Source organism: Aquarana catesbeiana, linkage group LG10, assembly GCF_042186555.1.
Source record: "Aquarana catesbeiana isolate 2022-GZ linkage group LG10, ASM4218655v1, whole genome shotgun sequence".
NCBI classification, from domain to species: domain Eukaryota; kingdom Metazoa; phylum Chordata; class Amphibia; order Anura; family Ranidae; genus Aquarana; species Aquarana catesbeiana.
This window is the reverse complement of record NC_133333.1, coordinates 205,651,732-205,795,910: the sequence shown is the minus strand read 5'-3', so window position 1 is coordinate 205,795,910 and position 144,179 is coordinate 205,651,732. Positions and strand designations below refer to the sequence as shown.

The 144,179-nt window shown below is 42.7% G+C and overlaps 2 protein-coding genes across 2 annotated transcripts; both read left to right on the top strand.

Moving 5' to 3' along the window:
• Positions 1-31,094: 31,094 nt before the first annotated feature.
• LOC141111145 (nicotinamide N-methyltransferase-like) lies at positions 31,095-39,550 on the top strand. Its single transcript, XM_073603186.1, has 3 exons — positions 31,095-31,317; positions 32,846-33,053; positions 35,267-39,550. Exons 1-3 carry the CDS (start codon positions 31,167-31,169, stop codon positions 35,688-35,690), a joined length of 783 nt encoding a protein of 260 aa, XP_073459287.1. The 5' UTR covers positions 31,095-31,166; the 3' UTR covers positions 35,691-39,550.
• Positions 39,551-60,940: 21,390 nt separating this feature from the next.
• LOC141111144 (nicotinamide N-methyltransferase-like) lies at positions 60,941-138,148 on the top strand. The gene is made up of 3 exons (XM_073603185.1): positions 60,941-61,196; positions 129,516-129,723; positions 132,908-138,148. The coding sequence occupies exons 1-3, from the start codon at positions 61,052-61,054 to the stop codon at positions 133,329-133,331; spliced, it is 777 nt and encodes a 258-aa protein (XP_073459286.1). The 5' UTR covers positions 60,941-61,051; the 3' UTR covers positions 133,332-138,148.
• The last annotated feature ends 6,031 nt before the right edge of the window (positions 138,149-144,179 follow it).

Sequence of the window (144,179 nt, the reverse complement as noted above, 5' to 3'; positions counted from 1 at the left end):
ATGCTACAGAGCTGAGCACTTACCTACAGAGAAAATACATTTACTAATGTTTGATTCAATACAATAATGTTTTGCATTTCAGACATTAATATTATAGTAACAACCATGCTCGTGCCGATGTGGCATTGGCTAATAGGCATTTGCCTCTTTTCAGCATATGCTGCTGAGTACAATGCAAGCTTTCAGTAGGTGATACCATCTGTGTGATTTTCAGCCATTTGAGCAAAATAATATTGAGAACATATGTTTACTAGTGTTTGATGGTGGGACTACTTTATATTCTAGGTATAAAATAGTACTCAGCACAGTGACTTAGGCACCTTTCACACTTGTGCGACCTGAAAGTTGCGAGATTTTAATGCGACTTTAAGCAATGCCTATGTAATCTTGAGGTCTATGGACACAGGAGTCACAGGGAAAGACACGCAACTTTCCCATGATTTTGCATCAGCAATTTTGCCGCAATTCCAGGGAATGCCTGTGTAAACTTGAGGTCTATGGACCTCAACTCGCATCAAAGTCAGACCAAAGTAGTACAGGGACTACGTTGAAGTCAGTGTTACTTGAAGTTGCACAGATATGAATGGTACACATTAAAAATCATGGGATATGACTTGTCATACGACTCTGATATCCAAAGTCGCACAAGTGTGACTCAGCCCGACTTTGTCAGCGATTTCAGAGACATCAGTGCACTTTCCTGCACAGATGTCTAGTGAAATCACATAGGTCCCAACTGTTCTCCTTTAAGAATGCCTACCTACTTTTGCTAATAGGTGTCCCTTATACCCATCTCAAAAAGCTGGGAGGTAAGAAATCGCCCCCTGAAGTCACCCAAAGTAGTGCAGGAACTACTTTTGGGAATCGTTGTGGCGTCGCACCAATTCGGACAGTTCCATTGCCATCAATAGGCACCGATTTGGCCTACAATTTGACATGTCAATTCAGACCTATGTGAACATGGGTGAAGTTGCATAGATATTAGAGCTGCACGGTTCTGGCCAAAATGAGAATCACAATTTTTTTGCTTAGAATAAAAAGATCACGATTCTCGCGACGTAAAATCTTTCACATTATCCCACAAAAAATTGGGCTAACGTTTCTTCTTTTTTTTTTAAATTCATTAAAGTACTTTTTTCCAAAAAATAATTGCATTTGAAAGGCGCAAATACAGTGTGACATAAAATATTGTAACAACCACCATTTTATTCTCCAGGGTCTCTACTAAAAAAATATATGTATAATGTTGGGGGGTTTTAAGTAATTTTCTAGCAAAAAAAAAATGATTTTAACCTGAAACCAACAAATGTCAGAAAAATGTTTAGTGTTTAAGTAGTTAAACTTTCCTCACTTACACAGAATTCTATTTAATTGACAAATTGTTACAAGGTTTCTAGTTAAGTTCACTGATAAAGAATGTTCTAATTCTTGGCAGACTTCCTGGTTTTTCGACTGTGGCTTCAGAAGAGCAGAGAGAGTTCTTTGCATAGCAAGAATCGTGAAACTCTTTTTTCAAGATCGTAAAGGGGAAAAAAATCACGATGACGATTAATCGTGCAGCTCTAATAAATATGCATGGAAATCAAGGGGGACAACTTTTCATGTGACTCTGAGGTCCAAAGCTCCATGAAAAGTCACCCAAGTGTGAAAGTAACCTAATGCGATTAATTGATAACACCTTTGAATAAGGCCCCATTTGCACTTGTGCAACCTTAAAATTGCACAGCTTTCTCATGACTTGAAGCAATGTCTGTGTAAACTTGTGGTGTATGGACCTCAAATTGCATCAAAGTCAAACCAAGGTAGTGCAGGGACGAATTTGCTACACCTTCAGGATGCACAAGTGACAATAGGGCCAAATTCAAAGGTGTTATCCTTGAATCTCATTCACACTGCTGCGACCTGAAAGTCACACTATTTTGCTGCCACTTTGCCGCTGCAACTTGGCCCCAACTTCTGGGAATGCCTGTGTAATATTGTACCCGATATACCTTAAGTCACACCAAAGTAGTACAGGGACTACTTTGAAGTTGGTGCGACTTAAAGTAGCACAGATATGAATGGTTGTCATTGAGAATCATGGGGTACAACTTGTCATGCAACTCAAAGGTCCAAATTTGCTGGAAAATTCGCCCAGCTGTGAAACAAGTCATATATATTTTAATAAAAGGAGCTCTCATTTATACTTGCATAGTCCTTACTGATTTACATCAGCAGAACAAATGCAGGAAGTGATGTGTGCACATGGGACGGAAGCAAATGTGTGGTGATGCCAAACAAATCAATGAACCCCACCCACACCAAATCTAACTATGACATCCACCCCGCATTGATTAAGTACAAGTACATATCCTACACTTACCCGGTCAATAAGCAGCGCCTCCTCTCTGCTAAAGAGACCTCGCCATGTCCACCTAGATGGAGATCCTGACCAGCACAGGAACTTCCGGGTGCATACAATGAAAAATTTCCAGGTCAGAAGGTGAAACCACGCTTTTGATTGCAGCTGCGAATATTTGATCTCAACCATGATTAGTATTTTTTTATTTTCAGATATGCAAATCTGTATTTCTACATATATTTGAAGGTAAACTTAAGGGAGTTTGATAAGAAATGGTGTCCCTGGGTTAGCAGCAGGTGAATTACAAAGGCAAAAGGCCCAGTTTGAGCCCTGGTTCACACTGACAGAGGGAGGAAATCGTTCAGCTGAACTCCCACAATTTCATTCCTGCATGTCAGTCCCGACTGTGGAGGCAACATCAGAGACATCAGTGCAGGTTTCTGCACCAATATCAATACAAATCGCACCAATTAGAACAGTGCAATTGCCACAGATTTGACATGTCAAATCACACCAATGTGAACCAGAGCTGACACATTCAAACACTGCCTATCCACCAGCTGAATTCATTACCTGCAATTCTCCACAGCTGTTAATGATAAAGGTGGAATCTTTATATATAACTTGCAGTTGTGCAGAAGCCTAGGTTTACATTGGAGCGATTGGTCATGCAATTTGAGAGATCAAATCGCATGACTATTGGCAATGGCACTGTTCCAATTGATGCAACATTTTTTTTGTGGCACCGCATCAATTTGCTAAAGTAGTTCCTGCACTACTTTTGCCGATTTCAGGTGCGACTTCAATAGACATTTGTGTATGAAGTCACCTGAAATCACGCTGACCTTGCTACTTTGAAATCGTGCTACTTCAAGTGAAGTAGCGCAATTTCAAAGTAGCATGTGAACCAGAGCAAAGATTAGTTTTTGGTGCACAAATACATATTGAAATAAAAGAGATATTGCACTTTCCCAAAACCACCACCCACAAAAACTAAAGAAAGAAAAGTAGGAGAAAAAGAAAAAAAAAAAAAAAAAAAAAACCCACACCACAACAAAAGCTCAATGTACTTTTATTTTACCAGCAGAAAAAAAATAAATTTCCATTTACTAGCTTCAAAAAAATTTGGACAGGATATATTGTACTACATTTAGCAACGGAATTTTAAGGGCCCTGCTCATAGGAGCTTACAATCTAAAATTAGACAAAACCTTAGAGTGGACACAGCTTTAATTTCAGTGTATAACGGGCAACACATCACATTATCTGAAAGATTATAGAAACATACTTAACAGTCATTCTTACAAAGCATTCCAACATAATATTGCAAAAGACTTATTCAAAACACCCACCACCAGCCCACAATCCACACATACATACATTGGTGACCATGTTCTGCTGGAAGCTGCATTTCGGTGTACACGATTAAACGAGATCAAAAATATTAGGTCAGCAGATGCTTCCAAACAATGTTTGCATGATCAGATAGGAACAATACACACACAACATTGACAGCATGGCCACATAAACCCACTTTTGATTGAAAACATGCACAAGAATTTCATCAAATCTCCCAATATCATTCCTTCTCCCTCACAACAAAAAACCTGACCTTCTCAGGCCAAACGAATCCCCCTACTGCAGGCCTTTATATAAGAGAGGTTGTATTGTTAGCACACTGACACACCCAATAGAAGTACACGCCCACCAGTATCTTTCAATCTGTCTCTTCATGTATGTCTAAAGTGATTTCACCTGATGGGCAGGAACACATAATAGTGTTCGCAACTCTGTTAGCCCTTGGCTATGTGCATCAAATCTCCAACTACAGGCCAAAGATCAAAGTCCATTTGCATCCACATAAACAAAGCAACAGTTTTCTAAGCATATGTACCTGTGCAGTGTAAACCGTAAAATTTGAAATGTCCAAGTCCCTGGGCATGATTAGTGCTAATAAACATTAACATCAGTCCCTGGCTGCAATGAGCTTCCAATATAAAGTCCAAAATTAACTTTCTTACATTAGAACCTATTTCGACAGGAGACAAATAAGTTGCCAGCATGTCTTTAGATTGTGGTGAGAAACCCACACAGGGAGAACATATAAACTTCAACACAAGCATTAGCATGTTGGGGAATTGAACCAACATCCCAGGTGCTACTAGACAGAACTGCTACCCACTAAGCCACCAGGCATCCCCACACATGTTCTCTGCATCTCTGTGGTGTGAACCAGCCCTAAGTCCATAGCCATGCTCAGTGTCACAAGCAATATACAGTATATTGGTCTAAGTATTGGGATGCCTGCCTTTAAACACACATGAACTGTAATGGCATCCCAGTATTAGTATTGGGTTCAAAACTCATTTGGCCCACCCTTTGCAGCTATAACAGCTTCAACTCTTCTTGTCCACAAGGTTTAGGAGTGTGTCTATGGGAATGTTTGACCATTCTTCCAAGTGCATTTGTGAGGTCAGGCACTGATGTTGGACGAGAAGGCCTGACCTACAGTCTCCTCTCTAATTTATCCCCAAGGTGTTCTGTTGTGTTGAGGTCAGGACTCTGTGCAGGCCAGTCAAGTTCCTCCACCCCAAAATCACTCATCCATGTCTTTATGGACCTTGCTTTGTGCACTAGTCCAAATGATTTGGTGGAGGGGGATTATGGTGCGGGGTTGTTTTTCAGGGGTTGGGCTTGGCCTCTTAGTTTCAGAGAAGGGAACTCTTAAGGCGTCAGCATACCAAGACATTTTGGACAATTTCATGCTCCCAATTTTGTGGGAACAGTTTGGGGAAAGCCCCTTCCTGTTCCAACATGACTGCACACCAGTACACAAAGCAAGGTCCATAAAGACATGGATGAGCAAGTTTGGGGTGGAGAAACTTGACTGGCCTGCACAGAGTACTGGCCTCAACCCGATAGAACACCCTTTGGCTGAATTAGGCTCCATTCACACTAGCGCGTTTTTTGATGCATTTTGCATTTTGCAGAAATGCATGGGAATTTTTTAACATGGGTTCCTATGGAACATGTTCACATCAATGCTTTTTTGTATCTCTGCGTTTTTGGAAAGGGTCGGGGACTTTTTTTCATGCAAAAAGCAGCGTTTTGCATGTAATGGATTTCAATGGACAAGCATCAAAAACGCAAGTGCCCCGTTTTTGCAGCGTTTTTGCAGCGTTTTTGGTGCGTTTTTGGTGCGTTTTTGCCGTTTTTTTTTTTTTTTTTTTTTTAATTTTTTTTTAAGACTGTAAAAAAAAATGAAAAAAAAAAAAAACGCAAAACGCAAATCGCGGCAAAAACGCGGCAAAAACGCGGCAAAAACGCTACAAAAACGCTGCTCAAAAACGTGCCAAGCATGAAAAAAAAACCTCCAAAAACGCTCAAAAGCAACATGCATAGGTGTGAATCGAGCCTTAGTGCCGGTTCACACTACCGCGACTTGGGATCCGACTTGTCAGACCTCAAGTCGCCCCAAGTCGCTTGACATCTGAAAGTCCATGTAAGTGAATGAGAGCCGTCTATATGTACGCTACTGAAGTCGCTCCGACTTCAGAAAAGGTCCCTGTACTACTTCAAGGCGACTTGTAGGCGACTTGTACCCATTGATTTCAATGGAAGTCGCCTACAAGTCGGATCGTGGTCTATAGTGAAGCGACTTCACAGGAAGAGAAGATGTTTTTTTCACGCAAACCCCTCCCTCCCCCAGAGCGGATTGTAGTTTGATTGGCCACTGGAAAGTCGCCTGTCTTGGAGGCGACTTGAAGTCGCCTTGTAAGTCGCCTCAAGTCACGCTGAAGTCGCGCTGAAGTTGCGCTGAGGTCGCGCTGAAGTCGCCTTGCTAAGTCGCGCTGTAAGTCGTGTTGCCCCTGTGTGAACCAGCGCTTAGAGTAGAGACTGCAAGCCAGGCCTTCTCATCTACCATCAGTGCCTGGCCTCACAAATGCACTTCTGGAAGAATGATCAAACATTCCCACAGGCAGACTAAACCTTGTGGACAGCCTTCCCAGAAGCTGTTCTAGCTGCAAAGGGTGGGCCAAATCAAATTTTAACCCTACGGACTAAGACTGGGCTGCCAATTAAAGTTCATGTGTGTGTAAAGGCAGGCGTCCCAATACTTTTGGCTATATAGTGTATCTGGAAAAGACTTACAATGGTGGTGGAACCCTCCTACACATAACTACTACATTTAGACATAATTATAGGACCTGGGAGATGAGACAACTTCTCTACATGAAGTAACATGGTTGGGATTTGAACCCAGACCCTCAGAGATACTAAGCAGAAATTCTATCCTCTAAGCCACAGAGTTGCCACGTGTGAGACCCTCCTACACATAACTACACATAAATACACATAAAAACACATTAATACTGCATTTCTGTGGACATACAAGTGATGGAATTACATTACTCAAGAGTTATTCTTCTTGATTTATTCTGTGATATTTGCTGTTTTTTTGTGGGTGAGAGTAGAATATTACCCTCAAATTTTTGGGAATTACATTTTGATTTCTGATGTTGGTACACATATCACATTTTTGGGGCTCAAATTATGAATATTTGGAAATAATACAAAGCACAAAAAATTGTGATTCATTTTAAATTTTCATCAGCAATGGTATTGTTTGTGGATTGTAAAGACACCTGTGTGAGTTTGGGGTAAAGATTGTTGTGAGATGAAGAATAACAAGTGAAAGTGACAGAGAACAATATATTTTACCAAAACATCAAAACATTCCACATTGTAGCATTCTTAAAATCAAAATATTTTAAGTAGAAGCAACAATGTTGCAAAGGAAAATTTATTTCACAGAAAGATACATTTCATCTCAACATTAAAAGGTTTTTTTGTGAAAGTTAGAATTGTTCCATTAGAATCAATGACAAACTTCATTTGGACTAAATTAGAGCAGATTTTAACTCCCAAAAAATGCTCTCTAATTAGCTCTCATTTTGGTATTTACTATACCTCCAGGTAAAAAAGACACTTGAGTTAAAATGAGAGTTATTTTCAGGTCTGAGCATGCTCAGTTGTGTTGGCACCTAGTTGTCCAAAACGGGGAATTTTTCACTTTTCAGACTTTTAAAGATATTTCAGTGTAGAAATCACTTTTTCACACAGTTTAAAAGCAGATAATCTTTAAATAATATACCGCATATTTCAGTACCATTTAGGCAATTATATCATGCTCTAAACATTATTTCCATGTGCAATTCTCTAGGTTTTAGCAGAGTAAGGGTTTGGGCTCTATTTAGTTTCAGGGAGCTATAGTAAATTCGATTTTGGGAGTATTTTCTCACCAGCGCTATAGTGAATACCGTTTTAGCGCGAATTAGCTAATTCGCGCTAAATTGCCGCGAATTAGCGCTAATTCGCGGCAATTTGCGCGAATTAGCGCTATAGCGCTATAGTAAATGACCCCCATAGTGATCTCATAATCTTTAGGTACAAATACCTTATAATGTCCCATACAATAAAAACTAGATATGCTACTAAATATATTGGTGTGACACACTGTGTCCTGAGGAAAGGATATTACCCAATGATCTACAGGAATCTTGAAAAGAGACCTCAGCTCTCCGAAACCTGGGGATACAAGTCTGTTTTCCAACATATCCCTCTGGTGACTTATCCAAAGGAATCTTACAGCACATATGGTCCAATTTGTAAGACCCTTAGTCAAATCCCCTGTTAGCACAGTCAAACCGTGAAGCTGAGTCACCATCGATCTATCTAAACTCAACTGTGCCACCTGAGGTGCTAAAGTGTGGGGCTCCAGTCACCCAATATGTGGAGGGCATCCACACTATCCTTTCCAGCAGCTGCAAGTTTATTTCTAATGCCCCGTACACACGGTCGGATTTTCCGATGGAAAATGTCCAATCGGAGCGTGTTGTCGGAAATTCCGACCGTGTGTGGGCTCCATCGGACATTTTCCATCGGATTTTCCGACACACAAAGTTGGAGAGCAGAAGATAAAATTTTCCGACAACAAAATCCGTTGTCGGAAATTCCGATCGTGTGTACACAAATCCGACGGACAAAGTGCCACGCATGCTCATAATAAATAAAGAGATGAAAGCTATTGGCCACTGCCCCGTTTATAGTCCCAACGTACGTGTTTTACGTCACCGCGTTAAGAACGATCGGATTTTCCGACAACTTTGTGTGACCGTGTGTATGCAAGACAAGTTTGAGCCAACATCTGTTGGAAAAAATCCTAGGATTTTGTTGTCGTAATGTCCGAACAAAGTCCGACCGTGTGTACGCCCTATAACAGTCTCTAAATCAATACCATTCAGGATTCCTAAGGTGGTTCCGGTCCCCCCTAGGAGTGTGTCATACCAGGCTGTTTTCTTTCTCTTATGTGAACTAGGATTACAGATAAATACATTGGGTGTAGTAATGATAAAAGTTGGATTTCTTGATTAGACAAAGATGTATTAGTACAGATACTAGCTATAGGTACATGGGTGTTATTATTAACTTCAGGAGTTAAATACCTAGCACATGCATATACAACACCAAGGTGTGAGCTATTAGTAATTTCTGAATCATTGGTTATAAGTATACTGCAACCTATGGGCCATCTTGCTTACTTGCATACTCACCCTTTTTCTTCCCTCCTCCATATAGAAGAGGGAAGAAAAAGGGTGAGTATGATTTCACTTTTTCCAGTAATACGATGTTAAATTTCTGGTAACATTTATCACATACGTAGAAGCATTAGTAAGTAACATAACTACTCTCCACTTTACAACTACTTCCAACTCTATCCGGTCATGGGGTACCAGAGTACCAGAAATGACTCATGAGTCATTAGGCAAGCAAGTAAAATTCCCCTGCGTGTGGGTTAAATCACTCTTCACCCACTCCACAAAAATCTCCTTTGTTACCCCAGAATATATATATACTCCTGTCCATGAATATAACCTCAGTATGGGAGGGGTGGACCTCAACAACCAGTTGTTGGCACCGTACCTAATTGCCCGTAAGGCCAGACGCTGGTACAAGAAAGTGTCTGTATACTTATTTCAATTGGCTTTGCTGAACGCTCATGTGCTATACAGAGCTTTAGGATGGACTGGATCCTTCCTTAAATTCCAGGAAAAGATCGTCAGAGCCCTTCTGTTTCTAGACGGTACTCCACCTCACTTCCCAATCCAAATGCAGTAAGCCGGCTGCATGAGAGGCATTTTCCGTATGTCCTCCCGAGTACCCCTACCCAACGAGCCCCCCAAAGAAAATGACGTGTCTGTAGAAAGCGCGGATATAGGTGTGACACCCATTATTTTTGTCCCTCCTGTCCTGAAAATCCTGGTCTTTGCATTGGTGAATGTTTTGAACGCTACCATACACTAGTTTATTTATTTTTATTTATTTTAGTTACTTATATAGCGCTGTCAATTTACGCAGCACTTTACATATACATAGTACATTCACATCAGTCCCTACCCTCAAGGAGCTTACAATCTAAGGTTCCTAATTCACATTCATACATACTAGGGACAATTTAGACAGGATCCAATTAACCTACCAGCATGTCTTTGGAGTGTGGGAGGAAACCGGAGTACCCGGAGGAAACCCACGCAGGCACAGGGAGAACATGCAAACTCCAGGCAGGTAGTGTCGTGGTTGGGATTTGAACCAGCGACCCTTCTTACTGCTAGGCGAAAGTGCTACCAACTACACCACTGTGCCGCCCAACTAGTTGAGTTCTTGACGGTCGGACTTTGGTGTGATCATGTGTACGCAAGACAGTATCAGCGGAATTCCATCGGAACTCCGTTGGAAAAACCTTCAGAGTTTATTCCAACGAGAAAACCGGTTGTGTGTACGCGGCATAACTGTTATACTGTAATGTTACTTTGTTTTATAGTTAACCATCATTTGCTTAGCAGGTACGCCATTCAGTTGCAGCGTGGATTTATTTATTTTGACAGCAACATCGTTTGCTCCCACAATACATAAAGCCGTGACTCCAGCGCTGTCAGAGGTGATTTCACCACCACAGTTTAAAAAAAGAGCATATATGCTGAAGCATGGGGGCAGCAGGGTTGGAGGAGCGATTTGCTCCTAACGTTTGGGGCAGATGCCCCCATGCTTCGGCATATATTCATTTTAGGCACAGGTTGCGTTAAAAAATGTTTTATTTTTTTACTACCGGTATTTTTTTTGTATTTGCTTTGCAGGTATGGTATGTCTTACTGTTATACTGTAATGTTACTTTGTTTTATTGTTAACCATCATTTGCTTAGCAGGTACGCCATTCAGCTGCAGCGCGGATTTATTTATCTTGACAGCAACAGTGTTTGCTCCCACGATACATAAAGCCATGACTCCAGTGCTGTCGGAGGTGATTTCACCACCACAGTTAAAAAAAAGAGCATATATGCCAAAGTATGGGGGCAGCAGGGGTGGAGGAGCGATTTGCTCCTAACTTTTGGGGCGCATGCCCCCATGCTTCGGCATATATACATTTTAGGCACAGGTTGCATAAAAAAAGTTTTATTTTTTACCACCTGTATTTTTTTGTAGGTACGCCATTCAGCTGCAGCGCGGATTTATTTATCTTGACAGCAACAGCGTTTGCTCCCACAATACATAAAGCTGTGACTCCAGCACTGTATGAGGTGATTTCACCACCAAAGTTAAAGACAAAATGGTGCATGTATGCTCATCATTAGAAGTGGGTGGATGAAGGGAGGTATTCTAATGGTGGGCATACCCACCGATCAATCTCTTTTTTTTCGTTCAGCCCACAGGCTGCATGAAAAAAAAGATTACAATATATGCCCAACAAGGACCAGCAACGTACTGGTATGTTGCTGGACTTTGAGCGGTTATACCAGAATGATGCCTAAGGGGTTAGGTATCATCTTGGTATCATTCTTTTAAGCCAGCGGTCGGCTTTCATGTAAAAGCAATCCTAGCAGCTAATTAGCCTCTAGACTGCTTTTACAAGCAGCGGGAGGGAATGTTCCCCCCCTCCCACCATCTTCCATGGTTTTCTCTGGCTCTCCTGTTCCAACAGGGAACCTGAGTGTCATGAAAGGGTTCACCCGTTGGTGATGCTGTCAGTCTCTTGGATCGCAGTACCAGTGTCCACCAGCGGGTGTCTTCCAACATCCAGGACCTGTAATAAGAGGACTCACCTGCTGGTGGCACTTTTGCATCCTTGGGCCGTAGTACCGGTGTCCACCAGTGGGTGTATTCTGGCAGTGTGGAGCAGGCAGAACCTTCTGCGCTCAGGTGTAACGTGAGATCAAATCACTGCAGTCTGATAAATATCCGGCAAGCCCTCACATCCTTGCCCTGGTGTCTCTCTCCCTGTGTCCTGATCTTGCTGCCTGTAATCTTGACCTTGATCCTGCATCTGTCCTGACCTGATCCGATCCCTATCCCAGCCCATCCTGGACTTGTCCCTCCTGTTTCCTGATTTCCCTGGATCCTTGCCCTGCAGCTTATCCATCCATCCTCTCCCTGTCCTGTTGGTTTCCTGTCCTTACCCATCTGCTGACCTCCCTGTGTATGACCTCGGCCTAGCTTTGTTTATGATTCCGGTATCTCCATTTATCTGTATATACTATTTGTTGTTTGTGGGTCTGTGGTTGGTTTTTGCACTGTTCATATTTCACTTACTAGCCACCTATTTAATAAACACCAACATTTTTTCACTTACATACGTTTCTGGTTTCCTCTGTGTAGTCCACACAGTCTTGTCTACTAAATTCCTTGACAGTACACCAAGGCCATCCCTGACCAGACATGGCTGCATTGAGGAACCATCCTGATTTGTTAGTTCTGCCAATATGGATTTCAATGAAATAATTTATTATTCTCTACTGGCAGAAGAGGATGGTGAATATTGTCGCCAGGTTTTAAAAGGGTGGACTAGTGACCAGCTGATGGAAACTATCCGATCAGCTCATTCCCTAGTAGATCAGGGCGACATGTCATTTGAGCATGTTCAGCCCTTAATCCAGTTATGTGCAAAGGCAGCCCTGTCATGTTTTTTTGAAGGAAGCGATGATTTTTCTCCCCCCTTCAATTATGGCCAAGTTGAATCCCTTGTATGGTTATTAGAGGATGATCCAGCCTTTTTCATGGAACGTTTTACTCAGCTCCCTACCAAATACTATTACCCAGTCTCCAAGTGTAGCACCTATCCTGCCTTCAACCCATCTGCCTCTTCTTCACCTGTGACAACCCCACAGAACCCTCCTCCAGCCACTGTTCCTTGGTCTTCCTTTTGCCCAGCTACATTCTTTTCTTACAACCCTGCACCTACGTACAAAGCTGCAGTGGCTAAACTAAAAAAGAAACAAAAGTTATTCCCGACCCACACCATCCTGCCAGTAACCCAACCTGCCTCCACACCAACCAACCTGTTCCAGCCTGCATTCATGCCAGTTGAAGTTGATGACCCACCTAAACCTGCCAACCCAGTGCCTGCTATCCAGCCTGATGTGCCTGCCTTCCAGTCTGATGTGCCTGCCTTCCAGTCTGATGTGTCCGCTTTCCAGTCTGATGTGCCCGCTTTCCAGTCTGATGTCTGGATGCCTGCCTTCCAGCCCAAAGTCTCGGTGCCTGCCTTCCAGCTTGATGTGCCTGCCTTCCAGCCTGATGTGCCTGCCTTCCAGTCTGATGTGCCCGCTTTCCAATCTGATGTGCCCGCTTTCCAGTCTGATGTGCCCACCTTCCAGCCGGATGTTTCGATGCTTGCCTTCCAGCTGGATGTCTCGGTGCTTGCCTTCCAGCCGGATGTTTCAGTGCCTGCCTCCCAGCTTGATGTCTCTGCTTCCCAGTCTGATGTGCCCACTTTCCAGTCTGATGTGCCCGCTTTCCAGTCTGATGTGCCCACTTTCCAGTCTGATGTCCTGATGCCTGCCTTCCAGCCCGAAGTCTCGGTGCCCGATTCCCACTCTGATTTCCCGCTTCCCACTCTGATGTGCCTGCTTTCCAGCCTGATGTGCCCGCTTTCCAGTCTGATGTCTTGATGCCTGCCTTCCAGCCCGAAGTCTCAGTGCCTGCCTTCCAGCCTGATGTGCCTGCCTTCCAGCCTGATGTGCCTACCTTCCAGTCTGATGTGTCCGCTTTCCAGTCTGATGTGCCTGCTTTTCAGTCTGATGTCTTGATGCCTGCCTTCCAGCCTGAAATCTCAGTGCCTGCCTTCCAGCCTGATGTCTCTGTGCTTGCCTTCCAGCCGGATGTCTCGGTGCCTGCCTTCCAGCCGGATGTCTCGATGCCTGCCTTCCAGCTTGATGTATCTGCTTTCCAGTCTGATGTGCCCGCTTTCCAGTCTGATGTGCCTGCTTTCCAGTCTGATGTCCTGATGCCTGCCTTCCAGCCCGAAGTCTCGGTGCCCACTTTCCAGTCTGATGTGCCCGCTTTCCAGTCTGATGTGCCTGCTTTCCTGGCTGATGTCCTGAAGCCTGCCTTCCAGCTTGATGTTTCGGCTTCCCAGTCTGATGTGCCCGCTTCTCAGTCTGATGTGCCCGCTTTCCAGTCTGATGTCCTGGTACCTGCCTTCCAACCTGATGTCTCGTTGCCTGCCTTTCAGCATGGTGTCTTGTTGCCTGCCTTCCAGCCTGATGTCTTGATAGTGGTGTCTCAGCCTGAAGTTTAGTTGCCGTGTCTCAGCCTGAAGTTTCGTTGCCCATTACCCAGTCTGCTGAACCGGTGCCTGTTACCCAGTCTGCTGAACCGGTGCCCATTACCTAGTCTGCTAAACCGTTGCCCGTTACCCAGTCTGCTGAACCAGTGCCCTTTACCCAGTCTACTAAATTGGAGTCCGTCACTCTGTCTGTTAAGCCAGTACCCGTTATTCGGCTTGCCGGACCAGTGCCCATTACCCAGCCCACTGGGCCGGGGCCCGTTACCCAGCCTGCTGAGCCAGTGCCTGTGATCCAGCCTGCCCTCATGTTGCTCGCTGTTCGGCCTAATGTTCCAGAGCCTGCTGCCCAGCTCGACGACCCAGAGCCTGCTGCTTAACTCACCGACCTGGAGCCTGCTGCCCAGCTCGCTGACCCGGAGCCTGCTGCCCAGCTTGATGACCCAGAGCCCGCTGTCTGATCTGATGTGCCCGCTGTTTGCTCTGATGTGTCTGCTCTGATGTGCCCGCTGTCTGCTCTGATGTGCCCACTGTCCGGTTTGACGTATCCGCTGCCCAGTCTAAAGTACCTGATGCCCAGCCTGACGTGCCCTCATCCGTTGTTCGGTGTGAGGCCATTAACTTTGGACAATTTCATCTAGTTGGAGCATCCGGAGGCCGCTCCTTTGAGGGGGGGTACTGTCATGAATAGGTTCAGCAGTTAGTGGCGCTGTCGGTCTCTTGGATTGCAGCACCGGTGTCCATCAGCGGGTGTCTTCCAACATCCAGGACCTGTAATAAGAGGACTCACCTGCTGGTGGCACTGTTGCATCCTTGGGCCGTAGTACCGGTGTCCACCAGCGGGTGTATTCCGGCAGTGTGGAGCAGGCAGCACCTTCTGCGCTCAGGTGTAACGTGAGGTCAAATCACTGCAGTCTGATAAATACCCGGCAAGCCCCCACATCCTTGCCTTGGTGTCTCTCTCCCTGTGCCCTGATTTTGCTGCCTTTTATCTTGACCTTGAGCTTGCATCTGTCTTGACCTGACCTGATCCGATCCGATCCCTATCCCAGCCCATCCTGGACTTGTCCTCCTGTTTCCTGATTTCCCTGGATCCTTGCCCTGCAGCTTATCCTTCCATCCTCTCCCTGTCCTGTTGGTTTCCCGTCCTTACCCATCTGCTGACCTCCCTGTGTATGACCTCGGCCTAGCTTTGTTTATGATTCCGGTATCTCCATTTATCTGTATATACTATTTGTTGTTTATGGGTCTGTGGTTGGTTTTTGCACTGTTCATATTTCACTTACTAGCCACCTATTTAATAAACACCAACATTTTTTCACTTACATACGTTTCTCGTTTCCTCTGGGCAGTCCACACAGTCTGGTCTACTAAAAACATCTCTATGGCCTAAGAAACCGGAAGCTACGAGCATTTCATGACTTAGATGTTGCTGAATTAAAGAGTACCTGTCACTACCTATTGCTATCATAGGGGATATTTACATTAAGATAACAATAAAAATGATAAAACAATTGCACCATGCATGTGAGGTATCACCGCAAAGGTCAGATCGAGGGCAGTAATTCTAGCAGTAGACCTCCTCCGTAAATCTAAAGTGGTAACCTGTAAAGGCTTTTAAAAATGTATGTAGTTTGTCGCCGCTGCATGTCTGTGCGCAATTTTAAAACATGTCATGTTTGGTATCCATGTGCTTGGCCAAAGATCATCTTTTTTTTAATTTTATCAAACATTTGGGCAATATAGTGTGTTTTAGTGCATTCAAATTAAAAAAGTGTTTTTTCCAAAAAAAAAATGCATTTGAATAATCGCTGCGCAAATACTGTGTGAAAAAAAACCCAGGCATTTTAATCTGTAGGGCCTTTGCTTTAAAAAAAATATATAATGTTTGGGGGTTCAAAGTAATTTTCTTGTAAAAAAAAAAAATATTTTTTCATGTAAACAAAAAGTGTCAGAAAGGGCTTTGTCTTCAAGTGGTTAGAGGAGTGGGTGATGTGTGACATAAGCTTCTAAATGTTGTGCATAAAATGCCAGGACAGTTCAAACCCCCCCAAATGACCCCATTTTGGAAAGTAGACACCCCAAGATATTTGCTGAGAGGCATGTCGAGTCCATGGAATATTTTATATTTTGATACAAGTTGCGGGAAAAAGACAATTTTTTTTTTTTTTTGCACAAAGTTGTCACTAAATGATGTATTGCTCAAACATGCCATGGGCATATGTGAAATTACACCCCAAAATACATTCTGTTGCTTCTCCTGAGTACGGGTATACCACATGTGTGAGACTTTTTGGGAGCCTAGCCCCGTATGGGACCCCAGAAACCAAGCACCGCCTTCAGGCTTTCTAAGGGTGTAAATTTTTTATTTCACTCCTCACTGCCTATCACAGTTTCGGAGGCCATGGAATGCCCAGATGGCACAAAGCCCCCCCAAATGACCCCATTTTGGAAAGTAGACACCCCAATCTATTTGCTGAGAGGCATGTTTAGTCCATGGAATATTTTATATTTTGCCACAAGTTGTAAAAAGTCCTCCGGTCGTTGAGCTTCCAAATGATCCGGGGCTGAAGTGGTTAAAACCTTTAAAACCTTCACTGCTTATCTCCCCTCCGTCCCATTCCATAATGCTCCGAGGTGTATCTACCCCCCTCTTTTTGGGAATGACCCCTTCTGGAGTAATTTCCAAACCTTGTGTATCCTGCAGTGCTTTGGGCACAGGATTAAAAAAACATCACTCTCTTATTATCCCCTGCCGCAGAAAAGATAGCATCAAAAATATGATACCTTCAATCCTCTCCTGTGACAAAAAACACTGTCTATGAAAAATTGGAGCCGTGCCTTTCCAATGAGAAAGATCTTAAAACAAATCCCCTTCCGAAAAGATAAGGGGGTGGAAGCAGGGGTGGTGGAGGGGGTTCCGACTGTACCTCATTTCTATGCTGTTCTTCTTGGTGTGCTTCAGCTGGGTCGGAGGATTTTCCTCTGCTGACTTGGGCACAACCATCTTATCTTTCTTCCTGGTCCTGGATCTGGACCGGCAGTAGTAAAGACAATTTCTGTGTTTTATCATAACGTGTGTGTTTCTCATTGGTCATTGCACTTACTCTCTTGCCAGGTGTACCAGAGGGAGCTGAGGTGGGTTGAGAGGCAGAGTAACGGACTGAACAAACAAAGCAGCAACTTTGGGGGTATCACTACAATGGTAATTTTCTTGAAGTTTTATTTTTTTTTATTGGGGGGTGCAAGTAGCTGGTCTTGCCTAAGATGTAAAATAGCCTAGCACCGGCCCTGCCTGGATTCGTTCCTAAATGTACATAATATAACTTGGTACTAACATTTATAGGTAAAGTTAATCCAGGGAAAATCGGATTGCCTCTCGGGCGATCAGGAAGGAATTTTTTTCCCTGCTGTAGCAAATTGGATCATGCTTTGCTGGGGTTTTTCACCGTGAAGGATTGTGTATATGTATTTTTTTTGGATGAACTGGATAGACGTGTGTCTTTTTTCTACTTGACTAACTATAACAAAGCCTCAAGAGAGAAGGGGGGGCAGTGCAGCTCCAAGATGGTGGAGCGGCACTGCCTCAGAGTCACCAAGCAGAGACACAGCTTCTGAGGGCAGCAGGTTTGCTCATTCTTCTATCAAAACTCCTTCCCAACTATGTGCTGCTGCACTGGCCTCTTATCCCCCCTGCAGATTCTCTTCACCATCTCCGGAGCACACACAGACTGCATGCTGCATACCTCGGCATCCCACGCACCCTCAGACACTGTGAGTAATGATGTACCAGAACAGTCTTTACACAAAATCAGGGCTGGTGCAAGGATTTTTGACCCCCTAGGACAGTGATGGCGAACCTTGGCACCCCAGTTGTTTCATTTCCCATAAAAGTTACATTTCCCATCAAGCTCATGCATTCTCCAGTGTAGTTGAGCATCATGGGAAATGTAGTTCCAAAACATCTGGGGTGCTAAGGTTCACTGCCCTAGGCGAAACCTCATTCTGCCACCCCCTTGGCTCCACCCCTGGCTCCACCCACTTTGCCCTGCCCCTGTATACGGGGGAGGTGGCAGGGGTCAGGAGTGTGTAATGCACAGAATGCAGGGGTTTAGGAGTGTGTATTACACACTTACGTTTAACTCAAACATCGGGCTCATCCCTAGTATTGAATGTCAATAACATCTTGCTCTTAATTGTCCCTCCGTAGGTGATACATCGTTCTAGGATTGACCCTTTCAGATTGCGTAAGCTTTATACAACCCTGGTTGTCTTAAAAAATGGGAATTGGTTTTGACATGTCTACCCCAATGTCTACAATAATGTTGACGAATCCATATCGCTTCTTGACATGCTTATGCTGCTGCAATGTACTCTGTTTCAGTTGAAGATAGGGCGACAGTTGCTTGCTTTCTACTAAACCAACTTTCGGTTCCTTCCCCATACTGGAAGATTAATCCACTTATAGATTTGCAGTCTGTGCAGTCCCTGGCCCAATCAGCATCCACATATCTGACCAGTTTTGGATTTGATGTTGCTGGTAACCGTAACTTCATCTAAATCGTTCCTTTGAGGTATTGCATCACCCTTTTTACTGCGTTCCAGTCACGCTGACAGGGAGCTGAGACTTTCCTGCATAGTATGCCCACTTCTGCGCCTATGTCTGGTCTTGTCATGGTGGCAACATATAGCAGCTTACCAATTGCTTTGCAATGTATGTCATTGGCAGGTAGCATGTTTTCTACTTTATTGCTCTTCCTCTTGCATATTCTTCTTCTCTCTCTATTTGGATTCCCAGACTGTAGCTAATGTTCCCTAGCTCTTTGATTTCAAAATTTTCTTTCAGCTTGTGAACTATCTGATTGTAATCCCCTTCTTGTTCAAAACAAGTTATAATGTCATTGAAATAGATAAGTATGTATATCCATCTGTTGATGGGGACAGGGGCCTCATCCCCACAACCCTTGCCCGGTGGTTGTGGGGGTCTGCGGGTGGGGGGCTTATGGGGCCCTAGATCCTGCCCCCCATGTGAATGGGTATGGGGTGCATTGTACCCCTACCCATTCACCCCAAAAAAGTGTCAAAAAGTAAAAATGACAGGAGACAGTTTTTGACAATTCCTTTATTTAGTGTTGCGCGATGTCCATCCATCTTCAATCACGGCACCTGGACCTGAAAAATATTTTTAAAAAGCTCCGCCTCGATGGGAGGCGTCCCGCCGACTGCTGTCTCTTGGCTGTGACAGATGTTATATAGGCAAGGGTGACCCTGCCGTAACCGGGTGACCCTGCCCCTTCTGACCTCATCCCCTTCTTGTTCAAAACAAGTTATAATGTCATCGACATAGATAAGGATGTATATCCATTAGGGATGAGCCTGATGTTCGAGTTGAACGTAAGTTCGACTTGAACATCAGGTGTGTTCACCGAATAACGAACAATTTGGGGTGTTCGCTGCAAATTCAAAAACCATGGAAAATCCTTTAAAAGTCTATGGTATTGCCATAAAAAGTGTTTGGGGACCTGGGTCCTGCCCCAGGGGACTTGTATCAATGCAAAAAAAAGTTTTAAAAATGGCCATTTTTTCGGGAGCAGTGATTTTAATAATGCTTAAAGTGAAACAATAAAAGTGAAATATTCCTTTAAATTTCATACCTGGGGGGGTGTCTATAGTATGCCTGTAAAGTGTTGCATTTTTCCCGTGTTTATAACAGTCCCTGCACAAAATGACATTACTAAAGGAAAAAAAGTCATTTAAAGTACTCGCGGCTATAATGAATTGTTGGTCCTGGCAATACAGAATAAAAGAAGTCATTGAAAAAAACGGCATGGGATCCCCCAGTCCATTACCAGGCCCTTCAGGTCTGGTATGGATATTAAGGGAAACCCCGCACCAAAGTTAAAAAAATGGTATGGGGGTCCCCCTCAAAATCCATACCAGACCTGAAGGGTCTGGTATGGACTTTAAGGGGAACCCCGCGCTAAAATTTTTAAAAAATGGCGTGGGGGTCCCCCCCAAAAATCCATACCAGACCCTTATCCGAGCATGCAACCTGTCAGGCTGCAGGAAAAGAGGGGGGGACGAGAGAGCACCCCCCCTCCTGAACCGTACCAGGCCACATGCCCTCAACATGGGGAGGGTGCTTTGGGGTAGCCCCCCAAAGCACCTTCTCCCCATGTTGATGGGGACAAGGGCCTCATCCCCACAACCCTTGCCGGGTGGTTGTGGAGGTCTTCGGGCAAGAGGCTTATCGGAATATAGAAGCCCCCTTTAACAAGGGGACCCCCAGATCCCAGCCTCCCCCCGTGTGAAATGGTAACAGGGTACAAATATACCTCTACCATTTCACAAAAAAAGTGTCAAAATGGTACAAATGACAAGACACGGCTTGGGACAAGTCCTTTATTAAAAAATTAAAAAATAAAAAGTCCCATGAAGTCCATTCATCTTCTTTTCTCAGTTATGTAAACAGGTGGCCCCGTCTCCTCTGACGCCACAGGGAAGCCATTGGGAAGTCCCTGTGCGTCAGAGAGGGCGGGGTCACCCGGGACATCACTGTGTGGCCCCGCCCTCAGTTATAAAAGAACTGTCCCTGAGGCGGGTTGGTCGCTGCTTTTTTTCTTTTTCAGTCCATGAAGTGAGAGAAGAAGATGAATGGACTTTGTGGGACATTTTTATTTTTTTATTCTTGTTAATAAACGATTTGTCCCAAGATGTGTCTTGTCATTTGTACCATTTTGACACTTTTTTGTGAAATGGTAAGGGTACATTTGTACCCCGTTACCATTTCACACAGGGGGAGGCCGGGATCTGGGGGTCCCCTTGTTAAAGGGGGCTTCCAGATTGCAATAAGCCCCCAATCCACAGACACCCACAACCACCGGGCAAGGGTTGTGGGGATGAGACCCTTGTCCCCATCAACATGGGGAAAAACTGCTTTGGGGGGCTACCCCAAAGCACCCTCCCTATGTTGAGGGCATGTGATCTGGTACGGTTCAGGAGGGGGGGCGCTCTCTCATCCCCCCTCTTTTCCTGCGGCCTGCCAGGTTGCGTGCTCAAATAAGGGTCTGGTATGGATTTTTGGGGGGGACCCCCACGCCATTTTTTTTTAAATCTGGGTGTATAGGTCAGCCTGACAGATCAGGGTATATAGATCAGCATTACAAATCAGGGTATATAGCTCAGCCTCACAGATCAGGGTATATAGCTCAGCATTACAGATCAGGGCATATAGCTCAGCCTCACAGATCCGGGTATATCGCTCAGCCTCACAGATCAGGGTATATAGCTCAGCCTCACAGATCAGGGTATATAGCCTAGCATTACAGATCAAGGTATATAGCTCAGCATTACAGATCAGGGTATATAGCTCAGCATTACAGATCCCAACCTACCAATCCAGCCAAGATTCAGAGAGAAGGCACTGCTCAAGCCATTTGTTCTACACGAAGTGACGCTGCGGCACCGCAAAAAGCACCGCCCATGTCCTACGGCGGTACCAATCACAAACCCCACAATAAGGAGAATAATTTTACAGTGGGAGTGTTGGGGCGCATTGCTTTGCACCACAAGGAAAGAACTTATCCTGGACTTGGAGATAAACCAGTAAGTAGGGATGAGCTTTGAGTTCGAGTCGAACTCATGTTCGACTCGAACATTGGCTGTTCGCAAGTTCACCGAACAGCGAACAATTTGGGGTGTTCGCGGCAAATTCGAATGCCGCGGAACACCCTTTAAAAGTCTATGGGAGAAATCAAAAGTGCTAATTTTAAAGGCTAATATGCAAGTTATTGTCATAAAAAGTGTTTGGGGACCTGGGTCCTGCCCCAGGGGACATGGATCAATGCAAAAAAAAGTTTTAAAAACGGCCGTTTTTTCAGGAGCAGTGATTTTAATAATGCTTAAAGTCAAACAATAAAAGTGTAATATCCCTTTAAATTTCGTACCTGGGGGGTGTCTATAGTATGCCTGTAAAGGGGCGCATGTTTCCTGTGTTTAGAACAGTCTGACAGCAAAATGACATTTTGAAGGAAAAAACTCATTTAAAACTACCCGCGGCTATTGCATTGCCGACAATACACATAGAAGTTCATTGATAAAAACGGCATGGGAATTCCCCAAAGGGGAACCCCGAACCAAAATTAAAAAAAAAAAAATGACGTGGGAGTCCTCCTAAATTCCATACCAGGCCCTTCAGGTCTGGTATGGATATTAAGGGGAACCCCGGCCAAAATTAAAAAAAAAAAATGACGTGGGGTTCCCCCTAAATTCCATACCAGACCCTTCAGGTCTGGTATGGATTTTAAGGGGAACCCCGCGCCAAAAAAAAAAAAAAAAAACGGCGTGGGGTCCCCCCAAAAATCCATACCAGACCCTTATCCGAGCACGCAACCTGGCAGGCCGCAGGAAAAGAGGGGGGGACGAGAGTGCGGCCCCCCCTCCCTCCTGAACCGTACCAGGCCACATGCCCTCAACATTGGGAGGGTGCTTTGGGGTAGCCCCCCAAAACACCTTGTCCCCATGTTGATGAGGACAAGGGCCTCATCCCCACAACCCTGGCCGGTGGTTGTGGGGGTCTGCGGGCGGGGGGCTTATCGGAATCTGGAAGCCCCCTTTAACAAGGTGACCCCTAGATCCCGGCCCCCCCCCTGTGTGAAATGGTAAGGGGGTACATAAGTACCCCTACCATTTCACGAAGAAAGTGTCAAAAATGTTAAAAATGACAAGAGACAGTTTTTGACAATTCCTTTATTTAAATGCTTCTTCTTTCTTCTATCTTCCTTCATCTTCTGGTTCTTCTGGTTCTTCTGGCTCTTCTGGTTCTTCCTCCGGCGTTCTCGTCCAGCATCTCCTCCGCGGCGTCTTCTGTCTTCTTCTCCTCGGGCCGCTCCGCACCCATGGCATGGGGGGGAGGCTCCCGCTCTTCTCTTCTTCTCTTCTTCTTTTCTTCTTTTCTTCTCCGGGCCGCTCCGCAATCCATGCTGGCATGGAGGGAGGCTCCCGCTGTGTGACGGCGCTCCTCGTCTGACAGTTCTTAAATAACGGGGGGGGGGCGGGGCCACCCGGTGACCCCGCCCCCCTCTGACGCACGGTGACTTGACGGGACTTCCCTGTGGCATTCCCCGTGACGTCACAGGGAAGTCCCGTCAAGTCACCGTGCGTCAGAGGGGGGCGGGGTCACCGGGTGGCCCCGCCCCCCCCCGTTATTTAAGAACTGTCAGACGAGGAGCGCCGTCACACAGCGGGAGCCTCCCTCCATGCCAGCATGGATTGCGGAGCGGCCCGGAGAAGAAAAGAAGAAAAGAAGAAGAGAAGAAGAGAAGAGCGGGAGCCTCCCCCCCATGCCATGGGTGCGGAGCGGCCCGAGGAGAAGAAGACAGAAGACGCCGCGGAGGAGATGCTGGACGAGAACGCCGGAGGAAGAACCAGAAGAGCCAGAAGAACCAGAAGAACCAGAAGATGAAGGAAGATAGAAGAAAGAAGAAGCATTTAAATAAAGGAATTGTCAAAAACTGTCTCTTGTCATTTTTAACATTTTTGACACTTTCTTCGTGAAATGGTAGGGGTACTTATGTACCCCCTTACCATTTCACACAGGGGGGGGCCGGGATCTAGGGGTCACCTTGTTAAAGGGGGCTTCCAGATTCCGATAAGCCCCCCGCCCGCAGACCCCCACAACCACCGGCCAGGGTTGTGGGGATGAGGCCCTTGTCCTCATCAACATGGGGACAAGGTGTTTTGGGGGGCTACCCCAAAGCACCCTCCCAATGTTGAGGGCATGTGGCCTGGTACGGTTCAGGAGGGAGGGGGGGCCGCACTCTCGTCCCCCCCTCTTTTCCTGCGGCCTGCCAGGTTGCGTGCTCGGATAAGGGTCTGGTATGGATTTTTGGGGGGACCCCACGCCGTTTTTTTTTTTTTTTTTTGGCGCGGGGTTCCCCTTAAAATCCATACCAGACCTGAAGGGTCTGGTATGGAATTTAGGGGGAACCCCACGTCATTTTTTTTTTTTAATTTTGGCCGGGGTTCCCCTTAATATCCATACCAGACCTGAAGGGCCTGGTATGGAATTTAGGAGGACTCCCACGTCATTTTTTTTTTTTTAATTTTGGTTCGGGGTTCCCCTTTGGGGAATTCCCATGCCGTTTTTATCAATGAACTTCTATGTGTATTGTCGGCAATGCAATAGCCGCGGGTAGTTTTAAATGAGTTTTTTCCTTCAAAATGTCATTTTGCTGTCAGACTGTTCTAAACACAGGAAACATGCGCCCCTTTACAGGCATACTATAGACACCCCCCAGGTACGAAATTTAAAGGGATATTACACTTTTATTGTTTGACTTTAAGCATTATTAAAATCACTGCTCCTGAAAAAACGGCTGTTTTTAAAACTTTTTTTTGCATTGATCCATGTCCCCTGGGGCAGGACCCAGGTCCCCAAACACTTTTTATGACAATAACTTTCATATAAGCCTTTAAAATTAGCACTTTTGATTATTCATGTTCGTGTCCCATAGACTTTAACGGTGTTCGCATGTTCGAACGAACTTTTTTCCTGTTCGCATGTTCTGGTGCGAACCGAACAGGGGGGTGTTCGGCTCATCCCTACCAGTAAGTACTTCCTATCATTGTACAATTATGCATTCATCCACAGGACAGTGTACCATATGTACCTTCCATCTGTACTGTAGTAAGATGAAAGAATCCCAGGAACAACAGATTGTGATGCTACAGGGCTGATAGATGCTTATATTATACAACACCAGAGTGTTGCAGTGACTTTTTCCCAGGACCTGCACTGGACAGCTGCAGCAACATAAAGATCAATAAAGTGTCTGATGAATGCAACGTGCTGCTATATACAATATACTTCAGACAGTCTGAACCTAAATCTGGCCAAGATAAGGAACTGCTCGGGCTGTGTGTTCCATCCATGGAGCCGCGGCGTCACTTCCGGTTTCCCATTGGCACAGAGAAGCGGAGCTTTTTAAAATGTTTCTATTTTTCGGGTCAGTCGGCGCTGTGATTGAAGATGGATGGACATCACGGAACACTTTTTTTTTTTAATAAAGGACTTGTCAAAAACTGTCTCTTATCGTTTTTGCATTAAGGTGAAAAAACTTCTGTCACTGACCGCCCCCCGTTTTACTCACCTGAGTCCTGTGATTCACACGCCAGAGACGCGCTCTTCCCCTCTGCCCGTTGTCTCGGCTCTTGATTGGGTAGATTGATAGCAGTGCAGCCATTGGCTCCCGCTGTTGTCAATCAAATCCAATGATGCAGGCGCCGGGGGGCGGGGCCGAGTCCAGCATTCTGCGTCTATGGAAGCAAATGCTGGACTCGGGAGCTCACCCGCAAGGTAACCCCATGGGAGAGTGCTTCTCCTAGGGGGTTATATGATGCAGGGAGGAGCTACCAGTGCCCCCGGGGGACCCCAGAAATCGAGGATCGGGGCCACTTTGTGCAAAATGAACTGCACAGTGGAGGTAAGTATGACATGTTTGTTATTTTTAAAAAAATGAAGCCTTACAATCACTTTAAATACACTGCCACTAACTAACCTGCCTGCCTAATCTAGCTTAATCTATCTCCGTCCACCCACTATACACGGCCGCTATGTAAGCAGCCTTATATAGTGTGGGGCGTGGACTTAGTCCCCTTGAGCCATGATTGGCCAAAGGCACCCTGTCTCAAAAATCGAGCTCATCCCTAATGTCCTGTATAGCTTCTGGACTTCTGTTCCCCAGCTGCCTGTGCCATAAGTGAATACATTTGCTGTGTAGGTCATTAGAGACCATATTGGCTTGCTGATCTGTGGTGATGAGCCTGTATAGGTGATCAACCAGTTTTCCTTTTGTGAGGAATCGCTTATTATTGTGGATTGTGCATTCATCACCCTGGAACTTAACTGTGGGACCGTTGTTTGCAAGACTTTTCACTGATAGAAGGCTGCCTTCTAGTTCTGGAACATCTAGCACTCTCTTTACAAGGATACTCTGCTTACCTCCTTGTGGTGTAGTGCAGTTCAGGAAGCCCTGGCCTTTACCTTCTGCAGTGATGCTTTTCCCGTTTGCTAGGAAACCTTTGTCTTTTACACTATTTGTGAAGAAGCTTTCAATGCTTGTCATGTGGTTTGTCACACCTGAGTCTATGCACCAGCCGTGTGACTTATAGCTCTGTGTCACTTTAAAGGTGCCACTCCATGATGTGTCTGCAGTTTTCTTTGTGGCTGCTTTGACTCTTTCTTTTGTGGATAGCTTTAGATCTCGCTGCTCAGCTTTCCAGATAGAACAGTCTTTTTTTAAGTGACCGCTCCTCTTACAGCGAAAACAGGCTCTGATTTCTGTGTTGTGCTTTGTGCCTTTGTACATCTTAAGAGCCTTGTCATCCTGGTGCATATTTTCTTTCCTTCTGTCAAATTCTTTCAATTAATTTGCCCTTGACATAATCTAGCGTTAGCTCCTGCTCAGGTCTGGTTTGTAAAGCGCAAATAAGAGCAGTATATGTCTCTGGAAGGCTGCAGAGGAGGGCAACAATATGGATATCTTTGATGTCCTGATTTCTAGCATAGCCTTCACGTGGTCACACATTTGCTGGTCTTCTTCTAGTCTCATCTTATTCAGCTTTCCTAGTAGAAATAGCTTGCTGTTGAGACTTGAATGCTCATGCAGTTTTTGTAATGAAGTCCACATGCCTTTGGCCGTTTTCTATGTTCTTATGTGGATAAGTTGGTCATCGTCCACTAATAAGCTTATAATTGCCTATTGCCTGCCTATATTTCCTGTCCCAGTCCTCCATATCTCTGTTTGTGGGTCTGTCTGTGTTCAGCACTTGCGACAAGTCATCCTTGCCGAGAATCATCTCTAGCTTAAACTTCCACAGCTGGTAATTGCCATTGTTCAGCTTTGCTATTGAAAAATTCACATCTGAACCACTTGCCATCTTTCAGCAGCCTGTATACAGTACTCACTGATTCTCTGTAGATTTTTTTCCAGTGTCTGTACTTGTAGTATCCTCTCCAATGCTTGGGTGCTGCTGGGTGCGCTGGGTGTGCCTGAATCCATAACCTGTTGTGCAGAGCATTGAAATGATGCACTGGAAGCTTGTTATATGCAGCAATTTGATTTACTTTCTGTCAGGGGAATGTTAGAATCAGAGCCTGTCAGTATAGGCATTTCCCCATGCGCCTACGTGGTAGAATTGCACATCAGCGCGTACCGTTACACAATCAGCGGGTACGAGCGCGGGTCCTGAACAGATCAGCTCATGTGGGTGCACGACGCAGCGCATTACTACGAACGCGTGCGCGCACAACGGGATGTTCCTCTGGCGGGCCTATATATAGACAGCTATGTCCTGTGTTTCTTGCTGGTTTGTCTTTTCAGCTCCTGTGATCTGTTCCTGAACCTGTGTACCTGTGCCTGCCCGTTGTGACCCGGATCGACCTTGACCTTGCTTGAACCTCTCTTGTGCTTGACCCTCGGCTACCTTCTGGACTTCTCTACCTGCCTGATCTACCCGTGTTTGACCCTCGGCCTGCTCCTGGACTTGCCTCTGCCTCATCCTAGTGTGGATCATCTGCCTGCCTGATCTACACATGTTTGACCCTTGGCCTGCTCCTGGATTTGCCTCTGCCTCATCCTAGTGTGGATCATCTGCCTGCTTGACTAACCGTGTTTGACCCCCGGCCTGCTCTTGGACCTTGTCTCTGCCTCACCCTAGTGTTGGATTATCTGCCTGCTTGACTACCCATGTTTGACCCCTGGCCTGTTCCTGGACTTCTGCCTTGTGTTTGACCCTCTGCATCCGGCTTCAGCCTTCATCTCCAGATTCCTGCTCAGTCGGCCCCGGTGAGGTGTCAGCCACCCTGCACGGATCTCTTCTCTACCTGAAGAACCACCCAGCTACTCTACTACCTGCTGGCGACCCGTGCTTCTTCGTGCCCAATACCCGCTGTGCCTCTCCCAGAGGGTGTCGTGCGCCCAGCTGCAAAGGGAGCCTCTCTCAGCAACTCGGCCTTGGTGAGTACCTGACACTTTCATGGAGAATGGCATAAGATATCTTACAGCATGAGAAACAGGAACTGAATACAAACAAGTACACACTTACATACAGAAGGTACATTTTGTTATATTATAAAATGCTGTACTATACTCTATAAAATTACAGCGCCACCTGCTGCATAGATAAGTATAATGCATACAGTATATAGTCAGTTAATATGCAATAGGGATGAGCCCGATGTTCGCGTCGAACGTAAGTTCAACTCAAACATTGGGTGTTCGCCTGTTCGCCGAACAGCGAACGATATGCGATGTTCACGGCAAATTCGAAAGCCGCTGGAACACCGTTAAAGTCTATGGGACACTAACATTAAAAATCAAAAGTGCTCATTTTAAAGGCTTATGTGCAAGTTATTGTAATAAAAAGTGTTTGAAGGACCTGGGTCCTGCCCCAGGGGACATGTATCAATGCAAAAAATTTTTTTTTAAATGGCTGTTTTTTCTGGAGAAGTGATTTTCTTAATGCTTAAAGTGAAACAATAAAAATGAAATATTCCTTTAAATATTGTGCCTGGGGGGTGTCTATAGTATGCCTGTAAAGTGGCGCATTTTTCCAGTGTTTAGAACATTACCACAGCAAAATGACATTTCTAAAGGAAAAATTGTCATTTAAAACTGATCACGACTGTAATGAATTGTCGGGTCTCGGCAATATAGATAAAAATCATTGAAAAAAAGACCATGGGTTCCCCCCCCATCCATTACCAGGCCCTTTGGGTCTGGTATGAATATTAAGGGAAACCCCGAACCAAAATTAAAAAAAAAAAATGGCATAGGGGTCCCCCCAAAATCCATATTTTAAGCGGATTTTAAGGGGAACCCTGCGCCAAAATAAAAAAGAGAGAGCGCCCCCCCTCCTGAACCATACCAGGCCACATGCCCTCAACATGGGGAGGGTGTTTTGGGGTCTGCTCCCAAAGCACCTTGTCCCCATGTTGATGGGGACAAGGGCCTCATCCCCACAACCCTTGCCCGTTGGTTGTGGGGGTATGCGAGCGGGGGGCTTATCGGAATCTGGAAGCCCCCTTTAACAAGGGGACCCCCAGATCCCAGCCTCCCCCACTGTGTGAATTGGTAATGGGGTACATTGTACCCCTACCATTTCACAAAAAAAGTGTCAAAAATAGTAAAAAGACAAGAGACAGCTTGGGACAAGTCCTTTATTAAATATTTATTAAATAAAAAAATTAACATGTCCTTTATTATTTATTAAATAAAAATGTCCCGTGATGTAAATTCACACCGCCTGACAGACCGAAAAAGAAAAAAAAGCCGATACCATTCCGCCTCCATGGGAGGCTCCCGCCGACTGACTCTTCTTCTCTGTGACAGTTCTTATATAGCTGAGGGCGGGGCCACCCAGAGATGCAAACGGGTGACCCCTCCCCCTCTGACGCCATGGGGGCTTCCCATGGTCAGACCCCAAAGCATCCTCCCCATGTTGAGGGCATGTGGCCTGGTACAGTTCAGGAGGGGGGCGCTTTCTCGCCCCCCTCTTTTCCTGCAGCCTGCCAAGTTGTGTGCTCAGATAAGGGTCTGGTATGGATTTTGGGGTGGACCCCTACGCCATTTTTTTTTTTACATTTTGGCGCAGGGTTCCCCTTAAAATCCATACCAGACCTGAAGGGCCTGGAATGGATTTTAGGGGGACCCCATGCAATTTTTTTTTTAATTTTGGTTCGGGGTTCCCCTTAATATGCATACCAGACCCAAAGGGCCTGATAATGGACGGGGGGATCCCATGCTCTTTTTTTCAATTATCTGTATCTATATTGCCGAGACCCGACAATTCATTACAGCTGCGATCAGTTTTAAATGACAATTTTTCCTTTAGAAATGTCATTTTGCTGTGGTACTGTTCTAAACACGGGAAAAATGCACCACTTTACATGCATACTATAGACACCCCCAGGCACAATATTTAAAGGAATATTTAATTTTATTTTTTCACTTTAAGCATTAAAAAAACTTCCAAAAAAGTAATTAAAAAAAAAAAAAAAATTGCATTGATACATGTCCCGTGGGGCAGGATCCAGGTCCCCAAACACTTTTTATGACAAAAACTTTTATATAAGCCTTTAAAATGAGCATTTGATTTTTCATGTTCATATTCCATAGACTTTAGCTTTAGTGTTCGTGTGTTCTTCCAAATTTTTTGCCTGTTCGCATGTTCTGGTGCGAACCGGGGGGTGCTCATCCCTAATATGCAACCTGCTGTTGTACTTTCCTGCAAGGAGGCAGGGAGAAGTGTGCAGCGCCGGCTGAAAAAAAGCCACACTGGTGCCCAGGCCAACCCGCCCCTGCCAAGAACTTCGAAAAGCCAAGTACTGGAATGGCTGGGGCAGTTGGGAGGTATCCCCATAGCAGCACCCCCAACTGATGTGCACTCTAGGCTGGTGCCTACCTCACCTATAGGTAGCGCCGGCCCTTTCCTTTAGTAAGGCATTAACCCAGGGCATGTATGCAGGTCAGGGACTAAACTGTCACCTGGGTAGCAAACAATTAAGCTTCAAGTTTGAAAATTACTTGGTCAGCTATTGCTGGACTTGCCAGGCATTACATGTTTGTTTGTCAATTGCAGCAAGTCCGCATTACATGACTCCCGATCAACTTTCTTTGCAAACATTCTGCAAATCTGCTGCAAGTTCTGGTTCAGTTATGTTGTGCAATGGTCATCCTACCACAAGGGTCACTGTGGCTGAATTTGGAAAAGTGTCAACTAGAACTTGTGCTTCAAGTGCTCTGCAAGTGTACAACTTTCAAGTGAAAATGTGCAACAAGTTAATACCTACAATTTAACACTGCCACAAATTTGTGGCAAGCTATCCTTGCTATCTGTCATTGGTTAATAACATTTTTACTTTTATTCTTTTTCCCCATCATTTTTATTTTGATAGATTTATTTTTTAATTCTTAAAAAAGTCATTTTATTACATTGGAAAAAAATCATATTTAAGCCCATGTGGAAATCATCCCTCAGTCAGGTGCCATGACTGTTCTGGGAAAATAAACAGGAGTTATTTGAGAATATTGAATAGCATGCTAATGAATTTTCCAAGCTCATTCCAGATAAATATAAATGGAACTCTGTCCATAGTAAGTTTCAGTGGAAGCCAAAGAGCTCAAGCAAGGCCTATTCAGTAGGAAGATGGATTCCTCAACACACAAAGTGTATCACGTAGATAAAATGCACTCCAGAAATCACTTGGATTTATATTTCTCTGCCAAGGAGGACATGGACTTTGGAGACGATTCTTTGAAATTTCCAATGGCGAATCTTCACTATTGTTTGATCAGCGGTATGTACAATATTTATCAGTAGATCCAATATATAGCAACTTTATATTAAAAAAGATAGGGGCTCGTTCACACATACAGCTGCTATTGCCACCACTCAGTCACTGTACTGTATCTATAAAGGAGCAGTGTGGTCACCCTAGGAAAGGAAGTTTATTAGAATTACAGAACATCTCCCACTTCCTTTATCCTCCTGTCATAGAGGTGAGCTGGGCAGGGTCATTAAAACTGCTTTACATAACACTGCAGAGGGTGTAGGACATCACTGATTTCTTGGCAGGAAAATCAGACATTTTTTTTTTTTTTTTGCAGATAAAACAAAACACTTTCAGCTGGAGGTCCAACACAACCAAACACCCATTTGGCCATTCTCTGAACCTCCCGCACAGCTGCACCTGGATTCAAAGGTAACCAGCAGCTCATCCCTAGTCATTAACACTGTTTTAGATAATACAACAGAAGGTATAGGACAGCATTGGGTTTTTGGCTGGATCAACAGGCTTTTTTTTTTTTTTTCCTATATCTCTTTTTTGCATCTATAGAACACATCTAACAAAACACTTTAATTGGCATATTTATCAGGCCAAAAAAAAAAAAGCAAATATGAGAAGTGTTGCTAGTGTTTATATACACTTTATAATAACTTCTGCAGCTTAGTGTACTGAGCCCTATGAAAGGTAAGTGCAGGCATTTTGTGGTGCTTATATTTAGGTGTTTATAAGGCATGCCTTTTTTTTACATGATAAGTTAACTTTAGAGTCTCATGCACACCGGGCATTTAGTTGCAGCTGGAGAGCACAGGTGAACCACTCAGCCTCTCTGCCAGCAGCCTGTCAAACTCTATATCCATCTGAACAGGGCTGGATGGTGCTATCACTGGTACTTCTGTTTAGGGCAGTATGCATCCAGGGCAAGCGCCTGAAATGCAGACTGCTTGCTTTCCTGGCATTCATCCCAGGGTGCTTACTGCCCTAAATGTACATGTACTAGGTAGACCACTCAGCCCCGTCTAGCAGCAGTCAGACTCCCAGTTGAGTTTGAAAGGCTGCTTAGTGTTCCTGTGCCCTCCAGCCACAGCTCAAGCCTCATGTACTAAAGATGGGTAAACAATAACAACCCTCTGGGTTGCACAAAAAAAACCTGACCGCTCCGGTTGGAGCCACTGTACTAACCATGTGAAGTTAGTTCAGCGATCTCCCCTGCTGAGCTGTCGTGTTCTGACAGGGGGACACCACCCCCACCAGAACACTCTGATCAGCGCTCTCTGCCATTGGCTGAGAGCGCTGATCAGTAGTCGGTCAGCTGCTGGTTTTCCAGCATGCACATCCGATAAAAGTCGGTTGAACGGCTGGCTTCTGTCGGACAGACCAACATACACACAGGCCGAATGTTGGCCATTTTTTTTGTTGTCTCCTGATATTCAGCCCATGTGTACAGGGCTTAAGGCTGAATGCCTGGTGTGTATGAAACCTTAATGGAATTATTTTAATTTGAATGTACATAACACCCGATTCTGTAATTTCCTTGCAGATCACATTAGGGGCGATCTTGCGATTGATGCCAGCCTTGGTTCCTTCATCCACCATCTCTGTTCTGTGTCCAAATTCTTCAAAGAAATTGCTGTACTAAAATGCAATGAGCATTGTATCATGGAAGTGAGCAAATGGCTACACAACCACACCGGAGCGTTTGATTGGAAGCATGCATCATCTTTCATTGCCGGATTAGAAGGAAAAAGGTGATGTGTCCTTTAATGGTTCTACACTTGTTGGCTTCATTTGTCAGCTCTTGCCTGTGTGTTTTTTTTTTTTAAACCACACCAAGTTCATTAATAAGTTTTATTTTACACTGGCAGCATGGGTAGGTGTGTGGGGTGGTGGTAAAAACATGTGGCTGTGCTATAGGAATTACGGCCCCTGCAACCTAATTGAATTTTAACATGCCTCAGACATGATGCTTTGCTTTATGCCTGTGACAATTTTAATTCAGGCTGCAGAGTTTCACAGGTTATGCCATCTGTCTTACTCACCCAATAAGATTACTGGACGAGTAAGACAGATGAACATCGACTATGTGCTAAATGCTTGTCTTGGAGTTGCAACACGGTCCCACAATATAAAACTGCCATTTGACAATTAAAAAGAAAAAAAGAACAGGTGTGAAAGTTGCATGGATACATTAAGAAAAAGACCCAGAATCTGATACTTGTTATCATTATCATGCACGTTGTGATTAAAAAAAAAAATACAAAACTCCTCAAAATTAGTACAAAGTGTAAGTGTACAAATTTGGGCCTTTTCCGTGTTTTAATTATTTTTTTTTTTGTTATTTTGTTGTTTTTGGGGGTATTTTAGGCAATAACAGAAAACAAAACAACCCCCCCCCCCCCCAATAAAAAAAAAAAAAAAAAAAAATCGTTTTCGATTTTTTTCCTTTATTTTTGTTAAAAAAAACATACGATAACAAGATGCAAAAAATTAGTAAATAAAACATCTGTGTACTGCTTTATGAAATTAGGTTCTTATGTTTTTACCTAGGTTATCCAAAAGGAAAAAAAAAAAAATAGAGCACACAAAAAGAACTTCCAGAGCAATTTAAAGATCCTATAATAATATAAAAACTACCTTAAATTGCCATAATTTTGTCTTCCTGTTAAGCATATCATATAATGATAGATAGCAGAGTTCTACAGCAGCATAGAGTATTTCAGGTAAGGATCGTTAAAGCGGAGTTTCACCCAAAAGTGGAACTTCTGCTTATTCGTCTCCTCCCTCCCTCAGGTGCCACATTTGGCACCTTTCAGGGGGGAGGGGGGGGAACGGGTACCTGTTTTTTGACAGGTACCGTTCCCCACTTCTGGGAGACAGGGCCATGGCCCTGTCTCTTGGAATTTTGCCCCCCTCCTCCTTTCTCCACCACCGGACCAATTGAAATGCGCAGCGAGCTTCGCGCATGCGCAGTAGGGAACCGGCTGTGAAGCCAAAAGGCTTCACTGCCGGGTTCCCTTACCGGCAATGGTGGCGGCTGCACCCGACAGTCAATCTGAAGATCGGCTGTGGTGCCGACATCGCGGGCTCCCTGGACAGATATTAAAAGTCCATATATTAAAAGTCAGCAGCTACAGTATTTGTAACTGCTGACTTAATTTTTCATGGGGTGGGCAGACCTCCGCTTTAAGCTGGCCATAGATGATATGATGTTTTTTTTTCTAGGTTGTTTAAAAAAAATTAAAATAAAAATAGGGCACACAAAAAGATTTTCCAGAGCAATTTAAAGATCCTATAATAATATAAAAACTACCCTAAATTGCCATAATTTTGTCTTCCCGTTATGCATATCATATAACGAAAAATAGCAGAGTCCTTCAACAACAGAGTATTTCAGGAAAGGAGAGTCAAGCTGGCCCTGGATAATACGATTTGCAATTCCCCCATTAACACAGTCAGTTGCAAAGCTATCGTGTTCTCCCGAGACCACAGTAATTATTGCTAGCGGCTATAGCCCTTGGCAATGATCGCATCCTAAAAATCTAACATGCTGGTTGTACCCAAGTTTATTGATGGATCGACTTGGGCACAATCAGCATGCCCATACATTGTTCGAATCTCGGCCAGTCCCTGCTGAACCAGCTGAGATTCAAACATTATATGACCAGCTTTAAATATTGATTTCAGGAGACGATAGATAAATAGAGGCTGGATTAAAATCCTCCAGCACTGCAGAGTATTTCAGGAGAGGAGAGTTAGAGGAAGTTGCAGGGTCTTCCAGCAATGCAGAGCATTTCAGAAGAGAAAAGTGCTAATCTTATGGGCAGCAGGGTCTTCTCATATAATTGTATAATTGTAGTCAGGGCTTTCTTTGATGAAGGCTGTGCTATATTAACTACAGAAATAGTTCTTCATTTGCAGCATACTGGAATCTCTCCCTGTAATGCCGTATTATGTTTTTTAGAGACCAACATGAGGACATAGAAATTCGCTTAAAGTTGTCCGTCAAGCAGGTTTTGAAATGTGACTTTGAACAGGAAATCATAATCTCCCCGGTGGTGTTGCCTCTTGTTGACTGTGTGGTCAGTTGTTTCTTATTGGATGTTATCAGTAAAAATGAAGAAGAATATATGAAGAACATGGAAAAGCTCATAAAGCTGCTGAAACCTGGAGGCCATCTGTTACTTTTGTCGTATATAAACCAAACTTACATGACTGTCGGGGGGATACAGTTCCATGTTTTAAAATACGATGAGAGCTTTGTAAAGAACACATTGAATAAGCTGGGGTTAGTTATTGATTACTACGCCTGGCAGAAGAGACGCAATGTGAACGATCTCACCAATTATACAGCTGTTATGTTCACTGCAGCCCACAAGGGGGAGTAGCTGATTGTAGTCAACAGTATTCATCGCGTTGTACTACAAAGTATCCAGAGGTAACAAGTGGAATCAATCAGTGGTATCCAGGAAGCACCACAACTGTGCTAAAATTAGGAATATTAGTTTGCATTGCATTAGGCCGGGTTCACACTGATACGACACGACTGTTGTACGACTGTCATCTAACTTTGCCCTGCTACATCGGTCCTACTTCTGTCCTACTTCCATCCGACTTGAATGAACAAGATAAGATTTTGCTCTGACTTTGAGATAGTACGACCTGACTTTGACCAATCAAAACAATTCCAGAGTGACATAAATTCCTTTTCCTGCTGCTGTAATTACCATGTCGGATGTCACAAGTCAGATGGTTAGGACAAGGATCCTACTTTGATCCGACTTTAGTGATATTCAATGGGCTGAAGTCGGACCAAAGTAGTGCAGGGAGCATTTTCAAAGTCGGACCGACTTGTGTCGGACCAGTTAAGACGGCTCCCATAGGGAATCATTGATTTGCACACGTCATGCGACATGAGCTCCCAATGTCGGAGCGTTTGTCATACCTGTGGGAACCCAGCCTGATTCTCAATTTTAAACTCCCATCAAATTACAATTTGGTTTAAAGCTGAACTCCAGGCAATTGTATTTCCCCATGCAGTGGGGCTGTGCCTGCACTGTATGGGTTAACTGCTTGTCTTGTTAAGGGGCAACCAGAGCTGATCTTCCACTCCAGTGGCAAATGACGCTCCCCCATGATCCATAATCCCCTAGACAAAATGAAGCAGTTAACCCGTGCAGTTCGGACACAGCCCCACTGCATGGGAGAAACAAAATTGCCCAGCGCTCAGCTTTAATAAATGTTGCGATTTTAAAAAAGATCTTTCAGTTTTCAAATATGTGTTCACCTTCCTTGGAAAAATATTGTACATCCTTTAAAGTGTAGGTTCACCTGTAGGCTTAATGTACAGGCTTAATTTTACAACCTCTCCTGAACGGCGTACCTTGACACGTCCGTTTTGTCACGTTTACAAGAATTTTTTTCAAATATTCAAAATTAAAAACGCCTGTAAACAAAACACGGCTAAACGCAAGTTACCGCGTTTACAAGGTGTTACAGGTCTTTGGCATTTCAAATGCCTCTGAACATCCGCCTTAAATGCATTTTTTTGCTTTCCAAAAAATGCTTCTAAACTCAACTGCCTAGAAAAGCCCATAAACGACCCTGTGTACTGTACTGATAAGATAACAAAGTAGACAGTTCAGGGGCAGCTAGAAAAAATGCTCAACTGCTCCTGAGCCCTGGTTCACATTGATGCAATTTGACATGTCAAATTGCATGCCAAATTGGCGGCTATTGCCCGCAATGGAACCGTCCAAATCGATGCAACTTCGACTGTGTGTTCCCAAAAGCAGTTTCTGTACTACTTTTGGTGATTTCAATAGACATCTGTGCAGGAAACCGCACAGATGTCTCTGAAATCGACGGACTGACATGCGGAAATTAAATTGTGCGAGTTCAGATGAACTAGCATGATTTCAATCCCGCAGTAGTGTGAACCAGGGCTAAATGTCCGTTTACCAGCAGCAGTATACATGAAGCCTTACCTAAAAGCAACACTACGTAGTCCCATGTGGGTATAGTAACACAGGGGTTGATTTACTAAAACTGAAGAGTCCAAAATCTGGTGCAGGTGTGCATAGAAGCCAATCAGCTTCCAGGTTTTTTTTTTTTTTTTTGTTGACAAAACTTAATTTAACAAGCTGATTGGCCACCATGCACAGCTGCACCAGACTTTGCACTCTCCAGTTTTAGTAAATCAACCCCACAGTGTGCTACACCTAGCTACCAGCCAGAGCTCCCTTTCTGTTTAAGGCTATGTTTCCACTAGTGCGTCCCCAAAGTTGCGCGATTTACACTGCAACTTTACAATGTGATTCATGTTGCGATTTGATGCGACTTTAAAAACTACTTTGATGTTCTGCGATTTAGCCAGAGTGATGTAATTCCTTATCCTGCTTAGTTAATTCCCCTTCCTGTCTTCCACACTCACGTACATCAATATAGGAAGTGATGTATTTGGGAGGAGCAGAGATCATGTGCTTCCGTAGAAGTCGCATTAAAGTCGCGGTGTCAGACATGTACATGCGACTGCATTGCGACTTAATACCTTTCTATGGAGAACAAGTCGCACCGAAGACGGAACAAAGTAGTGCAAGAACCTTTTTTGGAGACGCTGCGTCTTGAGTCGCACTAATTAGAACGGGGACCATTGAAATACATGGGTTTTGACTTGTCATGTGACTAGACATGTGTCAAGTCGCAAAAAAGTCACAGTAGTGGAAACAGAGCCTAAAACCACTTGCTTAGCAGGCCAATTCTGACTCTTCTCTCATACATGTAAAATTATTTTTTTTTTCTAGAAAATTACTTAGAACCCCCAAACATTTTTTATATATATATATATATATATATATATATATATATATATATATATATATACACACACACACAAACGCAACACTTTTGTGTTTGCCCTATTTTATCATGAGCTGAACGCAAAGATCTACGACTTTTTTTTCTTTTTCTTTGTGCTAATCACATGTGATCTCTGAAAGCACGCTATTGTGAACCTCAGGCTTAGACAGATTTGTGAACAATATTTGAGAGAAATAGGCCTTTTGTGTACAAAGAAAAAGTCGTAGATCTTTGCGTTCAGCTCATGATAAATAGGGTCAAACACAAAAGTGTTGTTTTTATAGGCCCTAGAGAATAAAAGGGCAGTTGTTGCATTTTTTTATGACACATATTTGCTGAGCGATTTTTCAAATGCAATTCTTTTTTGGAAAAAATACATTTTAATGAATTAAAAAACAAAACAAAAACTCAATTTTTGTAAAATATGAAAGATGATGTTATGCCGAGTAAACAGATACCCAACATGTCATGGGATTTAAGGGATTAGCAACCCCCTCCTGTCGTTTCTAAAAGTGATTCAGCGGCTAATCAATCGCTCATATCACTTTTAGCGGTTAGAGAATCGCCGGCTGAAAAAAACAATACCGGGGTTATGGCATATTGCTGCAGCGATAACCTCAGTATTCCACCCTAGGACGTCATTTTACTATGGCCCGGTTGGGAACGAAGTCCACAATCACATTTAGAATTTTTTTAATTCAAATCCTGTGCAGCCAATTATTGGATGGATGGAGCAGCCATTGGGACTAGTACTAAGGACCCCTAATGCCATGGGAGGGAGTGTTGTTCCATTCTTTTTGGACACACATGCACAGCATATACTGTCTCCAATGATGAGCTCAGCAGCTGCAACAGCTGCTGTGCTTTTCTGTAAAGCTGAACTTACACTTTAGGGACCAAACACATGTATGCATCTATCTATGGGCAATGCTCATTGAAGCAATTACATAGTTATATAGTAGGTGAGGTTGAAAAAAGACACAAGTCCATCAAGTCCAACCTATTAAGATGTCCTCTTCATGAAAGCCATGAATTAAGATGATATTAAAATATATCAGTGGGAATTTTACCCCCCTCTTTTCCCCACTAACTTATTGTTCTTCCGCCTAGCCATTTTTAATTGTCTTCACCTTATGCATCTATTCCTGGATTCTGAGCTCCTCGACTTTGGAACTGACAATAGGTGACCCAGAAGTCCCTTACCTTTCAGGGTATTGTCATGAATATACTGCTTTGGGAGTGGAATCACATTTGTTATATTTGCTTGTTCTTGCTCTTAGAAATGTTTACATTCTCTTTCTGACACTGTGGCCCCTGCATGGGCACTTTTATCACTGTTCTTTTTCCCTACCTGAAATCAATAAAAAGGAATTGAATGAAAAAAAATTAACATCAGATTTAATATACGATTAACATATTAAATAATTGAGTTTAATGCATAAAAACTCGTATTAGTTTAAGGAGATAATAATAGTTAAGGAGATAATAATAGCATACACTTAATTGAATAACGAGTTGTAGAAATAAAAAAAATTCATGACTTTTGTGTTACAATGGTACAACCAATAAATTTACTTTGTTAATTATATGTATTATCTAATTATATATACACATTACTAGAGATGAGCAGAGTATTTCAGTGAAACAGATTTTGTTGTTGGCAAAATATCTTTAATGTAAATTTTGCTAATTAAACCGTGAAATTTGCTTGCAAAAAAAAAGTCTACTCCCTTTTCTTTCTTTTTTTTTTCTGGATGGGGGAGGAAGATCTTTGGGATAGTTACGTTTATTTAATTTAGAGTTAAAGTAGTTTTTAAAGCACAAGTTTTTTTACCTTAATGTATTCTATAAACCTTCTGTGTGCAGCAGCCCTCTCAGTCCCCCCTAATACTCAACTGAGCCCCCTCTCGATCAAGCGATGTCCATGAGAGCCTTGGCTCTCCAGGGACTCACACTCCTGACTGTGATTGACAGCGGCGGGAGATGGAGGGGGTGGGGGTCGAGACGAGCCACAGCACTGTGTGTGAATGGACACACAGAGCTACGGCTCAGGAACGTGCCTGCTTGGGTGCCCCCAGAGCAAGCTGATTGCTATGGGGGCTCCCAGCAGGAGGGAGGGGCCATGAGTGCCAGCATGGGACTCGAGAATCTGGGCTGCTGTGTGCAAAACCACTGCATAGAGCAGGTGAGTATAACATATTTGCCACATAAAGTTAGTGCTCACGATACATGCTCATGCAAAACACCAGAGTCCAAGATAAAAGTTCTATTAATTGTTTGCACTTTGAAAAGTCAGTGTAAATAATTGATACAACTGACTAGTTAAGAACACAATATGTGGTATGGCATAATAATACAAAACAAATACAGTCTCCTGCGTTAGAGAATTGAGCCCTATTGTGTTCTTAACTAGTCAGTTGTATCAATTATTTACACTGACTTTTTAATGTGTAAACAATTAATAAAATATGTTTATATTTATACTTACTTTGGTTTTTCAATGATACTCAGTTGCCCTTAAAATCCCAACCCTCATGTGGGGGGACCCCAGTTCTACCTTTATGTACATGGGATGGTGGCAACTTTATAGTCCATTGTTGGTGAGAAATTCTTTTTACAAGATAAAAGTTCAATCAAGTGGCAGCAAAATGGTGGTGGGGAGATCCGCAGCTCATAAATATGTATAAATGTAATGTGTTATGTCAATTGCCCACAGATTACACACTTATTGACCAAAATGTACAGAATCCAAATTACTGGCCAGAAATGACATTTTAGGCACCCTGCCCCTTTATCAAAACATGACAGAGGGAATGATGATCCTGAAATGTGTTGTGCCTGCCCACATCCTGTTATCAGTTGTTGCAATAGGAGTGTTTGAGTGGGGAGGTGCGAGATGCCGCCGATAGGTGAGATCCCTTTGCTATGGTTACTTGAAAACCAAATCCTTCATTTGGCTTTCCCCATGTACTTCAATGGTTTTCATTTGATCTAAAAGGTAAAACTTCAGTATAGCAACTGAAAATGATGTTGCCCTACTCCCTGATGAAGTCATGTGACATAACGCGTAGGAACAGACGTAGGTGACATTATTTCCTGTGTAGACCAAAAGGTGGCCATATTGATTCTCCTTTGATGCATTATTGAGTCTGATGACTCAGATACCTTTGTGAGAGGCCTTTATTGTGTCCTTTTTAATAAGCTACTGCACTATAAAAGTCCTTGTTTTATTTATTTTTAGCTTTTTATCTGAGATTACTGAAGGATTGACTGGATCTACTTAACTCCAGAACAAGCTGAGTGGGCAGTATTGGAGTTTGATTGCAAAGTGTTATCTAACCCTTGGGGGTCTTTGGAGGTGAGCGTGCATGCAGGCTGGTGGTCACAGTCACATTTTGTTTAATGAAGCCGGGGGGTGTGTGTTATGGACAAGCACCAGTTTTCTACTTGAACATTTTATGTTTACTCACGGACATTTATTGTTTATCATTTTATGCCTATTCATGTTTATTGATATTTTGAAGCACTGTTGTTAATTTTGCTATTGTTTTACACAGATATTCACTGTGTTATTTTGTTCCCCATGTTATTGCATTTCATCAGTGTGCATTGCTTTTACCAATTTCAGTACATCGCTGTGCATTGCTTTTACCAATTTTTTATATTAGATGTTGGTACCCCTGGAGGGTGTTTATTGTATTTGTTTAATGATTTTTGCACTTATTCTTGTCTAGATATACACAAGTATATCACTTATCCATTCTTTCCTTAGTCTCATTTTGCAGGGGGGCCGCCACCTCTGTAGTGTGTTTATTATCACTTTTTATTACTTAGGGAATAGCACGGAATCATTTTCTGTTTTATTAGAAGTGTGGGATCACATTGGGGTGTTTGCGGCAGCTCTTTTTTGTTTGTCATCTGGCAGCATGTGAGTTTTTTCTTGTTTTTTAAAACTTCAATATAAACTCCCTACTTTTTCAAAAAATAAATCCTACTTAGATGGCTGTCCCCACACATACGATATGCAGAACAAAGCATGTTACATATTTACATTATACAGTTATTATACATTACAGTTATTAAAGTTATTTAAGTTATTCCGTGAACAGAAAAAAATCCTGCCAATGGGAAAATAGCATAGGGAGTCTAAAGCCCAACGGCCGGACACTCTTCCTCCACTGCAGTGTAATTTCACTCGGCGGCTGTCAACTTCCTAATGAGGACTATGGGGTGTTCTTACCCATTTACCTTTGGCACATATATTCTTTAGAGAAGTCTGGAGCAACCAGCACTGGATATGGACAAAAAGTAAGGCTGTTTTAAAGTGTGACTAAACGCAAAACCGATTTTTCCCTAAGCCTGGTTTCACACATGTGCGGTGCGAATTGAAGCTCAGGTTTCACTGGGGAGATAACAATCTCCTGTTCAACGGATTCATTGCGTTTTTGCTCAGGATTAGAGAGCAGGGAGAGGGGGAGGGAGGGGGGGGGGAGAGGGGGAGGTGTAGTGAGGAGAAAGAGAAAATCCTTGTTCAGAACGCAATGCATCTGCGAATCAGATGCGTTCCCATAGGAGATAATAGGCTTGTAGTTCGCACCGCAATGCCCAAAAAACGCACACGTTTTTTGTGCAATGCGCAGTGCGAATGCAACGCACATATGTGAACCAGATACATTCATATGAATGTATTTTAAAATGTCCTGCGAATTAGATGCGGTGTAAGCCGCATCTAATTCGCATAGGTGTGAACCCGGGCTGAAGGTCTTTCAGGACAGCACCTGAGAGAGTGGCTCCTTCCACTTGCCAACAGGAAACTTTCACCGAATCTTTAAAAGGAGGCTCCTTCCCAAATGGTGCCAGTTTTTGTGTTTCCTCTGGCTGGAAACCCCTAGTGGGGAGTCAAGAGCTCTTAGGTGCTCTTAGACCCCTTTCACACGGGGCGGTTTGCAGGCGTTATTGCGCTAAAAATACCACCTGCAAACCGCCCCAAAACAGCCTCCGCTGTTTGTTCAGTGTGAAAGCCCGAGGGCTTTCACACTGAAGCGGTGCGCTGGCAGGAGAAGAAAAAAATCTCCTGCCAGCCGCATCTTTGGAGCGGTGTATTCACCGCTCCTAAACTGCTCCTGCCCATTGAAATCAGTGGGACAGCGCAGCTATACCGCGGCAATACCGTGGCTATAGCCGCGCTATACGAGTGGTTTTAACCCTTTTTCGGCCGCCAGCGGGGGGTTAAAACCGCACCGCTAGCGGACGAATACCGCGGTAAAACAGCGCTAAAAATAGCGCTGTTTTACCGCCGACGCCCCCTACCGCCCCAGTGTGAAAGGGGCCTTAGATGCTGTCCTGAGAGGCCAGAGACCACCATTTCTACCTCAGAGAGCCCATTCTTCCCATTCCACAGAGAGCTGCTGCATGGGCTCCTTCTCCCTCTTGAGTGCTCAAGGAGAGCCGGTACTACTTCAGGGGACGCCGCTCCTAGGAGGCGGTGAGACTGGCTGCGGACATCACTGTTTTCAGTTCCGTCCGCCTCTCTGGAATGCCGCCATCATCTGAGCACTGGCAGTCAGATGACCTTGTCGGAAGTGAGGTATCTGGAAATGGGCGGAGTCCAAGGAACAGGCTGCAAAGTCATTTCCGCCACAGGGGGAGGAGTGGATCTGGTGCCTATAGTAAGGGGCAGATGTGTGTATTGCCCTATTTACTTTGGGGTCTCTCTCTCTATCTCTCTAGTTTACCCCCCCTGGTAGCAGGGGCCTGTCTGGGCACATGAGGCTTCTGTTGTTTCTCACTGTGCACTTGTGGTGAGCATATTTGAAGAATTAAAGTTGACTGGGATGGGTTTTTTTGTCTTGTGTTGCTTTTGTGTCACGGCAGGCCAAGAGCTCTGACCCGATGGTTAAAAGGAAATGCCATTCATGCAAAGTGAAATTACCTGAAGGCTGGAAGAAGACACTATGCCAAATATGCATTGACTCTCTAGTTAAAGAGGAAGCTTCTTCCGCATGCAGCGATTTGATTCCATCAGTTAAAAAAGAACTGTATGCCACCATTGAATCATTTCGCTCTTGACTGGCAAATCCATCCTTAATCATAAATTTGAAAATTCAAAAGTTTGAAAATCTGAAAATTCAAAAGAATGAACATCTGAAAATTCGAAAACCCGAAAATCTGAAATAACTAACTAATAATAAGTATTAAATTATGGTATTGGAATTTCTTTTCTAATTTGGCTGTTAGTGAACGTAACGAGTACAAATTTATCCGAAGTTACGAATTATCTGAAATCACGAATGCCGTATCTAAACGAATGGAACATAATGATCTAATAATATTACATAACAATAATAATAATAAAACCTTTTTATTATTAATATTTATTATTAATTTGTTCCATTCCATTTGTTTATATGCGGCATTCGTTATTTCGGATAGATCGTAACTTCAGATAAATTTGTATTCGTTACGTTCACAAACAGCCAAATTTGAAAGGAAATTCCAATACCTATAATTTAATAGTTATTAGTTATTATTTTGAATTTTACTGATTTTTTTTTTTTTTTTTTTTTTTTATTATTTTCGGATTTTCGAATTTCCGAAAATTCGGAAATTTGTAAAATTTGAAAATTTGAAAAAATCGGAAATTTGAAAATTCTAAAATTTTAAATTCTAATACCTATAATTTAATAGTTAGTTATTATTAGTTATTATTTCGAATTTTACAGATTATCTTTCTTTTTTTACAGATTTTTGAATTTTGAGATTTTCAAATTTTTGAATTTCCGAATTTCTGATAATTCGGAATTTGAAAATTCAGAAGTTCAGATTTCGGAAATTCGAAAATTCGGAAATTCGGAATTTGGAAATTCGAAAATTTTAAAAATGTAAAATTCGGAAATCCGAAAGTTTGAAAAATTGAAAATTTGGAAATCCGAAAATTCGCAATTCGAAATTTGGAAATTTTAAATTCCGAATTTTCGAATTTCCGAAGAAAGCAAAAAAAGAATGCAACGAAAACAAAAATGAACAAATTTTTTGTCAGTGCACATGTCTATTGGGAACCCTTCCCTTGGAAAAGAAACAGCACTGGGGAGACCATATAGCTGGAGTGGTCCATGCCTATAATAGCACCTCAAATGATTCTACTGGATACGCCCCCTATAGAATAATGTTCGGAAGAGAGGCTCGATTACCAGTGGACCTGGCCTTTGGAACATCGTTAGATCACACTTCTCAGGCCTCCCATCGGGGGTATGTTGACAAACTTCGGAAGAATCTAAAAGTGGCCTATGAGAAAGCCAAGGAGGCATCTACCGCCAGAGAACAGAGGAACGAAAAAAACTTTGATCTCAGAGTAAGAGTTCAGGATCTACAACCTGGAGATCGAGTGTTGCTGTGCAATCTAGGGGTGCCTGGGTAACGTAAGCTGGCTGATCAATGGCGCTCCCAACCCTACATTGTCTGCAAGCAATTACCTGGGCTTCCTGTGTATCAGATTCGGCCTGAGGGGAAGACTGGTCTTTTGAAGACTTGGCATAGAAACCATTTGCTGCCTATATCTGAGGCTTTCCGAATACCCCAATCCTCTTGCTCAGAGACTTATCAGTCCCCTACGCTGAGGCCTAGGGCCTAAAAACCTAGTTTACCTATACAACCTGAGGAGGAAAGAGATGAAGAGGAATTAACCCTTGATTGTCTTCAAGAGGGGGAACCCACAACCAATCTTATCATTCCTGGGACCAGTGAGGAAAATAGTCAGAGGGCACGTCGCGCCCTGCAGGAAGTGCCAGATTTTCACCCACTGAGGGGGGATGAAGAAGTCAAGGTAGAATCCAATGAAGTATCCGATGTGAAGGGAACTCACACTTCTTCTCTTACTGACATAGAGAGAGAGAGACCGTTCCTGAACCAGAGCTTGAACCAGATCCTGAACCAGAGTTTGAACCAGAGCCTGAACCCGAGACTGAACCAGAGCCTGAGCCAGCACCTGACTCATGGTCTGAATCTGGATGTAGTTTCTGGGGAAGTGATCAAGGATCGGAGCCGTTGGAAAGTATCTACTCCAGGTTGTGGCAGAAGATATGCCCTAAAAAAAGACTGAAGTATGATACCTTTGGGGAGAATTCTGATGAACTTATTCCTACCGCTCAACGTTCTAGTCAAGCACTCGCCACCTTTATTAAACCTCTAATAAAGGATGGCCTTGATCCACCCCCTGATACTACTGGGTAGGCCACTGACTTGTTACTGGCCTGTCACAAAATGAACATGACTTCGCCTGAGTGTAATTTACTGTTATAAGATCCTTCTTTGGGTCAGCTGTTGGCTGTTACAACTTCTGATTTGTCATGCAATTAACAATTCATTTCTTATGATACAGTAGAGGTAATCCCGCAGGTTGTGTTCTTTCCTCAGAGACCAAAGACTTTTAAGTTGGAGGAGGATATAGCAATGTGGACTACAATTGCAAAGCATAGCAATCCCTGTCATTTCTATGTACTGTATTGTCCCTCTAGTGCCCAGTATCACTAACTGACCTCATATCTATGAGTTGACCCAAAGGGATTGTGGGATTAGTAGTTCCTCGGAATGGCACTTACTCTGTATCACTCTGCACCTGAACTATATATCTCAGGGTTCTTTGCTATCATGAGGGAGGATGCTGGGAAGAGCAAAAAAGAGACCAGAGATGCGTGCTACACTCTCTTCCTCCTGGGCCTGGCGTGTGACGGACCTCTTCGTTCCAAATGGGTGAGGTCGTGGCCTACCACGCAGTGTAAGACATTCCAACACGGTCAAGAACCATCCCTGCTTGCTGATCATCAGGCATGTATCCAGCATTACCCTGACAGTCCAACATCCCGCGATATGTGCTGTTCATCGGATGATAGTCACGAGTGTGACCGCTACAAGGACGCTCCTTCAGGAATCACTGTTCAGAAGGCATTGAATTGACCTGGTCATTAGTGAGAGGGCAATTGCCCACCTTTACAAACCCTTCTTTGCTGCTTCACTGGGACACTGTGCACAGACAGCTTTACCCTGGGGAAACACTTTACTGCATCGCTATTTGAACACTGTACATATACACTTGTTGCATCAACCCTTTTCCAAGAAGTATCATTACCTTGTTGCTGCACCCTATTGGATACAGTTAAAGAGCTCCGACTGCTAGCGAAGACCATCAGGCCTGCAATGGGGACATTACTGTCATTACTACAAAAAGGGCCCTCTTACTGTTCTTGTTCAATTGATCTCTCATCAGGATTAGAAGTTGAATAGGCTGGGCTGGGTTTCCCCTTTAGAAGTTTTGCCAGAATTAATGCTTAACTCTTGCTTATCCTTTTCAGGTCACACTCAAGTGGTACTGCATTGTACATACCTATATATAAGTATACTGTTACCTTCATATTGTCTTAACTTGTATTTTTGAGGATGAATTCTTCTTCTGAACTAGGATTGTTATCCAAAGTTCAGTTGATCGATTATCTCCTTTGTGCAACAAAAGCTTCCTTGAGTTATTCAGTAAACGTTAATAGAATACAAACTCCTTGATTGGTTTGATTTATTACTCTAAGGAGGTGCAAAGATGTCTGAACCCAGAGTGTCAGGTGGGTTGGAGTGTTCCCAGGGTCATGAGGGTGCAGATGAGCAGGAACATCTAAGCAGTCCCCAAGGGGGCAGTGCTACAGAATATAGGTTTCTTTTCAATCAAGAGATTCTGTGTGATGACCTAAAAGAGTAAAGTGTTGAGTACAGCCAATGCCTGGGGTGAGGAGAGAATTATGTGTGCTTTACTGGTGCAAGCCTGGTTGGCTTTGGAGTAGGTGGTGATGGAGGAAAAGTAGTCCCCCACATGATGGTGAGAGAGAACCCCGGTGAACAGTTGGGCTTCAGGAGCTTCTGCTGGACCACGCTTTAAACATATGTCTATGTGTGGGAGTACTCCAAGTGGGAAGGGGTTAAAGGTCAAATCTGCAGGGGGATGTGGATTAAGGGTCTTGAACTGTCATTGGTGCATGTGGCAGTATGTGGTTTGGGCTGAACACCTTGTGACGTCCTACAACCCTGTATGCATTGGTGGACCTATCTGCGTGTGTCGGCTACATGGAAATATCCTGGGGGTCCCCCTTGCAAAAAAAAAAATACATTATTTATCACCACCTTTTCCCTGAAGAAGCAAAGGTAAAATTCTGGGATACGCTTTGAGAAGTAGTCTTCTCCATCCCAAATACTGGCTAAAGAGCTTACACTGTGCTCCTAGCACACTAACTGAGATGTCACTGACAGTTCTTGGTCAAGGGTTCTGATTAAAAGCCAGTGGGATGGGTTCCCAGTCCCTGCTAAGGTCAGATGTACCCAACCCCGTGTCCAGATTACTGAGGTGCTACAATCGCATGATTCTCGTATGCAGCAGAGTGCCAGTACTAGTGCCACGCTACCTTTTGCATGAACTAGCTAGCACCAGTGGCCTAGTACATCCTGGTCTTTTACATACCAGCACTGCAATATCACTTGGTGACGTGGCAAGTCCCATAAGTGCAGTCCAAGCTGGTGTGGTGGCTAGAACAAGTAGTGTCCAACAGCCACCAAGAATTAGAAGACAGGCCTCTAGAGCCCATAGTGTCCTTCCTGGTGTGCTGATTGGCAGCTAACAGATTCTGCACCACCTATACTTCCCCCGTTCACTGCCCAACCCAGAATTAAGGTGGAAACAGCAAAATTTAACTCCCCTTGATTTTTTTGAGCTGTTTTTCACAGAAAATCTGTATTGATTGATTGTGGATAAAAGCAATTTATATGCCAAGCAATTTATCGCCACCAACCCAAATATGTACCTATCCAGACCACTCAAATGAAATTGTATCACGTTTTCCGAATTTAAAACTTTTTTGGGCCTAGCCCTCAATATGAGTCACGGTCATATTGTTCTACAGACCTGATTCATCACATGCCCGTGTTCTCTGCTGCCAAGGCCAGAAAATATCATGCGATTTATGCATTTTAATGACAATGATCTCTATCGTCCTCGGGGTGACCCTGAATATGAAAATTTGGACCCTTGTAAACTTAACCAGAAATTTGCAGACTTGAATACGCCCCAACAAGTTGTCTGCGTAGATGAGTCCCTCATAAATTTTTCTAGTTGCCTTGCATTCAAACAGTTTCTCCCCAGCAAACGTGCCAGATCTGGGGTCAAAATGTATAAGCTCTGTGAGAGGACAACAGGCTATATATGTCATTTTTTATTTACGAGGGAAAAGATAGTCACGTGGCACCCCCTGGATGCCAGACTACATGGGGAACAGTGACAAGATAGTTTGGGACTTGGTGTCTTGTTGCTTAAAGGGTACCACTTGTTTGTGGAAAATTTTTATATAAACGTGTCACTTCTTAGACACCTTTTTGAATTTGAAATTGGCTCATGTGGCAACCTGCAAACTAATCACCGAGGCTTCCCCCAACGACTTGTAAATACCCAACTTAGGGGTATTTACAAGGACTTGTGTCTTTTTTCAACCTCACCCACTATGTAACTTTGTAATCAAGGCAGTCAAAATTACCACGGCGTCTGGTGTTGTTGAGAAGCCCCTCTGTTACCACAACTACAACATTAATATGGGAGGGGTAGACTTCAACGATGAAAGCCAGACACTGGTACAAGAAAGTGTCTGTATATTTATTTCAATTGGCTTTGTACAACACTTTTGTACTTTACAAAGCGTCAGGAAGAAGTGGATCCTTCCTAAAATTTCAGGAAGAGATCATCACGGTCCTTTTGTATTCAGAAGGTGCTTTGGCCCAAACCCCCAATCCAGATGCAGTAAGCTGGCTGCATGAGAGGCATTTGCGGATGCCATTCCTAGTACCCTGACCCAAAAGTCACCCCAAAAAAGATGTGTCTGTAGCAGACATGGAATAAGAAGAGACACCCACTTTTTTTGTCTTTCCTGTCCTGGCCAACCTGGTCTCTGCCACAAAGACTGCTTCCGTCCCTACCACACACTAGTGGAGTATTCGTATAGGGTACAGCATGGCACAGTCTAGGGCACACATTCACACATGGTCTTGAAAGATTTTAGATAGTCAGGAAACTGGCTATCCCATTTTGAGAGACTCTAGCCTGGAAAGTTTACAGTTACAAAAAAAGATTAAAAAGTAAAAAAAAACATAAATGAAAAAAGTAAAAAAAAAAACAGTTTTTTTAAATCGCAAAAATAGTTGTCATTTTACTTTTTGGCACAGATTGCAATAAAAAAAGTTGTTGTTTTATTGAGTTAATGTTGTTACTGTGTTTTATTGTTAACCATTGTTTGCTTTGCAGGAACGCCATTCAGCTGCAGCACTGACCTGTTTATTCTGACAGCAGCAGTGTATGCTTTCAGAATACATACGTCAGTGATTACAGCAGGAGATTTCTCATCCGCAGTTTAAAAAAAACGCATATGCCCAAGCATGGGTGCCTGGGGTGGTCAGTGGGCAGCTTGCCTCTATGCTTCGGCATATATTTTTTTTCTCTTTTTTTGCAGAGATTTCTTCACCCACATCGATCAATATGAATGGAGGAATCTCTTAGATTATTTGTTTCATTCAGCCCGAAAAAAAAAAGAATATTGCTTGGATGCCCATCATTAGAAGTGGGTGGATGCAGGGTGGTATATATTAATGGTGGGCATACCACACACTTTTTCTGGCAGAGATTACTTCATCCACATCGATCGATGTGAATGGAGGAATCTGTTAGGTTTTCTTTTTTTGTTCAGCTCAGAGTACTGGTATGTCGCTGGACTTAGAGTGGTTATACCAGGATGCTGCCTACAGGTGCGGATATCATCTTGGTATTGTTTTTTTTCAGCTGGCTTTCATGTAAAAGCAATCCTAGTGGCGGATTAGCTGCTAGATTGCTTTTACAAGCAGTGGGAGCAGATGTCCCCCTCCCCTCTCGTCACCTTCCATGGTTTTCTCAGGCTCTCCTGTCCCACCGGGGAATTAGAGAATGCAGCTGGCGGTTTTACCAGCTGACCAAAAAGCTGATCGGAGACTGAAATGGCTCCAATCATCTCTATGGTCTAAGAAACTCGAAGCTACCAGAATTTCATCACTTCAGTTTTGCCGGATATAAACACGCTAATTTTAAATTGGGAAAGAATCTGATCAGATGCTTTTAGGATAGAGGAGAGATCTAGACTCTAATGGACCTCAGATTTCTTAGAAAAGAGTACCTATCACTGCCTATTATTATCACAGGTGATATTTACATCCCCTGTGATAACAAAATGAAAAGGACAGTGTAAAAATTTTTTTTTAAAAAAAAGCAAAATAAATAATTTAAAAAAACCATTTTTTTAAAGCACCCCTTCCCCCCCGTGCTCGCACGCAAAGGTGAACGCAAGCATCAGTCTTTGCACCATGCATGTGAGGTATCACTGAAAATGTCAGATCAAGGGCAGTGATTCTAGCATAGACCTCCTGTGTAAATCTAAAGTGGTAACCTGTAAAGGCTTTTAAATCATCACCTATGGTTCTTAAAAATGTACGTAGTTTGTCACCGTTGCACGGGCATGCACAATTTTAAAGCATGTCATGTTTGGTATCAATTTACTCAGCGTAAAATCATATTTTATACTTTATATATTGTGCATTTAAAAAAGTGTATTTTCCCCCAAAAAATTGTGTTTGAAAAATCGCTGCACAAATACTGTGTGACATAAATAATTGCAACACCCACCATTTTATTCTCTAGGGCCTCTGCTTTAAAAAAATATATAATTTTTTTATAACTTATAAAGTTTGGGGGTTTAACGTAATTTTCTAGCAAAAAAATATTTTTCCACGTAAACAAAATGTCAGAAAACGCTTGATCTTCAAGTGGCTAGAAGAGTGGATGATATGTGGCATAAGCTTCTAATGTTGGGTATAAAATGCCAGGACAGTTCCAACACCCCCACATTTTTGGAAAGTAGACACACTAAGGTATTTGCTGAGAGGCATGGGGAGTCCATGGGAAAAAAAAATTTGCCACAAGTTTTTGGAAAATTACAAAAATGTTTTGTGTTTTGCACAAAGTTGTCACTTAAATTACATATTTCTCACACATGCCATGGGTATATGTGGAACTACACCCCAAAACACATTCTGCTACTTCTTCCGAGTATGAAGATACCACATATGAGAGACTTTTTGGCAGTCTAGCCACATACAGAACCCCGAAATCCAAGAAGCACCTTCAGGCTTTTCAGCCCAGGTTTACACTGAGCTGCGGGAATGAAGCTGTGCGAGTTCACCTGAACTCGCACAATTTCACTCCCGCATGTCAGTCCTGATTTCGACCACGATTTCAGAGACTTCTGTGCAGGGTTCTGCACAGATGTCAATGTAAATCGCAGCCCAAAAATAGCAAAAAGTAGTACAGAAACTACTTTTTGAAATCGGTGTTGCGCCGCAAATGCAGCTTTGCGCCAATTAGGACGGTGCCATTCACGGCAATTGCCGCCAATTTTACATCGCATGTCAAATTGGACCAATGTGAACCAGGGCTAAAAGGAATTATTTCCTCACTACACTTCCTGACTACCTATTACAGTTTTGGAGGCCCTGCAATGCCAGGATAGTACAAACCACCCCACAATTTACCGCTCTTTAGAAAGTAGACACCCCAAGCTATTTGTTGAGAGGTATGTTGAGTCCATGGAAGATTTTATTTTTTGCCACAAGTTTCTGGAATATGAAAAAAACAAACTTTTTTTTACACAAAGTTGTCACTGAAATGATATATTACCCACTCATGCCATGGGTATATGTGGAATTAAACCCCAAAATATATTCTAAGAGCAAGAAAAAATCCTGGACGGATGCACACCGATACAACACCTTTATTCGTGAAGACTAGACTGTCAAAAAGTCTCTCACATGTGGTATCCCCATTCTGAGGGGAAGCAACAGAATGTATTTTGGTAAAGGAAAGAAATGCCGCTCCAGACAAGAGTTCCTTAAGAAACACGCCCTGATAAGGCACACAGGTGCAGGCTCTGCAATGGATCAAAGAGTAAGAAAAAATCCTGGACAGCCGCACACCGATACAATACCTTTATTCGTGAATTAAAATCCAAAACAGTCAGTCCATGCTATGCAGAGGTAGAGGCCAATAGCTTACGCGTTTCACACCATGAGTTGGTGCTTAATCATAGCTAACGTAGCATGGTTTGACTGTGCATATAAATAGGGGTGAGTGGCCAATCAAAATGAATTTTCATTGAAGCCACCCCCCCTGCACAATCAAAGCAAAATAAGAGACACATGGGGGAGAACCCAGAAGCAGGTGCAGGTATGTGAAATCCCATCAAGGAAATGTTCACAATCTGCATCTCCCTCAGAGGACATCCCACCTGAGACATCAAAAGTCATAAGTGAATTATGTTGTCATGACAAAATAAATGTATGAATGGAAACCTAAACCAATATCATGTCACATCACATAGAATAAAATTGAACTAATGATTACATCCATTTCAACATAATATAAAATGATTGATATGCAAATCTTAAATCGGTTGATATATAGGTCATGAACCATAAATAAAATCAAAATGTATGATTTAAAATAGTTATTTGGAAAGATGTGTTTGTTCCAGTAACACATCCATAATAAATGATACGGAGAATCACTATAATTATACTGTAAATGTACTGTATTAAACTCATAAACACCCACACTTATTAAGGGGAGGGCAAAAAAGAAATGTGACTTCCGATCAATAAATGTGTGAGAAAAGAACAATGGAAAATGAAAAAATGAAGGAAAAATAATGAAGGAAAAATAATAACCTCATAGAGGGTATAGATAATCATATGTATAATTTGGTTAATAGGTATACTGATTTACATTAGAATACGAAAAAGAATGAAGAATGAATGTTGATAAATTAATCGATCAGCAGAAAAATTCATAATATTGTTTATCATCTGAATCCGTTTAATTGATAATTGAATCGATCAGTAGAACGATTTATAGTAATGTTAATCATGTGAATCCTATCAATTAATAAGTAACTACTAATAATTCACAACATTCATGTCAATTATATCAGTTAATAACTAATGATATATAATATGAATATTTATATTTAAATTTAAGTGAGGGGAAAACTAGAACAGTCTAAAAGGGAACAAGAAAATCAAGATAAATTTAAAGGAGTGATAATCATATAACATGACATATTTTTATATCATCAAAATGTATTGATGACCATGATAAAGGACCTATGGTCATATTAGGGGACTCTAAGGATATGTCTTACTCATAAAAGTGGGACACATCCCACTCAAAGTTTAGGCCAGCTGGTTTTCTAGTATTTAAACTGAAGATCAAGTAAACTTCTTGTTTACACAGGATTTTGAATTTATCGCCGCCTCTAGGTTGCTTTACTATTTTTTCCATACCTTGGATGACCAGACTGGATACATCTTTGTGGTAATGGTCATTCCAATGACAAGCCACATTAGTGGAATGTTTTTTTTCTATATCGTAGAGGTGAACGTAGAGACGATCTCTTAATCTACGTGTCGTCCTTCCCACATATTGAATGGAGCATAATGTGCATGTAATCACGTACACTAAAAAGTGCATATTACAACTGATGAAGGATGAGATTTTATGAGACTTTCCTGTGGTGGTTGAAAGAACTGAATCACCCTTTTTGATGAAAGGACAATATGCACAGCTATTGATCCCGCATTTAAATGTGCCCTTAAATTGTAGCCAATGCGTGGGTGCTGTTGTGCTTGTATAAAGACTGGGTGATAACCATCTACCAAGTGAGGGTGCCCTCCTAGAGACCGTCCGAATCCCATTGGAGAGTATTTGAGAATATATTGGATCACTGGATAGTGCAGGGAGATATTTAAAAAAATCTTGATTTTATTAAATTCTGTATCGAAAAAATAGGGATACAATTGGACTGACTAGACCTTTCATTTTTTAGGTTGTCCCTCAAAGATGGTTTGTCTAACAATAATTTACACCGAGGGGTCTTGTGAGCAATATTGAATGCCCTATTGACGACCGACTTAGGATATCCTCTTGCCTCGAATCTGGAGGCCCTATGAATGGCTTCCTGCTTGAAATTAGAATCCTTGCTGCACAGACTTTTAAGTCTGAGGAATTGGCTAACTGGAATACTTTTTATTGCCCTGGATGACTAGACTAACTGGCTAACTGGAATACTTTTTAGTGCCCTGGATGACTAGAATCAGCCCTCAACAGGGTGTTTCCTGCAGTGGGTTTCCTATATAAGTTGGACGTGATTTCACCATTGTCTCCAGTTAACATCACATCCAAAAACGCAATAGACTCCAAATCATGGCATCCAGTGAATTTTAGGTTTAATTGATTATCGTTCATATACTGTAACCATGTGTCAAGGCTAATATGTTGTCCAGAAACTACAAAGAGGAGGTCATCAATATATCTATCTTTTTCCCACCATCCCATGTGCAAATTGGCCAGGGACGGTGAGAACTTAGCCTCCTTGGAGGCTCCGCACTTCTGGAGGTAATAGTCCCCGTCGAACACAAAGAAATTGTGTGTGAGCAAATATTCAGAACTCCTCAAAATACATTTCCAACCTTATAGATAGAGCTGTATCAGTGGGGATTTTTACATCTAAGGAGAGAGAAATGTTCATCCCTGAATTTCCAGTAATGCCAGTATTCCACCATCTTCCGAAAGTACATAAGGGGTTAAATACCCTTACTGGTAGGCCCATTGTGGATGGAATAGGCTCATTAATTAGGTCAATGGTTAGACCAACAATTACAGATCTATCTATAAGGTTGGAAAGTTCTTTTTTGAAAGGTTCAGTGGGGTCACCCCTCAATTTGCAGTAAGTGGCATTGTCTAGATCTCCCAGCTTTTGTTAAAGCTGGGAGATCTAGAATGGAAAAGTGATTATAGTTGGATTTCATGCGATGTTTCCAACCTCTATTCTTCCATTCCACACACTCTGGGCTTGCAAGCTGTTTCATACTTTTTAGGTAGATCAGGAAGGTTTTCATTTGCTTTACAAGAATTTATTTTGATGAGTTTGGAATGGTCATCAATACGTTTTGATGATATAAAAATACAAATATAAAAAAGAAAAAATGTGCGCTTGCATTAAATAATGCAGATCCTTATCTTCATATTCATATATAAAACCAAAGAAAAAAAGAAAAAGTGATTCCAAGAGAAATATCGCTATGCTTCGCAGCAAATAATGGTGTGTGAATTAGGTACTAAATTCATCCATTATATAAAAAATATTATTGATCCATATATTGATTACATAAACCATTCAATACATAACAATAAGTGAAGTGCAAAAAATAGTATTCAAATTCAGTCCACCCAAGTGCAAAATTGAGGATGTGAAATTGTGTACAACTTCAAAAAAGGCATGAGTAGCGAAACCGCATGTCCACAGTTCATAAGTTGCATCCCATATGAATGTAGGAAGGGACAGGGGGACGTGAAGGGACTTCCAGCCACCAGTGAGTCCAAGGGGTAATAACAGATGTACCCTTACCAGACACGTTGGACCTCCCTTATAGCAAGGTCATGTACGCATGCAGATTTGACCCTCTGCAGGGACAGGAGATGACAGCTCTACCTGCGACCAGAGATGATTCCGACACTTCCACGTTGAGGTAAGCACTACCTCGTCACAGGAGCCGTGGATGGAGGAGGAGGGAGAGGGGAGAAAAACTCCAATAGTGTAGTAGGTTTTAAAAGATTTTATTGCCTCGATCAATCAGGCATCATGATGTACAATAAACAAACAAAAAATATTAAAAGCCGGCAAAATTTTAAAAGCAAAAATGCCCATGCAAGGTTACATGGGGCTCTATGGCGAACTGGCATACACTGCGTAGCCACGCCCTACATGTTTCGTCATACTTGACGTCTTCAAAGGGGCACGGGCGATGCAGTGAACCATCGCCATTTATATTATACTTAATAGCAACCAAGCCTCATTTTCGCCCGGATACCGGGTTACAAACTGAGCATGCGTGAAGGGATACCAAGCCTCGACATGGCACCCGTTATGGAACGCATACTGAAGCCTGCTACGAACCATAACTAAGGATATTTATATGGCCAGATTTTCATTTTAAGAAAACCAATTGAACCCAAGCCTAAAGCAAATGTATATTATCTATTTTAAACCATAGAAATTAGTTGTATTTATTGCACATTGCCATCCAATGTGTATATTATAGGGTAATTATCCATGTAATAATAGTCCTTTTGGTAACTATAATGAAGAAGGAATTTTTAATAAATGATATTAAATTAAACCTCAAATACTTTATTATTAAAAGGAATGATATATTTATAAGAATATTAAAAGTGGTATAGCATAATCAAACATACAGACTATAATATCCCACTAAACAGCGCTAATGTTGAACAGACATAGACATGCATGTGGCCAACAACACATGGAAAAAGAAGTCCTTTTTAAAAAGCGGTGATAAATCCAGAGTGTAGTTCAGACAGTGTCAACCAGGTGTTTGTATTGCTGATTCTCAGTGTGCACCTTCCACCAGTCAAACAGATCCCACCATGTGATGACACACTCCCCTCAGGGGGTTAAACTCACCAGAACTGGGTAATAATTAAGCCTTCAAGAACAAAACCAGCCAAGCCATACACTGCAACCACCACTTCGAAGGATTCTCAGATGATTAAGGACCGAAATCAAATCAACAACTGAAGATAACTTTATTGCTTTCAATTTCCACCTTGACATCTCGACTGTTTTCTACACAGAATTCCAAGAAGACATACCTTGCTCGGTCATACCACAAGACTTTTGCATGTTGTCTCATGATATTTCTGTGAAACCCAAGCAATGTGCTTCTAGCGTTGGTTTAACTGCAGAGACTAATGGAAGCTGCCCAGTTCCCTAAGCAAATCTCATCTCATACAGTAATCAGTGCATTTTTATAGCACTGACCAGTGTGTATTTGTCAATCGTCCCAAAATTGTGTCAAAAGTGTCCAAAGTGTCGGCCATAATTTTGCAGTCACGATAAAAATTGCAGGTCGCCGCCATTACTAGTAAAAAAAAAAAATGCCATGTAGACGCTTTAACTTTCGCGCAAACCAATCAATATACACTTATTGCGATTTTTATTACCAAAAATATGTACAAGAATACATATAGGCCTAAACTGAGAAAAAAATTAGGGTTTTTTTTTTTTTTTTAATTGGGGGATATTTATTGTAGCAAAAAGACAAAAATATTGTGTTTTTTTTCAAAATTTACACTTTTTTTTGTTTATAGTGCAAAAAATAAAAAACAGCAGAGCTGATCAAATACCACCAAAAGAAAGCTCTATTTGTGGGAAAAAAAGGACGTCAATTTATTTTGTGTACAGCGTCGCACGACCACGCAATTGTCAGTTAAAGCGACACAGTGCCGTATCGCAAAAAGCGCTCATTGAGTAGCCAAATCTACCAGGGCTGAAGTGGTCAAGGACCGAGCCTCTTTCTGAGATTTGATGTTTACAAGTTAAAAAAAGATTTTTTTGCTAGAAAATTACTTAGAACACCCAAACATTATATATATTTTTTTCTAACACCCTAGAGAATAAAATGGCGGTCATTGCTGTCACACCGTATTTGCGCAGAGGTCCTACAAGCGCACTTTTTTGGGAAAAAATAATTTTTTTTGATTTAAAAAAAAGACAACACTAAAGTTAGCCCAATTTTTTTTACATTGTGAAAGATAATGTTACGCAAAGTAAATTGATACCCAACATGTCACGCTTCAAAATTGCGTGAGCTCGTGGAATGGCGACAATCTTTTAGCCTTAAAAATCTCCATACGCGACGTTTAAAAAATTCTACAGGTTTCATGTTTTGAGTTACATTTCTCACGTGTGGTTTGAACATTGTTTTCATATGCGGGCGCTGCTCACGTATGCGTTCGCTTCTGCCCGCGAGCTCGGCGGGACAGGGCGTGTTTAAATTTTTTTTTTTTTTTCATATTTTACCTTTTAGATTTTATTTTTACACTGTTCTTTTGTTAACATCCCTTGTAATAGAAAAAAAAGCATGACAGGACCTCTTAAATATAACATATGGGGGCAAAAAAAGAAAAATTAAATGTCATTTGAAAAAAAAAATGTCTCTTTTAGGCCCCTTTCACACGATCGGACCGTTCAGGTCCGCCTGTCAGTTTTGACGGCGGACCTGAACGGGCACTCCATGTTAGTCTATGGAGCGTCGGATGTCAGCGGAGACATGTCCGCTGACATGCGACCCCGTCCGATCCGCTAAAAGCAGACGGCTGGCTCTACGTCCAGGTCCGTCGCTGGTGGATCGGATCGGGTGAGATCTGATGAAAACGGACATGCTGTCCGTTTTCAACCGATCCCTCCATAGGCGGCAGCTGCACCTGACAAGCCCCTCCCCGCTCAGTGAGCAGAGAGGGACCTGTCATCCGCCGGCTCAGCGGAGATCAACGGACAGATCTCCCGCTGAGCACTGATTACTTCCACCCTGCAATGGTATGGAGGCGGATGGGGCCCATCTTCCCCTCACTCGTCTCCATACCAAGCCAGGGAGAGGACCCGATCGCCTCCGCCGCTACTGACGTCTCTGGTAAGCAGCTGAGAGCACTGGAGCATGGTGGGAGGGGGGCCCTCTCCCACCGCCGATAAAAGTGATGTCGCAGCGAATCTGCTGCAGAGACCACTTTTATCTGAAAGCGGACTGCCCACTGAAGAAAAGGATACCGGGGTTATGGCAGCTAGCTGCTGCCATAATGATACTCCTTCAAAGTACCAACGTATAACGATGGCGGGCGGTCCGTAAGTGGTTAATTGAAAGAGCTAGCCACATTGGCCTTTGAAGCCAGACAGTCTGCTACTGGGGTCTCCTGCTATTGTCTGTTTAATAAGGTGTTCTGTGTTTATATATACTTAGGATAATGTGTATTGTACTCTGTTTTACCCTTGTTATTGGGCAGTCTGTTCACCTAGGCTGATTTAAGTGCAGAGTTAATTAGCATGTTAATTATATCATTGTCAGCTAGTAGTTGCTAGAGGGAGGGAGTAGCCATGAGTCAGCCCTACCTCGTTACCTAACCAATTGTGTGATGTTTTGGGTAAATATTTGCATTATTGTGTATGTAGTGGAACTTGTTCCAGTCTTGTAACTGAGCTAGTCTCACCTAGTTCTTGGTTGCAACATGTGGCTGTAATATCTGATAAGGTCCAGATCGGAGGAGGTTGTGTATCAACAGAAGCACTCAAGCAGAGTGTGGGACGTTCTGTAACACCTACCTGTCTTAATTTGTTTTATTGACCCTGAACATCTGCAAAATGTGCTGGTGTTATAATAATTAGGACTTTGACATTCACCTGTTCCTTGCCTCTATTCCATCATTGCAAACTTGCATATCTAACTTTCTATCAATGTGGGTACATCTAACTGTCATTCTCATCTTTGTTTTATTATTTAGGACATGAATGCAGATCAGAGACTACAGTCCTCATTTCAGGTGGCGTCTAGTTATATTGGTCAACATATTTTTACTTTAGTCTTTCTTCTTGTATTTTTATTTTGATGGTTTTATTTTTTAATTCTTACAAAAATTGTACACTTGCAGATATTATATGGAAAAATAAACATATTGAAACCCATGCGGAGATCATCCCTCAGTCAGGTGCTTCCTCATGATTGTTCTGGGAAAATAAATAACAGTTGTTTGATCATTTTGAATTACATGCTAATGAATTTGCTGTATTATTCCAGATGACTTTAAATTGAATGTCAGTATTAGTATTGTATAATAGAAAGTAGATACCAAAGAGGTGAAATAAGGTCTGTTCAGTATTGTAGGACGATGGATTCCTTAACACATAAATTCTATCATATACATGGAATGGATTCCAGAGAATATTCAAATTCATTTTTCTCTGACAAGGAGGACGTTGCAGATGATTCTTTGAGATTTCCAATGATGAATCTTCACTACTGGTTCTGCCACGGTATGTACAATATATATCAGTAGATTAAATATACAAGACCTCTTTATATTAAAAAAATAGGGGCTCGTTCACACATGTGGCTATTATTGCCGCCCCTCTGAAAAGCAATCTGCAGTGGACTGCTTTTCAGAGGGAGTTTGACAGGCAGTGAGGAAGCAATATGTCGCCTCCTCACTGCCCGTTTTAACCCTCAAAATGAGGACTCATTGTTCTGCAAACGCATACATTTCAAACGGTTGTAGGGCGGTTGCGGTGCAGCCCCATTTACTTGAAGTGAAGTATGACAAAAAACACAATAGGGGGTTTAATTGTTGCCATGGCTGTGAAGCAAAGCATTTTGATCATGGCATGTGTACAGCCCTGAGCAAATGCATATCTGTATTCAGGTGGGCAGTCAGGGGGCAGTAAAATTGCAGCTCAACCCCCTGTTTTTACCTTCCCAAGCCCTTCCCCCTTCCCTCAGCCACCAATTTTAAACAGCCCTAAGAGTATCAGTCATATACATAAATGCTCCTACATCTGCCTGGTATTGTGGCTACCTGGAGGAGCCAATTGGGAATGGAAGTCCCCATAGCTCCATCCTCCTATTTAAATTATGTTATGATAAATGCTTTATTTCTTACTGGAGAATCCATTTGTTTCTTTGGAAAAAAAATGATTCAATGGTCACCCTTGGACTTCCCTGCATGTTGTTGTGTTACAATCTACAATGAAACAGAATTTGACTGAGATTGTATACCACCAATGTACACAAAATAGAACATAATGCTAAAGTAGAAGAAAAAGTTTGGGCTTGTACTGTTATGCCCCATTTGTATGTATTTTTTTTCTGTGTTGTATTGAACTGCCTCGGACTATTATAGTTTTGTAGTATGTTGACGTTTTTGGGCCATTAAAAAAAGTGTTTACTATGTGATCAGAGGCGTAGCTTGAAGCTTGTGCGTCCCGATGCAAAAGTTGACCTGGGCCCTCCCCCACTACCACCTGCCACCTCCAGCAAGCGCCAAGATACTCCAAGTGGCTAAACAGTTATTTTAGATCTTTATTTACATATTGAGAGGGTAATTGAAAAGAATTGGAGAGGTATGTCAAAATGTGGACAGTTTCTCCAAAATCTTTTGAATATCCTAGAGCAGGGGTAGACAACCTTTGAGAGGTGCAGATCTACCTGAACATGAAAGAGATCAAAGACCACCAGGGTTCAGCGCTTTTTTAAAGAAATTATCCAGCAAGGCCTAACTAAACAGTAAGGAAGACCTTTAAAAAATGTTACTGTAAAAATATAAATATGTCAGTCAGTAGAGCAGTGGATGGTGTCAGTAAAGCAGTGGACGGTGTCAGTAGGGCAGTGGACGGTGTCAGTAGAGCAGTGGAAGGTGTCAGTAGAGCAGTGGAAGGTGTCAGTAGAGCAGTGGACGGTGTCAGTAGAGCAGTGGACGGTGTCAGTAGAGCAGAGGACGGTGTCAGTAGAGCAGAGGACGGTGTCAGTAGAGCAGAGGACGGTGTCAGTAGAGCAGAGGACGGTGTCAGTAGAGCATAGGACTGTGTCAGTAGAGCAGAGGACGGTGTCAATAGAGCAGAGGACGGTGTCAATAGAGCAGAGGACGGTGTCAATAGAGCAGAGGACGGTGTCAATAGAGCAGAGGACGGTGTCAATAGAGCAGAGGACGGTGTTAATAGAGCAGAGGACGGTGTCAGTAGAGCAGTGGATGGTGTCAGTCAGTAGAGCAGTGGACGGTGTCAGTAGGGCAGTGGAAGGTGTCAGTAGAGCAGTGGATGGTGTCAGTCAGTAGAGCAGTGGACAATGTCAGTAGGGCAGTGGAAGGTGTCAGTAGAGCAGTGGATGGTGTCAGTCAATAGGGCAGCGGAAGGTGTCAGTAGAGCAGTGGACGGTGTCAGTAGAGCAGTGGGCGGTGTCAGTCAGTGGAGCAGTGGATGGTGTCAGTCAGTAGAGCAGTGGATGGTGTCAGTCAGTAGAGCAGTGGATGGTGTTAGTAGAGCAGTGGATGGTGTCAATCAGTAGAGCAGTGGAAGGTGTCAGTAGAGAAGTGGAAGGTGTCAGTTAGTAGAGCAGTGGAAGGTGTCAGTCAGTAGAGCAGTGGAAGGCGGCAGTACAGCAGTGGATGGTGTCAGTACAGCAGTGGACGGCATCAGTACAGCAGAGGACGACGTCAGTAGGGCAGTGGAAGGTGTCAGTAGAGCAGTGGATGGTGTTAGTAGAGCAGTGGATGATGTCAGTCAGTAGAGCAGTGGATGGTGTTAGTCAGTAGAGCAGTGGATGGTGTTAGTCAGTAGAGCAGTGGAAGGCGTCAGTACAGCAGTGGAAGGCGTCAGTACAGCAGAGGATGGCGTCAGTACAGCAGAGGATGGCGTCAGTACAGCAGAGGACGACGTCAGTAGGGCAGTGGATAAAGAGAATATGTTTACTTATGCGCTAACCAATACCAACTAATATGACAAAAAACAGCCAAGGGCAGTTGCCAACACTATAATGTGTCCCCACACTTACTAGAAATAAAAAGTGTGGCGCTATCCCTAATTCAATAAAACAAAGTGTAAAAATACATAACACAAAAAGACCTATTGGGTACTAAATCAAAACCCCAGTGCTGTAGTCATAAAAATAAGTCTGGGCTTTGGACTTTGTAGGCACAATAACCACTGTTATATAATTAAAAGCTCAATTTTATTCAATATATAAAGTTTGATTTAAAAACAAGAGTACAAAAAGGACAGATACAGAAATCAGTTCATAAAGACACAGTTACAATTATGCACTCCATACATAGCTCAATATTATGTAGATAGATTATATGAAAATGGAATACCAATCCTTCCACCATGAGGTTACTTTGTGGTTACAAAAGAGCTATGTAGTTGGTAATAATCGGTGTCTAGAGCTTGCTCAACATGTTGCACGCCATAGCGCTTCTTCAGGAGCATAAAACAGATTACTGAAATATACAAAACATCAAATAAATATAACTCAAATAGACTAAGATAACAATAACTGAAATATAACAACGTAGATACATATTGCGAGTTTGATATCACTGAGATGGAAGCCCAAAAACAGTGCCGATCCGGCAAGGCCTAGGCAGTATTCATACACTATGGGGACGTATGTAACAAGATAGATATAGGAATATATGATACCAATGGTAATTGGAACAATAAACCAATGTGCCTCCCAATAAGATAGTATTTTAATGAAATAAGATTAGAAAGAACCAGGGGGGGAGAGGGGAGAGAGGGGAAGGGACGGGGACGGGGGGTATTGAGGGAAAGGGCAAGAAACAGTGAGAAAGGGGAGAAAAGGGGAAAAGGAAAACCCAAAGGGGAAAAGGGGACAAGGGAAGGGGAAGGAAAAGGATAGGGAGGTGGGGGGGGGGGAGACAAGGGGGGGGAAAGGAGGGGAATGGGTATAGAAGAAAGGGATAAGGTAGGGATATAAGGCCTCCTGACATGAGCTAGCCTTGATGGAACAATGTGATAATGTAATATAGGGGGTCATTTACTATAGCGCTAATTCGCGCAAATTGCCGCGAATTAGCGATAATTTGCGGCAATTTAGCGCGAATTAGCGCTAAAGCGCTAATTCGCGCTAAAACGGTATTCACTATAGCGCTGGTGAGAAAATTCTCCCAAAATCGAATTTACTATAGCTCCCTGAAACTAAATAGAGCCCAAACCCTTACTCTGCTAAAACCTAGAGAATTGCACATGGAAATAATGTTTAGAGCATGATATAATTGCCTAAATAGTACTGAAATATGCGGTATATTATTTAAAGATAATCTGCTTTTAAACTGTGTGAAAAAGTAATTTCTACACTGAAATATCTTTAAAAGTCTGAAAAGTGAAAAATTCCCCGTTTTGGACAACTAGGTGCCAACACAACTGAGCATGCTCAGACCTGAAAATAACTCTCATTTTAACCCAAGTGTCTTTTTTACCTGGAGGTATAGTAAATACCAAAATGAGAGCTAATTAGAGAGCATTTTTTGGGAGTTAAAATCTGCTCTAATTTAGTCCAAATGAAGTTTCAGTCATTGATTCTAATGGAACAATTCTAACTTTCACAAAAAACCTTTTAATGTTGAGATGAAATGTATCTTTCTGTGAAATAAATTTTCCTTTGCAACATTGTTGCTTCTACTTAAAATATTTTGATTTTAAGAATGTTACAATGTGGAATGTTTTGATGTTTTGATAAAATATATTTTTCTCTGTCACTTTCACTTGTTACTCTTCATCTCACAATAATCTTTACCCCAAACTCACACAGGTGTCTTTATAATCCACAAACAATACCATTGCTGATGAAAATTTAAAATGAATCACAATTTTTTGTGCTTTGTATTATTTCCAAATATTCATAATTTGAGCCCAAAAAATGTGATATGTGTACCAACATCAGAAATCAAAATGTAATTCCCAAAAATTTGAGGGTAATATTCTACTCTCACCCACAAAAAAACACCAAATATCACAGAATAAATCAAGAAGAATAACTCTTGAGTAATGTAATTCCATCACCTGTATGTCCACAGAAATACAGTATTTATGTGTTTTTATGTGTATTTATGTGTAGTTATGTGTAGGAGGGTTGCACACGTGGCAGTTCTGTGGCTTAGAGGTTAGAACTTCTGCTTAGTATTTCTGAGGGTCTGGGTTCAAATCCCAACCATGTTACTTCATGTAGAGAAGTTGTCTCATCTCCCAGGTCCTATAACTATGTCTAATTGTAGTAGTTATGTGTAGGAGGGTTCCACCACCATTGTAAGTCTTTTCCAGATACACTATATAGCCAAAAGTATTGGGACGCCTGCCTTTACACACACATGAACTTTAATGGCAGCCCAGTCTTAGTCCGTAGGGTTAAAATTTGATTTGGCCCACCATTTGCAGCTAGAACAGCTTCTGGGAAGGCTGTCCACAAGGTTTAGTATGCCTATGGGAATGTTTGATCATTCTTCCAGAAGTGCATTTGTGAGGCCAGGCAATGATGTTGGATGAGAAGGCCTGGCTTGCAGTCTCTACTCTAATTCAGCCAAAGGGTGTTCTATCGGGTTGAGGCCAGGACTCTGTGCAGGCCAGTCAAGTTTCTCCACCCCAAACTTGCTCATCCATGTCTTTATGGACCTTGCTTTGTGTACTGGTGTGCAGTCATGTTGGAACAGGAAGGGGCTTTCCCCAAACTGTCCCCACAAAGTTGGGAGCATGAAATTGTCCAAAATGTCTTGGTATGCTGATGCCTTAAGAGTTCCCTTATCTGAAACTAAGAGGCCAAGCCCAACCCCTGAAAAACAACCCCGCACCATAATCCCCCTCCACCAAATCATTTGGACCAGTGCACAAAGCAAGGTCCATAAAGACATGGATGAGTGATTTTGGGGTGGAGGAACTTGACTGGCCTGCACAGAGTCCTGACCTCAACACAACAGAACACCTTAGGGATAAATTAGAGAGGAGACTGTAGGTCAGGCCTTCTTGTCCATCAGTGCCTGACCTCACAAATGCACTTGGAAGAATGGTCAAACATTCCCATAGACACACTCCTAAACCTTGTGGACAAGAAGAGTTGAAGCTGTTATAGCTGCAAAGGGTGGGCCAAATGAGTTTTGAACCCAATACTAATACTGGGATGCCATTACAGTTAATGTGTGTTTAAAGGCAGGCATCCCAATACTTACGCCAATATACTGTATATTGCTTGTGACACTGAGCATGGCTATGGACTTAGGGCTGGTTCGCACACAGAGATGCAGAGAACATGCGTGGGGCTGCCTGGTGGCTAAGTGGGTAGCAGTTCTGTCTAGTAGCACCTGGGATGTTGGTTCAATTCCTCAACATGCTAATGCTTGTGTTGAAGTTTATATGTTCTCCCTGTGTGTGTTTCTCACCACAATCCAAAGACATGCTGGCATTTTATTTGTCTCCTGTCGAAATAGGTTCTAATGTAAGAAAGTTAATTTTGAACTTTATATTGGAAGCTCATTGCAGCCAGGGACTGATGTTAATGTTTATTAGCACTAATCATGCCCAGGGACTTGGACATTTCAAATTTTAGGGTTTACACTGCACAGGTACATATGCTTAGAAAACTGTTGCTTTGTTTATGTGGATGCAAATGGACTTTGATCTTTGTCCTGTAGTTGGAGATTTGATGCACATAGCCAAGGGCTAACAGAGTTGTGAACACTATTATGTGTTCCTGCTCATCAGGTGAAATCACTTTAGACATACATGAAGAGACAGATTGAAAGATACTGGTGGGCGTGTACTTCTATTGGGTGTGTCAGTGTGCTAACAATACAACCTCTCTTATATAAAGGCCTGCAGTAGGGGGGGGGGGGGTTCGTTTGGCCTGAGAAGGTCAGGTTTTTTGTTGTGATGGAGTAGGAATGATATTGGGAGATTTGATGAAATTCTTGTGCATTTTTTCAATCAAAAGTGGGTTTATGTGGCCATGCTGTCAATGTTGTGTGTGTATTGTTCCTGTCTGATCATGCAAACATCCGCTGACCTACTCTTTTTGATCTCGTTTAATCGTGTACACCGAAATGCAGCTTCCAGCAGAACCAATGTATGTATGTGTGGATTGTGGGCTGGTGGTGGGTGTTTTGAATAAGTCTTTTGCAATATTATGTTGGAATGCTTTGTAAGAATGACTGTTAGGTATGTTTCTATAATCTTTCAGATAATAATGTGATGTGTTGCCCGTTATACACTGAAATTAAAGCTGTATCCACTTTAAGGTTTTGTCTAATTTTAGATTGTAAGCTTCTATGAGCAGGGCCCTTAAAATTCCGTTGCTAAATGTAGTACCATATATCCTGTCCAAATTTTTTTGAAGCTAGTAAATGTAAATTTATTTTTTTTCTGCTGGTAAAATAAAAGTACATTAAGCTTTTGTTGTGGTGTGTGTGTGTGTGGGTTTTTTTTTTTAGCAAATTGATGCGGTGCCACAAAAAAAATGTTGCATCGATTGGAACAGTGCCATTGCCAATAGTCATGTGATTTGATCTCTCAAATCGCATGACCAATCGCTCCAATGTAAACCTAGGCTTCTTCACAACTGCAAGTTATATATAAAGATTCCACCTTTATCATTAACAGCTGTGGAGAATTGCAGGTAATGAATTCAGCTGGTGGATAGGCAGTGTTTGAATGTGTCAGCTCTGGTTCACATTGGTATGATTTGACATGTCAAATCTGTGGCAATTGCACTGTTCTAATTGGTGCGATTTGTATTGATATTGGTGCAGAAACCTGCACCGATGTCTCTGATGTTGCCCCCCACAGTCGGGACTGACATGCAGGAATTAAATTGTGGGAGTTCAGCTGAACGCTTTTCTCCCTCTGTCAGTGTGAACCAGGGCTCATACTGGGCCTTTTGCCTTTGTAATTCACCTGTTGCTAACCCAGGGACACCATTTCTTAGCAAACTTTCTTAGCAAACTCCCTTAAGTTTACCTTATCTGAAAATAAAAAATACTAATCATGGTTGAGATCAAATATTCGCAGCTGCAATCAAAAGCGTGGTTTCACCTTCTGACCCAGAAATTAGTCATTGTATGCACCCGGAAGTTCCTGTGCTGGTCAGGATCTCCATCTAGGTGGACATGGCGAGGTCTCTTTAGCAGAGAGGAGGCGCTGCTCATTGGCCGGGTAAGTGTAGGATATGTACTTGTACTTAATCAATGCGGGGGTCATAGTTAGATTTGGTGTGGGTGGGGTTCATTGATTTGTTTGGCATCACCACACATTTGCTTCCGTCCCATGTGCACACATCACTTCCTGCATTTGTTCTGCTGATGTAAATCAGTAAGGACTATGCAAGTATAAATGAGAGCTCCTTTTATTAAAATATATATGACTTGTTTCACAGCTGGGCGAATTTTCCAGCAAATTTGGACCTCTGAGTTGCATGACAAGTTGTACCCCATGATTCTCAATGATAACCATTCATATCTGTGCTACTTTAAGTCGCACCAACTTCAAAGTAGTCCCTGTACTACTTTGGTGTGACTTGAGGTATATCGGGTACAATATTACACAGGCATTCCCAGAAGTTGGGGCCAAGTTGCAGCGGCAAAGTGGCAGCAAAATAGTGTGACTTTCAGGTCGCAGCAGTGTGAATGAGATTCAAGGATAACACCTTTGAATTTGGCCCTATTGTCACTTGTGCATCATGAAGGTGTAGCAAATTCGTCCCTGCACTACCTTGGTTTGACTTTGATGCAATTTGAGGTCCATACACCACAAGATTACACAGACATTACTTCAAGTCATGACAAAGCTGTGCAATTTTAAGGTCGCACAAGTGCAAATGGGGCCTTATTCAAAGGTGTTATCAATCGCATTAGGTTACTTTCACACTTGGGTGACTTTTCATGGAGCTTTGGACCTCAGAGTCACATGAAAAGTTGTCCCCCTTGATTTCCATGCATATTTATTAGAGCTGCGCGATTAATCGTCGTCGTGATTTTTTTCCCCTTTTCGATCTTGAAAAAAGAGTTTCACAATTCTTGCTATGTAAAGAACTCTCTCTGCTCTTCTGAAGCCACAGCCGAAAAACCAGGAAGTCTGCCAAGAATTAGAACATTCTTTATCAGTGAACTTAACTAGAAACCTTGTAACAATTTGTCAATGAAATAGAATTCTGTGTAAGTAAGGAAAGTTTAACCACTTAAACACTAAACATTTTTCTGACATTTGTTGGTTTCAGGTTAAAATCATTTTTTTTTTTGCTAGAAAATTACTTAAAACCTCCCAACATTATATATATATTTTTAGTAGAGACCCTAGAGAATAAAATGGTGGTTGTTACAATATTTTATGTCACACTGTATTTGCGCCTTTCAAATGCATTTTTTTTTTGGAAAAAAGTACTTTAATGAATTAAAAAAAAAAAAAAAAAGAAAAGTTAGCCCAATTTTTTGTGGGATAATGTGAAAGTTTTTACGTCGCGAGAATCGTGATCTTTTTATTCTAAGCAAAAAAATTGTGATTCTCATTTTGGCCAGAACCGTGCAGCTCTAATTACTATGCAACTTCACCCATGTTCACATAGGTCTGAATTGACATGTCAAATTGTTGGCCAAATCGGCGCCTATTGATGGCCATTTGAACTGTCCGAATTGGTGCGACGCCACAACGATTCCCAAAAGTAGTTCCTGCACTACTTTGGGCGACTTCAGGGGGCGATTTCTTACCTCCCAACTTTTTGAGATGGGTATAAGGGACACCTATTAGCAAAAGTAGGTAGGCATAGGACACCTTCTTAAAGGAGAACAGTTGGGACCTATGTGATTTCACTAGACATCTGTGCAGGAAAGTGCACTGATGTCTCTGAAATCGCTGACAAAGTCGGGCTGAGTCACACTTGAGCGACTTTGGACATCAGAGTCGTATGACAAGTCATACCCAATGATTTTTAATGTGTACCATTCATATCTGTGCAACTTCAAGTAACACTGACTTCAACGTAGTCCCTGTACTACTTTGGTCTGACTTTGATGCGAGTTGAGGTCCATAGACCTCAAGTTTACACAGGCATTCCCTGGAATTGTGGCAAAATTGCTGATGCAAAATCATGGGAAAGTTGCGTGTCTTTCCCTGCGACAAGTGTGAAAGGTGCCTAAGTCACTGTGCTGAGTACTATTTTATACCTAGAATATAAAGTAGTCCCACCATCAAACACTAGTAAACATATGTTCTCAATATAATTGTGCTCAAATGGCTGAAAATCACACAGATGGTATTACCTACTGAAAGCTTGCATTGTACTCAGCAGCATATGCTGAAAAGAGGCAAATGCCTATTAGCCAATGCCACATCGGCACGAGCATGGTTGTTACTATAATATTAATGCCTGAAATGCAAAACATTATTGTATTGAATCAAACATTAGTAAATGTATTTTCTCTGTAGGTAAGTGCTCAGCTCTGTAGCATAGCGGTATACCCTGCTGCCCCCAAAAGTTCAAGCCATGAATTCAAATCCCACTGACAGCATCATCTCCTGGAAGTGTGCATTGTACTCAGAAGCATATTTAGCCAAAGCACATCAGCTTGCTTTATTCCATATTTTAAGTCTTCAAATGCATGCAATGGTATGCACTTATTCAATAATATGGTATGGAATTCCAAAATTCAAGGAAAAAAATGTCGTAGGGTCCCCCCAGTACATACCAGGCCCTTCGGTATGGACTTTAAGGGGAACCCCACACCAAAATGTAAAATAAATTTGATGTGGGGCCCCCAAAATCCATACCAGACCCTTATCCAAGCATGCAGCCTGGAGGTCAGGATAGGGGGGGGGACGAGTGAGCACCCTCCCCTTCTGAACCTTACCAGGCCACATTTTACCCCTACCCATTCACCAAAAAAAGCAGTGAAATGTAAAAAAATTAATAGCTGGTTTTTGACAAGTCCTTTATTGTAGAATAGCTCCGAGCTGTTTTCTTCCCTGAGCCATCTTCTCCAGACGCTGTCTCTCCCTCCTCCATCTTCTCCCCGAGCTGTATTCTCCCAGAGCCGTCTCTCCTGCCGCCGCCATCTCCTGTGTTCTTCCGCACCGCTGGTTACCCGCTAATAAAAAAAAGCTGCTCTTCTTCCATGGTGGTCTTCCTCCGCTGTGTTGTCACCCGCTGTGTGGCGTCTCTTACATAGCCATGGAGCGGACTCTCCGGGTGACATTATCGGTTGGCCACAGAAGACCGCCACAAGAAGAGCGGCTTTTTTTTTATTAGTGGGTAACCGGCTGCGCTGAAGAACACATCAGCGGGAGAAGATGGTGGCAGCAGGAGAGACAGCTCGGGGAGAAGAAACATCAAACACTAGTGAATGTATTTTCTATGTATGACTGTACTACACCCAATAAGCTAGCGGTCAGCACTTCTACCTTGAAGAGCTCATGGGTTCAAATCCCACAGAGAAATAATAAAAGATTGAATTGGTGAAAAAAAAGCAAATGACTATTAGCCAATTAGCCAAAGCAGCATATGCTGAAAATAGGTGAATGCCAATTAGCCAATGCACTTTAAATTTGGCTGATTCTATTATATTAACTCTTCAAATGCATGCAATGATATGTAAGTATTCAATACTATTATGGTGTGAAATTCCAAACACCATACACTAACTAATGGGCAGATTACATTTTTTTGTTTGTTCATTTTAATTCTCTTGTGCACTGAAAAAATAAACACAGCTGGGGGATGGTAGGTTGGCTGGTATTTGAACTTGTACCATGAGTGCTGTGGAGACATCTGAGCAGATTACTAAGCCATTGTGCTAAGTATGAGACCTGCATAATAGTGTAGTATGATTAAAGAATGAATATAAATAATTACCGCTTTATAGTCACCTAGATTAAAAAATAAAAAACAACATACAACAAATAAGTAACCTAAATGTTTAATACATGTAACTTTACAGAATAGCAGACATTACTATGTAATAATCATTCATAACTGCATTAGTTAGCAAAAGAAGGAAAAAACTAGGAATACTTATTGCAACATCCATCAATAGATGCACACGAGGTAGAGCACATCTCACATAAAATGTTTCTTTCACATACATGGATCATGATTACAGTGCAGTACTATATAACAACTTGGTAGGAATTGGCATTTGCATATACGCGGAAGCGCTAATTAGCGCCAGCTTAGAATTTACTAACATGTGTTTCTCACTAATAGCACTAGTTTTTCATTCACACATTCGCCTGTTGAAATTTTATTTGGCTAAAATGGGAGCTATTATTTGCCATAGTGCCCAGTACTTCCTGGCACTATAGTAAATGACCCCCATAGACTTTAACGGTGTTCGCGTGCTCGAACAAACTTTTTTCCTGTTCACATGTTCTGGTGCGAACCGAAAAGGGGGGGGGTCTGCTCATCCCTACCTAGCAGTAAAAAGGGTCGCTGGTTCCTATTCCCAACCACACCACAAGACTACCTGCCTGGAGTTTGCATGTTTTCCCTGTGCCTGCGTGGGTTTCCTCCAGGTACTCCGGTTTCCTCCCACACTCCAAAGACATGCTGGCAGGTTAATTGGCTTCTGTCTAAATTGGCCCTAGTATATGAATGTGAGTTAGGGACCTTAGATTGTAAGCTCCTTGAGGGTAGGGGCCCATATTAGTGTATAATGTATATGTAAAGCACTGCGTAAATTGACGGCACTATAGAAGTACCTTAAATAAAAATAAATAAGTCTTCACTAATATTATGGTGTGAATCTCCAAAACACCATACACTAGCTAACAAGTAGTTTACATTTGATAAACTTTATTGTATGGTATATAAACCATCAAACACTAGTAAAAGTATTTTGTATATATAATTGTGCTCAGCCCAATAGGCTAGCAGTTAGCACCTCTACCTTCAAATATTCAGGTATTGAAAGACTCATGGGTTCAAATCCCACAGAAGAGTCCTAAAAGATTACTATTGGTGGAGTAAAGGAGAATTACTGTTAGCCAATTAGCCAAAGCAGCATACAGTGAATGCCAAGTAGCCAATACACTTTAATGTGGTTGATATTATTGTATTAAATCTTCAAATGCTTGCAATGGTATGTAAGTATTCACTAATATTATGGTGTGAATCTCCAAACACCATACACTAGCTAACAAGCAGTTTACATTTGATAAACTTTATTGTATAGTATATAACACATCAAACACTAGTAAAAGTATTTTGTACGTATAATTGCGCTCAGCCCAATAGGCTAGCGGTTAGCACCTCTACCTTCAAACATTCAGGTATTGAAAGACTCATGGGTTCAAATCCCACAGAAAAATCCTAAAAGATTGCATTGGTGGGAAAAGGAGAATGCCAGTTAGCCAATTAGCCGAAGCAACACAAATATACGTGTATATATATATATATTTACTGAAAATAGGTGATTGCCAAGTAGCCAATGCAGTTTAATGTGAAAGTTTTTATTGTATTAACTCTTTAAATGCATGCAATGGTATGTAAGTATTCAATTATATTATGATGTGACATTCCAAACACCACACACTAGCTAAAGGGCAGTTTACATTTCTTTCTTTGTTTATTTTAATTCACTTGTGCACTGAAAAAATAAACACAGCTGGTGGATGGTAGGATGGCTGTTGTTTGAACTCATACCATGAGTGGTGTGGAGATATCCAAGCAGACCACTAAGCCATTGTGCTAAGTACAAGACCTGCATAATAGTGTAGTATTATTGAAGAATGAACATAAGTAATTACTGCTTTATAGTCAACTAAATTAATAAATAATAAATCAAAAACATGAAAAAAACAACATACAACAAATAGGTAACCTAAATGATTAATACATGTAACTTTACAGAATAGCAGACATTACTATGTAATAATCATTCAGAAGTGCATTTCTTAGCAAAAGAAGGAAAAAAAACTAGGAATACTAATTGCAATATAAATCAATAGATGCACGGGAACTAGAGCACATCCCTGATAAAAAATGTTTCTTTCACATACATGGATCATGGCTACAGTACAGTGCTATATAACAACTTGATAAGAATTGGCATTTGTATATACGCGGAAGCGCTAATTAGCGGCAATTTAGAATTTACAAACGTTTGTTCTCTGCTTGTATCGCTGATTTTCATGCGCAAATTCGCCGTTTTGTTTCCATTTGGCTAAAATGGGCTCTATTATTTGCTGGAGTTATAGTAAATGACCCCCATAGTATTAGCCAGTATTCAATAAAAGATTGTTGAACTAATACAGCTAGTCATCTGTATATATACATCAAATACCTAGTGGCATATGCATTGCCAGTCAATAACACCTTGTTAGTAGCTCATATTAATATTAATTCCAGTGCTGCAGGAGGTTCAGATGAATGTACAAATAAGAAAATAATGTAAGGAACATCAATAACAGAGTAGCTCATATTAATTCAATTGTAATTTATAAGGAGTAATTTTAATTTTAAATACATAACAACTTAATTGTTAATTGCTGTAATAAAATGCAATGCACATGCCATTCGGGTAGAAATGCATGGCGGTGGCAGTGTTGATAATTATTACTCTATGGTGGCTGGTGTTACTAAATTATTGTAGCGACTAGCTAGTAGTTTCTAACTGATAATTGTAAAGTACGTAGATATCACTTTGAATATAGATTAATAACTATATATCAGGCCAATTAAATGCCAATTAAAGTTAATTAGTGTAAAAATCAGTGACACTTACCATAATCATAATGATGAAAAAGAAAACTAGATAAAAAGGGTATTGGCACAGGACAATGTAATATTAACTGTATATCTTTAAATTACACAATAAACTACTGGGGTCCTCCAGCAAAACATATTGCCAGAAAGGATGGCTATACCGGTAAAAGGAAGAGGAATGGTGTGCCAGTCACCCAGATGGGTTAATCTTTATATGTAGAACACCCGGTCAACATCGCTTGTGTGTAGTATCAGATGATAGTTCAATATCCAAATTGTTTATCTGTAGTACAGGACCTAATAAGGTACAAACAAGCAGAACATATAAGGATTATTTAAAAAAGGTACCAGGATATCAGTTAATGACAATGTTAGCAAGAGGGAATATCTCCTATTAGAGAGGAAGAGAGAGAAAGGGAAAGGGGGATTAATAGTAACTAAGTAAAGTGTATCAATGTATCTATCTCAGGTGCAGACTCTAAGTGAAGTGTATAAATGTATCTATCTCAGGTGCAGACACATACCTATTAGCGATCCAAAATAAACAAAGCGTGGCCAGGAGAGGCATCCACACAGCCGCATGGGTAGAGAGCAACTGCGGTGTAGAGCATGGGTAGAGAAACGCTGAGTGGCATCTCTTGTACACACGCCCCGCTTGTAGTCACCCAATCGGAGAAGCCGATGTGACGTCATCCAAGCCGGCCGCTGGGTGCATACCGCGCATGTCCCAGCTCACAGCGTCGGCAAGGAAACAGCCTGACGCTGAGACAGGGGAAAAGCGTCTGCAACCACAGGTATACCAGAATGCCCAGTATTACCATATTGCGCCTACAGCCCTGGTGAGGGGTGTGGCGCTGGGCGGCCGCATAGTGACGAAAATTAGCCCAAAGCTAATGCAGGGCCAACCTGGAATGGGCTGGCAAGACAGCAATACCAAAAGGGTCACAACATAAGTAGATACAAATAAAGATTAGTGGTCAGATATAACATAATAATAGTATTAAAAACGGCTATTTTAAAGTATCAATATCCAGGATTATAACAAGATGACAAAAAACAATAAATAAGTGACAATCAATGAACCATCTCAAAAATGCCCTAGGTTAAAGCCATATTAGATTGGATGATGTATAAGAAGAAATGAACCAACAGAAAAAAAAAAAAAAGAAAAGGGAAATGCCTGCAAAGGGGTCAAGAAGAAGGAAGAGAGATGCTACAAAAAAGGCTTGTATGTGTGGGCCTCATTGATGCCAGGGAGATATATGGCACCAAGGCGTTCTATCCACATGGTTTCTTTTTGAAGGATATATTTATCCCAGTCTCCACCTCTGGGATCTTTTGGGACCACTGCCAGTACAATAAATGATATCAGGGATACATCAAACTTATGGTATAAATATAGATGTCTGCTGACTGCAGTAATCATCTTTCTCTCAGCTGAGTAGTAGACATGATCTTTTATTCTGCATCGTAGGTGTCTAATAGTTTTACCTACATAAAAAGCGCCGCACTGGCACAACATAAGATACACTACAGTGTCGCAGTTAGCGTAGAATTTTGGGGTAAAAGTTTCGCCATTAGGAAGTATGAACATTGTGCCAACTTTAATCCACGGGCAGAATGAACATTTGCCACATTTTGATATACCATGTTTGGATTGCCTGGATTTGGGAGTCATGGAGTAGTGACTGGAGGTCAATTTATCACGTAAGGATCTAGCCCGTCTAAAAGTAATTTGTGGGGAAGGGCCGATATACTTCTTGAGGATAGAGTCCTCCTGGAGAATCGGCCAATGATTGCTCAAAATATCTCGGAGTTGTTCGTGTTGTTGCGAGAATCTTGTGATAAATCTCACAGAAGAGTTGGTAGTGGCTGGTTTCTTTTTATACAGTAAAGAGCTTCGTGACTGACGTATAGCTTTTATAAAAGCATTAAAAGAAACAATTTATGGGACTTTAAATGAGGTGTATGTCTCTGCAAATATGGAATGTCAACTTATTGGTAGTAACCAATCCCCTAAGGGTAGTCCCTATAATGAACAAAACCAAATATTTCTTGTGTACAATATAGGCACGATATAGACATATTCAATGCACAATAGTCACATATTTAATATTTATACATAGAAGGACATGATTGGTACAGACAACAATAATGAAGAATAATGTACAAAATTGGTAATAATAAATAATTATAAACAACATGGTAAAATTAATTCATAATGTTGAAACACGCTGTAAACCTGGCACCCTTGAGTATGGACTCAACGCGTTTCATGGCGTTTAAAGCCAATCATCAGGAGTAGGATGCTAAAAAATAAGTAAGAATGGAAAATAATTAAGTAATTTTACCTACGTCAGATACCTATATAATGTATTAGGCTCTCTAGTTAGAATAAAGAAAGGTAATGATAGTACTAACCTGTAGGGTATCCAATGGGTATATACCCATTGCTACTAAATTAGGATGAACATAGCCTAGATGTTTGTCTCCCCCGGGGTTGAGGCGGGGAAATTCAGTCCAGTACACTCCCTCCATCCTGGCGCCCAGATGGACAAGCAGGCTAGGTGGGGGGTGGAGGGACCAGCCAGCCAAGGATAGAAGAATAGACCATACATAGGGAAATAAGGGGCCCAGGATCAGGTATACTGACTATATAATGGGCATATCCAGGAATGGAGTGTCCATAGGAGTCCTATAATGCATACAAAAAAGGGGGCTAAGTAGATGTAATTTCATGTATTAAATAAATATATATACAAAAAGGAGTAAGTGTCAAGTCCTGGAAAAGCCCTTACATACCTGGGTCAAAATGGAGATGAATATAATTGTCACAACCAGGTGGTAATGATATGTGAATGGCGCAAAGCTCCCTCCCGGCTGAAATACCCGCCAAAAAGGGCGGGACCCCGCCAACGTCATGCGTGCACGCTGAACGGCGAGGAGGAGAAATACGCTCCGTGGTCGCCGCAGCGTGAGAAGACAAGCATACACGCCCCTCGATCGGCACGCAAAAGAGGGCCGTGCGAGAGGGTGTGTTCGAGCATGACGTCGAGGTGCAGAGGTCAACCCCTACCCCGTCACATAAGGGGCGGGCGAGGGGGAGGAACTAGGCACCTCGCAACCCCGGAGCGAGACCCCAAAACCCGTGGCTATGGACATCAAACTAGGGGAAATAAGACAAAGTAGTATAAACCCCTAGAAAGAGAGCCTAAAACTAATAAGAACAAAGATGATTGTATGGACATAGGAATTGAATATGGATAGTCTTGCTGGAAAATTTATAATAATATCATAATATAATGAAATATATCCTATATTAGAACTATAATAAGGTCTATGGATATGTATGGATAATGGATATAACTGAAAATAATATGTTGGGCATAGGGGGTCACATCAGGAAATGGGTGTCTTCCACCCTAAATATTTGAAAAAGAATTAAATAAAAGAAACTGGAATGTGACCCACATACACCCAAACATAGAAGAACAGAGACTCACCTCCATCCCTGGGACATTATAAAAGCATTAAAAGAAACAATTTATGGGACTTTAAATGAGGTGTATGTCTCTGCAAATATGGAATGTCAACTTATTGGTAGTAACCAATCCCCTAAGGGTAGTCCCTATAATGAACAAAACCAAATATTTCTTGTGTACAATATAGGCACGATATAGACATATTCAATGCACAATAGTCACATATTTAATATTTATACATAGAAGGACATGATTGGTACAGACAACAATAATGAAGAATAATGTACAAAATTGGTAATAATAAATAATTATAAACAACATGGTAAAATTAATTCATAATGTTGAAACACGCTGTAAACCTGGCACCCTTGAGTATGGACTCAACGCGTTTCATGGCGTTTAAAGCCAATCATCAGGAGTAGGATGCTAAAAAATAAGTAAGAATGGAAAATAATTAAGTAATTTTACCTACGTCAGATACCTATATAATGTATTAGGCTCTCTAGTTAGAATAAAGAAAGGTAATGATAGTACTAACCTGTAGGGTATCCAATGGGTATATACCCATTGCTACTAAATTAGGATGAACATAGCCTAGATGTTTGTCTCCCCCGGGGTTGAGGCGGGGAAATTCAGTCCAGTACACTCCCTCCATCCTGGCGCCCAGATGGACAAGCAGGCTAGGTGGGGGGTGGAGGGACCAGCCAGCCAAGGATAGAAGGATAGACCATACATAGGGAAATAAGGGGCCCAGGATCAGGTATACTGACTATATAATGGGCATATCCAGGAATGGAGTGTCCATAGGAGTCCTATAATGCATACAAAAAAGGGGGCTAAGTAGATGTAATTTCATGTATTAAATAAATATATATACAAAAAGGAGTAAGTGTCAAGTCCTGGAAAAGCCCTTACATACCTGGGTCAAAATGGAGATGAATATAATTGTCACAACCAGGTGGTAATGATATGTGAATGGCGCAAAGCTCCCTCCCGGCTGAAATACCCGCCAAAAAGGGCGGGACCCCGCCAACGTCATGCGTGCACGCTGAACGGCGAGGAGGAGAAATACGCTCCGTGGTCGCCGCAGCGTGAGAAGACAAGCATACACGCCCCTCGATCGGCACGCAAAAGAGGGCCGTGCGAGAGGGTGTGTTCGAGCATGACGTCGAGGTGCAGAGGTCAACCCCTACCCCGTCACATAAGGGGCGGGCGAGGGGGAGGAACTAGGCACCTCGCAACCCCGGAGCGAGACCCCAAAACCCGTGGCTATGGACATCAAACTAGGGGAAATAAGACAAAGTAGTATAAACCCCTAGAAAGAGAGCCTAAAACTAATAAGAACAAAGATGATTGTATGGACATAGGAATTGAATATGGATAGTCTTGCTGGAAAATTTATAATAATATCATAATATAATGAAATATATCCTATATTAGAACTATAATAAGGTCTATGGATATGTATGGATAATGGATATAACTGAAAATAATATGTTGGGCATAGGGGGTCACATCAGGAAATGGGTGTCTTCCACCCTAAATATTTGAAAAAGAATTAAATAAAAGAAACTGGAATGTGACCCACATACACCCAAACATAGAAGAACAGAGACTCACCTCCATCCCTGGGACATTATAAAAGCATTAAAAGAAACAATTTATGGGACTTTAAATGAGGTGTATGTCTCTGCAAATATGGAATGTCAACTTATTGGTAGTAACCAATCCCCTAAGGGTAGTCCCTATAATGAACAAAACCAAATATTTCTTGTGTACAATATAGGCACGATATAGACATATTCAATGCACAATAGTCACATATTTAATATTTATACATAGAAGGACATGATTGGTACAGACAACAATAATGAAGAATAATGTACAAAATTGGTAATAATAAATAATTATAAACAACATGGTAAAATTAATTCATAATGTTGAAACACGCTGTAAACCTGGCACCCTTGAGTATGGACTCAACGCGTTTCATGGCGTTTAAAGCCAATCATCAGGAGTAGGATGCTAAAAAATAAGTAAGAATGGAAAATAATTAAGTAATTTTACCTACGTCAGATACCTATATAATGTATTAGGCTCTCTAGTTAGAATAAAGAAAGGTAATGATAGTACTAACCTGTAGGGTATCCAATGGGTATATACCCATTGCTACTAAATTAGGATGAACATAGCCTAGATGTTTGTCTCCCCCGGGGTTGAGGCGGGGAAATTCAGTCCAGTACACTCCCTCCATCCTGGCGCCCAGATGGACAAGCAGGCTAGGTGGGGGGTGGAGGGACCAGCCAGCCAAGGATAGAAGGATAGACCATACATAGGGAAATAAGGGGCCCAGGATCAGGTATACTGACTATATAATGGGCATATCCAGGAATGGAGTGTCCATAGGAGTCCTATAATGCATACAAAAAAGGGGGCTAAGTAGATGTAATTTCATGTATTAAATAAATATATATACAAAAAGGAGTAAGTGTCAAGTCCTGGAAAAGCCCTTACATACCTGGGTCAAAATGGAGATGAATATAATTGTCACAACCAGGTGGTAATGATATGTGAATGGCGCAAAGCTCCCTCCCGGCTGAAATACCCGCCAAAAAGGGCGGGACCCCGCCAACGTCATGCGTGCACGCTGAACGGCGAGGAGGAGAAATACGCTCCGTGGTCGCCGCAGCGTGAGAAGACAAGCATACACGCCCCTCGATCGGCACGCAAAAGAGGGCCGTGCGAGAGGGTGTGTTCGAGCATGACGTCGAGGTGCAGAGGTCAACCCCTACCCCGTCACATAAGGGGCGGGCGAGGGGGAGGAACTAGGCACCTCGCAACCCCGGAGCGAGACCCCAAAACCCGTGGCTATGGACATCAAACTAGGGGAAATAAGACAAAGTAGTATAAACCCCTAGAAAGAGAGCCTAAAACTAATAAGAACAAAGATGATTGTATGGACATAGGAATTGAATATGGATAGTCTTGCTGGAAAATTTATAATAATATCATAATATAATGAAATATATCCTATATTAGAACTATAATAAGGTCTATGGATATGTATGGATAATGGATATAACTGAAAATAATATGTTGGGCATAGGGGGTCACATCAGGAAATGGGTGTCTTCCACCCTAAATATTTGAAAAAGAATTAAATAAAAGAAACTGGAATGTGACCCACATACACCCAAACATAGAAGAACAGAGACTCACCTCCATCCCTGGGACATTATAAAAGCATTAAAAGAAACAATTTATGGGACTTTAAATGAGGTGTATGTCTCTGCAAATATGGAATGTCAACTTATTGGTAGTAACCAATCCCCTAAGGGTAGTCCCTATAATGAACAAAACCAAATATTTCTTGTGTACAATATAGGCACGATATAGACATATTCAATGCACAATAGTCACATATTTAATATTTATACATAGAAGGACATGATTGGTACAGACAACAATAATGAAGAATAATGTACAAAATTGGTAATAATAAATAATTATAAACAACATGGTAAAATTAATTCATAATGTTGAAACACGCTGTAAACCTGGCACCCTTGAGTATGGACTCAACGCGTTTCATGGCGTTTAAAGCCAATCATCAGGAGTAGGATGCTAAAAAATAAGTAAGAATGGAAAATAATTAAGTAATTTTACCTACGTCAGATACCTATATAATGTATTAGGCTCTCTAGTTAGAATAAAGAAAGGTAATGATAGTACTAACCTGTAGGGTATCCAATGGGTATATACCCATTGCTACTAAATTAGGATGAACATAGCCTAGATGTTTGTCTCCCCCGGGGTTGAGGCGGGGAAATTCAGTCCAGTACACTCCCTCCATCCTGGCGCCCAGATGGACAAGCAGGCTAGGTGGGGGGTGGAGGGACCAGCCAGCCAAGGATAGAAGGATAGACCATACATAGGGAAATAAGGGGCCCAGGATCAGGTATACTGACTATATAATGGGCATATCCAGGAATGGAGTGTCCATAGGAGTCCTATAATGCATACAAAAAAGGGGGCTAAGTAGATGTAATTTCATGTATTAAATAAATATATATACAAAAAGGAGTAAGTGTCAAGTCCTGGAAAAGCCCTTACATACCTGGGTCAAAATGGAGATGAATATAATTGTCACAACCAGGTGGTAATGATATGTGAATGGCGCAAAGCTCCCTCCCGGCTGAAATACCCGCCAAAAAGGGCGGGACCCCGCCAACGTCATGCGTGCACGCTGAACGGCGAGGAGGAGAAATACGCTCCGTGGTCGCCGCAGCGTGAGAAGACAAGCATACACGCCCCTCGATCGGCACGCAAAAGAGGGCCGTGCGAGAGGGTGTGTTCGAGCATGACGTCGAGGTGCAGAGGTCAACCCCTACCCCGTCACATAAGGGGCGGGCGAGGGGGAGGAACTAGGCACCTCGCAACCCCGGAGCGAGACCCCAAAACCCGTGGCTATGGACATCAAACTAGGGGAAATAAGACAAAGTAGTATAAACCCCTAGAAAGAGAGCCTAAAACTAATAAGAACAAAGATGATTGTATGGACATAGGAATTGAATATGGATAGTCTTGCTGGAAAATTTATAATAATATCATAATATAATGAAATATATCCTATATTAGAACTATAATAAGGTCTATGGATATGTATGGATAATGGATATAACTGAAAATAATATGTTGGGCATAGGGGGTCACATCAGGAAATGGGTGTCTTCCACCCTAAATATTTGAAAAAGAATTAAATAAAAGAAACTGGAATGTGACCCACATACACCCAAACATAGAAGAACAGAGACTCACCTCCATCCCTGGGACATTATAAAAGCATTAAAAGAAACAATTTATGGGACTTTAAATGAGGTGTATGTCTCTGCAAATATGGAATGTCAACTTATTGGTAGTAACCAATCCCCTAAGGGTAGTCCCTATAATGAACAAAACCAAATATTTCTTGTGTACAATATAGGCACGATATAGACATATTCAATGCACAATAGTCACATATTTAATATTTATACATAGAAGGACATGATTGGTACAGACAACAATAATGAAGAATAATGTACAAAATTGGTAATAATAAATAATTATAAACAACATGGTAAAATTAATTCATAATGTTGAAACACGCTGTAAACCTGGCACCCTTGAGTATGGACTCAACGCGTTTCATGGCGTTTAAAGCCAATCATCAGGAGTAGGATGCTAAAAAATAAGTAAGAATGGAAAATAATTAAGTAATTTTACCTACGTCAGATACCTATATAATGTATTAGGCTCTCTAGTTAGAATAAAGAAAGGTAATGATAGTACTAACCTGTAGGGTATCCAATGGGTATATACCCATTGCTACTAAATTAGGATGAACATAGCCTAGATGTTTGTCTCCCCCGGGGTTGAGGCGGGGAAATTCAGTCCAGTACACTCCCTCCATCCTGGCGCCCAGATGGACAAGCAGGCTAGGTGGGGGGTGGAGGGACCAGCCAGCCAAGGATAGAAGGATAGACCATACATAGGGAAATAAGGGGCCCAGGATCAGGTATACTGACTATATAATGGGCATATCCAGGAATGGAGTGTCCATAGGAGTCCTATAATGCATACAAAAAAGGGGGCTAAGTAGATGTAATTTCATGTATTAAATAAATATATATACAAAAAGGAGTAAGTGTCAAGTCCTGGAAAAGCCCTTACATACCTGGGTCAAAATGGAGATGAATATAATTGTCACAACCAGGTGGTAATGATATGTGAATGGCGCAAAGCTCCCTCCCGGCTGAAATACCCGCCAAAAAGGGCGGGACCCCGCCAACGTCATGCGTGCACGCTGAACGGCGAGGAGGAGAAATACGCTCCGTGGTCGCCGCAGCGTGAGAAGACAAGCATACACGCCCCTCGATCGGCACGCAAAAGAGGGCCGTGCGAGAGGGTGTGTTCGAGCATGACGTCGAGGTGCAGAGGTCAACCCCTACCCCGTCACATAAGGGGCGGGCGAGGGGGAGGAACTAGGCACCTCGCAACCCCGGAGCAAGACCCCAAAACCCGTGGCTATGGACATCAAACTAGGGGAAATAAGACAAAGTAGTATAAACCCCTAGAAAGAGAGCCTAAAACTAATAAGAACAAAGATGATTGTATGGACATAGGAATTGAATATGGATAGTCTTGCTGGAAAATTTATAATAATATCATAATATAATGAAATATATCCTATATTAGAACTATAATAAGGTCTATGGATATGTATGGATAATGGATATAACTGAAAATAATATGTTGGGCATAGGGGGTCACATCAGGAAATGGGTGTCTTCCACCCTAAATATTTGAAAAAGAATTAAATAAAAGAAACTGGAATGTGACCCACATACACCCAAACATAGAAGAACAGAGACTCACCTCCATCCCTGGGACATTATAAAAGCATTAAAAGAAACAATTTATGGGACTTTAAATGAGGTGTATGTCTCTGCAAATATGGAATGTCAACTTATTGGTAGTAACCAATCCCCTAAGGGTAGTCCCTATAATGAACAAAACCAAATATTTCTTGTGTACAATATAGGCACGATATAGACATATTCAATGCACAATAGTCACATATTTAATATTTATACATAGAAGGACATGATTGGTACAGACAACAATAATGAAGAATAATGTACAAAATTGGTAATAATAAATAATTATAAACAACATGGTAAAATTAATTCATAATGTTGAAACACGCTGTAAACCTGGCACCCTTGAGTATGGACTCAACGCGTTTCATGGCGTTTAAAGCCAATCATCAGGAGTAGGATGCTAAAAAATAAGTAAGAATGGAAAATAATTAAGTAATTTTACCTACGTCAGATACCTATATAATGTATTAGGCTCTCTAGTTAGAATAAAGAAAGGTAATGATAGTACTAACCTGTAGGGTATCCAATGGGTATATACCCATTGCTACTAAATTAGGATGAACATAGCCTAGATGTTTGTCTCCCCCGGGGTTGAGGCGGGGAAATTCAGTCCAGTACACTCCCTCCATCCTGGCGCCCAGATGGACAAGCAGGCTAGGTGGGGGGTGGAGGGACCAGCCAGCCAAGGATAGAAGGATAGACCATACATAGGGAAATAAGGGGCCCAGGATCAGGTATACTGACTATATAATGGGCATATCCAGGAATGGAGTGTCCATAGGAGTCCTATAATGCATACAAAAAAGGGGGCTAAGTAGATGTAATTTCATGTATTAAATATGTCTATATCGTGCCTATATTGTACACAAGAAATATTTGGTTTTGTTCATTATAGGGACTACCCTTAGGGGATTGGTTACTACCAATAAGTTGACATTCCATATTTGCAGAGACATACACCTCATTTAAAGTCCCATAAATTGTTTCTTTTAATGCTTTTATAATGTCCCAGGGATGGAGGTGAGTCTCTGTTCTTCTATGTTTGGGTGTATGTGGGTCACATTCCAGTTTCTTTTATTTAATTCTTTTTCAAATATTTAGGGTGGAAGACACCCATTTCCTGATGTGACCCCCTATGCCCAACATATTATTTTCAGTTATATCCATTATCCATACATATCCATAGACCTTATTATAGTTCTAATATAGGATATATTTCATTATATTATGATATTATTATAAATTTTCCAGCAAGACTATCCATATTCAATTCCTATGTCCATACAATCATCTTTGTTCTTATTAGTTTTAGGCTCTCTTTCTAGGGGTTTATACTACTTTGTCTTATTTCCCCTAGTTTGATGTCCATAGCCACGGGTTTTGGGGTCTCGCTCCGGGGTTGCGAGGTGCCTAGTTCCTCCCCCTCGCCCGCCCCTTATGTGACGGGGTAGGGGTTGACCTCTGCACCTCGACGTCATGCTCGAACACACCCTCTCGCACGGCCCTCTTTTGCGTGCCGATCGAGGGGCGTGTATGCTTGTCTTCTCACGCTGCGGCGACCACGGAGCGTATTTCTCCTCCTCGCCGTTCAGCGTGCACGCATGACGTTGGCGGGGTCCCGCCCTTTTTGGCGGGTATTTCAGCCGAGAGGGAGCTTTGCGCCATTCACATATCATTACCACCTGGTTGTGACAATTATATTCATCTCCATTTTGACCCAGGTATGTAAGGGCTTTTCCAGGACTTGACACTTACTCCTTTTTGTATATATATTTATTTAATACATGAAATTACATCTACTTAGCCCCCTTTTTTGTATGCATTATAGGACTCCTATGGACACTCCATTCCTGGATATGCCCATTATATAGTCAGTATACCTGATCCTGGGCCCCTTATTTCCCTATGTATGGTCTATCCTTCTATCCTTGGCTGGCTGGTCCCTCCACCCCCCACCTAGCCTGCTTGTCCATCTGGGCGCCAGGATGGAGGGAGTGTACTGGACTGAATTTCCCCGCCTCAACCCCGGGGGAGACAAACATCTAGGCTATGTTCATCCTAATTTAGTAGCAATGGGTATATACCCATTGGATACCCTACAGGTTAGTACTATCATTACCTTTCTTTATTCTAACTAGAGAGCCTAATACATTATATAGGTATCTGACGTAGGTAAAATTACTTAATTATTTTCCATTCTTACTTATTTTTTAGCATCCTACTCCTGATGATTGGCTTTAAACGCCATGAAACGCGTTGAGTCCATACTCAAGGGTGCCAGGTTTACAGCGTGTTTCAACATTATGAATTAATTTTACCATGTTGTTTATAATTATTTATTATTACCAATTTTGTACATTATTCTTCATTATTGTTGTCTGTACCAATCATGTCCTTCTATGTATAAATATTAAATATGTGACTATTGTGCATTGAATATGTCTATATCGTGCCTATATTGTACACAAGAAATATTTGGTTTTGTTCATTATAGGGACTACCCTTAGGGGATTGGTTACTACCAATAAGTTGACATTCCATATTTGCAGAGACATACACCTCATTTAAAGTCCCATAAATTGTTTCTTTTAATGCTTTTATAATGTCCCAGGGATGGAGGTGAGTCTCTGTTCTTCTATGTTTGGGTGTATGTGGGTCACATTCCAGTTTCTTTTATTTAATTCTTTTTCAAATATTTAGGGTGGAAGACACCCATTTCCTGATGTGACCCCCTATGCCCAACATATTATTTTCAGTTATATCCATTATCCATACATATCCATAGACCTTATTATAGTTCTAATATAGGATATATTTCATTATATTATGATATTATTATAAATTTTCCAGCAAGACTATCCATATTCAATTCCTATGTCCATACAATCATCTTTGTTCTTATTAGTTTTAGGCTCTCTTTCTAGGGGTTTATACTACTTTGTCTTATTTCCCCTAGTTTGATGTCCATAGCCACGGGTTTTGGGGTCTCGCTCCGGGGTTGCGAGGTGCCTAGTTCCTCCCCCTCGCCCGCCCCTTATGTGACGGGGTAGGGGTTGACCTCTGCACCTCGACGTCATGCTCGAACACACCCTCTCGCACGGCCCTCTTTTGCGTGCCGATCGAGGGGCGTGTATGCTTGTCTTCTCACGCTGCGGCGACCACGGAGCGTATTTCTCCTCCTCGCCGTTCAGCGTGCACGCATGACGTTGGCGGGGTCTCGCCCTTTTTGGCGGGTATTTCAGCCGGGAGGGAGCTTTGCGCCATTCACATATCATTACCACCTGGTTGTGACAATTATATTCATCTCCATTTTGACCCAGGTATGTAAGGGCTTTTCCAGGACTTGACACTTACTCCTTTTTGTATATATATTTATTTAATACATGAAATTACATCTACTTAGCCCCCTTTTTTGTATGCATTATAGGACTCCTATGGACACTCCATTCCTGGATATGCCCATTATATAGTCAGTATACCTGATCCTGGGCCCCTTATTTCCCTATGTATGGTCTATCCTTCTATCCTTGGCTGGCTGGTCCCTCCACCCCCCACCTAGCCTGCTTGTCCATCTGGGCGCCAGGATGGAGGGAGTGTACTGGACTGAATTTCCCCGCCTCAACCCCGGGGGAGACAAACATCTAGGCTATGTTCATCCTAATTTAGTAGCAATGGGTATATACCCATTGGATACCCTACAGGTTAGTACTATCATTACCTTTCTTTATTCTAACTAGAGAGCCTAATACATTATATAGGTATCTGACGTAGGTAAAATTACTTAATTATTTTCCATTCTTACTTATTTTTTAGCATCCTACTCCTGATGATTGGCTTTAAACGCCATGAAACGCGTTGAGTCCATACTCAAGGGTGCCAGGTTTACAGCGTGTTTCAACATTATGAATTAATTTTACCATGTTGTTTATAATTATTTATTATTACCAATTTTGTACATTATTCTTCATTATTGTTGTCTGTACCAATCATGTCCTTCTATGTATAAATATTAAATATGTGACTATTGTGCATTGAATATGTCTATATCGTGCCTATATTGTACACAAGAAATATTTGGTTTTGTTCATTATAGGGACTACCCTTAGGGGATTGGTTACTACCAATAAGTTGACATTCCATATTTGCAGAGACATACACCTCATTTAAAGTCCCATAAATTGTTTCTTTTAATGCTTTTATAATGTCCCAGGGATGGAGGTGAGTCTCTGTTCTTCTATGTTTGGGTGTATGTGGGTCACATTCCAGTTTCTTTTATTTAATTCTTTTTCAAATATTTAGGGTGGAAGACACCCATTTCCTGATGTGACCCCCTATGCCCAACATATTATTTTCAGTTATATCCATTATCCATACATATCCATAGACCTTATTATAGTTCTAATATAGGATATATTTCATTATATTATGATATTATTATAAATTTTCCAGCAAGACTATCCATATTCAATTCCTATGTCCATACAATCATCTTTGTTCTTATTAGTTTTAGGCTCTCTTTCTAGGGGTTTATACTACTTTGTCTTATTTCCCCTAGTTTGATGTCCATAGCCACGGGTTTTGGGGTCTCGCTCCGGGGTTGCGAGGTGCCTAGTTCCTCCCCCTCGCCCGCCCCTTATGTGACGGGGTAGGGGTTGACCTCTGCACCTCGACGTCATGCTCGAACACACCCTCTCGCACGGCCCTCTTTTGCGTGCCGATCGAGGGGCGTGTATGCTTGTCTTCTCACGCTGCGGCGACCACGGAGCGTATTTCTCCTCCTCGCCGTTCAGCGTGCACGCATGACGTTGGCGGGGTCCCGCCCTTTTTGGCGGGTATTTCAGCCGGGAGGGAGCTTTGCGCCATTCACATATCATTACCACCTGGTTGTGACAATTATATTCATCTCCATTTTGACCCAGGTATGTAAGGGCTTTTCCAGGACTTGACACTTACTCCTTTTTGTATATATATTTATTTAATACATGAAATTACATCTACTTAGCCCCCTTTTTTGTATGCATTATAGGACTCCTATGGACACTCCATTCCTGGATATGCCCATTATATAGTCAGTATACCTGATCCTGGGCCCCTTATTTCCCTATGTATGGTCTATCCTTCTATCCTTGGCTGGCTGGTCCCTCCACCCCCCACCTAGCCTGCTTGTCCATCTGGGCGCCAGGATGGAGGGAGTGTACTGGACTGAATTTCCCCGCCTCAACCCCGGGGGAGACAAACATCTAGGCTATGTTCATCCTAATTTAGTAGCAATGGGTATATACCCATTGGATACCCTACAGGTTAGTACTATCATTACCTTTCTTTATTCTAACTAGAGAGCCTAATACATTATATAGGTATCTGACGTAGGTAAAATTACTTAATTATTTTCCATTCTTACTTATTTTTTAGCATCCTACTCCTGATGATTGGCTTTAAACGCCATGAAACGCGTTGAGTCCATACTCAAGGGTGCCAGGTTTACAGCGTGTTTCAACATTATGAATTAATTTTACCATGTTGTTTATAATTATTTATTATTACCAATTTTGTACATTATTCTTCATTATTGTTGTCTGTACCAATCATGTCCTTCTATGTATAAATATTAAATATGTGACTATTGTGCATTGAATATGTCTATATCGTGCCTATATTGTACACAAGAAATATTTGGTTTTGTTCATTATAGGGACTACCCTTAGGGGATTGGTTACTACCAATAAGTTGACATTCCATATTTGCAGAGACATACACCTCATTTAAAGTCCCATAAATTGTTTCTTTTAATGCTTTTATAATGTCCCAGGGATGGAGGTGAGTCTCTGTTCTTCTATGTTTGGGTGTATGTGGGTCACATTCCAGTTTCTTTTATTTAATTCTTTTTCAAATATTTAGGGTGGAAGACACCCATTTCCTGATGTGACCCCCTATGCCCAACATATTATTTTCAGTTATATCCATTATCCATACATATCCATAGACCTTATTATAGTTCTAATATAGGATATATTTCATTATATTATGATATTATTATAAATTTTCCAGCAAGACTATCCATATTCAATTCCTATGTCCATACAATCATCTTTGTTCTTATTAGTTTTAGGCTCTCTTTCTAGGGGTTTATACTACTTTGTCTTATTTCCCCTAGTTTGATGTCCATAGCCACGGGTTTTGGGGTCTCGCTCCGGGGTTGCGAGGTGCCTAGTTCCTCCCCCTCGCCCGCCCCTTATGTGACGGGGTAGGGGTTGACCTCTGCACCTCGACGTCATGCTCGAACACACCCTCTCGCACGGCCCTCTTTTGCGTGCCGATCGAGGGGCGTGTATGCTTGTCTTCTCACGCTGCGGCGACCACGGAGCGTATTTCTCCTCCTCGCCGTTCAGCGTGCACGCATGACGTTGGCGGGGTCCCGCCCTTTTTGGCGGGTATTTCAGCCGGGAGGGAGCTTTGCGCCATTCACATATCATTACCACCTGGTTGTGACAATTATATTCATCTCCATTTTGACCCAGGTATGTAAGGGCTTTTCCAGGACTTGACACTTACTCCTTTTTGTATATATATTTATTTAATACATGAAATTACATCTACTTAGCCCCCTTTTTTGTATGCATTATAGGACTCCTATGGACACTCCATTCCTGGATATGCCCATTATATAGTCAGTATACCTGATCCTGGGCCCCTTATTTCCCTATGTATGGTCTATCCTTCTATCCTTGGCTGGCTGGTCCCTCCACCCCCCACCTAGCCTGCTTGTCCATCTGGGCGCCAGGATGGAGGGAGTGTACTGGACTGAATTTCCCCGCCTCAACCCCGGGGGAGACAAACATCTAGGCTATGTTCATCCTAATTTAGTAGCAATGGGTATATACCCATTGGATACCCTACAGGTTAGTACTATCATTACCTTTCTTTATTCTAACTAGAGAGCCTAATACATTATATAGGTATCTGACGTAGGTAAAATTACTTAATTATTTTCCATTCTTACTTATTTTTTAGCATCCTACTCCTGATGATTGGCTTTAAACGCCATGAAACGCGTTGAGTCCATACTCAAGGGTGCCAGGTTTACAGCGTGTTTCAACATTATGAATTAATTTTACCATGTTGTTTATAATTATTTATTATTACCAATTTTGTACATTATTCTTCATTATTGTTGTCTGTACCAATCATGTCCTTCTATGTATAAATATTAAATATGTGACTATTGTGCATTGAATATGTCTATATCGTGCCTATATTGTACACAAGAAATATTTGGTTTTGTTCATTATAGGGACTACCCTTAGGGGATTGGTTACTACCAATAAGTTGACATTCCATATTTGCAGAGACATACACCTCATTTAAAGTCCCATAAATTGTTTCTTTTAATGCTTTTATAATGTCCCAGGGATGGAGGTGAGTCTCTGTTCTTCTATGTTTGGGTGTATGTGGGTCACATTCCAGTTTCTTTTATTTAATTCTTTTTCAAATATTTAGGGTGGAAGACACCCATTTCCTGATGTGACCCCCTATGCCCAACATATTATTTTCAGTTATATCCATTATCCATACATATCCATAGACCTTATTATAGTTCTAATATAGGATATATTTCATTATATTATGATATTATTATAAATTTTCCAGCAAGACTATCCATATTCAATTCCTATGTCCATACAATCATCTTTGTTCTTATTAGTTTTAGGCTCTCTTTCTAGGGGTTTATACTACTTTGTCTTATTTCCCCTAGTTTGATGTCCATAGCCACGGGTTTTGGGGTCTCGCTCCGGGGTTGCGAGGTGCCTAGTTCCTCCCCCTCGCCCGCCCCTTATGTGACGGGGTAGGGGTTGACCTCTGCACCTCGACGTCATGCTCGAACACACCCTCTCGCACGGCCCTCTTTTGCGTGCCGATCGAGGGGCGTGTATGCTTGTCTTCTCACGCTGCGGCGACCACGGAGCGTATTTCTCCTCCTCGCCGTTCAGCGTGCACGCATGACGTTGGCGGGGTCCCGCCCTTTTTGGCGGGTATTTCAGCCGGGAGGGAGCTTTGCGCCATTCACATATCATTACCACCTGGTTGTGACAATTATATTCATCTCCATTTTGACCCAGGTATGTAAGGGCTTTTCCAGGACTTGACACTTACTCCTTTTTGTATATATATTTATTTAATACATGAAATTACATCTACTTAGCCCCCTTTTTTGTATGCATTATAGGACTCCTATGGACACTCCATTCCTGGATATGCCCATTATATAGTCAGTATACCTGATCCTGGGCCCCTTATTTCCCTATGTATGGTCTATCCTTCTATCCTTGGCTGGCTGGTCCCTCCACCCCCCACCTAGCCTGCTTGTCCATCTGGGCGCCAGGATGGAGGGAGTGTACTGGACTGAATTTCCCCGCCTCAACCCCGGGGGAGACAAACATCTAGGCTATGTTCATCCTAATTTAGTAGCAATGGGTATATACCCATTGGATACCCTACAGGTTAGTACTATCATTACCTTTCTTTATTCTAACTAGAGAGCCTAATACATTATATAGGTATCTGACGTAGGTAAAATTACTTAATTATTTTCCATTCTTACTTATTTTTTAGCATCCTACTCCTGATGATTGGCTTTAAACGCCATGAAACGCGTTGAGTCCATACTCAAGGGTGCCAGGTTTACAGCGTGTTTCAACATTATGAATTAATTTTACCATGTTGTTTATAATTATTTATTATTACCAATTTTGTACATTATTCTTCATTATTGTTGTCTGTACCAATCATGTCCTTCTATGTATAAATATTAAATATGTGACTATTGTGCATTGAATATGTCTATATCGTGCCTATATTGTACACAAGAAATATTTGGTTTTGTTCATTATAGGGACTACCCTTAGGGGATTGGTTACTACCAATAAGTTGACATTCCATATTTGCAGAGACATACACCTCATTTAAAGTCCCATAAATTGTTTCTTTTAATGCTTTTATAATGTCCCAGGGATGGAGGTGAGTCTCTGTTCTTCTATGTTTGGGTGTATGTGGGTCACATTCCAGTTTCTTTTATTTAATTCTTTTTCAAATATTTAGGGTGGAAGACACCCATTTCCTGATGTGACCCCCTATGCCCAACATATTATTTTCAGTTATATCCATTATCCATACATATCCATAGACCTTATTATAGTTCTAATATAGGATATATTTCATTATATTATGATATTATTATAAATTTTCCAGCAAGACTATCCATATTCAATTCCTATGTCCATACAATCATCTTTGTTCTTATTAGTTTTAGGCTCTCTTTCTAGGGGTTTATACTACTTTGTCTTATTTCCCCTAGTTTGATGTCCATAGCCACGGGTTTTGGGGTCTCGCTCCGGGGTTGCGAGGTGCCTAGTTCCTCCCCCTCGCCCGCCCCTTATGTGACGGGGTAGGGGTTGACCTCTGCACCTCGACGTCATGCTCGAACACACCCTCTCGCACGGCCCTCTTTTGCGTGCCGATCGAGGGGCGTGTATGCTTGTCTTCTCACGCTGCGGCGACCACGGAGCGTATTTCTCCTCCTCGCCGTTCAGCGTGCACGCATGACGTTGGCGGGGTCCCGCCCTTTTTGGCGGGTATTTCAGCCGGGAGGGAGCTTTGCGCCATTCACATATCATTACCACCTGGTTGTGACAATTATATTCATCTCCATTTTGACCCAGGTATGTAAGGGCTTTTCCAGGACTTGACACTTACTCCTTTTTGTATATATATTTATTTAATACATGAAATTACATCTACTTAGCCCCCTTTTTTGTATGCATTATAGGACTCCTATGGACACTCCATTCCTGGATATGCCCATTATATAGTCAGTATACCTGATCCTGGGCCCCTTATTTCCCTATGTATGGTCTATCCTTCTATCCTTGGCTGGCTGGTCCCTCCACCCCCCACCTAGCCTGCTTGTCCATCTGGGCGCCAGGATGGAGGGAGTGTACTGGACTGAATTTCCCCGCCTCAACCCCGGGGGAGACAAACATCTAGGCTATGTTCATCCTAATTTAGTAGCAATGGGTATATACCCATTGGATACCCTACAGGTTAGTACTATCATTACCTTTCTTTATTCTAACTAGAGAGCCTAATACATTATATAGGTATCTGACGTAGGTAAAATTACTTAATTATTTTCCATTCTTACTTATTTTTTAGCATCCTACTCCTGATGATTGGCTTTAAACGCCATGAAACGCGTTGAGTCCATACTCAAGGGTGCCAGGTTTACAGCGTGTTTCAACATTATGAATTAATTTTACCATGTTGTTTATAATTATTTATTATTACCAATTTTGTACATTATTCTTCATTATTGTTGTCTGTACCAATCATGTCCTTCTATGTATAAATATTAAATATGTGACTATTGTGCATTGAATATGTCTATATCGTGCCTATATTGTACACAAGAAATATTTGGTTTTGTTCATTATAGGGACTACCCTTAGGGGATTGGTTACTACCAATAAGTTGACATTCCATATTTGCAGAGACATACACCTCATTTAAAGTCCCATAAATTGTTTCTTTTAATGCTTTTATAATGTCCCAGGGATGGAGGTGAGTCTCTGTTCTTCTATGTTTGGGTGTATGTGGGTCACATTCCAGTTTCTTTTATTTAATTCTTTTTCAAATATTTAGGGTGGAAGACACCCATTTCCTGATGTGACCCCCTATGCCCAACATATTATTTTCAGTTATATCCATTATCCATACATATCCATAGACCTTATTATAGTTCTAATATAGGATATATTTCATTATATTATGATATTATTATAAATTTTCCAGCAAGACTATCCATATTCAATTCCTATGTCCATACAATCATCTTTGTTCTTATTAGTTTTAGGCTCTCTTTCTAGGGGTTTATACTACTTTGTCTTATTTCCCCTAGTTTGATGTCCATAGCCACGGGTTTTGGGGTCTCGCTCCGGGGTTGCGAGGTGCCTAGTTCCTCCCCCTCGCCCGCCCCTTATGTGACGGGGTAGGGGTTGACCTCTGCACCTCGACGTCATGCTCGAACACACCCTCTCGCACGGCCCTCTTTTGCGTGCCGATCGAGGGGCGTGTATGCTTGTCTTCTCACGCTGCGGCGACCACGGAGCGTATTTCTCCTCCTCGCCGTTCAGCGTGCACGCATGACGTTGGCGGGGTCCCGCCCTTTTTGGCGGGTATTTCAGCCGGGAGGGAGCTTTGCGCCATTCACATATCATTACCACCTGGTTGTGACAATTATATTCATCTCCATTTTGACCCAGGTATGTAAGGGCTTTTCCAGGACTTGACACTTACTCCTTTTTGTATATATATTTATTTAATACATGAAATTACATCTACTTAGCCCCCTTTTTTGTATGCATTATAGGACTCCTATGGACACTCCATTCCTGGATATGCCCATTATATAGTCAGTATACCTGATCCTGGGCCCCTTATTTCCCTATGTATGGTCTATCCTTCTATCCTTGGCTGGCTGGTCCCTCCACCCCCCACCTAGCCTGCTTGTCCATCTGGGCGCCAGGATGGAGGGAGTGTACTGGACTGAATTTCCCCGCCTCAACCCCGGGGGAGACAAACATCTAGGCTATGTTCATCCTAATTTAGTAGCAATGGGTATATACCCATTGGATACCCTACAGGTTAGTACTATCATTACCTTTCTTTATTCTAACTAGAGAGCCTAATACATTATATAGGTATCTGACGTAGGTAAAATTACTTAATTATTTTCCATTCTTACTTATTTTTTAGCATCCTACTCCTGATGATTGGCTTTAAACGCCATGAAACGCGTTGAGTCCATACTCAAGGGTGCCAGGTTTACAGCGTGTTTCAACATTATGAATTAATTTTACCATGTTGTTTATAATTATTTATTATTACCAATTTTGTACATTATTCTTCATTATTGTTGTCTGTACCAATCATGTCCTTCTATGTATAAATATTAAATATGTGACTATTGTGCATTGAATATGTCTATATCGTGCCTATATTGTACACAAGAAATATTTGGTTTTGTTCATTATAGGGACTACCCTTAGGGGATTGGTTACTACCAATAAGTTGACATTCCATATTTGCAGAGACATACACCTCATTTAAAGTCCCATAAATTGTTTCTTTTAATGCTTTTATAATGTCCCAGGGATGGAGGTGAGTCTCTGTTCTTCTATGTTTGGGTGTATGTGGGTCACATTCCAGTTTCTTTTATTTAATTCTTGACGTATAGCTTTGTTATAGGCACTACGCAATAGCGTTTTTGTATAGCCCCTAGCCATAAGCCTGTCGCGAATCGCGCATTAGCTTGAAGTTTAAATTCCTCTAGATGGGTGCAATTGCAACGCAGTCTTAGGTATTGTGCGTATGGAATACTTTTAATGAGTGACCTAGGGTGAGCATTATCTGCGTGTAGTAGGGTGTTCCCTGCAGTCTCCTTCCTGTAAAGGGTGGAAGCTAGGCAGTTCTCATCGTCTTTAAAGATCGCTAGGTCTAGGAAGGTTATCTGTTGGAGATTGCTGGAGACCGTGAACTTAAGGTTAAAGGGATTTTGATTGATGGTTTGAATGAATCTATCAAGTAGATCCGGAGTACCTGTCCATACCACAAATATGTCATCAATATAACGTCACCAAATAAGGGCGTGGTCAGTAAAGAGAGTCAATGAATCATCTGAAAAAATGCTCCATTCCCACCCCCCCAGGTACAGGTTGGTGTAGGCTGTGCCCATAGCCACGCCCTGCACCTGGAGGAAGTGGGAACCTTTGAAGCAAAAATAGTTGCGAGTAAGCACAAATTTCAATAATTCAAGAATAAATTCACAGTAATCCCAACTGTAATGATCCTGCTCTCGTAAGAAGCTGCGAACCATCCCGAAGCCCTGCTCGTGAGGGATGCTGGAGTACAATGACTCAACATCCAGAGTCACGAGGAGGGACAGGCAGACCCTCTATTTATTTCAAAAGGTCCAGTGTATCACGAGTGTAGGAGGGTAAGCCTAGTACATGTGGTATTAGAACGGAGTCGATAAGACGACTGGCGTTCTCTGTCAAGGAACCGATCCCAGAAACAATGGGGTGACCAGGGGGCATCGTGAAATGCTTATGTATTTTTGGTAAAGCATAAAATGTAGCCTCTCTCGGTTTTTAATAGTGGTTTAAATAGTTGTAGATATCTTGGTCGATGAGGCCTCTCTGGTGAGCCAATCCGATAATACATAAATATTCCTGCTTAAATTCCAGAATCGAGGTCTCCGACAAACGGGAATAGCACTGTTTATTTTGTAGAATCTTCATGACCATAGATTCATAATAGGCCCTGGTCATGAGAACGATGTTACCTCCCTTGTCAGAGGCCTTAATCTCAAGATCAGGATGATCTTGTAAAAATTGAATGGCTCGTGTTTGGGAGGAAGTTAGATTGCTTAAATTCGGTGAAATGGTCATGTGTTTAATGTCATTAATGGTTCCCATCAGGAAAGCCCAAATACGGGGATTAGTTGTTAGTTCTGGGAAACGTTGAGATTTTGGCTTAAATGTTTTTGTAGGGGGTGTAGGTACGGCAGATGCCGTATCACCTTGGTTGGATATTAAATTACTAGGTTCTTGTGGTCATAGGTGTGCACAGCCTTTTGCATTAGGGTGTGCACCCCAAAGCTCATATGTATGCATATACTGTATTTATAGGGCAATAGGGCAATGGACAGTGTCGGTAGAGCAGTGGACTGTGTCAGAAAGGCAGAGATTGGTGTCAGTAGTTTATTTTTATATATTTGTTTATTATTACTTTTTTAATTTTATAATTTTTTACAAAATTTTTTTTACAATTTTGTTATTACTTTTTTTACAATGTTTTTAGGAGCTCCATTGGGGGGGCTTTGGTGAAAAATAATGGGTCTAAACAGACCCCTGATGTCTCACTTTTGAGACAGAGAAAGAGACTAAGGACAGATATCCCCAGTCCCTTTCTCTGCAGCCAAGCAGCAGGGGAAATGTGCCCAGCACAGGGTGATTAGGGTGTGCCCAGGCACACCTGGCACACCCTGTGCGCACGCCTATGCTTGTGGTGATTCATTTTCATCAAGTAAGAGCATTAAATCACGGAGGGCTAGAAAGTCCTCCATAGAAAAATGTTTCACTTGTTCAGAGATGGATTTGTCTTGTTTTGATTGTAGGACTTCCCTATCAAATAGGAATTTATAGGTCAGGTTGCATGAGAATAAGTTGGCATCTTTAATGGTCTCATATTTGTCAATGTTAGCAGAGGGGCAGAAACTAAGCCCATACTTCAGAACATCAAGGATCTCGTCTTCAAAAAGATAAGGGGTCAAATTAATAATGTCTCATCCTGATGTTAAGTCAGGGGCATTGTGTCCATGGATAGCTGAAAATTTGCCTGAGAAATATTGGGTTGGATATGTGCATCAAAAGTGCTTTGTCTAGTGTGAGAAAAATGTTGTGTGAGAGGTGGAAGAGTGATTTGGGAACTTTACCCTTGGGATTGGGATTGATCAATAGGAGTTGCACTTGTTCGGCCTATCTCGGTTGAGCCAGTAATATTTGATTGTGAAGTGTTATGTGCTTGTGTTTACGTATTAAGAATTTGTATAGCTTGCAAAACTGTGACACCCAAATATTTGGGTTGTGATTGTGATCCTTTACTATGTTGTGCTGTGTTACCCTGTCTATGGGGGTAAGGTAATAAGTTAGTATCTTGATTGGAGGATGTTTCTTAGAAGAAGGTGTATACGAACCCCCACCGTAATCCCGTTTGCGTGCTCCTGAGTTGTTGTGAGGATTTGTGGTGTTACTTTTGCCTTGTCTGGAAAGAGAATAAGAAGACATAAGAGAAGAGTCTGATTCAGTATCATCATCAGTTGCCCTATAATTGGTTTTCGTTCTAGTCATGCGACGGTTGTTTCTAGACCCTTTTGTTTGAACCAAGTTGTGCCAATGATAGGCAAAGCCTTCCGAGAAGGCCAGCCTATCCTTAGACAACTTATTTTGTTTTTTAAAAATAATATCCCTGGTGATCCTAGTTACATAGGGGGTCATTTACCATAGCGCCAAAAAATTCTCCTGCAGTACCAAAAAATAACTCAAAAAAGGCCAGGAAGACTTCAACTCTCAGAAAGTCAGCGCTAATGCAAATGGAAAGCAGCGCTATTGCGGCAATAATGCCTGTCAGATCACATATGCTGGAATAGTGGAAGTCAGTGGGGCTCAAACCTGCAAAATCCAAAGTTCTCACTGAAGGCTTATATGCAAGTTCTTTGCCATTAAAAGAGACCCGGGTTCTGCCCCAGGGGACATGGATCAATGCCAATTTTTTTTTTAAAAACGGCCGTTTTTTCGGGAGCAGTGATTTTAATAATGCTTTGAGTGAAACAATAAAAGTGTAATATTACTTTAAATTTCGTACCTGGGGGGTGTCTATAGTATGCCTGTAAAGGGGCGCATGTTTCCCGTGTTTAGAACAGTCTGACAGCAAAATGACATTTGAAAGGAAAAAAAAGTTATTTAAAACTACTCGCGGCTATACTGAATTGCCGGCTCGACAAAACACAAACCCCGGCCAAAATTTAAAAAAAAAATTGGCGTGGGGTCCCCCTCAAAATCTATACCAGACCCTTCAGGTCTGGTATGGATTTTAAGGGGAACCCCGCGCCAAAATAAAAAAAAAAAATGGCGTGGGGTACCCCCAAAAATCCATACCAGACCCTTATCCGAGCACGCAACCTGGCAGGCCGCAGGAAAAGAGGGGGGGACGAGAGAGCGCCCCCCCCTCCTGAACTGTACCAGGCCACATGCCCTCAACATTGGGAGGGTGCTTTGGGGGTAGCCCCCCAAAGCACCTTGTCCCCATGTTGATGAGGACAAGGGCCTCATCCCCACAACCCTGGCCCGGTGGTTGTGGGGGTCTGCGGGCAGGGGGCTTATCGGAATCTGGAAGCCCCCTTTAACAAGGGGACCCCCAGATCCCGGCCCTCCCCCCTGTGTGAAATGGTAAGGGGATACAAAAGTACCCCTACCATTTCACAAAAAAACTGTCAAAAATGTTAAAAATGACAAGAGACAGTTTTTGACAATTCCTTTATTTAAATGCTTCTTCTTTCTTCTATTTTCTATCTTCTTTCATCTATCTTCCTTCGGTTTCTTCCTCCATCTTCTTCTTCTTCTGGTTCTTGTTCTTCTGGTTCTTCTTGTTCTTCTGGTGCTTCATCCAGTCTTCTCGTCCGGCATCTTCCTCAGCGGCGCCGTCTTCACTTCATCTTCTTTCCTCGGGCCGCTCTGCATCCACGATTGGATGGGAGGCTCTCGCTGTGTGATGCTTCTCCTCTTCTGACAGTTCTTAAATAACGGAGGGCGGGTGACCCCGCCCCCCTCTGACGTCACGGGGAATGAAGTCCCCGTGCGTCAGAGGGGGCGGGGTCACCCGCCCTGCGTCAGAGGGGGGCGGGGTCACCCGCCCTCTGTTATTTAAGAACTGTCAGAAGAGGAGAAGCGTCACACAGCGGGAGCCTCCCATCCAATCGTGGATGCGGAGCGGCCCGAGGAAAGAAGATGAAGTGAAGACGGCGCCGCTGAGGAAGATGCCGGACGAGAAGACTGGATGAAGAACCAGAAGAACAAGAAGAACAAGAAGATGGAGGAAGAAACCGAAGGAAGATAGAAGAAAGAGGATAGAAAATAGAAGAAAGAAGAAGCATTTAAATAAAGGAATTGTCAAAAACTGTCTCTTGTCATTTTTAACATTTTTGACATTTTTTTGGTGAAATGGTAGGGGTACTTTTGTATCCCCTTACCATTTCACACAGGGGGGAGGGCCGGGATCTGGGGGCCCCCTTGTTAAAGGGGGCTTCCAGATTCCGATAAGCCCCCTGCCCGCAGACCCCCACAACCACCGGGCCAGGGTTGTGGGGATGAGGCCCTTGTCCTCATCAACATGGGGACAAGGTGCTTTGGGGGGCTACCCCAAAGCACCCTCCCAATGTTGAGGGCATGTGGCCTGGTACGGTTCAGGAGGGGGGGGCGCTCTCTTGTCCCCCCCTCTTTTCCTGCGGCCTGCCAGGTTGCGTGCTCGGATAAGGGTCTGGTATGGATTTTTGGGGGCACCCCACGCCATTTTTTTTTTAAATTTTGGCGCGGGGTTCCCCTTAAAATCCATACCAGACCTGAAGGGTCTGGTATCGATTTTGAGGGGGACCCCACGCCAATTTTTTTTTTTTAATTTTGGCCGGGGTTCCCCTTAATATCCATACCAGACCTGAAGGGCCTGGTATGGAATTTAGGGGGACCCCCACGTCATTTTTTTTTAAATTTTGGTTCGGGGTTCCCCTGTGGGGAATTCCCATGCCATTTTTATCAATGAACTTTTATGTGTATTGTCGGGCCGGTGTTCTGCCGAGAAAGTTCCTCTCGGCGGATAAGGACCCCCCTCTACTGCGCAGGCGCAGCGCCTGCGCAGTAGGAGCCGGCGGAAATAGCCAAAGAGAAATAGAGAAGAAATCAGCTGTACACGGCGCCTGTAAGAGGGTCCCCCACGGGCTCGCTTCGCTCGCCACGCTTTGGGCACGGCCTCGCTTTGCTCTGCACTTTTTTATTCCCCCTCTAGGTCCACTTGGATGGTGGGGCTTCAGCCTGGACCCAGGGCGCAGGCGCCATGTACAGATGATTGAAGATTTTCATCTTTGGCTATTTTTGGCGGCTGCTAGTCATTGGTACTGCGCAAGCGCAGCACTTGCGCAGTACAGGGGGGACCTTATCCGCCGAGGGAACTTTCTCGGCAAGACACCGGCGATTCAGTATAGCCGCGAGTAGTTTTAAATTACTTTTTTCCTTTGAAATGTCATTTTGCTGTCAGACTGTACTAAACACGGGAAACATGCACCCCTTTACAGGCATACTATAGACACCCCCCAGGTACGAAATTTAAAGGAATATTACACTTTTATTGTTTCACTTTAAGCATTATTAAAATCACTGCTCCCGAAAAAACAGCCATTTTTAAAACTTTTTTGCATTGATACATGTCCTCTGGGGCAGGACCCAGGTCCCTAAACACTTTTTATGACAATACCATGCATATAAGCCTTTAAAATTAGCACTTTTGATTATTCATGTTCGTGTCCCTTAGACTTTAACCACTTGCCTACCAGGCCAATTCTGACATTTCTCTCTTACATGTAAAAATCATAATTTTTTGGCTAGAAAATTACATAGAACCCCCAAATTTAGCAGAGACCCTAGAGAATACAATGGCGGTCATTGCAACTTTTTATCTAGCACGGTATTTGCGCAGCAATTTTTCGAATGCGTTTTTTTGGGAAAAAAAACAGTTTTGGGCTTTAAAAAAAAAAACAAGAAAGTTAGCCCAATGTTTTTGCATAATGTGAAAGATGAAGTTAGTAAATAGATACCCAACATGTCACACTTCAAAATTGCACACGCTCGTGGAATGGCGCCAAACTTCGCTATTTGAAAATCCCCTTAGGCGACGCTTTAAAAATTTTTACTGGTTACATGTTTTGAGTTACAGAGGAGGTCCAGGACCAAAATTATTGCTCTCGCTCTAACGTTCGCGGCGACATCTCACATGTGTGGTTTGAACAACATTTTCATATGTGGGCGGGACTTATGTATGCGTTCACTTCTGCATGCGAGCTCACAGGGACAGGGGCACTTTAAAAGTTTTTTTTTTTTTTTATTGTTAATTTTACTTTTTTTATTTTAGCTTGATGCTTTTTTTTCAAAAAAAAATTTTTTTGATCACTTTTGTTTCTATTACAAGGAATGTAAACATCCCTTGTAATAGGAATAAGCATGACAGGTGCTCTTTACAGTGAGATGTGGGGTAAATAAGACCCCTCATCTCACCTCTAGGCTTAGAAGCCTGAAATTAAAAAAAAAAAAAAAAAGATCTCTGCTTCCCAGCCGAAGCGGCGCTGTTTTTTTTTAATACAGAGACCGGGCGTGACGTCATAACATCATGCCCGGCCTCCGAACGATCATAGAGATTCCGGCGACCATCTGGTCCACCAGAAATCTCTATGCTAAACATCCGGGGCTGGCGGATCCTGTGACCGACTCACCGATCGTAGCGGTAAGTCGGTACAAGCACCAGAGGGTGGCGGGAGGGGGGGGGGACGTCCCCTCTCGCCTCCTGTTAGAATGATCAAGCAGTGGAACAGCCACTATGATCATTCTTATGGTGTGCAGATTCGCAGGCTCTAAAAGACGATATCTGGATGATGTCTGTAGCTACAGGCATCACTCAGATATCCCCGCTCAAAGCCGAGGACATCATTTGGCGTATGACGGGCGGGAAGCGGTTTTAATGGTGTTCGCACAAATTTATTTGTCTGTTCGCATGTTCTGCTGCGAATCGAACAGGGGGGATGTTCGGCCCATCCCTAATTCTCATTAAGAATCATGGGGGTACAACTTGTCAAGCAACTCGGAAGTCCAAAGTCGCCCAACTGTGAAACAAGTCATATATATTTTAATAGAAAGGAGCTCTCATTTATACTTGCATTTACATCAGCAGAACAAATGCAGGAAGTGATGTGTGCACATGGGCCAGAAGCAAATGTGTGGGGATGCCAAACAAATCAATGAACCCCACCCACACCAAATCTAACTACCACATCCACCCCCGCATTGATTAAGCACAAGTACATATCATACCCTTATCCGGAAAATGAGCCGCACCTCCTCTTTGCTAAAGAGGGACCTCACCATGTCCACCTAGATGGAGATCTTGACCAGCACAAGGACTTCTAGGTGATTACAATGACTTATTTCTGGGTCAGAAGGCGAAACTACACTCTTTTGATCGCTGCTGCAAATATTTGATCGCAACCACTATTAGAATTTTATTATTTTTGTTTATTTTCAGATATGCAAATTTGTATTTCTACTTATGATATTTAAAGGCGTTCGATAAGAAATAGTGTCCCTGGGTTAGCAGCAGGAGGAAATCATTCAGCTGAAATCACACACTTTCATTCCCGCATGTCAGTCCCGACTGCAGGGGCAATTTCAGAGACATCTGTGCAGGTTTTTGCACTGATATCAATACAAATTGCACCCCAAAGTCACACCAATTAAAACAGTGCAATTGTCACCACTTTGACATGTCAAATCGCACCAATGTAAACTAAAGCTGACACAAACACTGCCTATCCACCAGCTGAATTCATTACCTGCAATTCTCCACAGCTGTTATATATAAAGATTCTACCTTTATCATTTACTTGCAGGTGTGCAGAAGCCTAGGTTTACATTGGAGCAATTGGTCATGCAATTTGAGAGATCAAATCGCATGACTATTGGCAGCAATGGCACTGTTCCAATCGATGCAACTTTTTTTTGTGGCACCACACCAATTTGCTAAAGTAGTTCCTGCACTACTTTTGCCGATTTCAGGTGCAACTTCTATAGACATTAGTGTATGAAGCCACACGGATGTCTATCAAGTAGCACCTAAAACCACGCTGACCTTGCTACTTTGAAATCGTGCTACTTCAAGTGAAGTAGCGCGATTTCAAAGTAGCATCAATGTGAACCAGGGCAAAGAGATTAGTTTTTTGGTGCACAAATACATATTGAAATAAAATATAAGAGATATTGCACTTTCCCAAAACCACCACCCACAAACTAAAGAGAAGAAAGTAGAAGAAAAAAAAAAAAAACCAAAACACAACTCAATAATGTACTTTTATTTTACCAGCAGAAAAACAAAAAATTACATTAATTTACTAGCTTCAAAAAATTTTGGACAGGATATATGGTGCTACATTTAGCAATGGGATTTTAAGGGCCCTGCTCATAGGAGCTTACAATCTAAAATTAGACAAAACCTTAGAGTGGACACAGCTTTAATTTCTGTGTATAATGGGCAACACATCACATTGTTATCTGCAAGATTATAGAAACATACTTAACAGTCATTCTTACAAAGCATTCCCACATAATATTACAAAAGACTTATTCAAAACACCCACCACCAGCCCACAATCCACACATACATACATTGGTGACCATGTTCTGCTGGAAGCTGCATTTTGGTGTACACGATTAAACGAGATAAAAAAAAAAAAAAAAAAAGAGTAGGTCAGCAGATGCTTCCAAACGATGTTTGCATGATCAGACAGGAACAATACACACACAACATTGACAGCATGGCCACATAAACCCACTTTTGATTGAAAAAATGCACAAGAATTTCATCAAATCTCCCAATAGCATTCCTTCTCCCCCACAAATCACAGCAAAAAACCTGACCTTCTCAGGCCAAATGAACCCCCTACTGCAGGCCTTTATATAAGAGAGGTTGTATTGTTAGCACACTGACACACCCAATAGAAGTACACGCCCACCAGTATCTTTCAATCTGTCTCTTCATGTATGTCTAAAGTGATTGCACCTGATGGGCAGGAACACATAATAGTGTTCGCAACTCTGTTAGCCCTTGGCTATGTGCATCAAATCTCCAACTACAGGACAAAGATCAAAGTCCATTTGCATCCACATAAACAAAGCAACAGTTTTCTAAGCATATGTACCCGTGCAGTGTAAACCCTAAAATTTGAATTGTCCAAGTCCCTGGGCATGGATAGTGCTAATAAACATTAACATCAGTCCCTGGCTGCAATGAGCTTCCAATATAAAGTCCAAAATTAACATTCTTACATTAGAACCTATTTCGACAGGAGACAAATAAGATGCCAGCATGTCTTTGGATTGTGGTGAGAAACCCACACAGGGAGAACATATAAACTTCAACACAAGGATTAGCATGTTGGGGAATTGAACCAACATCCCAGGTGCTGCTAGACAGAACTGCTACCCACTTACCCACCAGGCATCCCCACAAATCTTCTCTGCATCTCTGTGGTGTGAACCAGCCCTAAGTCCATAGCCATGCTCAGTGTCACAAGCAATATACAATATATTGGCCTAAGTATTGGGATGCCTGCCTTTAAACGCACATGAACTGTAATGGCATCCCAGTATTAGTATTGGGTTCAAAACTCATTTGGCCCACCCTTTGCAGCTATAACAGCTTCAACTCTTCTTGTCCACAAGGTTTAGGAGTGTGTCTATGGGAATGTTTGACCATTCTTCCAAGTGCATTTGTGAGGTCAGGCACTGATGTTGGACGAGAAGGCCTGACCTACAGTCTCCTCTCTAATTCATCCCCAAGGTGTTCTGTTGTGTTGAGGTCAGGACTCTGTGCAGGCCAGTCAAGTTCCTCCAACCCAAAATCACTCATCCATGTCTTTATGGACCTTGCTTTGTGCACTGGTCCAAATGATTTGGTGGAGGGGTAATTATGATGTGGGGTTGTTTTTCAGGGGTTGGGCTTGGCCTCTTAGTTCCAGTTAAGTGAACTCTTAAGGCATCAGCATACCAAGACATTTTGGACAATTTCATGCTCCCAACTTTGTGTGAACAGTTTGGGGAAAGCCCCTTCCTGTTCCAACATGTTTGCACACCAGTGCACAAAGCAAGGTCCATAAAGACATGGATGAGCAAGTTTGGGGTGGGGAAACTTGACTGGCCTGCACAGAGTCCTGGTCTCAATCCGATAGAACACCCTTTGGCTGAATTAGAGTAGAGACTGCGAGCCAGGCCTTCTCATCCAACATCAGTGCCTGGCCTCACAAATGCACTTCTGGAAGAATGATCAAACATTCCCATAGGCAGACTAAACCTTGTGGACAGCCTTCCCAGAAGCTGTTCTAGCTGCAAAGGGTGGACCAAATCAAATTTTAACCCTATGGACTAAGACTGGGCTGCCATTAAAGTTCATGTGTGTGTAAAGGCAGGTGTCCCAATACTTTTGGCTAAATAGTGTATCTGGAAAAGACTTACAATGGTGGTGGAACCCTCCTACACATAACTACAACATTTAGACATAATTATAGGACCTGGGAGATGAGACAACTTCTCCACATGCAGTAACATGGTTGGGATTTGAACCCAGACCCTCAGAAATACTAAGCAGAAGTTCTAACCTCTAAGCCACAGAGCTGCCACGTGTGAGACCACCCTACACATAAATACGCATAAAAACACATAAATACTGCATTTCTATGGACATACAGGTGATGGAATTACATTACTCAAGAGTTATTCTTCTTGATTTATTCTGTGATATTTGGTGTTTTTTTGTGGGTGAGAGTAGAATATTACCCTCAAATTTTTGGGAATTACATTTTGATTTCTGATGTTGGTACACATATCACATTTTTTGGGCTCAAATTATGAATATTTGGAAATAATAAAAAGCACAAAAAAATGTGATTCATTTTAAATTTGCATCAGCAATGGTATTGTTTGTGGATTGTAAAGACACCTGTGTGAGTTTGGGGTAAAGATTATTGTGAGATGAAGAATAACAAGTGAAAGTGACAGAGAAAAATATATTTTATCAAAACATCAAAACATTCCACATTGTAGCATTCTTAAAATCAAAATATTTTAAGTAGAAGCAACAATGTTGCAAAGGAATATTTATTTCACAGAATACATTTCATCTCAACATTAAAAGGTTTTTTTGTGAAAGTTAGAATTGTTCCATTAGAATCAATGACTGAACCTTCATTTGGACTAAATTAGAGCAGATTTTAACTTCCAAAAAATGTTCTCTAATTAGCTCTCATTTTGGTATTTACTATAGCTCCAGGTTAAAAAGATACTGGAGATAAAATGAGAGTTATTTTCAGGTCTGAGCATGCTCAGTTGTGCTGGCACCTAGTTGTCCAAAACAGGGAATTTTTCACTTTTCAGACTTTTAAAGATATTTCAGTGTAGAAATCACTTTTTCACACAGTTTAAAAGCAGATAATCTTTAAATAATATACTGCATATTTCAGTACCATTTAGGCAATTATATCATGTTCTAAGCATTATTTCCATGTGCAATTCTCTAGGTTTTAGCAGAGTAAGGGTTTGGGCACTATTTAGATTCAGGGAGCTATAGTAAATTCGATTTTGGGAGAATTTTCTCACCAGCGCTATAGTGAATACAATTTTAGCACAAATTAGCGCTATTAGCGCTAATTCGCGCTAAATTGCCGCGAATTAGCGCTAATTCGCGGCAATTTGGGCGAATTAGCGCCATAGCGCTATAGTAAATGACCCCCATAGTCTTTAATTTCCTGAACCCGTTTGGAAAATAATGCGTGATCTTTAATGCTCTCGTTGGTGGTTTGCAATAGGAGAATCTCCTGATCCAGAGTATTGAGTTTGGTTTGATAGTGAGAAATGAAAAGTTTCATGAGTTCCGAGCTACATTGGGTCAGTATACTCTCCCATGCGAGTTTAAATTCCGGAGATGTTATTTGAAAAGATGGATACATCTGTATTCTTAAACCAAGGGGATTAATATTCTCCCGTACATATTTTTGTAGAAACTCTATGTGCCAACATAAGTTATATTTCTTTTTAAGAGAACGTTTTAATTTTGCCATATATTGATTGATGCCTATTTCTTGTTCAGTGTCCGTATTGCAGTTAGTTTGAATCTCCGTCATGTATCCCATCCAACCCGACCCAACAAATTCCATATTGGGAGGAGAAGAAGAAGAAGAAAGTTTTTAAGAAAATCCTAGATATTTGAATGGTATATGGTATTAGCCGAAAAGCAGAAAAAATTCAAATTAGTTCAAATACCACTAAAGAAATTTGCCCAGGTGCTCCCACCCATATATAGATTGAATCAATAGAGTATCAACACATAGTGGTAATGTGGATACGTATAAAGTGCTAGGTGCCACGTCCCAAAATCATTGTAATCATAAAAATAAGTCTGGGCTTTGGACTTTATAGGCACAATAACCACTGTTATATAATTAAAAGCTCAATTTTATTCAATATATAAAGTTTGGTTTAAAAACAAGAGTACAAAAAGGACAGATACAGAAATCAGTTCATAAAGACACAGTTACAATTATGCACTCCATACATAGCTCAATATTATGTAGATAGATTATATGAAAATGGAATACCAATCCTTCCACCATGAGGTTACTTTGTGGTTACAAAAGAGCTATGTAGTTGGTAATAATCGGTGTCTAGAGCTTGCTCAACATGTTGCACGCCATAGCGCTTCTTCAGGAGCATAAAACAGATTACTGATATATACAAAACATCAAATAAATATAACTCAAATAGACTAAGATAACAATAACTGAAATATAACAACGTAGATACATATTGCGAGTTTGATATCACTGGGATGGAAGCCCAAAAACAGTGCCGATCCGGCAAGGCCTAGGCAGTATTCATACACTATGGGGACGTATGTAACAAGATAGATATAAGAATATATGATACCAATGGTAATCGGAATAATAAACCAATGTGCCTCCCAATAAGATAGTGTTTTAATGAAATAAGATTAGAAAGAACCAGGGGGGGGGGGGGGGGGAGAGGGGAGAGAGGGGAAGGGAGGGAAGGGACGGGGGGGGGGGGGATATTGAGGGAAAGGGGAAGAAACAGTGAGAAAGGGGAGAAAAGGGGAAAAGGAAAACACAAAGGGGAAAAGGGGAGAAGGGAAGGGGAAGGAAAAGGAATGGGAGGTGGGGGGGGGGAGGGAGGGAAAAGATAAGGGGGGGGAGAGGAGGGGAATGGGTATAGAAGAAAGGGATAAGGTAGGGATATAAGGCCTCCTGACATGAGCTAGTCTTGATGGAACAATGTGATAATGTAATATAGTATTAGCTAGTATTCAATAAAAGATTGCTGAACTAATACAGCTAGTCATCTGTATATATACATCAAATACCGAGTGGCATATGCATTGCCAGTCAATAACACCTTGTTAGTAGCTCATATTAATTAATATATTAATATTAATTCCAGTGCTGCAGGAGGTTCAGATGAATGTACAAATAAGAAAATAATGTAAGGAACATCAATAACAGAGATCATTAATACTCTACTGGATATTACAACTAAAAACACACATAATTAAAAATGTGCAAACAAAGCGGAATAAATAGATAAAAAAGGAAAAATACCAGATATACAGATCAAATTCATCAATGAAGTTCAATTGAATGTGCAAATAACAAATAAATAAGACATAAAAATCAATAGCACCCTGCTGGATATTGCAACCAAAAGCACCAGTGCTGCACATATTAAAAAATTGTGCAAACAAAGCAAGATAATTGCACATGCAGATAAAGTTCATTAATGCGGTAGCAATAAACAAATAGGATGACCCTGCTGGGTATTGCCACCAAATGTACCAGTGATGTAAGAAATCAAAATATGTGCAAATATGGCGAATAGGTAAACCAACTAAATTTTGTAGGATAATAAAGTTAATCAATAAAGTGTCCTTTTTTGTGTTTCACATCCCACATCAATGTGTCCAAGTAAATAAATAAATCAAACAGATCCTAGTGGTGATAGACGTGCATATATGAAGAAATCCTTAAGTGATGGTGTGATCACTCCGTGTGTGCTAACAGCTCTCCTCACAACAAGACCGTTGATTTTTTTTACAGCACTGGTGCTTTTGGTTGCCATATCCAGTAGGGTACTATTGATTTGTATGTGTTTATATATTTGTTATTTGCACATTAACTTGAACTTTATTGATGAATTTGATCTGTATATGGAATTTTTCCTTTTTTATCTATTTATTCAGCTTTGTTTGCACATTTTTAATTATGTGTGATTTTATTTGTAATATCCAGTAGGGTATTAATGATCTCTGTTATTGCTGTTCCTTATGTTATTTGCTTGTTATTTGTACATTCATCTGAATCTCTTGCAGCACTGAATTAGGGAAAGCCACACAGTCACTACAAGTCCCAGCATGTCCAGGACTCACCCCTTCCCCATGCTGGGTTCCTGTCACTTCCTCACATATAGGATGTTCCCAGTACAGGGGGAGTTCAGAGAAGTCTCAGTCCCACTCAATGTATAGAAGCCCCCCAACTAGACATGTGCGATTAGTGTCGTACGAATCGAAAATTCGTACAAATGTCCATAAATTCGTACATTCGGGAGGATCCGAAATACAAATTGCTATGCTTCCGAATTTTGTACGAAATACAAACTTTCGCTTACAAATTTCGAATCCAAATTCCGTTACAACAGAAACGAGAATATTCATTAATTAGGATTATTCGTTATGATGAAGTTAAAAACCCAGGAAGTCAGCACAGCACAGGGATGGTGGGAGCCCCTCATAATAAATTCATCATAACCAACATTCGTAATTGTTATGAAAAGTTAACGAACCTAATGAAAATTCGTATTTCGTACGAATCCAAATTGAATTTCGGACACGAATTACGAAATACGAATTAATCCTAATACGAAACGGAACGAAACTAAACAAATTTATTGATGGCGCACATGTCTACCTCCAATCATGATAGCGACCTGGACTTTAGAACACTGGAATTTCCTCCTGCATCTGACCTCTTGATGAATTTGCTTGCAGTATCTCCATCTCCTAATGGCTCCAGCTTAAAAGCATGTATCCCCAGCCAGACTGAGGACAGTTGAGGGGGGAGGCAATGAGAGATCAGGGAAGTGAGGAGAGATAAGTGTGCACGGACTTGCAGCGAGAGATGTAAGGGGTGGAGGGGGCGGAACCCACTCACAGAGCACCAGGGACAGGGAGAACACTCACGCTGCTTGGAGGCAGCCTGGATGGGACGTTCTGTGGAAGAGAATGGAGAGCTGATGGCTCACCCATTCAACTCAGCGGCCCCGTCCCACCTGACGCCTGAGGGGAGTGGTCTGCCACATATTATTCCTCACGTACCGGCCCCTCAAGTAACCTCGCCGCCCACACACAGGCACAGCGGCATAAAACCTGATGTGACAGGGAGGCCGCATGGGCCCCCCTGAAGCAGGGGCAGGGTCGCCATGGCGACCCCTGCGATCCCTGACGCTACGCCCATGTATGTGGTTTTGGATTCTCCCCTTTCCTCCCTTGCCATTTAGTGCTAGTTAGTTCAATCCTGGCAAGACCCTCAAAGTTCTCCCATGTTCCCTCAGTCACTATAAGTATTCTACAGAGACAGGACTTAGTAAAGTCATTGTCTTCTTATACTCCAAAAGATTGTAAAAACATCCTCTGCACTGCAATTATCTGAAGTAAATTTGCATTGTATTCAACTGCTGTGTCTTAATAAAGCGGTAGTAAACCGATTTGTGTTTTTTTTTCGTAACCTGCAAGGTAAAGTTAAATGCATCCCATACTAGCACATTATGTGAAACTTACCTTAGAACGAAGCCTTTCCAGTGGCGAGCTGTCACCACTGACAATGCTGCCATCTTCACCCATCTTCCTCTCAGGTTCGTAGACTCCGCCTGTGTAACTGGCTGGAGCCTTGATGACGTCACTCCGTTTACAAACCAGGACTCTGAAGGAACAGCCCAGATGCCCGTACCTTTAGATCGCATGCACCGGTAACATAGCCGGCAGCATGTACAGTAAATATCTTCTAAACGGCGCATGTTTAGGAGATATTTACAGTACCTATAGGTAAGCCTTAGGGTTGCAGCCATACCGATACTGGTATCGGTATCTGTGCCGATACTAAGCATTTGCACAAGTATTAGTACTCGCGCAAATGTGCCAATACTAGAAACCAATACCTTCAGGTTCGGTTCTTTCATCTGTCAAGGGGATTCCCCCACTGACAGATGAAATGTATACAAAAAAATTCAGGCAATTATCGGTTGTTAAGGAGCGAAGGCCGCCGCGTCCTTAAAGTGTTTGTAAACTCTCTATCCTAACTTCAGGTCATTATAATCCTCATTACCTGTCATGGACATACTACTTCCAGACCTGCAACAGGGCTCAGGCGCATCCCCACCAACAGGTTCCCAGTAACGAACAGGCGTGCGCCAATGCGCATGTGCCGATCGCAGAGATCGCACGCACAGTGATTCGGCTTTGGCGCTCAGTGGCCTTTAAGAGGGGCTTCCACAATTCAGCACTTGCTGTTTGACCTGCAGCTTCACCTGTGACCTGTTCCTGTAATCAGCATCCGATCACCTGACCTGGCTCTCTGACCACGCTGCTGTCTCCAATCCTGAACCTTGGCTTTCCCTGACTCTGATTCTGTTTACCTGCCTGTCTGATCTCCTGTTACCAGAAACCAGCCCCGAACTTGACTATTCCTTGCCTGCCGAATCTGTTGAACTGATCCACTGTGTATGACCCGGCTTGTCTGACCTTGCTTCTGCCTGCTGTGTGCACCCTGCTGACCTGCATCCAGCTTACCTGCATCCTGCTGACCTGCATCCAGCTCACCTGCAGCCTGCTGACCTGCATCCAGCTTACCTGCAGCCTGCTGACCTGCATCCAGCTCACCTGCATCCTGCTGACCTGCATCCGGCTGACCTGCTGACTTGTATCCAGCTTACCTGCACCCGGCACTCCAGTCAGTTCCAGTGTCTCCCAGTGGACATCATCTCCAGTTCCAGAGAATCCACCAGGCACTCATACCCCACTGTGCTCCTACGGTCACTGTCCTCAACTCCAGTGATCTGGGAACCAGGGCTGTACGAGAGGTCTCCCTCTGCACGTCAGGCTCACATACGAGGTACGTGTCAATATCAAACAGCCATGCCTGAGCCTGCAAGAGGGACCTCTGCTACTGATGAAATCTGCCAATTACTCTCCGTCCTCACTCAAGAGGTGAAATCGCTTCAGGACAGCTATGAACACCTGGTGAGACAAGTGCAGTCCCGGACGAGTATTACAAACCCTTCTTCCAGTGGGTTGTCATCAGAGGCTTCCCCCGCACTCCCTGTAATGATGTTATCTCCAGAACCCAGGGTCCCAATTCCGGAGAAGTTTTCTGGGGATCGAAGCAAGTTTCGGACTTTCCGTAATGCATGTGAGCTGTACTTTTCCTTACTACCCTTAACCTTTTCGCGGAAAAACACCAAGGTGGGGTTTGTTGTCTCACTTCTGCTGGGAGATCCACAAGCCTGGGCTCATCACCTGCTGGAAGAACACCATGTTTCACTGGACTCTTTGTCATCCTTCTTTGACGCAATGTCACTCTTATATGATGACCCCCAATGAACTTCCACTGCCGAAGCTGCTCTTAGCACGCTCCAGCAGGGCCACAGAGTGGTCGAAGATTATATAATGGACTTTAGACGCTGGAGCGCGGATACCCAGTGGAACCATGCAGCTTTACGGCACCAGTTTCGCCTAGGCTTGTCAGAAGGACTAAAGGATGAACTGGCTCGGGTCGGTGTACCAAATTCCCTGGAATCCTTGATGACTCTAACTATTCAGATAGACCGTCGTCTTCGGGAACGCAGGATGGAGAGGATGACCCAGCAGACTCAACCAACTTGGATGTTACCCCAAGTGCCTACGACCTCTCGTCCTGTTCCCCTTAGACCGGTCCCAGTTAATCCTGCACCAACCAAACTAATACCGGACTTTCAGAAATCTGGGCAGGTCGGACTAATGAGACCCGCATTGTCTGCCGAGGAACGTCTACGTCGGCAACAGCTCAACCTGTGCTTGTACTGCGGGGGACCAGGCCATTATGTACATTCGTGTCCTGCCAAGTACCGTAGATCTTCATCCATCCCACCACACAGTCACCCAGCTCTCTCTACTCACCTGGCTATTCCCATCACCCTTCAGTTTTCTGGAAAGACTGTGTCTGTTACTGCAATAATAGACTCTGGTGCATGCAGTTGTTTTATTGATTTGAACTTTGCCAACCAACAACGCATTCCACTCCATTACAGGGCTCAAGGACTTTCTGTTTTCTTGGCAGATGGATCTCGTATTAAATCTGGCCAGGTGACTCAAGAGACTCCCCCACTGCCTGTAATTACTGTCTCAAACCACAAGGAACTGCTTAAGTTTGATGCTATTGCTTCCCCTCTGTTCCCGATCATCTTGGGTCTACCATGGCTTCAGGCCCACAACCCACAAATTGACTGGGGCTCCGGAGAAATCAGGTTTCAGTCCCTCTACTGTCAAGAACATTGTCTGCCCTTACCTTCCAAGATATCTGGTCCTTTGCTATGCCTGGAAGCTGACTCAGAATTACACTCAGCAGTACCTGAACAGTATCACGAGTTCTTAGACGTTTTTAGTAAACGAGGAGCAGAGACACTTCCTCCTCATCGTTCCTACTATTGCCCGATTGAGTTACTGCCCGGAGCTGAAATCCCCTTTGGGCGAATTTTCCCTCTGTCTGAGCGGGAGTTGGAGGTTTTAAAGGAATATGTTGACGAAAACCTTAAGAGGGGGTTCATCCGGCCATCCACCTCTCCAGCTGGGGCAGGGATCTTTTTTGTGGAGAAGGACCACTCATTGCGTCCCTGTGTGGACTACCGGGAGCTGAACAAGGTCACGGTCAAGAACCGGTATCCCTTACCCCTGGTACCTGAGCTTTTTCAAAGATTAAGAACTACTGTTGTGTTCACCAAACTCGATCTTCGTGGGGCCTACAATTTGGTTCGCATTCGTGCAGGGGACGAGTGGAAAACGGCCTTCCGTACCAGGTTTGGCCATTATGAATATCTAGTGATGCCCTTCGGCCTGTGTAATGCCCCTGCTACCTTCCAGCACCTGATAAATGATATCTTCAGAGATTATCTGGACATTTTCGTCATAGCCTACTTAGACGATATCCTGATCTTTTCCTCATCCTTGGATCAGCACCGGAAACACGTCAAGATGGTACTCTGCCGACTCCGTCAGCATGGCTTATACGCCAAACCAGAAAAATGCGAATTTGAGCGGCAGAGTATCCAATTTCTGGGCCTGGTAATTTCCACAGAAGGGTTCAAGATGGACCCACAAAAAGTCACAGCTGTTCTGGACTGGCCTGCACCCTCAGATAAAAAGGGGGTGCAACGTTTTGTTGGCTTCGCCAATTTTTACAGAAGGTTCATCAAAGGATTTTCTGCAATTATCTCTCCGATCACCCAGCTAACAAGACAAAACGTCCGATTCCAGTGGAATCCCCAGGCTCAAGCTGCCTTCTCTACCCTAAAGGTACTCTTTACCTCTGCCCCCATCTTGAGCCATCCGGATCCCTCTCTTCCTTACCTACTCGAGGTTGATGCCTCAGAAACAGCTGTGGGGGCAGTTATTTCTCAGCGCCAAGGACTCAAGGATCTCATGCACCCCATAGCTTTCTTCTCTCGGAAGCTTTCGCCTGCAGAGAAGAATTACGATGTGGGGGACCGTGAACTTTTGGCCATTAAAGCCGCACTCGAAGAATGGCGATACCTGCTAGAGGGAGCGGCACATCCCATACTTATCTACACGGATCATAAAAATCTGGAATATTTACGAACTGCCAAACGTTTGAAGCCGCGTCAGGCACAATGGGCGTTATTCTTTTCCAGATTTTCATTTCACATCACCTACCGGCCAGGATCAAAGAACATCAAGCCTGACGCTCTCTCTCGGATGTACGATGACCCCAAAGAAACTTCAGTTCCGGACACCATCTTATCTGAGGGCAACTTTCTGCTTTTCCAGACAGACCTGATGTCCGGTCTAAAACAAGCTTCAGAGGGGGTGTCCGGTCCTCCAGGATCAATCTTGATACCCAGGGATGGGATGCTTTGGAAGGACAGCAAAATTTTTGTGCCAGAAAGTTGCCGGACAGAAGTGTTGAGCCTGTGTCACGACCACCCGCTGGCCGGACATTTTGGGGTTCACAAGACTCGTGAACTAATCCAGCGCATGTTTTGGTGGCCGAAGCTTGAGGAAGATTGCAAAGACTATGTTAAGTCATGTATCATCTGTACCCAAAGCAAGTCTGCCAGGACCAAGTCCTGGGGCCTCCTCAGACCACTACCAATTCCTGACAGACCCTGGAGCATGATTGCCATGGACTTTGTAGTGGAACTACCCCCTTCTGAAGGACATACAGCTATCTTTGTAGTGGTTGACCGTCTGACTAAGATGGCCCACTTCATACCCCTAAAGAGTACGCCGTCTGCTTTGGAAACCGCCCGGGTGTTCATCAGGGAGATCGTAAGGCTGCACGGGGTACCAACCAACATTGTATCTGACAGGGGAGTCCAGTTCACCTCCCGCTTCTGGAGGTCACTATGCCAAATTCTGAAAATTGAACTTTCCATGTCATCTGCTTTCCACCCCCAGACTAACAGACAAACTGAAAGGATGAACCAAACCCTGGAACAGTACATCCGTTGCTTTACCTCATTTGTCCAAGATGATTGGGTAGCACTGTTGCCTTTAGCGGAATTTGCTTTCAACAATGCCAGCCATTCAGCCACAGGTCAGTCACCGTTCTTTGCGAACTATGGGTTCCATCCTGTCTTTCTGCCTAACATTATTCCAGAATCTCCTGTTCCAGCAGTACAAAGCACTGTCGAGTTCCTGGGTCACAACAACAAGTTGTTGCAAGAAGCTATGGCCAAGGCGCAGGCAACCAACAAGAGGCTTTATGACAGGAAGAGAAGAGGTGAATTACGTCTCCAACCAGGTGATCAGGTGTGGTTATCTACCACCAACCTCAAGATGGCACCCAGATTCATTGGCCCTTTCCCAGTTAAAAGGAAATTGAATGAGGTCTCCTATGAACTTACCCTGCCTGAGTCGCTCAAAGTGCACCCGGTGTTTCACGTGTCTCTGCTTAAACCCACAGTACCCGACCCTTTCCCGGACAGAGGAACGGGGCCACCCGGACCCGTTATTATTAATAAGGACGAGGAGTATGAGGTGGAGGCTGTCGTAGACTGCAGGAGAAGAGGTAACCAACTTCAATTTTTAATCAAATGGAAGGGCTATGGACCAGAGGAGAACTCATGGGAACCTAAGCAAAATGTGCATGCCCAAGAACTGATCCAGGCCTTCTTCCGCAGACATCCTCAGAAAAGAGCTCTTTTGGGCACCCGGAGGTTGCCCTTAAGGGGGGGGCAATGTCATGGACATACTACTTCCAGACCTGCAACAGGGCTCAGGCGCATCCCCACCAACAGGTTCCCAGTAACGAACAGGCGTGCGCCAATGCGCATGTGCCGATTGCAGAGATCGCACGCACAGTGATTCGGCTTTGGCGCCCAGTGGCCTTTAAGAGGGGCTTCCACAATTCAGCACTTGCTGTTTGACCTGCAGCTTCACCTGTGACCTGTTCCTGTAATCAGCATCCGATCACCTGACCTGGCTCTCTGACCACGCTGCTGTCTCCAGTCCTGAACCTTGGCTTTCCCTGACTCTGATTCTGTTTACCTGCCTGTCTGATCTCCTGTTACCAGAAACCAGCCCCGAACTTGACTATTCCTTGCCTGCCAAATCTGTTGAACTGATCCACTGTGTATGACCCGGCTTGTCTGACCTTGCTTCTGCCTGCTGTGTGCACCCTGCTGACCTGCATCCAGCTTACCTGCATCCTGCTGATCTGCATCCAGCTCACCTGCAGCCTGCTGACCTGCATCCAGCTTACCTGCTGACTTGTATCCAGCTTACCTGCACCCGGCACTCCAGTCAGTTCCAGTGTCTCCCAGTGAACATCATCTCCAGTTCCAGAGAATCCACCAGGCACTCATACCCCACTGTGCTCCTACGGTCACTGTCCTCAACTCCAGTGATCTGGGAACCAGGGCTGTACGAGAGGTCTCCCTCTGCACGTCAGGCTCACATACGAAGTATGTGTCATTACCATAGCTACCAATTGCTGCCTGTCTAATTTCCCTCCTTTTTTCTTCTTCTCCTATTCCATCCCTCAATGTTTCATGACGTCACTGGCGCATGCGTTTACCGTCTCTCAAATCACAGCTCGCTCTGTGTGCCGTTCCCACTTTAACATAATGCTGTGGCCGAGAGTTCCACTCTCTGAGCCGTAGCTGAGAAGACATGTAAGACTTGCCAGTGTGTGATGTCACACGAGCAGTAAACCAGGGCATCACATAGACTTGCAAGCACACGATCGCGCATGCGCGAGTTTTTGACAAGGGAATCCAAGGAAGGGCGGAAATTACGTCTGCAGTGTACTCACTAAACAATACCTAAGATGGCCCTGCAGATTCCCAGAAGAAGCAATGATTTAAAAAGATAAAAAAACAGTAAGTAACAAGCATTTTTACATCCTTTATACTGGGCAATGACTGTAAATACTGTTCCATGTTACATAGCATAAAAAAAGCGGTTTAAAATGCAGAGTTTACTTCCTCTTTAACAATCAATGACGTTTCAGTTGTCAGTGGGATGTCCCTTCCCCACAATGGACCTGTCCCCTCCCGTGCTGACCCTGGCCCTGCCCCCTCCCACGCTGGCCCCGCCTCTCCCGCACCAACCACACCCCTCCCCCATAGCTCCATTTGTTGTGTCCTTCAGGCTATGTGCTTCTCCTCCTTGAGCTCCTCTGCAGGGAGCTGCTGGGTTACTGATCTGCCTGGTGAGTAGTGTGTCCTGCACTGAGCCAGGCTTTGCTTCTCCCCACCTCTGATCAATTTCCCTAAGTGTCTCAGCTGCTGCAGAACTTCTTGGAGAGGGCAGGTCTGCTGGGTGTTGTAGTGCAGGGCAGTGATTGGCAGCTGTGGAGTTCCCAAATACCCCCCTCCCTTCCTGCATTTCCCCTCCCTCCTCCCTTCCTGCATATACAAATGAAAAAAACCCTCCTCGCCCCTCCACCTTAAACAAAACCCCCCTCCCTACCTCTCCACCCTAAACAATAACCCCCCTCCCCATATTGCCACCCTAAACAAAACCCCCCCTCCCCACCTCTCCACCCTAAACAATAACTCCCTCCCCATCTCTCCACCCAAAACAAAAAACCCCCTCCCCACCTCTCCACCCTAAACAATACATCGGACCCATGCTACATCCACCTAGGTAAATATAATGAAGGAAAAAAAACAAACCCATACTTCACTTTTAAAGAGTTTTTTTGTTTAATAAATGTTTATTAGAACATTTAAAAATACAGTTCCATAACACTTGTAATACTGAACAATTAAAAGATAGCATAGAAAAGGCACAACATGAGGTATCAAAAAAAAAATTAAAGAACTGACATTAATAACAACATCAAGTTTCTAAAGATTGACCACATACATGCACCCCATGTCTATGCATAAAAGTGTTCGTGATCGGATTAGGTCAAGGGATAAACTGGGGAGAAAGGAAGAGAGAAGGAGTCAAGAAAATTAAAAACGATCAGAGGAGTAAAGAAAGAAGGGAAGAGAGAGTAGCTATGCACAAGGAATTGGTCTCGAAACAGAGTGCAGAAAGCAGAACCAAATACAGTAATATTTAATATAATAAAAATCAGAGGCTTAATGGCTTTCAGAGGTGTTAGAGGCCATAACCTGTAAGTAACGGAGAGTGGACTTAAAGGCCAACCAACATGCCCATATGTTGCAAAAATAGGATGAGGACTGGCATAACTCATGAGTAAGGTCTTCCAATTTACAGATGTGGTCTATGATTTGGAACTAAAGATTTATAGGAGGTACAGCCTGTCATTTCCAGTATAGGGGAATTGATGATTTAGAGTTTGAGTAGGTGGAGGGTAATGGAGCATTTTAACTGTACTTCACCTGTGGATCCCAGGAGTGCAGTTCTTTCTGCACTCCTGTGAACCATTTTTAGCTGATAGCGGGCTGAAGCCTGTTGTTGGATGACATCACAGAGCCAGTCCAGGCTGGGGAAAGATTGCAACCATAAGGTCGGGATCTGCCCAGAGACCAGCACAGTCCAGTGTGGGGGGACAGAGCAGAGACAGGGGAGATGGACAGTCATCAGCTCTCTGCTCACGGATCACTGAGAACTGAGCGATCCATGGGTTTTTGATTGCTCTACCAACTCCTGGAGAAGCATGTGCTAGTGTTTACAACTGGACCTGAAGATTATCCAGACATACTGTCAGGATGAGCATGCCAGTAGATAAGATGCCTCCTCTGGGTGGACTTCTAGGCATCTTCACAGGCTATCTCAAAAATGGGGTTGTGACCTGTCCACTTGTGTTGTGTGCGGGCACCGACATGCCTCCATCCCATGAATTACAAAGCAATGGAGAATGGAAGCGGGACTTTGTGTGAGGCATGTCGGTGAGTGTATCCACATCACAAAACTAGTATAGTAGGATGACTAAAGATAATCCTGTATCTAGTGATAATACCGACAAAATATATTGCAGAAAGATAATGCATGGTTTATTACAAGAAAATCATAAAATCAGATACATGATAAAAGAGATACATTTGTCTACAATGGGGCATGTGGACATAAGTAGGTTTACAGACATGGTTCAAATGATGGTTATACATGTACAAAACGTAGTAAAATGATATATCACATAATACAGTGAATAAAAGTATGCATCAATAGATGTTAACTCAACGCGTTTCTTGGCTTACAACCAATCGTCAGGAGTCAGATGCAGTGTAGCTGCGTTGAAAAAATAACTATGTATCAGTAAAAGTATGAGGAAAATTGGCGTTTACACATACAAGTTTATATTGATATACTCACAAGGGATGCATGGGTGAATGATAGCCCATACATTGTGATGCAGTGTTGGTCCGGGCACACTGAGTCTTACCCGGGGTTGAGGCAGAGAGCGCGCTCCAAAAGGACCATCGGCCCCGACCGGCAAAGTGGCCGGAGCGCCTACTAGGGCCACCAAGCGGGGGCATGTGACGAGGCCCGGGAATAACTGCTGGGGATGAAAAAGAAAGAAATGGGATTGTGAGTGAGTGGAGTGAAGGTGAGGGGTGAATGTGGAAGAGAAGATAGGGAGTGAAGCCAGCTAGTAACATGAGTGGGGAAGGTGAAAAAGACCCATCACAAAGGGAGAGATGTGTAAACCGAAGAGTGAGTGTGCAAATCCGGGAGGCCACTGCAGGTGTCAGTGGAAAGGTGAAAAGTGTGCAGGAGATTACCTGTGGTGAGATAGCCGGGCCAGGTGACGTGCCCCAGATGGACATGGTGAACACTCGAGGCGCTCGGTCAGTGACGGCCGTTATATAGCCGAGGGCCAGGGGCACGCTCACGCCAACGTCATTGACGGACATAATGACGCGGCGGGGGGCGGGCGGCCAGAAGCATCGAACGGCCGCTCCCCAACCTCGCAGCGCCAGGGTCCTGGATGGTAAATCTCCTATGGGCTCCGCCTATAGCAGCCAGAGGCGTCAGAGGCGGGGCGTAGGAGAAATGACGCCGATGCGTCGAGGCCAGGGCCCGCCCCCGCCAGCAGCAGGGCGGGCGGCGGATCGCGGACTGGGTGCATCGCAACCCCGGGAAAGAGAGCAGATGGGTCCCTGCAACAACTGCATCCCAAAAGTATAAAACAGATGTGTGAAGAGTCAGAAAAAACTGAGTCTAAGGGAAACATAAACCAAAAAAATGATAAAATGAGACAGACAGCCTGGGAAGAGGCAGAGTTCATAAAATAAACAGGCCATATGGAGGCTTTTAATCTCTGCCCTGATTGGAAACAGAGAATGGCAGAGAATGTAATGTGGTAGCCACAGAATCTTGCAATGAATGGAATCATTAAGCAAGAGAGTGTGGATGCATTACTTATAGACTTAAATATATATGGTATAACTACGGGGATGACAGGGAATGAAAGAGTAAAGGATGGGAAACACGATGGGTAGGTAAAAGAATGAATATAAATAAAATGTAAGACTCAGTGTGCCCGGACCAACACTGCATCACAATGTATGGGCTATCATTCACCCATGCATCCCTTGTGAGTATATCAATATAAACTTGTATGTGTAAACGCCAATTTTCCTCATACTTTTACTGATACATAGTTATTTTTTCAACGCAGCTACACTGCATCTGACTCCTGACGATTGGTTGTAAGCCAAGAAACGCGTTGAGTTAACATCTATTGATGCATACTTTTATTCACTGTATTATGTGATATATCATTTTACTACGTTTTGTACATGTATAACCATCATTTGAACCATGTCTGTAAACCTACTTATGTCCACATGCCCCATTGTAGACAAATGTATCTCTTTTATCATGTATCTGATTTTATGATTTTCTTGTAATAAACCATGCATTATCTTTCTGCAATATATTTTGTCGGTATTATCACTAGATACAGGATTATCTTTAGTCATCCTACTATACTAGTTTTGTGATGTGGATACACTCACCGACATGCCTCACACAAAGTCCCGCTTCCATTCTCCATTGCTTTATCTTCACAGGCTAATCCACATCCTTTAATGGACGTAGGAATTGGGCACGTGCAAACCAGTGCTCAGGTTCAGTGCTGCTTTGTCTTCAGCTTTCTGTGTCCTGAGAACCTGTGATCCTGTATCCTGTCTCTAGTTACTGACTGGCTTGTCTGGCTACTCCCTGAACTCTGCCTGTATTGACCTCAACTTGCCTTCTGACCACCACTTCTGCCTGCTCCATTTGCTACTGTTCCACTGATCAGTTCCTGACCCAGCTTGTGAATGAATGGACTGCTGTGCCTGCACAAATTTGGGCTGCCAAAACACATACATGTGAATGTGTGAGGAGACAATGGCTGCAATGTAATTGGGGTGCTGTGATGTGTAAAGGGGCACTATGACATGAAGGGGACTCTAATGTAATGGGCATAGGTGTGCACAGCCTATTGCATTAGGGTGTGCACGTCAAATGTAATAAAACATGGACAGTGTTAGTAGAGCAGGGGACTTGTCAGTAGGGAAGAGGTTGTTTTCAGTAGGGCTGTGGATGGTGTCAGTAGGTTTTTTTTTTTTTTTTAAATTCTTTTTAGGAGCCCTGTTTAGGGGCTTTGGTGAACTATCAGTAGGGGAAATGTGGGCCACACGGGGTGATTAGGGTGTGCCCAGGCACACCCGGCACACCCCCTGCGCACGCCTATGGTAATGGGGGCGCTGTGATGTGTAAAGTGGCACTATAATTTGGAGTTCTCTTTTAGATAATTCTGTGTGTGTCTGATTTTTGAGATGTTGGGGTGAAGAGCAAAATTGCATTGGGGGGGGGGGGGGGGAGCGAAGAAAAAGTTTTCCCAGGGCCCAAACCATATTAAAGACGACCCTGACTATTGGACATTACATTTTTGCTTGCATCAAGATGCCTTATGGCCTTAGGGCATGCCTGTTACTTTTTGACTCAGGATTTAGCCAGTGGCTATTGACAGGCTCACGTGGGAAAGGAGGATTGAGAAAAAAAAATCCCTCTGGGGTTATATACGTGCATGCCTTTTGGCTTGACAAATGTCGTCAGTACCTTTCAGAAACTGATGGAACACTGTTTTGAGGATTACAACTTTGAGTCCATACTCATTTACCTGGATGACATTATTATCTTTTCAATGATATTTAGGGAACATATTCAGCATTTTGACCAAGTTTTTATTAGTCTGACACAGTATGGGTAAAGCTGAAGCTGATTAATTTGCATCTGGTCAGAAGCCAGATACAGTACTTATGCCTCATACACACGAGCAGATTTTGCGTCGGAAAAATCTTGGATGGTTTTTCCGACGGAATTCCGATCAAGCTTGGCTTGCATACACACGGTCACACAAAAGTTCGCTGAACTTTCGACCGTCAAGAACGTGGTGACGTACAACACTACGACGAGCCGAAAAAATGAAGTTCAATGCTTGCGAGCTTGCGTCGAATTGTTTCGGAGCATGCGTAGGAATTTTGCGCGTCAGAATTGGTACAGACGATCGAAATTTCCGTTCAAAACTTTTTTCCGGCCGAAAAATTGAGAACCTGCTCTCAATCTTTTGCTGGCGGGAATTCAGCCAGCAAAAGTCCGATGGAGCATACACATGGTTGCATTTTACGACCAAAAGCTCTAATCGGTCTTTTGCTGGCCGAATTTCTGATCGTGTGTACGTGGCATTAGGCCATGTAGTGGAGGCTGATTGGTTACTACCAATACTTTATCCCTAAATTTGCTTCCACAGTTATGCTGCGTACGCACAGTCGGAATTTCCGACAATAAATGTTCGATGTGAGCTTGTTGTCGGAAATTCCAACCGTGTGTAGGGTCCATCAGACATTTGCTGTCGGAATTTCCGACAACAAAAATTTGAGAGCTGGATTTCAAATTTTCCCACAACAAAATCCATTGTTGGAAATTCCGATCGTGTGTGTGGACAATTCCGACGCACAAAATTCCACGCATGCTCGGAATCAAGCAGAACTTCATTTTTCTCGGCTTGTCGTACATGTTGTACGTCACAGCGTTCTTAAAGTTTGGAATTTCCGACAACATTTGTGCGACCGTGCGTATGCAAGACAAATTTGAACCAACATCCATGGGAAATAAATCCAGGATATTGTTGTCGGAATGTCCGATCGTGTGTACACGGCATTACTGTGTGGACTGTCCACTCAGCAGAAGGACAATTAATCACCCTCCATCCAGGTCAACTGGTGGGATCCACTGAAGGAAGCTTTTGAAACCATCAAAGATCGTTTGACTATGGCTCCCCTGTTGGCATATGCTGACTATACAAAACCTTTTCGGGTATTACTGATGGCAGTTTTCAAGGACTAGGTGCTGTGCTTGCTCAAGAACAAGATAGAGTTTAGCATGTTATCACTTATGCTAACCATAGTCTGCAGCCTACAGAATGCAATTCCGACAATAATGCTCCATTCACACTAGCGCGTTTTTTGATGCATTTTGCATTTTGCAGAAATGCATGGGAATTTTTTAACATGGGTTCCTATGGAACATGTTCACATCAATGCCTTTTTGTATCTCTGCATTTTTGGAAAGGGTCAGGGACTTTTTTTCATGCAAAATGCAGCGTTTTGCATGTAATAGAATTCAATGTACAAGCATCAAAAACGCAAGTGCACCGTTTTTGCAGCGTTTTTGCCGTTTTTTTTTTTTTTTTTTTATTTTTTTTTTAGACTGTAAAAAAAAATCTGTAAAAAAAAAAACGCAAAACGCAAAACACGGTAAAAACGCTGCAAAAACGCTGCAATAACGCTGCTCAAAAACGTGGCAAGCATGAAAAAAAAAACTCCAAAAACGCTCAAAAGCAACATGCATAGGTGTGAATCGAGCCTTACAGCTCCTTCAGACTTGATCTGTTGGCTCTGGTCTGGGCCGTAACTGAGAAATTTGTAGAATACCTCACAGGTGGGCAGGTGGACATCTATACTGAAAACAACCCCTTGGTTTATCTAGAGTCTGCCAAACTGGGAGCCCTAGAACAGCCGTGGGTGGTTTGGTTAGCTTGTTTTAAGGAAGGTTGCACAGCAATGTTGGTGCTCTATTTCACTACCCTGTAGAGAGCAACAGCACGAGGATGTAGATCAGTCTCTAGAAAAAATTGAAGTGGCTCTTTCCAGCAGAATCTGTCCTCTGGTGCATCAGGCTATCTCTGGAATACTGCCTTACTGCAATACTGTGCCATTAACAACGGTATGTTACTTGGATACCAGTGACTGAAACAACTGATTGCATTTATTTTTGTCAATTACCGTATTTATCGGCGTATAACACGCACCGGCGTATAACACGCACCCCAAGTTTAGGAGGGAATTTTAAGGAAAAAAAACTTTTAGGAGGGAAGTTGAAGGGAAAAAAACTTACATTTAAATGCCCATCAGTGCAGCCTTCTCAGTGCAGCCTTGTCAGTGCAGCCCTGTCAGTGCAGCCTTCCCCAGTGCAGCCTTCCCCAGTGCAGCCTTGTCAGTGCAGCCTTCCCCAGTGCAGCCTTGTCAGTGCAGCCTTCCCCAGTGCAGCCTTGCCCCAGTGCAGCCTTGTTAGTGCAGCCTTCCCCAGTGCAGCCTTGCCCCAGTGCAGCCTTGTTAGTGCAGCCTTCCCCAGTGCAGCCTTCGATCCCGTGCTTCAAAATCGCAGACCACGATTTGAAAATGGCGCCGCCGGCGCCGAAATACACAGAGCCGGTCCTCGGCTCTTCTCGGCGGCTCTCGTTCACTTTCGGCTCCACTCGTAGTCCCTCCCCGGGATGGGCGTGACTGTGAGCGGAGCTATCCGAACCTAGCCGAGTACACTCGGCTAGGTTCGGGCGGCGCTCGAGTGAAGCCGAAAGTGGCCGAGAAGAGCCGAGGACCGGCTCTGTGTATTTCGGCGCCGGCGCCATTTTCAAATCGCGGTCTGCGATTTTGAAGATCTGGCAGCTCAGGATCGCAGGGGATTGGTGTATAACACGCAACCGCGATTTTCCCCTGATTTTAAGGGGAAAAAAGTGTGTGTTATACGCCGATAAATACGGTATATTACAATATACAAGAAACAATATAACTTTCTGGACTTTGTGTGATCTCTCTCACTTTTGGTACATCAACCCCTGGCCCCGCCTATACGCATTTACTGGTTTATTTAACAATACAGGAAAAAAAGCAAATATGAGCATTGCATTGCTAATGTTTACAGTGCATCTGGAAAGTATTCACAGAACTTCACTTTTTCCACATTTTGCTATGTTACAGCCTTATTCAAAAATGGATTAAATTCATATTATGCGAAAGAAGTTTGTTGGAAATCTTTGCAAATTTATTAAAAATAAAAAAAAAAAATCACATAAGTACATAAGTATTCGCAGCTTTTGCTCCATACTTTGTTGTCTATTTGAGTATGATGCTACAGGCTTGGCTTTGGCTTTCTGAATGCACGGTATATACACTTTAAAATAACTCCCACAACTTAGTAAACTGAGCCTATAAAAGATAAGTACAAGCATTTTGGGGTGCTTGCATTTGGATGTTAATAGGACATGCCCTTTTTACTTAACAGGTTCACTTTAGGGCCTTATGCATACTTGGCATACATGGCTCTGGTATGTAGCTGTGGCTGGAGGGCACAGGTGAACTGTCCGGCCCTTCTTCCAGCAGTCTGTCAAACTCTATTAAAGTGTGAACGGGGCTGGGTGGTGTATTCAGTAGTACTTCCATTTAGGGTGGTATGCTTCTGGGCATTTATCCCTGGGTGCATACAGCCCTAAACGTACATACTGCTAGATGCACCTCCCAGCCCCATCCAGTCACAGCAGCTGTCAGACTTTCATAAAGCTTGACTGGCTGCCAACCGAAGGGATAGACAGTTTGCCTCTGCCCTCCAGATGCAGCTAAGCACCAGAGCCTCATGCACCAGGGTTAATTGGATGAATGGAATTATTTTGATGTACATAACATCTGATTTTGTAATATTCCTGCAGGTCACGCTAAGGGTAAATTTTGCATTGACATGTCTGTTGGTTCTGTCATCCACCATCTCTATTCTGCATCCAATTTCTTCAAACAAATTGTTGTACTAAAATCCAATGAGAAATGTATCGTGGAACTGAACAGATGGCTACACGACCGCACTGGAGCGTATGATTGGAAGCATGCATCAACTGTTGTTGCCGATTTAGAAGAAAAGAGGTAACATATCCCTTAATGGTTCCACAATTGTTGGCTTTATTTTTCAGTACTTGTCTGATTTTTTTTAAACCATGCCATGTCTATTTATAGAGGATCTCTCACACCTGCAGAAAAGGAAGGGTGGGGGGGAAACAGGTAGCTGAGTCACGGTTTTACCACCTCCAACCAACCCACTGGAATTTTAACATTACAGTCTGACAGGACTAAACATATGCCATGGCTGTGTTGCTTTGCTTCATGGCTGTGGCAAGTTCAACTCGGCCTGCAGAGGGTGGGATTCGTACAGCAAAAGCAAACCAGACGCTGGCTTGTGGTGCGGTCCCACAATGTAAAATTGTCAGGTGTGAATACATTTCTGTTATTTTGCTATTTTTTTTTAGAGGTTTTTAAAATATTAACGGAAAACAAAATAACCCCTCCCCCTAAACTGCCCCTTTATGATTTTTTTCTCAATTGTTTTGTATTTTTAAATATAAAAAGAATATGTGCGCTTGCATTAAATGACATATACCACTATATCAACAATCATATACTGAAAATATGAGTAGAGTAAAATTATAAGTAAATAAAACAGTGAGTACGCTAAATGACACAGCTTAAAAATCTGTGCTAAAAAATATTGGATTCAGGTAGGATAAACTTAAATAAATACAGAATAAATAAATAAAAAACATTCAAATTCATGAATTGCTAGTGAAAATAACAGTGCAAATATTGATGCGTTAGGAAGTGCAAATATTGGTGATAAAGTTCAATCACTTCAAAAAAAGTGCAATGAAAACAAAATCGCATGAGGGAAGATCGTAGTCGCCAAAGGAAAAAACGCATATCCACAGTTCATTCAATGCAACCCATGTGAGTGAGGAAGGATGAAAGGGATGTGAAGAAACTTCGAGCCACCGGTGAGTCCAAGGGGTAATAAGGATGTACCCTTACCAGACAAGTTGGACCTCCTAAATAGCAAGGTCGTATAGGCATGCAGATATGGACCTCTGCAGGGACAGATGGATGGCGGCGTCTGGATCGACCAACGTGTGCCGCATTCCAGCAGGCAATGGTTCCAATACGTCAGCCTAGAGGGAGGCACTCACTCGTCCCAAGAGCCGTGAGTACAAAGGAAGTAAGAAAAAAAAAAAACTCCGATGGTGTAGTAGGATTATGAAAAATGTATTGCCTCATAAAAAACAGGGAACACATTTCCATCATACAATGGGTAAAAAAGTAAAAAGTTAAAAAGCCGGTATACAAATGAACACCCGTGCATAACTACATGGAGCTAACAGCGTGATGGCGTACAGTGCGTAGCCACGCCCTACATGTTTCGTCATAAATGACGTCTTCAAAGGGGCACGGGCGACGCACTGAGCCATCACCTTTATAGTAAACATCGACAACCAGACCTCGTTTTCGTCTGGACGTCTATCTTAACATTGAGCATGCGCAGGAGGACACCAAGCCTCGATATGGCGTCCGCTATGCAACGCAAAAAAACGGGATAACAACATAAGAAAAAGATTCCCATATGGCCAGAAATTAGTTATAAAAGACCCAAAACAATATATATTACTACGCTATGGTCCACTGTGCATAAGTGCAGACTTATATCAGCCGCACATTACAATACACAAGTGGACCACACTGTGCATATATGCAGATTTATGTTACCCGCACTGCAGTACACAAATGGACCACTGATCGAGAATGAAAACTAATCAACTTGCAGCAAAAAGGGGGGGTATCATAGCAGGTAAAAAGATAAATGTTTACTAATAAAAACATAAAACCATAGAGACTAGTTGGTGAGCAGCCACATATCGCCCTAGTGTCCTCCTCGCAATATTAAGAAAAGAACAAAAAAGAACAAAAAAATGGACTATATGTTAAGGACTATACATCAAGGAAGAGAAAAAAGGTATATCCTAGGCGTTATCAATAAATGCATTTATTTCGATGTCTACGTTCAGCCCCCGAGGTTTAAGACATCCAATCTTATATATCCACTCCATCTCTAACTTGGAAATGGCACGTCTTTTAGGTCCACCCCTCCATGATAACTTGAGTCTATCAATACCTATAAACATAGTACCCTTAAGGTCCTGCACTGTGATGGTACTGATTTGGGATGGATGAGCACTGTGATGGTGCTGATGAGCACTGTAATGGCACTCATGTGGCACGGATGAGCACTGTGATGGCACTGATGTGGCACGGATGAGCACTGTGATGGCACTGATGAGCACTGTGATGGCACTGATGGGCACTGATGGGTCACTGATGGGCAGTGTGATGGCACTGATGGGCAGTGTGATGGCACTGATGTGGCACAGATGAGCACTGTGATTGCACTGTGATGGTACTGATTTGGGGTGGATGAGCACTGTGATAGCACTGATGTGGCACTGATGGGCACTGTGATGGCACTGATGTGGCATGGATGAGCACAGTGATGGCACTGATGGGGACTGTGATGGCACTGATGGGCACTGTGATGTTACTGATGGGTTACTTATGAGCACTGTGATGGCAATGATGTGGCATGGATGAGCACTGTGATGGCACTGATGAGCACTGTGATGGCACTGATGAGCACTGTGATGGCACTGATGGGGCACTGATGAGCACTGTGGCACTGATGGGGCACTGTGATGGCACTGATGTGGTACTGATGAGCACTGTGATGGCACTGATGTGGCATGGATGAGCACTGTGATGTCACTGATGTGGCACTGATGTGCCCCTAGGACCCAGCCATCATGGACATTCCTAGCTGCATGAGCACAGGAGGCCATCATATGACGGCCTCCCAGACCTAGCCGGCCGCGCTGTAGCCGTCATAGCAATTTAACCACTTGACAGCCGTGCTATAGCCAAATGACGGCTACAGCGTGGTTGTCAAGTGGTTAAATTGCTATCATATAGCTATAGACAGCAAAAATATCGGAGTCCTCCAGCAGTGCAGAGTATTTCAGGAGAGGAGAGTTGGATAGAGGAAGGAGCAGTGTCCTCTACAGAGCAGAGTTTTTCAGAAGAGAAAAGAAGCTGATCTTATGGGCAGAAGAGGCCTCTCATATAATTGTAGTCAGGGCTTTCTTTGATGAAGACTGTGCTATAATAACTACAAAAATTGTTTTTCACTTGCAGCATACTGGAAACTCTCCCTGTAATGCCTGTATTATGTTTTTAGAGACCAACATGAGGACATAGAAATGCGCCTAAAGTCGTCAATCAAGCAGGTTTTGAAATGTGACTTTGAACAGGCAAACATAACCTCCCCAGTGGTGTTGCCGCTCGCTGACTGCGTTATCAGTGGTTTGCTAATCGATAATATCAGTAAAAATGAAGTTGATTATATGAGGAACCTGGAAAAGATCACAAAGCTGCTGAAACCCGGAGGCCACCTCTTACTTTTTTCATTAATAGATAAAAGTTACATGATTGTCAGAGGGGAACGGTTTCATTTTTTTAAATACAATGAGAGCTTTGTAAAAAATGCCTTAGATAAGCTGGGGTTAGTCATCGATTACTGCGCAGTAAAGAGGAGACGCTATATGAGTGATTTAAATGACTGTAAAGCTATTATGTTCACTGTAGCCCACAAGGGGGAGTAGCTGATTGTAGCTGACCGCATTCATCTCATTGTGTTACAACTGTGCTAAAGTTAGAAATATTAGTTTGCATTATTCTCAGTTTTAAAATTCTTGCCGCACAATCACTTAACCCGGTTCCATTTTTTAGAGCCTAACTAGCTGCTCAATTGCTATTACAAGCAGCGGAAGGGGAAATCCCCCCCCCCCATGCCTTCTGCGGCTCTCTCGGGCTCTCATGTCCCATCGGGTGACCCGAGCGTCTTTGATGGGCTGCCTGTAATGGTAAGCCCAGACATCCCAAGTCTCCCACGAGGTGCGGGAGTCTTGCATTTCTGCTGTGGCTCCTGCACACCCCCAAGCGCCTTGCGATCTCTCAGCAATGATCAGTGCGGCTGGAGGGACAGCTGTGAACATCGATCTCTCTGTATAGCTTTTTAGCTGACAGTCACGGGAGGGAGAGAAGGAGAAGCGGCTGTCAGCTAACTGCCACCCCCCCCCCCCCCCCCCCCAGAAGCACTGTGAAAAAATGTTGAAAAAGTGATTTACATTTTTTTTTTCTAAAGTGGTTACCTATAACGGCTTTTAAAATGTATAACTATGCATAGTGAAATATATGCCATTTGTCGCCGCTGCACGGCATGCGCAATTTTAAAGCATGACATGTTTGGTATTTATTTACTTGGAATAACATCATCTTTTATATTTTACAAAAAAATTGGGTTATGTATTGTGTTTTTTTGCATTAAAATTTAAAAAAGGTGTATTTTTTTCCGATAAATTGCATTTGAAAACCACTGCACAAGTACTGTGTGACATAAAAAATTGCAAAACCTACCAACTTATTCTCTAGAGCCTCTGCTTTAAAAAAATATATAATGTTTGGGGATTCTAAGATATTTTCTAGCAAAAAAAAAACAAAAACGATTGTTACATGTAAACAAAATGTGCTAGAAAAGCCTGGTCAAATGGCCAATGAATTCTTTGCATTAAGTTAAAAAACCTTCAATGCTCAGCCCCCCCTCCCCTTAAACCTAATTGAGCACGATCTCGATCCAGAGATGCGCACAAGAGCAGCATCTCTCTCAGCTCTCCCCTTCCTCATTGGCTCAAAAACAGCAGCTGTGACAGGAGAGAGTATACACTGAACATGTGAGGCCCAAAAGGACAGGATGGCGCTCCCTCCTGTCACACTAGGAGACGTTGGTCCCAATGGCTGCTGTACTTTTTTTGTAAAGATGAACTTACACTTTAACCACTTGCCGACCGCCTCACGCATATATACGTGAGCAGAGCGGCACGGGCAGGCAAAATCACGTACCTGGTACGTGATTGCCTTCCCGCGTGCGGGGGGTCCGATCGGACCCCCCCCCGGTGCCATCGGCGGTCGGCGTTTGGCTGGGAGAGTTGAGAGACGAGGGGGAGACCATCCGATCGTGGCCCCCCCTCGCGATCGCTCCCAGCCAATGAGAAACATCCCCTGCCTCTGTATAGTACACAGAGGCAGAGGATGTGATGTCATCTCTCCTCGGCTGGCCAGTTTCCGTTCCAGCACCGAGGAGAGAAGACATGTAAGTGCACAACACACACACACAACACAGTAGAACATGCCAGGCACACTAAACACCCCCGATCCCCCCCCGATCACCCCCCCCCCCCGTCACAAACTGACAGCAAGCAGGTTTTTTTGTTTTGTTTTGTTTTTTTCCTGATTACTGCATGGTGTCAGTTTGTGACAGTTAGCAGTGGTAGGACAGTTAGTATTAGCCCCCTGTAGGTCTAGGATACCCCCCTAACCCCCCCTAATAAAGTTTTAACCCCTTGATCACCCCCTGTCACCAGTGTCGCTAAGCGATCATTTTTCTGATCGCTGTATTAGTGTCGCTGGTGACGCTAGTTAGGAACGTAAATATTTAGGTTCGCTGTCAGCGTTTTATAGCGACAGGGACCCCCATATACTACCTAATAAATGTTTTAACCCCTTGATTGCCCCCTAGTTAACCCTTTCACCACTGATCACCGTATAACTGTTACGGGTGACGCTGGTTAGTTCGTTTATTTTTTTTAGTGTCAGGGCACCCGCCGTTTATTACCGAATAAAGGTTTAGCCCCCTGATCGCCCGGCGGTGATATGCGTCGCCCCAGGCAGCGTCAGATTAGCGCCAGTACCGCGAACACCTACGCACGCACCGTACACGCACCGTACACCTCCCTTAGTGGTATAGTATCTGAACACATCAATATCTGATCCGATCAGATCTATACTAGCGTCCCCAGCAGTTTAGGGTTCCCAAAAACGCAGTGTTAGCGGGATCAGCCCAGATACCTGCTAGCACCTGCGTTTTGCCCCTCCGCCCAGCCCACCCAAGTGCAGTATCGATCGATCACTGTCACTTACAAAACACTAAACGCATAACTGCAGCGTTCGCAGAGTCAGGCCTGATCCCTGCGATCGCTAACAGTTTTTTTGGTAGCATTTTGGTGAACTGGCAAGCACCAGCCCCAAGCAGCGTCAGATTAGCGCCAGTACCACTAACACCCACGCACGCACCGTACACCTCCCTTAGTGGTATAGTATCTGATCGGATCAATATCTGATCCGATCAGATCTATACTAGCGTCCCCAGCAGTTTAGGGTTCCCAAAAACGCAGTGTTAGTGGGATCAGCCCAGATACCTGCTAGCACCTGCGTTTTGCCCCTCTGCCCGGCCCAGCCCAGCCCACCCAAGTGCAGTATCGATCGATCACTGTCACTTTTTTTTGTAGCGTTTTGGTGAACTGGCAAGCGCCAGCGGCCTAGTACACCCCAGTCGTAGTCATACCAGCACTGCAGTAACACTTGTTGACGTGGCGGGTCCCATAAGTGCAGTTCAAGCTGGTGAGGTGGCAAGCACAAGTAGTGTCCCGCTGCCACCAAAAAGACAAACACAGGCCCGTCGTGCCCATAGTGCCCTTCCTGCTGCATTCGCCAATCCCAATTGGGAACCCACCACTTCTGCAGCGCCCGTACTTCCCCCATTCACATCCCCAACCAAATGCAGTCGGCTGCATGAGAGGCATTTATATGTCCTCCCGAGTACCCCTACCCAACGAACCCCCCCAAAAAAGATGTGTCTGCAGCAAGCGCGTATATAGACGTGACACCTGCTATTATTGTCCCTCCTGTCCTGATAATCCTGGTCTTTGCATTGGTGAATGTTTTGAACGCTACCATTCACTAGTTGAGTATTAGCGTAGGGTACAGCATTGCACAGACTAGGACACACTTTCACAGGGTCTCCCAAGATGCCATCGCATTTTGAGAGACCCGAACCTGGAACCGGTTACAGTTATAAAAGTTACAGTTACAAAAAAAAAGTGTAAAAAAAAAAAAAAAAACACAAACAAAAATAAAAAAAATAGTTGTCGTTTTATTGTTCTCTCTCTCTCTATTCTCTCTCTGGTGTTCTGCTCTTTTTTACTGTATTCTATTCTGCAATGTTTTATTGTTATTATGTTTTATCATGTTTGCTTTTCAGGTCTGCAATTTTTTATACTTTACCGTTTACTGTGCTTTATTGTTAACCATTTTTTTGTCTTCAGGTACGCCATTCACGACTTTGAGTGGTTATACCAGAATGATGCCTGCAGGTTTAGGTATCATCTTGGTATCATTCTTTTCAGCCAGCGGTCGGCTTTCATGTAAAAGCAATCCTAGTGGCTAATTAGCCTCTAGACTGCTTTTACAAGCAGTGGGAGGGAATGCCCCCCCCCCCCACCGTCTTCCGTGTTTTTCTCTGGCTCTCCTGTCTCAACAGGGAACCTGAGAATGCAGCCGGTGATTCAGCCAGCTGACCATAGAGCTGATCAGAGACCAGAGTGGCTCCAAACATCTCTATGGCCTAAGAAACCAGAAGCTACGAGCATTTTAGGACTTAGATTTCGCCGGATGTAAACAGCGCCATTGGGAAATTGGGAAAGCATTTTATCACACCGATCTTGGTGTGGTCAGATGCTTTGAGGGCAGAGGAGAAATCTAGGGTCTAATAGACCCCAATTTTTTCAAAAAAGAGTACCTGTCACTACCTATTGCTATCATAGGGGATATTTACATTCCCTGAGATAACAATAAAAATGATTTAAAAAAAAATATGAAAGGAACAGTTTAAAAATAAGATAAAAAAGCAAAAAAATAATAAAGAAAAAAAAAAAAGCACCCCTGTCCCCCCTGCTCTCGCGCTAAGGCGAACGCAAGCATCGGTCTGGCGTCAAATGTAAACAGCAATTGCACCATGCATGTGAGGTATCACCGCGAAGGTCAGATCGAGGGCAGTAATTTTAGCAGTAGACCTCCTCTGTAAATCTAAAGTGGTAACCTGTAAAGGCTTTTAAAGGCTTTTAAAAATGTATTAATTTTGTTGCCACTGCACGTTTGTGCGCAATTGTAAAGCATGTCATGTTTGGTATCCATGTACTCGGCCTAAGATCATCTTTTTTATTTCATCAAACATTTGGGCAATATAGTGTGTTTTAGTGCATTAAAATTTAAAAAAGTGTGTTTTTTCCACAAAAAATGCGTTTGAAAAATCGCTGCGCAATTACTGTGTGAAAAAAAAAAATGAAACACCCACCATTTTAATCTGTAGGGCATTTGCTTTAAAATAATATATAATGTTTGGGGGTTCAAAGTAATTTTCTTGCAAAAAAAAATAATTTTTTCATGTAATCAAAAAGTGTCAGAAAGGGCTTTGTCTTCAAGTGGTTAGAAGAGTGGGTGATGTGTGACGTAAGCTTCTAAATGTTGTGCATAAAATGCCAGGACAGTTCAAACCCCCCCAAATGACCCCATTTTGGAAAGTAGACACCCCAAGCTATTTGCTGAGAGGCATGTCGAGTCCATGGAATATTTTATATTGTGACACAAGTTGCGGGAAAGAGACAAATTTTTTTTTTTTTTTTTTTTTTTTGCACAAAGTTGTCACTAAATGTTATATTGCTCAAACACGCCATGGGGATTTGTGAAATTACACCCCAAAATAAATTCTGTTGCTTCTCCTGAGTACGGGGATACCACATGTGTGGGACTTTTTGGGAGCCTAGCCGCGTACGGGACCCCGAAAACCAAGCACCGCCTTCAGGATTTCTAAGGCCGTAAATTTTTGATTTCACTCTTCACTGCCTATCACAGTTTCGGAGGCCATGGAAAGCCCAGGTGGCACAAAACCCCCCCAAATTACCCCATTTTGGAAAGTAGACACCCCAAGCTATTTGCTGAGAGGTATAGTGAGTATTTTGCAGACCTCACTTTTTGTCACAAGGTTTTGAAAATTGAAAAAAGAAAAAAAAAAAATTTTTTTTCTGGTCTTTCTTCATTTTCAAAAACAAATGAGAGCTGCAAAATACTCACCATGCCTCTCAGCAAATAGCTTGGGGTGTCTACTTTCCAAAATGGGGTAATTTGGGGGGGGGTTGTGCCATCTTGGCATTTTATGGCCTTCAAAACTGTGATAGGTAGTGAGGAGTGAAATCAAAAATGTATGCCCTTAGAAATCCTGAAGGTGGTGCTGGGTTTTCGGGGCCCCGTACGCGGCTAGGCTCCCAAAAAGTGCCACACATGTGGTATCCCCGTACTCAGGAGAAGCAGCTGAATGTATTTTGGGGTGCAATTCCACATAGCCCATGGCCTATGTGAGCAATATATCATTTAGTGACAACTTTTTGTAAATTTTTTTTTTTTTTTTTTTTTTTTGTCATTATTCAATCACTTGGGACAAAAAAAATAAATATTCAATGGGTTCAACATGCCTCTCAGCAATTTCCTTGGGGTGTCTACTTTCCAAAATGGGGTCATTTGGGGGGGTTTTGTACCGCCCTGCCATTTTAGCACCTCAAGAAATGACATAGGCAGTCATAAACTAAAAGCTGTGTAAATTCCAGAAAATGTACCCTAGTTTGTAGACGCTATAACTTTTGCGCAAACCAATAAATATACGCTTATTGACATTTTTTTTACCAAAGACATGTGGCCGAATACATTTTGGCCTAAATGTATGACTAAAATTTAGTTTATTGGATTTTTTTTATAACAAAAAGTAGAAAATATCATTTTTTTTCAAAATTTTCAGTCTTTTTCCGTTTATAGCGCAAAAAATAAAAACGGCAGAGGTGATCAAATACCATCAAAAGAAAGCTCTATTTGTGGGAAGAAAAGGACGCAAATTTCGTTTGGGTAGAGCATTGCATGACCGCGCAATTAGCAGTTAAAGCGACGCAGTGCCGAATTGTAAAAAGTGCTCTGGTCAGGAAGGGGGTAAATCCTTCCGGGGCTGAAGTGGTTAAGCATTTAGCAAATATTGATCTAACTATCTATAGCCAATGATCATCGGGGCAATTACAGGGTCCTCTTTATCAGGGTCATAAATTAAGATGATATTAAACTATAGCATAAGATGTAATAATTGAATAATACATTAAAAATTTTTTTTTTAAAAATCAATGTATACAAATTCCTAGTGGTTTATAAGAAATAATAATAACAACAAACACTGAATTTATTAAATATGTGTAGAAATAAATGCATGGGTTTTGTGTTACAATAGTATAACCAATAAATTACTTTGTTAATTAATTATTTGTATTAACTAATAATACATACACACTGCTAGGGATAAAAAGAGTATTTTAATGAAAATTATTTTGTTGTTGGCAAAATAATGCTAAATCTGAAACTGTTAAGTTTGCTCATTAAACTAAATAGAAGGGGGTATTAAGGATAGTCAAGATTATTTATTTAGAGTTATTTGTATTTGAATATATAATTTTTTGTTTCTGCTTTTGATTGTTAATTGTGTATTGTCACTTTAATTGTTTTATTATTCTTATTTCTTTACTGTCTCTTTTTTCTTTTCATTAAAACAAAAATAAAAAGAGAAAAACAAATGTGGCTATTTTGGGTCTGTTTTTAGTACCAGGGCGGTCCTAGGTAAATGATTGAAGCTTCTGTAACTTTCATTTAAAACCTATTGAATCCTTAAAGTGACCCAATCACTGTTTTAACAAACTTACAATGGCAGAACCCTGTAAAGAAAGCAGCATTACCTGTCCAATAATCTGTTTTCTGAATCTTTGCTCTGTAGGTGAGATCCCTTTGACAAGGTTACTTTAAAACCAAAACCTTAATTTTACTTTCCCTGTGGACTTTTACCAAAAAAGGTAAAATGTCACTATAATCTCCAGTCTTCAGCAAAGCAAAGTCCTACCTAGATGGCTGCCCCACAAGGAAACACTGTGCAGAGCAAGGAATGGCACATACAGTAGTTACATTGTTAGTCAGGTTGTTCAGCCAACATAAAAAACAAATAGAAAACCAACATATACTCTACAGTTAATCCAGATGAAATAAAAAAAACAAACAAACCCTATAAAACATGATCCAATTTCCTTTAGATGGGGGAAAAAAATTCTTCCTGATCCCCCAGGAGGCAATCAGATATTCTCTGAATCAACTATCTCTGGTGCTATTACCCATACATCTTAATATCTGTTGTATTTTGTGAATTTAGGAATGCATCCTGGAATTTTTTTAAAACAAATCTGTATTCTCTGAATGAGAATGCAAAACTTCCTCTGATTGGCTGAGCAGGAAATCGTGATGTCATTCACCCGCCTCTCCATCTCAGCCAATCAAAGAATACAACGCAGAGTGGTGCTCAGCCTGAGTTTTTATCTGGAAGTAGGAAGGTAAGTCGCACCGTGCTATATACTGTAGCTGAGGACAGGGCTGCCAACAGGCAATACCACTGGCTCTCCTATACAGAGCCTGGGCCCCATCAGCTCAACAGGGGGGGTCTGGGCAACATTATTGTTCATTTATGGGCTTATGCAATCAGTTTTAATAGATGGCCACCATTCATAGGCTTGCCACTTGCCAGGACTTAATTACATTTCCCCAGGCCTCTCAGTTGAACAGAAGCAAAAAGGGAATGTTTCTTAATTTTTGGCATGCAGGTAAATAAGCTGGTAAATGCATAAGCTGGCCCTGCAGGTCTCGATACTCAAAGTTCCAGCCAGCTGTGGCCACCCCAATCCTTTCCCTGATGGAGTGGTTTTAGCTGCCTCCGCTCCCTCATAAATGCTTAGGGCTGAAGACGAGGCTGTGTCTTCTTTCTATTTTTTCTGTACCTAAACGTGATGGATCAGAGGTAGCCTGATGTAAATGGACACAATTCTGTTTACAGCTAGCCACCCATACAGCCATAAAAATACCCCCCCCCCCACACACACACACACACACACACACTTCGGCTGTGTAAGTGTGGACACAAACTGAACGGGCGCGGATGAAAAAAACTGACTTGTGCCCTGTTCAGCTCCATCTCAGCAGGGGGTCTACTCATGGATCTTCTGCTTAATGGACCAGACAAAGCCTGTGTGAAAGGGCACTAAGGGCTCTATCAGCTGAATTCCCCATGACTGGCCTGTGAATTTAATAAACAAAATTATTGCAACATTGAAATGGACCTTACTGATCACAGACAAATATAAACTGAACGTTAAGTATTTTAGAAAGTTGAAATTAAAGAAGAAAAGCTTGGCCTATCAACATCACAAGATTCTGTGTTGAAAATGTTACTACATCCATGGATTTGATGCTAGAAGCTATCTTTTTTTTATAAATTCTTTATTTTCTTTCGCAAAGGTAATAAAACGTTTTCACAAATACATCAGATCGACACAACCTTCCTTCTCTCTTTTTCCTCTTCCCCTCTCCTCCCCCTCTTTCTTCTAATCCCAACCTCGTTGTGACTCTTATTAATTGCAGTTAATCAAACTCCAAATCTTCAACTTATCCTACCTATTTATACTTTCATAATAATCTTATTTATAACAACCCAACCTTTGTGCAATGTTTTCTTAACCCAAATCCACTCCGGTTATCTTCGAAAGGCAAAGATAACACAAAAAAAAAATTAGAAAGTAGAGCTAGAAAAAGTAAAAAGAAAAATAAGAAGCGAGAAAGAAGAGAAAAAATTTTTTTTTAATTTAAAATTCCCCCCGGAATCCCATTTATTGCTATGGGCTTTAGGGATTCTGTTCCCTATATAACATATAAGGAGCCCATATTTCCCGATATTTCTCATCTTGCTGTCTCAGCATTAACGTAAGTTTTTTCTATTTGTTGAATTTCTGTTATCCTCATAAACCATTGTGCCTTAGTTGGTGCTACATTAGTTTTCCACAAAACCAGAATACATGCTTTTTCTGCGATCAACAGATATCTCGAAGAGAGTTTTTATACCTTTAAATGGATAGAGGAATGTCATGTAATAGAAAGGCTGCGGGATTTTCTCCCAGAGACACATCTGTAATTTCTTTGACTGTTTTCGAGACCACCGTCAGGGGCGGGCTGGGCCAGGGGGCAGAGATGCAATTGTCCCCTGGGCTGCTCTCATATGCTCTATAAAGGCCGCTGTGTCGCCAGCTCAGAACCGCACATGCGCAGTTTTTGAGCTGGCCGAGTGCGGCATCTCCATCCAGTACTGTGAGCCAGCGATGTCTCAGGGCTGACAGTCTGTGTTACAGAGCAGAGCACAGCCCCGCCCAGCCCCTCCCTCCTCCACACCAATGGCTGGCAGAGGCTGGAGCTGCTCTTTCTTTCCCCGCCCACACTCCGGGCAGCCAGTGTGTGGGCAGGAAAGTTAAATCTGAGCAGTCGGCTGGAATCAGTGAGTCTCCTGGAAGGCGGGGACCATCCAAGTAAGTGAGCTCCTCCTCCCTCCCCCTCTCTGCAGCTAAAGAGTTTTTTTTTTCCTAGCAGCCACACTACTTTGTTTGCTTGCCCTAGGCAGTGCTGGGACAAGGTCATTTGGTGCCCAGGGCGAAGATGGCAAACTGCGCCCCCCCCCCAATTATTGTCACTGTTCACTCTCTGGGGATTTCCGCAGGTATTCTTGCCCACATTCCCTCCAGCTCTCCTTTCTGTACAAATCCCCCCAGATCTCCTCTCTGCACACATCCCTCCAGCTCTCCTTTCTGTACAAATCCCCCCAGATCCCTCTATTCACACATCCCTCCAGCTCTCCTTTCTGTACAAATCCCCCCAGATCCCTCTATTCACACATCCCTCCAGCTCTCCTTTCTGTACAAATCCCCCCAGATCCCTCAATTCACACATCCCTCCAGCTCTCCTTTCTGTACAAATCCCCCCGGATCTCCTCTCTGCACACATCCCTACAGCTCTCTTTTCTCTACAAATCCCCCCAGATCTCCTCTCTGCACACATCCCTCTAGCTCTCCTTTCTTTACAAATCCCTCCAGATCCCTCTCTGCACACATCCCTACAGCTCTCTTTTCTCTACAAATCCCCCTAGATCTCCTCTCTGCACACATCCGTCCAGCTCTCCTTTCTTTACAAATCCCCCCAGATCCCTCTCTGCACACATCCCTCCAGCTCTCCTTTCTTTACAAATCCCCCCCAGATCCCTCTATTCACACATCCCTCCAGCTCTCCTTTCTGTACAAATCCCCCCAGATCTCCTCTCTGCACACATCCCTCCAGCTCTCCTTTCAGTACAAATCCCCCCAGATCCCTCTCTGCACACATCCCTCCAGCTCTCCTTTCTGTACAAATCCCCCCAGATCTCTCTCTGCACACATCCCTACAGCTCTCTTTTCTCTACAAATCCCCCCAGATCCCTCTCTGCACACATCCCTACAGCTCTCTTTTCTCTACAAATCCCCCCAGATCTCCTCTCTGCACACATCCCTCCAGCTCTCCTTTCTTTACAATTCCCCCCAGATCTTTCTCTGCACACATCCCTCCAGCTCTCCTTTCTTTACAAATCCCCCCAGATCCCTCTCTGCACACATCCTTCCAGCTCTCCTTTCTTTACA

What these genes read in the sequence shown, in the direction of transcription:
- LOC141111145 (XM_073603186.1), top strand. Translation starts at nt 31,167, where the DNA reads ATGGATTCCTCAACACACAAAGTGTATCACGTAGATAAAATGCACTCC. An exon ending in TCACTATTGTTTGATCAGCG is followed by an intron (nt 31,318 to 32,845) that starts GTATGTACAATA and finishes ATTTCCTTGCAG; the next exon opens with ATCACATTAGGGGCGATCTT. An exon ending in GCCGGATTAGAAGGAAAAAG is followed by an intron (nt 33,054 to 35,266) that starts GTGATGTGTCCT and finishes TATGTTTTTTAG; the next exon opens with AGACCAACATGAGGACATAG.
- LOC141111144 (XM_073603185.1), top strand. Translation starts at nt 61,052, where the DNA reads ATGGATTCCTTAACACATAAATTCTATCATATACATGGAATGGATTCC. An exon ending in TCACTACTGGTTCTGCCACG is followed by an intron (nt 61,197 to 129,515) that starts GTATGTACAATA and finishes ATATTCCTGCAG; the next exon opens with GTCACGCTAAGGGTAAATTT. An exon ending in GCCGATTTAGAAGAAAAGAG is followed by an intron (nt 129,724 to 132,907) that starts GTAACATATCCC and finishes TTATGTTTTTAG; the next exon opens with AGACCAACATGAGGACATAG.